We start from the raw sequence: 130,293 nt of genomic DNA on the forward strand, positions 1-130,293 counted from the left end.
CAGAAGAAGTGGTAATTGGAGAGGTTCCCCAAACATCTAAATGAATTAAAGCAAAAGGAATATCACTTTTATTCAAACTTGTGGAATAAGAAACACGATGACTTTTGGCTTGAATGCAAGTATCACATTTAAATCCAGAGTCAAGTAATTTGGAAAACAAATCTAGAAACAAGTATTTCATATAGCTAAATGACGGATGCCCCAAGCGTCGATGCCATAGCCAAATCTGTCTCTCCTTAATGCTTGAGTGGTGCATATGATGAGCCTGACTAGAGCTGAAATCATCCATGTAATATAACCCCCCCTTCTTAGTACCACGCCCAATGATCTCCTTGGTGAGAATATCCTGAAGAAGACAAAAAGTAGGATACAATAGTGCAACACAATTTAGTTCCTCGGTAACTTGTCCTACAGACATCAATTTATTTGAGAGGGATGGAACTAATAAAGTATTAGGTAAAGAAAGAGATGGTGATAAGGCAACAGTTCCAACTCCTGTAACTGGATATGTAACCCCATTAGCATTTGCAATATCAGTTCGCCTTGGTTGGGTAACTTCAATAAAATCATCTGAATTGAATGTCATATGATCCGTGGCCCTAGAATCAATTATCCAGCCATTGTCACCATAGTTACCTTAATCATTGAGATGAGTTTCATTACTCAAGGACTCTATTTGTGAGGTAAGAGATAACTGAGGTGCTACAGTTACCAAGGTAGCCCGACCAAGCCCTTCATTAGAGGTAGCATCACGATTTTTCTGGGCCTTGTACTCATTCCACTAGTTTGGGTACCCATGTAACTTGAAACAAGTTTCACGGGTATGTTTTAGGTTCCCACAATGAGTACAGCCTCCTCCTTCTAATTGAACCTTGGCTTTGGCATTGGTACTTGATTTTCCACCACCCGTAGAGCCATTTTTGGATAACTGAAGAGAGAGTGGTTGTTGTTGTTGTCCCATCTTGACTCCTTTTGATGCCATAACAACTCCAGTTGTGTCTATACCCATGAGCATCACTGCCTGCCGGATCTCCTCCCGTCGAACATGAGCATAGGCCTGTTCTACGGTAGGGAAAGCACGTATTTGTAGCACATCACTTCGAATCTTGTCCAGCCAATCGTCCAATCCATCAAGAAAGATATAGACTCTGTCTTCTTGTAGGATTGTATTATATTTTTGTATATCAGTGGCACAGTTCATCAGGTCAAGACGCCGGAAATCAATTTCTCTCCACAAGCCTTGAAGAACATTATAATACTTTTCAATGGATCCTCCAGCTTGTCTCATTTTAGTCACCCGTCTTTTTAGATCATATACTTGTAAAGTATTAGTTCCATCAAAATAAGTAGTAGCAACAGAGTCCCATACCAATTTTGCAGTTGGGAAGCGAATGAAATTACCGATCAAGGACGGGTCCATAGAATTGATTAGCCACCCTTTGACAATTGCATTCTCAGTTCGCCATCGTCAGAAAGTCGGATCTGTAGGTTCAGGTTGCATAAAGTCACCATTGATATATCCCAATTTGTCTTTGCCCGAGATATACATCTCAACAACTTGGGACCAGAGGGCATAATTGGTGCCATCCAATTTAATGCCGATTTGTGCAGCGGAAGCATCATAGGTCGGTAGGTGGGTTTGGGTTTGATTTTTGGTCAAGACTTCAATCATTCTTGCCGTCAAATCTTCTAGGATAGAATCTGTGGAATTGCCGCCAGTTTGTGCCACATCAGTTGGGTTCACCATGGCTGCAGATCAGTGTTTAGGGTTGGGTTTGGTTGTAGAGCAAGTCCTAGGATTTTGCTCTAATACCATGTCAAAAAGATTGCTCATGTATTTCATCTATTTCTTTACAGAGACAAGTATATTTATATAGCAGTACAAAGAGAAGGATCTAGAAGCTAAATTAGGCTATACAAAAATTACGGCTACTATAATGGTTGACCCTTAAGAGAAGGGATTCTAGACAATCTAGCCTACAATTTCTCCAATCAGTGATAGCTCACGCCAATAAAAGGATCTTCAATTTGTGTTGGGGATGTACTTTAGGGACAACAAGCAATTCAAAGAGTTTGCACGAGCTTACAAATTAAAGCATGGATATGGCATATTGTTGTATGAAAATGAGAAGTCTAGAGCGAGGTGAAAATGTGTTGAAGGTTGTCCTTGGAAGGTGTCTGAAGGTATTGATAAGGATGCAAACTTTTGGATTAGTGCATATATGATACTCATACATGTAGTAGGTCTTCCTATAGCAAGCAAGTTTCTGCAAATTGAATGGCAGAAAAGTATGTTGACCAATTTTGAGCTAATATTGATTACACAACTATAGAATTGTTAGCTGTAGTGGTGAGGGATGCATAAGTATAGCTTGCCTTGTCCAAGGCATATAGAGCTAGAGAAATTGCTAGAGGCATGGTAAGATAGGACTTTGATAAGCAATACACCAAGGTAAGATGCTACTATGTGGAGTTAAGGAGATCTAATTAACCTAGGTACCACAACTAGAGTGGGTTATCTCTGAATTAATGACAGTAATCAATGGCTCACTGATCTAAGACATATAGTACAGTGGGTTATGTTTGAATTATTTTAAGAGAGAAAAATATTTATTAGAATATGTGCTTGAAAATAAGAAATGTTCCCACAATTAAGCTAATACCTATAAGAACAGAAACTGAAAATCTAGCTTAACTTACTGAAAGGATTTCGTAGCTGCTGAGTACACCTACTGGAGCAGAGCTACCAAGTACACCTCTTGAGCAGAGCCATCGAGTATCCCTAGACCAAGCCATTGTAAACACTAGTCTCTCAATCTGTCTTCTCCCTCTTTCCCCCTCTCAGTCTCTCTTGCCCCTTTTGATCTCTCTTTCTCTCTCTTTGCCCCTCTTTCTCCCTTAATCTCTCAGTAATCAGTACTGGGCTAGGGTTTAGTGGGTGGAGATTAATTTTGTTCTTTAGGCATGGGGGAGGGAATGACATCGTTCCCCACTAATTTTGTTTATGTTTTTTTTTTTTCCAATTAACGTTTTTCTAAAATTAAGAAAAAAAAATATTAACTAAAGTCCTAGACAGCATCATTTTGGTAAGTTGACGGAAAAAACTAACAGAGGAATCAATTGGGAATGAATGAAACTTAGAGAACTGAAATGACAAAACCAAAACTTAGAGGACTGAAATGAAAAACTGTGAAACTTAAAGGGTGAGTTTTTTATTTTGGCCAAAAAAGTATTACTACTTCAGGTTTAACTTTCGAAAGAAATTTATCTAATGTTGATATGAGTGATGCTTGATTCTTGAAAAGAGATATGGTTGTTTTCCATTAGTAGAAAAAAGTACACAAAGAAAGTAAAAAAAAAAAAAAAAATCATTTTGTTGATATACTTAGCTAATCAGCTAATCAAGGAAATGGATTAGTTAGACCTACTGTAATTTTGTATGTTAGAGCACATGGCCAAACCCTATTAAGCACAATGATATAAAGGAAATGATAGTGTTTGTTTGAGAACAATTTATCTATCTTTTGTGGAAAGTACTATAAATAAAACGTAAAAGTAAGTTGGTTCCAGTTAGCTCATCTGATAAAGTCTTTGATAATTGAATAAGAGATTTGAAGTTCAATCCTCGTCTATACCAAACCGATTTGTCTTAGTCTAATGATAAAGAACATAATTATTAGAAGCGGACATTGTAGGTTGCAAACTCTAAAAAAAAGGTAAAAGTTAAATAAAATATGTAGATGATTTACGTTGGATCCGCAAATAGTAGAAAAAATAAGTAAAAGTTAAAAAATAAGTAGGTAACTTATGTAGGACCTATAAATAGTAAAAAAAAAAAAAAAAAAATTGAAAGCTCAGAATTGTGTGAAAACACACGAGCTTGTTTAGACCCCAATTTTAAATTATGGCTTAATTGCTTTTACTCTAACTTATATCTAAGTGCGGACAATCAGAACTAATCTAGTGCATAAACATGAACAATAAACAATAATAGTAAAGTACAAGAGTAAGGGAGGAGAGATGCAAACACAAGATAACACCAACACATGTTATCGAAAAGGAAACCAAAGAACTTGGCGAAAAACCTCTTCGCGACCCTCTAAGTCGAAATCAATCCACTAGTGAATAAATTGGAGTACATGAATAATAAAAGACCCTTCAAGCCTAATCTACCCAATGTACTTGAGCCCTCCAAGCTCTTGCGACCAAAAAACTTCTTGGAGTCTTGTTTTCACTAGCTTTCTGGATCTCGCAATATCACCCGATTGCATCCGCTAAGCCTCACTGGCTTCTTTTGGCAAATCCCTAAAGCCTCCTAAGCTCCAAAACACTCTCTACACTCTGAATAGGTGTGAGTTATGTTTGGGTACAAATCTTCTCTCAAGGTTTGACAATGGTTGAGGGAAGGAGAAGAGGCAACAATGATTTCTCACTAAGGATGAGTAGCTCTCTCTCTCAAAGATGAGTGTGCTGTGTTGTAGAAAACCTATCTAGAGATTTTATCTCTGAATATAACCTCCTTTACTTTTGTGGGTAATGATAATATATATAGTATGAGTGAAGGGTAAGAAAGTCACACTTAAAATTTGTTAGGGATATTTATGTAATTAGCTAATCTTTTTGACAAAATGCACTTTACTTGTAATTGGGTAGATCTAGGATGATTTTAATACTTCAAAAAATAAGTGTTCAAGTTAAGTATTGAAGCCATGCAAGTCTGACTAAGAAATAAGTGAATGAAGTGTTGTTCATTAAAGCTCATCAGAAGACTGTCGCATTAATGCACAAAGTATGCAAAGTGTATGCCTATAGAATACAAGCATTGTGTGATCGAATGCAAAAAGTGACCTAGTTCATTATTCTCTCTGTAGAAGTTACTGCGTCTTTACGCCAAGGGTTTTGTGACCAAGGAGCTTCCTCACTACAAAAAACTAGACTATTGTGGCTGGCCAAAACCGCCACAAGAGCCCAAAAATCCACCCTTAAAGGTCCATTTGGCCTATTGCGACGGGGGCTATTTCGGTGGTTCTACCCGCCAGCTTTGCGGTGCCACAATATCTCTATTGTGGCGGTAACAAAAAACACCGCTATAAATGCACCTTTAAGTGGTGCTTTTGGTTTTTTGTAGCAGGCAAAAAACCACCGCCATATGAGGTCAGAATTCGGGTCCATTGACTTTTAGCGGCGGGGAGAAACGCCGTTATATGTGTAAACCTTTTAGTGGCGGGGAAAAAATGCCGCTATAGAACTTCATTTAAATCATAATATATGCACCTTTAGCGGCGCTTTTTGATTGCCGCTATAGGTTTTTTTTTTCCCAGCAGGTTTTAAAACCACTATTTTTTTCACAGACCTATTACAAAGAACCTGTAATAGTTTTAGCTCTACTAACACAATACCACAAATGCAACTAATTAACAACACCACAAATGTCTCCAAACTAATGTAATATTAACATAGAAATATATTATCAAATACATAACAAAAGAAAAGATGTGGTCCTTCGTACACAACATTATATTAACTACATAACATTGTCTATATCTATCATCATAAAATTAACAAAAGAAAAGATGTGGTCCTTTGTACACAGAAAGTCCTTCAACACTTAAATTAAACTATACCATAATCAAAGTTTCAAAGTGTTTCAAAATATTTTTCAACACTTACAAAAAATGTGTTTGTTCAAATGTGGTTCTTTGTACACAAAATGTCCTCAAACACCAACATAAAATTTATATGCTACTTGGTTGATGGGGTGCAACTGATGATTTTTGAAGAGCTGGGGATTGTAGGAACCGAGAAACGTTCTACATACAAATATTAGGACACAACGATATCAAATATTGGAATCCAAAATTGCTTAATGCATGAGCATTACAAGGAAAATTTGGAGTTTCAAAGGCTGCAACTACAATATGGAAATCACATATATTGTACCTTATGTTCCCTAGTTAAATTCAACCACATGGTTACATTGATCAATGAAACACATGGTTGAATCTAATTTTCCTAGAAAAAGATAAATTTTTTTTACTGCATTGGTTAATACAATCATGTAGTTAAGTTCATTTAGAGAGCCTAAGATACAATATCCAAAAACAATTGTATCTAAGTTTAAACCCTACTTTTGCAAAAGGTTTTGAAAGTAGTTAGCTAGTCCATTATTTGGACCAGGCAAGTGATGAGTGATGACTGTACTTCACTGGAAATCATTCCAATGTTCAACATCACACACTACCAGATACAAGGAGAGCTCCCACATGGTGATCTTGCAGGCCAAGGATTTAAAAATCCAGCTTAAAAAAACAACTACATAACTTAAGGGTTTAACATAGACTAGAGTTCTTCCTTGGAAGACATTGAATTCAAAGTAATGTATAAAGAACACTATTACAAAGTTGACATGGGAACTTAGGAAGGATGACAGTTACTTATTCACAAGGCGTTTAGATGATAACACTTGTCAACATGAACTCTTGTTCCACCTTCTTTCCCTTCATTTTTTTTCCTATTTCCCCTTTGCTATTTATATCTGCTATTCAAACCTACCTATCATAAGAAAAAAGCAACCTATGGACTGTTTGTTTGTCTTAATAGGCAATAGAAGAAAAAAAAAAATCACTTATTATTACATAATGTTTAATACCAATAATTAGTCATTTTTAGCAGTACTTCTAATAATTCAATTATGTAATCAAGCAGGTAAGAAAAATCCTACAGTTTAAATGTAATTGTAAGGCTTACAAAATTCCCATTAAAGTATGCCAATGACAGTAAACAAATGCTCTCAAAAAGCAAGGAACAAAATTTATGATTGTTTTATGTTTCTTAGTTCTATTTCATTCATCATAATATATGCTTCTTCAAATCAAAGTAAATGGCTGCCTAGATGATAAGATAAGACCAAAAAGACTTTGTTTTTTTACCCCTAGTAGGCAATCAGGAAATGGCTTTGTACCTATATATATACATATACACTGAGACCTAGAAATTGCAACCTTTTGAGGCAAGACACTCAAAATTAATGAAAATAGAAAAAGCAAAAATTAGAGGTTTTAATTGAAACTAGAAAGAGAACATCCTTAAGAAGATTAGAGGTATGTAATGAAATTAGAGGTATATAGTGAACAAATTATTAATAGCCAAACTATATCAAGGTTTAGGACACCTCATATCTATGTAAGAAGATTAATACAATATTCCGCAAACAATATTGTGTAAGTTTCAATTGTAAAACTACCATCATTGTAAGCACCCATCTTTGAAGCCTGAATGCACTTAGAATAATAGCAACATTAATAACAAAACAGTGAACTTGGACAATCAATAGAGCTTTACCTGAATGACATGCGTTTATTTAACTACTACTGGATTATAAAAAATAAAAAATAAAAAACCCCTTATCTGTTTTGTATAACATTATCAGACTCCAAGTGCTAATCAAAGTGTTAATCAGCCGAAAGGATCAAACCCCTTTACACACTTTTGATATTTTTCAACGGCCCAAAGTGCTAATCAGCACAAAGTCTTCACTAAGTTATATATTACCTTAAAATTGACAAGTATAAATCATGTAGCTTAGAAAGAAAGCTCAAAAAACACAGCACAAACCTTGTTATTATCTAAATACAAATTAACCCAAAAACACAAATTAACCGTTAGAAACCCCAAAATCGAAATCATTAATGCCAACCTGACTGCATTTTGAATTATTTGTTGCACTTGTTGAAGCATGCAAGCCATTCTTTGCTCCATCTCTTCGAATTGGCTAAGTCTTTTCTTCAATTTGTCAAAAGAGGACAATTTCTCCTGCATCTCAGCCAAGGGAGCCTTCAGTTGTGTAACTTTGTCGTCCCTTGATTGACTTGATTGTATTTGAAGGTCCGTGAGAGCACTCTTGCTACTTCGGCCACTTGGGCTTGGACCAAATCCTACCCCACGAATACGACCTTTGCACTCTTTGCCCATCACTTTGGCAAACACATCGTCTAGTGCCCATGCAATACTACCACTTGTGTCATTTGATTGCAATTAATTCGAAGGTTCAACCAACAACTCCTTCATTTTATTATGATATTTGGGTTTGAACAAAACAAAATAATTAGAAATTAGCAACATCATTTGATTGAAGACAACAAAAATTATATTGAGAAGCATACACAATATAATTTTTTTGAGCAACAGAACACACCATCTCACAAAACTGCTAGCAACAGTTGGAGACGCGGAGCTCTATATAAACACTAAGAACATACACAATATAATGAATACAATAAGATGCAGCCAAAATATGTCCTCTCTATAGCAATACAAGATACTATTAATAAAGATGAGAGAGGAACTAAATTAATACTTGCTATCCTCTCTATAGAATTTCATTTCATCAATGACAGATAAAGTTTGTGTAGATGAAAGCTTAGTTAAAACTATATATGCTGATGTTAGTGACAGAATCTGCTTATGCCTAGTCTTTAATAATATTGTGAAGTCCTTAGAGTGTTTATAAAAGCTAATTGGGTTTATTATTGTGAAACCACTCTATTGAAGCAAATGCAATGAATGACAATGAAAATGAAACCACAAATGGATTACTCACCATTTTTTCTTGCACTACAGGATTAACTGTAGATCCATCTTTACAAGTATGCAATATTGAATATAATGCTACACGCTCTACAGGACGTCCATCCGTTTTTGCCTACAATATGAACGGCATATTTATGTAGTGATGAATATTAGTTCCACATAAACTTAAGATAAGTTAAATCATTTAAAAATTAGTCATAGTACTTATTACCTTCTTTGTAGCGTGCACGACAAAGCTGCATGAACCAGCAGTATGTAAGTCCTCCTATTTAGAATGACGGTCCCTATTCTTCTCTGACTCTATCTACAAAATTTGGAGTCAAAGAATACCATCAGAATAGCAAGACAAAATCTTTGATCATTTAATAAGATGTAATGGGGCACTAGGTTCTGAGTCAATGATTGTTACATACATGTTTTACTACTGGTTGCATACAATTCAAGAGAAACTTAAGAATTGTAAAACAAAGAAAAGGGGGCCTTGTTAAAGCAGTAAACTGTGACTGTGGAAGTGAAATTGCTAATGTATTGTAATATTAAAAAATGAACATTGATTTAAGTAGAGTTGTCAAAAATCTGTAAAAAGTATAGTTCTTAAATTTGGATAGTTTGGATGCTTCTTTGTCAGGAAGAAAATGACCTTAGAAGTGAAGAGACAGAACACTTGGTATGGAGTTGAAATATGCTAGTGAGCGTGAGGTCACTAATAGGAAAGTGCATGTTGACAGTTTGAAAATACTTGACCATCAGGACATTTTATTAATCAAAGCATAATTTGGAGAAACTTAATGAATCGTGACAATGCTAACAATGACTAGATAGGAAAGTATACTGTTCATATTTTATAAAATCAACAAAACTTCAACATTAGAAGAGAAAATAGAAGAGAAACAGATGTAAAAAAAAAAAAAAGAAACAAAGTCTGCGTTTGAATCCTTCTGCATTTTAATTTTAGTAATATATTTAATAGATACATGAGGTAATGAATGATAATCCAATTGAGAAGATGATGACTAAAGATAAATAGTATAAAGATAAACAATGAAAGCCCAATAAAAATAAAAAGGCACCCAGATATTATTGCTAAATTGCTTGGAAATGATACAATGAGAATTTCACAGGCAATACAAATGGTGTAATTTCAGTAGCTAAAGATAAAGCTAGATGTACTGCTCTAAAAGCACATATCCATAACTACTCACGTATAAAATAAAACTAGCTGGCAGCTTGATTGCTAAGCATAATAATGTGACGGTTCTGGAAAAACCAAACTTCACAATGTTCAAACCGTTTAACCCAACAACCTTCGACGAGGACCCCAATCCCCCAGCAGATAATTCGTACTAGAAAATAAAGCAGAAATAAAATTGCACAAAGCCTAGTAGATCCTTAGCACAATCAGAAAAGTAGGACTAGTTTACTTACAAATGACAAAGGTGGAAGAATAAGAAATAGCAAATAAATGGGAAGATAGATATTCTACTTTTAAAGATAGATATTCCACAATCCAACCATTTCACTAGATTAATAGGGAGGGGAGTTAGGTTTGACAATAATTGCTCTAAATCTCAGAGGAAAACTGATGCATTAAAATACACAACTCACACAAACATTTCATTGAACAATTTCTTATCAAAATCTCAGATTGTATGAGAATATTTATACCGATTATATTTTCATACACATTATCAAAATCTCAACAATACTTCAATCAAGGGAATTTGGGAAATGGGAAAAGAGCTCTCAGTCGGCGACTATGGAAGAAAGGAATGGGCAGAAATAACCATTTTCATACCTATTATCAATGTGATGGTTATTTCTTTGGGCAGAAATAGCCATCACATTTACAACATGGTAGTAATGAAAACCAAAAAAAAAAAAATTAAAAAGAACATACCACTGCATTCTCAGTATACCAATGGTCAACAAGAACATCCCAATCTTTTGGTATGCATCCCTTGGGTCAGTTGCTCTTCACCTGTGCTTTGTTTCTTGGATGCGGTATGTAATGAGCCATTTTCAGCCTACACTTGTGATCCCTCCAAGCCTTCCCAATTTTTTGTAAGGTAAATGTCTTCAAACCCGCATATGAAATAGGATTAGTAGGGACAATGTATTTTCGCTACAATCAAATAGTTGAGTTACAATTAGAACTGCAACAAACATGCTAAAATGTCATAATTACAAGTATTATAAGTTCCTGGTTTATCTCTCCAAGACGCCAACACTCTTCTTTAAGTTCTTCTGGCATGTCCCTCCAATCCAGATATCTTATTGGGCACATGTGGGGTTTTCGAGTAATCCTTCCCAAGAAACCAGTGAAAGCCCTCGCCCCTTCATCAACTGGTTCATGCATACTATTTAGCGGCAACTCAATTACTTGGTCGTCGGGAAGATCCCAAACTTCCAAGTTCTTGCTTGGCCTGCGAGTGGCATGTACAGGTGGCTGCACATCTGAAATTTAAAGAAGATAATATCGTTAAAGTAAATATATATGAAATTAAATAAAAATTTAAAAAAAGTGGAAAGTGAGGTGGCAAATGAAATAATATATTATAGGTTGTATTTTGCTAAGAGATAGTGTTTAATGAAACTTTTCATGAATAGTTTTTTTGTAGTGCCAAGTAAAGAAGATTAGCATCAAGCCCATGAAACTTTTCATGAACAACTTAACACCCTAACATGGTGGGTGTCAGAGATAGAAACATAATCTATTTAGATTTTTGTTCTTCAATTTTATATATCTAATAAGTATACTTTAGCTATTGGTAAATGTTGAACACTTTCTTTTATAAAAGCTCTGACAGTGAGTACAATTTGCACCAAAGGCTGCAACAATTGAGTTAAAAAGACCCACTTGCAAGACAAGTTGATAAGAGTGATGCTGAAATAATGAGGAAGAGAAGATTGACTTTCTTGAGCAGCATGAGACCCATGTTAGCTAAGCAAGTTTGTGTTTTCTGATTGTTAAGCTTTTTTTTTTCTCATGCAAGAGTACAGACCAAATGATGCTTTGCTTTCTTCATTATAAGGAGCTTGGAATTTACTTAGCTAGGGAGTCTAAGTCAGTGGGAAAAATGAAAATTGACAGTCAATTATAAAGAATGTTAAGTTTTATGCTCTTTTAGTTAAAAATTCAAACAGAAAAGGGAAAGGAGACCACTTTTCTTTTGTTGGGGCACCAATAAGTCTAGGTAGTTAGTTGATTCACTATTGAAATGACTTTTGCTGAAGCCAAAGAGACCAAGGTGATAGTCATGATATTTTCCATTTCCAAATAAGCTTATTCAAGATAGATTTTAATGGGGATTGTCTTATTGTATAATTTCAGCTAATTCTGTATAGGTAGATAATGATAAGGTGCACATGATGAAAATCTAGTTATGATCCAATGACCTAATGACTTGATTAATTATCACTTGAACCAATTTAATTATTAAAAGTTTACCAAACATAATGATGAAGCAATGACAAGAGTATCACTACATTCTTGAAGGGTTTTTTTTTTTCCCCCAATTTGTATTGATGCTTTTTCTTAGTGGTTTGAATATAGTGCTCATTTATTATTGATTGGTTTTGTTCTTTAGGACTTTGGTCTCTCCAGCATACTTTAACAATTATTCTAGCAAGTAGCAATAAATAACACCATTTTTCTCAACCAAAAAATATGCTGACACACACAACATGTAACTAAGCAAACAATTCGTTTGCATCCCACTGTAGCAACTTCAGAACTTTGTTCTCTTCTATAGAATCTCCACCATGAACAAACCAGTCTGCACCAATCCAAAACTTTGATACATCAATGAACTCACAAAAAAGGATAAAAACTAGTTAATGATCGCTTGTCCTAATATACTTCAACTCTAGATCTTCAAGCAACTCCCAATTCAACACTTCAGTTAAACTAATATGCAACAATTACAACCCTTGTTGACACCCATTTTGACAGAAACTCATCAACAAAATCTAAATCCCAACACAAAATGACTAAAGCACCTAAGGCAATCATTTTCATAAAATTTTATATGCCTCTCAATATGCAAATATTGTATACATGAGGCTAGAATTGTATCTTGTATGCAGTAGTCACCCATTTTGTTTTTTTTTTTTTTTTTTTTTTAAATAGAATTTTTAAGCAAACTAATAGCAAATTTGATATCAAGTTGTAAGCCCATACCTTGCATAAAAGCTTCGTGTATTTCTTGGTTCGTTTCTTGATCCACAAGTTCTGTAGAAGCTCCTTCCACAATTACGCTATTGGAATGCATGCGCGAATTTGCTTTTTGCCTTGCCATTTCAACTGTCAAAGTGTAAAATAAAAACAAGTATCATCATAACTATTAACCAAGCTAATCAAATTCAAAACCCAAATCTCATTTTAGTCCATTAAGATAAAACCAAAAGAATTTAATTAAAAAAAAAAAAAAACTATCAAGCAGCAAATTTGTTTTGTAAAGAAAATATATAGTGAAATTAAATAGATTCAACCGAATTATACATAAAGAACTAAAAAATAGAAACAGAAATGACTACAAGAGTACACAAGAGTCATATCTGCAATTAACCAGATATACAACCCAACCCAAGCACTCAAATCTTTCAAAAAAGGAGACAGAAGAACTATTATCCTTTTTTAAAACAATTTGAATTCCTTACAACTTGCACCACTTAACATAGGGTACTATCCTGTTAACAACTTTATTTAAAGAACTTTTCTTGCTTTAAAACATTGCAAATTCTGTCCTCCAAATATTTGTTTAAAAGCAAACCCAAAAATACTTTCAGCTTCAATCTACTTCTTATGTTGCTTCTATATTTCAGAAAATGGTTTGAACATGCTTACACCAATAGATTGCTAGGACCATTGTTATCAATGTTTGCTACAATCAATGAATCAATTTGTTTTCCTTTTAGGAATAGCTTAAATATTTAGGGACCATGTTGTTTGCTAATTGCATAGCCATCTCTATGAAAATAGACAACTAATGGTGAATTTGTTAATGGCATAAATATCTACAATAAATTTCAAACACAATGCCAGATTGTAGAATACTACAGAGCAGTAACAAGTGACCTATAATAGAATTTGAAGCTAAAGAAACCCCTATAATTTGATGATAAATGTGCTATATTGCTCTAAGTTGAAGGAGAGTGCTTCCACCTTTTGAATGCCATATCAATTTGAGAAGATTATAAGCACATTCACTCCCCATTCATCTCAAATTACGTGACTGATTCAATATAGTCTAAACATTATGATAATCTTACAATTGCCCCATTGAGAGAGAGAAATTGAACAGCTTTTGCTCAAATTGCATTTCCTTTTCTTCAAACAATCAACCCGATAAACAAGCCCAACATCAATAACCCATTTAAAAAATTAAAGAATCAAAGAATTCAGAGGAATAATTTGGTTTTTGACTAGAAAACATCCTAATATATTACCAAACAAATAACAAAAAAATAGATAACACATTGAACATAACACGTCAGATAAAAAAAAATAAAAAATAAAAACCTCACGAGGTGGATTGAAATAATGTGGCGACGACGAGGTGGATTTGGGTTGCTAGGTGGCGACCACTGAGTCGACGTGGTTTGGTGGTGGTGGTGGGGTTGTTGTGAAGGTGGCAGCGGTGGTGGGATTTTGGGTCTACAAGGGAGAGTGAGAGAAAGAGAAAGAGAGCTAGAGAAAGAGATAGGGTTTAAAAGATAAATACTGTTTGGGTGGGATTTTGGGTCTGCAAGGGAGAGTGAGAGCTAGAGAGAGAGAGCTGGGATTTTGGGTCTCTGAAGTGAATGAGATAGAGATACAGTGAATGAGAGTTAGAGAGATACGGTGTTTTTGGTAAAAATGAAAAGGTGCTAAAATGAAAAGCTAAAAAAAAAATAGAGGGAAGATTTGGGGAGATGCGGGGATTTAGAAGATCAATAGCAGCGGTCCAACCCACCGCTATAACTAAGAAAAACTGCCGCAAAAGAAGTACCTATTACGACGGTCATACAAATGCCACTACAGCTCACATATTGCGGCGTTTTTCTCTATTGTCGCTATAGTATTTGCGCAAAATGATGTATTTACCACTGCTAAACCATATATATTGCGTAGGTTTTATGTCCCGCCGCCACTATAGGACGCCGCAAAATACTATACCTATAATGGCGGTCCCAAAAAACACTGCAATTTGCGACATATAGCGGCAGTTTTTGCACCTGCCACAAAAAAAACGTCACAATAGTACAGATTTCTTGTAGTGCCTAATCTTCATTGTTGATAAACTGAAGAACTTTGCAGCTAACAATCTTCTTCAAGTTGGTGTGTTAGTCACGTATTAGGATTCGTGCATCATTGGTTAATCACGTGTTGGAATTTGTGCATTGAACAGAGAGATTGCCGCTACAATACAAGTCCAATTGGGTATTGGAGTAAGGGTTCAACTGTAAGTTGGTATTTCGAGATAGGCCAAAGGGTTTGGTAAGATTCCTTGTACTTGTAACCACTTGTGATTGATAATAGTAGATTCTCGGGAGTGGTGACCTTAAATTCACCAAGTGGAGTTTCACCTGAATAGTTTTCCCCATTCGTAAACAAATCACCTGTGTCAAATTTATTTTCTGCAGTGTTTTAGTTATTTTGTGATTTGATTGTGCTATCACACTACTGCATGTAATTTGAATAATTAATTAACTTGGGTAATTAATTAATTTTCAATGGGTCAAATTCATTTTAACCCAACAAAATCTTCCAGTCAGAGAGTTTTGCGGGTACCTCGTGAGATGGCCTGTCTCACGAAGTACTCACGAAAGGCAGCCTAGCACTTGAATCCTCAGCTTTCAGCATATGCTTCTCATGTGTCCTTTTCGCGGGAACCTTTCTCGTGAACTTCTTGTGAGCTAGTCATGAAACTGCACTGATCTACATTTTATGCTCGATTTTTCACCAACTTAATACTAAACCCAATACAAAATACAAAGAACAAAATTAATGCAATTACAACACTTTTTGTCATGGAATAAAGCTAACATAAAATATAGTTGTAAATTACAACTTTACAACAATGTAGCTTTTAAGTACCTCCGAAACGGTCACAAAGTATAATAACATGACTGTCTTCCTTTCATGCTAAATAGCATAGCCTAAACTCTTGATGTTGATGTTATCCAAAGGTTAAACTAATAAGAGAAGAATTTTATTCCGATAATGGACGGTGATTCATCAATAATAAGCATTTCATGAGGTGAATTCTTGCCCCCCTCCATTTTTTTTCTTGGTTCAATTGGAATCTTAAACAAGATTATTAATAAAAATTATTATACTTATTCAATTTCATTAATAATCAGATTATTTAGAATCAAGATGAGACATAAAACAATTAAAAAATGGGCTGAAAAAGGTGAGAGTGAGATAGTAGAAACTGAAGTCAAGCTCACGTAAGAGTGCTTTATTTAAAAGTACTTCTTGGAAGCTTCGTACTCTTTGGTAACTTCCCTGTATACTTTTTATTTCCAAAAGTACCATATTTGTTTTTTTTTTTTTTTTAAAGGCTGAAGTGCAAATTGGTAGCTCGCTTGATAAGAGATTTTTCGTAACATTATTTAGGTGTTGTGAAAAAATGTGGGTAAAAAAATATTATGAAAATATGTGTACTATTGTTTAAACAATGAAAACTGTTGTTTAAACAACAATACCAGACAGACTCTAGATCTTTTAAGTTTGACTGGAATTTATTTGAGTCCCTTAACCTTATTTTTGTTTAATTGAGTTTTCTAAGTTTCAAATTTACTAAATTCAAGCATTTTCATCCAATTTTATTAAAAAAATTTCATTTAGTATGCAATTAACTAATATGAAAGAATATTTCACATAAAAAATCTATAAAATATTTTTATTAATTTTATAGAATTTTTTATGTGAAAAAAATATTTTTTAATGACACATTTTTAATGAAATTAGACAAAAAGATTGGGTTGAATAAATTAAAAACTTAGAGGGCCCAATTAAATGAAAGTAAACTTAGAGGACTTGAATGAATTTTAGTTAAAATTAGAGGGTGCAATTTGCATTTTAACCTAATTTTTTAAGTAACTAATCTCATCACTCTTTATAAAGAATTATTTAAAAACATTAAATTAGATCAATTAATATAAATCAATTATATATATCCAATGTGTAATCTCTAACCGATACTAAAATATTCCGCTCAAGTAGTCAATCTAGAATGGCCTCCTAAACAAAATTCAAAACCTGGGTCCAAATGTAATTGGAATACAAGGTCAAAGTTATAAGTTGATAAATTTGGTACTTGAAACCATTGTCTTAGTATAAAGCTCTCTTGAGATAGCGAAATTTTTTATACCTATTTGTTGTGTGAGTGTAACCAAATAATAGTGGGTACATGCAAATTATAATAGAAAATTATGATAATTTTTTTTTCCGTTTATTGCTTTGATAAGAGGGATTCTTCAGTGTGCAAATTCAACTAATATTATTATTTTAATATCATTACTATTTATTTTACACTATTATCACCAATGTTACACTACAAAAAACAAGGGCTATAGCCACTATTACCATCCACCTCTTCACTACCACCGTTTATTATTCATGCTATCATTGTCATCACTACAAACCATCACCGTCAATAGCATGAAAATTGTAATATAAAAACGTGCAATGTTTTTACCACTCAACAAAAAAAAAAAAACTTTAAGGTTAAACTTTGGAGATCCTATTTTTCATGAGTTTTCTTTCACACCCTTGTTTTGAAATTCAATGAGCTGAAAATTGTGATGAGAAGCCCACCCCATCTCAACCAAGTTACATTGAGACAATTTATAAGCGGACATGAGCAAAAGCGTGTCATGAAATGAAAAAAAAGGGCTAATATACGTGTTCATTTGTCTTGAACAAATGGATGATACAGGGTTAGGTATTTCTTTGCCAAAAAGAAAAGAAAAGTCAGAGAGAGTTCTTACAAATATAGAATGCAAAAGAGGAACATATTAGCCAAGGAGTGGAAACATTCAAACATCATTCTTAGAATATCTTCTTTCTTTCTTTTTTCGTTTATTCTTAAATAGTAGACCTCTTCAAGACGAAAGGAAGTGAAAATTTTATTTCTCTACCAAGAATTAAAAAAAAAAAAAAAAAAAAAAAAAGAAGAAGAAGAAGAAGAAAGAAGAAAGTGACATATCCATCTTTGGCGATGAGGATGGATGGAGACAATTTGGAGTTAGTATAGAGTGACTGCTATGCTGTCCTTAATTACCAAACGTATTGCTTGGTTCCTGCCACATTGCACTATAAATAAAGGAGCTCCATTTGAAACTTTCACATGCAGTAGGTAATCAAAGTCGAGAGAGAGAGAGAGAGAGATAAAGAATTAGAAGCCAAGAACAACAGCAGCAAGTAAGTGATGTTGTACCGTCATCATCGTCATGGGTTGGAGGGAGCAACCGTATAGCTGCCCTTAATCTAGAGGGAACCCCACCTCCCAATATCACTGATAGTCCTGATCATAAACAGTTTGATCATCATGATGAGGACTCTAAGGTTCTTCTCATATAACCCTCTTCTATCTTTCTTAGCTATGCATTTTCTATCTTTAAATTTCTTTGTTCTATATGTTTGGATAGATTATCTTGGCGTTTTTTATAAAGTAACTATAAAATCCAAACTATATCATTAGTAAGGCAACGTTTGAAACAATTTGGATTTCTAACAAATCGAGTCCAATGAACTCGATTTCCCCATAGCGCCAATAGCTGACGTGGACAATTTGTCTAGCTGTATGTCCACTTGTAAATCGAGCTCATTGGACTCGTTTTCCAAAATCGATTCCAAAGGACTCGAGTTTCTGGTGTCTGAGCCCACCACCTTCTAATTTCACGTGCCTGGTCATGTGGATCTATTTAATAAAAATCGAGTCTAATAGACTCGATTTTCTGTCTGGTCGTCACCTGGACAAATCGAGTGAATTAGACTCAATTTCTTCTTATGGAAATCGACTCTACTAAACTCGATTTTTATGTATGGTCCCTAGCCCGTCCACGTGTCATGTGGGTCCCAACTAGGACCTTTTTCCCCCTTACCCAGCTCACACCCAATCTTCTGCTCTCACAGCTTTCCTCTCTTCACTCACACAACTTGCCTCTCATCACTCACACAACAATCACACTCAACTTTCATCAACTCTCAAGTAATGTTTTTACAATATTGATAATATTTTTTGTTAGTTAATATTGTGGTTATTTGCTAGGTTATTTTTTTAAGAAACAATTAGAACATATTAGGAAAATTTTTGTTTTTTAGTTTGAAAATTTTTGTTTTTTTGTTTGTTAGAGTAAATATTGTGATTAATTTATTTGTTAGTATATTGTGGGTAGTTTATTTGTTAGTTTTTTTTTTAATTATTATTATGATTAATTATTGGGAATACTTAGTACTAAATATTGTGATTAATGTTATTACAACATATTTGGAAATATTGTTTTTTTTTTTGTTAGTGTAAATATTGTGATTAAATTATTTGCTAAGTTTTTTTTAAAAAATTAATATTGTGATTAATTATTGGGAATTTTTAGTACCAAATATTGTGATTAATTATGTTATTACAACATATTGGGAATATTTTTTTTATTTTTTGTTAGTGTAAATATTGTGATTAAATTATTTTCTAGGTTTTTTTAAATAAATTAATATTGTGATTAATTATTGGGAATATTTAGTATTGGGGAAATATTTAGTACCAAATATTGTGATTAATTATGTTATTACAACATATTGGGAATATTTGTTTATTTTTTGTTAGTGTAAATATTGTGATTAAATTATTTTCTAGGTTTTTAAAAAAAATTAATATTGTGATTAATTATTGGGAATATTTAGTATTGGGGAAATATTTAGTACCAAATATTGTGATTAATTATGTTATTACAACATATTGAGAATATTTTTTTTGTTAGTGTAAATATTGTGATTAATAATATGCTAGGTTTTTAAAAAAAAATTAATATTGGGAATATTTAGTACTAAATATTGTGATCAATTGTTAGGAATATTTAGTACTTTTAGGTTTTTGTCATTGGTATGAAATGGATTATGAGTTTGATACCTAAGACACCAATTACAGTCTTTTTAGCATAAATTATTTCAAGATATAGTTGTTTCAGATTTGTAACAAAGATTTCAATGGGTAACTAGTTGGTATAATATTTTTGTTCATCATATCTTATTTGAATGGGTTTTGAAAGTCATGTCTCTAGAATGATTTGGATGTGAGTATATGCAAATTTGGTTGAGGTTAGTATTGTTGGCATGTCATATCCAAAGTTTTGTGATTGATGTTGATTGAGAGTTATAAATTTGTCACTAACATAATTGCACTTGATGATCTATAGGTTGATAATGATCTATATAAATATATACTGCGGTGGATCCCTTAGCAATGCCAACCTTTATGACGGATTTCCATTTCAATGTCCGAGTATCCAGTGCTGTTATATATGAGGATACGCCATAAGTTAAAGACCTTGAGTGATTTGAAGATAAAAATTATGGAAGATCTGCAACTGAACCCTACTTTGCATGACATACATATTACTTTCCGTTCTCCACAAGAAGTCCTCAATCAATGCATTAATTACAGATATATGGCGATAACAGAAGACAAACATGTGAAGTTCATGTTTCACAAGATGTGTCAATGGGAACAAGTAGCAAATTTTGAGTTGTACGTCACTTTGGAGCCGCGTGCGGAAGTCGGCGCAGAGGATATTGTACAAACAACTACATCTCTACAGTTTGCAGTCCTAGATGATCAATGCACCACGTTGGGAGGCTATACACCCCCTTTTCAAAAGACACCAAGAACAGTTGAGAGCAAACCTGACAATAGATATGAAGATCAATTTTGTACACATCGAGGTGAATCCTCTACACTTCCAGAAGTTGAAGATGAAGACGAACACTGTGTCGGGGAAGATCTTGACGATAGAGATGAGTAAGAAGAGAGGACTGAGTGAGATAAATTTGATAGGGGTGTTGATGACCATGAAATTACTCTCAATCCTAATGTTGATGATATGGATGAATGTGATGAAGATGATGCAGACCCTACTGTTAGAGTTCAACATGTTACAAATGCGACCCCCGTTTATGAATCTCCCGCCTTATCATTTTATGAAAATACTTGGGAAAATATGGTTGATCCTGAAGTTGGTGAGCCAGCATTTGCTTCTTCTTGGAATGCGGACATGAATTTTTGTACGGGGTTGATTTTTGCGAATAAAGAAGCAGTGAAATGTGCATTAACAATTTATGCCGCAAAGCATAACAGAAACTTTCTGACTAGTAGGTCGACCAAAAGTAGACTGTATGTGAACTGCATGGATGGGTCATGCAAGTGGTACGTTGGGGTAGTCATGAAGCCTAAACAGGGAACATGGATGGTCACATATTATGGGGGTCCTCACAGTTGTATGACCCTTGGCATGGTTCTTGATGGTAGAATGATGGATTGTAATTTTCTTGCAGCAGAATTTGTTCCAACGTTGCAAGAAAATCACACGGCAACAATTCAACACCTTAGAGATTACATCAAAGGGAAGTATTATGAACATAAGCTTTCTTACTATAAGATATGGGATGCGAAACAAAGGGCTATTGCCAAGATATTCGGCGATTGGGAAGAGTCTTACGAAAGGTTGAAAAAGTTGTTGTTGGCATACTTGGATCAAGAAGCTGGCACCCGGTACTGGTATCTCATTGAACCGAGGGAGGAAGGTTTTACAATATTGCGATATGTATTTTGGGCTTTCGCTCCTTGCATTGAAGGATTCAAACATTGTAAGCTAGTGATCAGTATTGATGGGACCCATTTGTATGGTAAATATCGAGGGGTGTTGATGATTGCAATGGCCACCGATGCCAACAACAAGGTTTTGCCTCTCATTTTTGCTGTTGTGGACAAAGAGTCAGGGCCTAGTTGGAGGTGGTTTTTAGATTGCGTCAGGTTTGCACTAGGGGATGTGATAGCAAATAAGGACATCTGCATAATTTCTAACCGAGATAAGGGTATTCGAAACGCAATTGCAAACTAGCCTAAATATGATCATGGACGAGTAAGAGTATACCACAGATATTGCCTTCGACATGTTGCTAGCAACTTCAACACGCATTTTTAGGACGCCACTTTAAAGTCATTGGCCTTGAAAGCGGGGTATGCTACTCAGGAAGCTAAATTTGAGTTGTACATACAACCTATCAAGGAAGCCGAGATCGAGGCCCTTAGGAAGAAATCAGCCACCGAACAACAGGTAAGTGAACCCGACCCATCCACCATGCCATGCACATATCTAATGAAAAAGGATATAGACAAGTGGACCTAGCTACATGATGGTGGATACCATTATGGGGCTATGACAACCAATGTCTCAGAGTGCTTCAATGGAGTACTCAAAGGTGCCCGTGGCCTGCCCATTGCTGCACTGGTTGAATTCACTTGGAGCAAACTTGTCACGTATTTCCATGATCGACACAAAAAAATTACTCATGATCTCTTGGAGGGCAAGGTGTGGAGTAAATATGCCTTAGAAATCTTTGATGCAAATCTGAAAAAATCTAAAACACACTAAGTAAGGCCGTTTAATAATGTCCATGGTATATATCAAGTAACGACTGCGTACAACGTCCATAGCTTTGGAGGGGGACAACATAGTCATCAAATAAACATATTGGCCAGAACATGTGGTTGTGGAAAGTGGCAAAATCGAAGGATCCCTTGTTCACATGCAATTACAGTTCTTCATTACTTGGGGCAAGATGCAAGTGCATATATTGACCCATGTTGTAGTTTGGAGAATGCCATTCGCACCTACTCACACCAATTTGTGGTGCCAAAGTCAGAGTGCTTCAATGGAGTACTCAAAGGTGCCCATGGCTTGCCCATTGCTGCACTAGTTGAATTCACTTGGAGCAAACTTGTCGCATATTTCCATGATCGACAAAAAAAAATTACTCATGATCTCTTGGAGGGCAAGGTGTGGAGTAAATATGCCTTAGAAATCTTTGATGCAAATCTGAAAAAATCTAAAACACACCAAGTAAGGCCGTTTAATAATATCCATGGTATATATCAAGTAACAACTGCGTACAACGTCCATAGCTCTAGAGGGGGACAACATAGTCATCAAATAAACATATTGGCCAGAACATGTGGTTGTGGAAAGTGGCAAAATCGAAAGATCCCTTGTTCACATGCAATTACAGTTCTTCATTACTTGGGGCAAGATGCAAGGGCATATATTGACCCATGTTATAGTTTGGAGAACGCCATTCGCACCTACTCACACCAATTTGTGGTGCCAAAGTCAGAGTCATTGTGGAGGGATGTGGAAGGTCCAAAGTGGGTGCCTGACCCAGACCTGTTGCGGGCCAAAGGTCGACCTGTGAAGTTTAGGATACGGAATGAGATGGATGGGGTCCGGCGAAAATCGGGAAGCCAAAGGCCAGATTCTGACTTGAGGGAGATCCAACAAAAGCAGAGCTGTGAACTGTGTCATCAACATGGGCATAACCATAGAAGATGTCCGCTTTCCCGTGGGGCTTCAACAAGCAATACTGACCCAACCTAGGTAAGTGATGCTTTTATATAAAATTTCATGATTGTATCAATTATCCAAGTTACGTAGATTAGTACCGTTGTTTTGGCTATTGGTATCTAACGACAATTTTTCTCAGGTATGCAGATACTCGATTTTGGAATGGCACTGTAGATGTAAATTGTGGTTCTCTTTATTGTGTATTCGAACTTACTATTGGGTTGTATCGGCACAATTATTATTTTTTTTTTATCACTGAATGCACTTGTAATTGAAGTATTCTGTATCCAATGTACCTATTTCTATATTGTGATATTATGAATGGTTAATTTTATCTTTCAATTAGTTGTTAATTATTTCTATTAGCTGTTATACTCATCTGTGTTGGGGCTTCTTGTTGAGACTATAAGTCATTTTTTTGTTTTTTTGATAAGTAACTATAAATCTTTTTTCATTAGCTGCTCTACTCATTTGCATTGGTGCTTCTTGTTAAGCCCTTCTCCATCTTAACTTTTTACTCATGAGCTTTCAACATTGGACTGGCGTAGCATGGACAACTTACAATTAACTTGTCTGAGGTACGGTTTCATTACAATATTATGACTAGATGGCTTTTCTAATAGTTTTCCTTTTGCATTTTCTTCCTTATCTGTATTTGGATTCTTTTACCACTTTATTTTCGTCAAGTTTTACCTTATTTTTACTCTGCATGACATTGTTCACTTACTTTTTATAGTTTTTAGTCTTGTTAAGCTAATGGTGGCATTACTTGTGAGGAAGGAAAAGAACCAATAAGGTGGTTTTCTAAAGGTTTTGCTTATGCTTCAGTTGACATACTGAATAGAGAGAGAAAAATATTGTGTTTCTACACTACAGGGGAAAAAAAAAGGAAAAAAAGAAGTAAGAAAAAAAAAGGAAAAAAAAAGTAAGAAAAAAAAAAAGAAAGAAAAAAAAAAAAGGGAAAAAAAAGTAAGCAAAAAAAAGGAAAAAAAAAACGTAAGAAAAAAAAAAGGAAAAAAAAAGTAAGCAAAAAAAAAGGAAAAAAAAAGTAAGAAAAAAGAAAAAGAAAAAAAAGAGTAAGGAAAAAAAAAGTAAGCAACAAAAAGGAAAAAAAAAGTAATAAAAAAAAGGAAAAAAAAAACTTAAAAATCGACTTCATAGGGATCGAGTTTGTCCCTACTCTATGCCTGAAAACTCGAATTTTCGTAAGTCGAGTACTCAATGTAGAACTCAAGTCCATAGGACTCGATTTATAAGTCCATAGAAATTGAGTTCTATGAACTCGATTTATAGGTTTTTTTTTTTTTGGGGTGGTTTCCTGTCAGGCCCTAATTGAATCCACGTGTCAACCTCACAAAAAAAAATTGCCCCATTCAGTCCTCACTATTACCCTCATGATTTTATTAAAGAATGACTTGTCCAAAAGGCTGTGTTAGAAATTCCCGCAAGTTATGAGTACTCATTTGCTAATATAGGTGGACAGAAGGATTGTTGAAATTGCCAGTTCAACATACACACAAAATTCCTTCACACCACATGGACTCATTTTGCACTTTACACATTGCCAATAGAAGTAGCTCAAGTTCTACTTGTTAATGATTGTTGTGGGCACCAAAAATTAAATAAAAATAACAGTTAACAATCTGGCCAATAAGAATATACTCAAAAAAGTAAGATTAAGTAAGCAGGTTACAACATGTTGAAATGAAATAAATCTCAGTAATCAAATTTGACTGCAAATTCATTTACACCATGCAATTTAGCAGCCAACTATTTCAAATCTTTCACTTCCTCCACAAGCTTGAAAGGTGTAGACTCTATAGAAAACAAGCATAGAAGCAATTAATACTGTGAAGGTGGGAATGGATAATATCACTCTACCATAAAGATCAGAGTTTTTTCTCTCGGGAAGCAAGCACAGAAGAAATTGTGGAGCACCAGGAAGTTTTGATTGTATATCCTCAAACATCTTCTCCACTCTAGCCATGGGTGGAGCGCGTCTATTCCATAGATTTTCTTGAAACACAGCGAATGGAGCATCTATTTGCTACAAGAACATAAAAAAGATAGCTATCAGTTATCAGACAAGGCATTATAGCATTCATATCAGGAACATATACTTACAATTCCTTTCAGATCTCCATATTTAATTAGATTCCGTACAAGACTTTGTGTATCACAACACGCTGAGAAGTTCACTACAGCCCAGCGTTCAATCTTTGTTGGCTGCACTACTTTCTACATGGAATGTTGAAAATACAGTAAGAACCACTGAATCAAAATCTTAAATAGTAAGAAAAAAAGGAAATACCTTATTGTTGAAATTCCATCGACCATTCCTAGGAAAGAAATCCTCTCCATTGACCACTTTCAACTGTTGAGAAAACAAGAGAATAAGGGAAAACAGGAGAACTAAAACCAACCATTAGTATTCTGAAATGCACGTTCTCATCACAATCCAATGGCAGTGGCATGACTTAAAAATGCATCCAAAATAACATAGAGAACACAGGTGTCTTTCCCTTATTAAGGGAACCTAGACTTAAAGAACTAAATACACACACACACTTGACTGCACAAATACTTCAATTACTATGATCATATTTTGCAAGGATAAAAGATATAATAAGAACATGCAATCAAAAAGTTAGATTTTTCAAATTCACACTCACTATAAAGATATATCAAGAGTTCAAAAAAATTTTCTCCAAACTAGTTTAGAGAAAAACGTTTTTCCCTTACCAATGTCCCATACTTCCAGAAGCAGCAGCATCTTTTTGGGAATTCCTGGACAAACGATTTGGAAGCAGAAAATTGTTGAATTTAAAGTCAGTCATGGAACCAACCAAAATTGCTGTACCAGCTGATTAGAAGATCATGACAATCAACAAGAGGAAACAAGATTGATATCAGATTGTTCACTCTCATAAACAACAATGATGATATTTTGATATAAGAGAATCTAGAAGAGTAAAGTATGAACATTGAACAGAACGAAAACAGGCACAGGGTTCAGGAGGACCAAAAGTATAGTTAATGAGCTAAGAACTTAAAATAGTGTTGCTCATGGTCTGCTCAAGGCCCCTGATTCCAGTTGTGTTCAAGAGGGTTTTTGCATTTCTGCATTATAATATCAGAAATTATCAGGACTGCCCAGGTGAACAGTAGAAAAATGCTTAAGTCACTCATTAAGTCCGAGAAGCTATTCATAAACATAATTATTCTTTTAAATTTATAATGTCTCAGTAAGTCCCAGAAGATATGCATAAACATAATTATTATTTTAAATTTATAATGTGCTCCCAACCTTGATCAGTCCCTCATGAAATAGTATCTCAATAACTTCCTTCAAAATGGGAAGCAAGCCAGAATGATGCACACCTATTTTACGTTTCAAGAGGGGTAAAATATTTGAAACCTGTGTAAAGATAAAATAAAATCAAAAAAATCAAAAGCTTGGAAATTAATGTAAAACAACAAAAGCCAGATTCATGAACTATTTTCAGCATAAGTTTCTAGATGTAAAAAAGGGGCCAAGTCAATGTTCTTGGCTAGAGTGCAGTAATCAAACACATAGTAAAAAATAATAAAATTGCCATGATGCTTAGTACATATAAACCACAGTAAGTCATATTGCAATCACAAGAATCTTGCCATCATAAAACTGAATGGAAGATTTCTAGGCTCATTTGTATATCCTTTCTAAACTTAAATGGCAAAGGTCATGACACATTTTGGATATCCTTTTTGAAATTCTTCGAACTAGCAGGAAAAGTGACTTTCCTTTTTTATTTGTTCAACTTACTTTATTTTCTTGCTGCAAAATGGGACTAAGAAAACACTTCAGCAAACCACTAAGCAATGACATTTTTGGTAAAGAATTGAGAGAGAATGTGCAGGACTGAGGGTGACCTAAATAACAACAGTGGTCACGGGCAAAAGGGTGATTGCTGAGCCAATCTATTAAACATTAATTCATTTGAAAATGAATAAATAGATTATAACCTCTTACTAAAATATTAATAAATAAAAATTTTATTCATATTTTGATGCCAAGAGGTTGTTTATTTCAACCCAATATAATATGAGTTCATTTTGAGTTTGAATAAGGTTTGACACAATATATTAAATATTAAATACTTTTCAAGTAAAAAGTAAATCTAAACTAATTATAGGATTTAGAATTTTAATGAATTATAGTTGTGTATTGAAAATTAAATTTTATTAATATTATTTTTCAGTAATATTGAATAATTAATTAGAGAAGAAAAAAATAAGGTTGATGGTATAATTTTATATTTTATATAAATTTTTTTTACAGTTAATTTCATATTATACTAATATCAGTTTCTAATTGCGATTTTTTTTTTAAAGATTTGATCTCCTAATCCATCATGATTCAATTTTTCAACAACTTCAGTAGATATGATGACTAAGGAGTAAGGAGATATGGGAACTCAAACATGAACTATAACAAAAGAGAAAGTATCCAGAGAATGTAAAATAAATGCTTTGTTTGCTTCATTTGTTCCAACGAAAAATGTTTTCTGAGAAACACTTTCTGAAAAGTGACTTGTTTTCCTTTGTTTGATTACAATCTTGAAAATGGCTGTACAACATTTTTTGTTGGTTGGTTTGCACAGAAAAATTAATAATATGCTTTGTGATTCCAAACAATTGTTGAACAAAAACTCTACTTCACAAAAGTAGATCCAAATGGGAAAACATTTCCTATTTTTTAGGTCATTGGGGATGCTTAAATGGGGAACAAAAACCCACATTTAGAATCTACATGAAAAATTATGTGGGAAAACGACTGGTTGGAGAAAGACAGTCATTTGGAAAATGTCATCAATCAATCTATGCAGAGAGAAAGGGGACAGAGAGATAAGTTAGTAATGAGTTTTTTGTAGTGTGGAGTGTGTTTGTGGAAGTCTATTGAATATGTTACATAACCACATGAAGAACTGAGCCTTGGAGAAGGATTTAATTTTCAAATCCAATCACAAGTTTCTACATTCATGCTCAATATCTTAAATATGGCTGTTTTATGTATTAGGCTTAACAAAATTTGATTCTTAGGATCTGACCATTCACATATATGATGATGAAATTTTGAAGTATCAGAGTGGCCTAGTTACACTTACACATGTACACTATTTTTAGCAAATAAATAACAAAACATGATGATTGATGCCCACAAATTCTGCATGATCCTCCTAGTACAAGTATTTCCTTGAAACTCAGAGAAAAGAAATGCAGCAATCTACCCTTTTTCTATTGCTAAACGCAATCTACATCTATGTATGCCTTAAAATGAAAAGAACAAGGTCCAAAAACTTACAAATGCTTTAAATGCAGGCCTATGAGCAGTCATTTCATACATACAGCATCCTGGATACAGAATTTCACAATACATAAACACTTTCAGTGAAACAACTATAAAATTAATCAATGCCAAATAACTTTCACACACTCACACAAAATGCTTACCCAAAGACCAAATATCTGACTTTGAACCATAAGGTATATCAGCAAGAAGCTCAGGACACATATAGCATGGAGTTCCCACAACCTGATTTACAAGATGAGAATTATCATCAATGATAAATAATAAGAAATCATTCATAAGTTGACCAATATAAAGAGATTGCATTACTTACAGAAGAAGCAAGATCATCTGAGGTCAACATTTTGGCAAGTCCAAAATCACCTGCACCATCATTGATCTATTGTTAGCAAAACTACAATCACCTTTGATAGAACCATAGAAATTATAGACTCACTTACCAAGACGTATGTCTTGATCTTTTGTCAAGAATATATTTGAACACTGGAGGAATCATGGAAGAGTATTAGAATAAATTAGCATCAGAGTATATGGATGGAGAGAGAAACACCACTAACCTTGACATCACGATGAAGAATATGATTCAAGTGCAAGTAGTCAAGTGCCATCAGAAGTTGAACAAGCCACTTACAGAGCTTCTGATAAAAGTATCTTTAATAATCAGATGCAAAGACTCTGAGAATGATAAACTACTTAAGCACATGATAGTTGAATACTGTGCAAGGAATGTAAAATCAAAATCAACATTTGCAGCAAAAGGATAAAGAAAATAATAACAAAAAACAAAATAAATAAAAACCTCTTCAGAAAAAAGAAGACCATTAGCTTTCTTTATAGCTTCTGCCCTGTACCACACAGAAAAAAGTTGTATGGGTGATCTGAAGTTATACAATTCCTTAAGACAAAGAAAAATCTTCCATTTCTCAAATCCTACTTCAACAAAAAAGAAAACTCACATGTCACCTCCTTCACAAAAACCAATAACAATGCAGACATAGCAACCCTGAGGGAAAAGGCATCAATATGAACCAATGTTAGGCTATAGCAAGTTAGTGAGGTTGCCATACTTGATTAGCAAAAACACACAAATTGGGAGAAAGACACAAATTTAGAAACAAAAGTAATAATAATAATAATAATAATAATAATAATCATAATAATAAAATTTAAATGAGGTCAGATATCCTAGAGGACCAATTGTGCAACAATAGAGCACTCCATGTGGGATCAAAGGTGTTCACCACTGACTTGACACCATGCATCAAAGCTGTAGACAAGGCCATCAAAAATCTTGAATGATTTTCTTGATTTTAGACCATGTCCAACCCCATCCATAGATGGCTACTGATTTTGAGTCAAATTTGTGGAATGATTATTTATGACAAAAAAGGAAACTTGTTTGAACAATTCGCATTGCTGACTCGACTCAACTCAGCTATCGATGGCCTTACTCCAATTATAGTTAAAAATGAATCAATGATGAAAACCAACACAAGAAGTATCTCACAAAATTGTAATTCAAGAATATCCTTAATGTCCAAGAATCTCAGCAAGAGAGCAATCTAAAACCTAAGAATTAAGACATATTTCGCAATTTCATATAGTTTGGTACATTCCATATAAATTTAAAATTTTCAAAAGAAACAGTTTAACAAGCACCAACAGCAGAGAATCTGGACCCATTTTGGCTTTAGGGGAAGAAGAAAAACAGAAGCTCCATCAAACCAATCAGGCAGCAGAAAAATGGAAATAGCATACCAATTCAGAACAAACACAAATATATATATATATATATATATATATATATATTGGATACGTAAATAGGCAATATATAATTATAGGAACAACATACCTTCTCTACCCAAGAATCCTTGTACTCCACAATAAAGGGATTTCGTAGTTTAGAAATAAGCTCCATCTACAGAAAACCAAAGAAGGATCAAATCCAGAAAGTCACATAAATCCAAATAATTGAACAAAAAAGGTTCAAATGTAGCCAATTAGCTATCATATTTTCTACTACAATCCAGTCCAGTATACGTGTTTTGCTAAGTAATTTGGAAAGAAGAGAAAGCAGTGGGCCCGTAAACTAAGTCTGAAACCCACTCCATAGTCCATACTGTCCATCATGTTTTTTTAGTATGTAATGCACAAATGTATCATCCATTTCAAGGTCTAAAAAATATTAAATTCATATACTGCCTCATGTGCAGCAGCTGTTAACATATTTTTAAAACTTGGTCAACTATGTTCACCATTTCTCACAAGATATACAAAGCACAGAACTTTTCCTTTTCTTTCTTTTCCTAGTTTTTATTTTCATTAAGTCCCTTGGTATGTTAGTCCTCAAGAACCTCAAACAAAAATATTCAAGACTAGTGTAGCATAAACATATAAAAAGAGATAACATAAATGGAAAATTTAATCATAATGCAGACCCAACCTCCTGGTGTGCAGATCTACGAGACCTATCAGTCTGGCGGGCAAGACGAATCTTTTTCAACACATACCTTAATATATCAACACAAAAAAGAAAAGAAGCCAAATTAGAACTCAAAGCACAATCAGAAATAACCATTATACTAGACATGAATAAATTCTCAATCATACGGCTCTCAAGAAAACACAGACAAAAAAAAAAAAAAAAAAAACCAAGAGTGTGATTTTTCATTCTCACTTCTTATTCTCATGCTTAGGCCTCACAAGAAGAGCAGCACCAAAAGCTCCTTTACCAATTTGCTCCAGAATCTCGTATTGCTCCATGTGATTGATAGCCTCTATATTCCTCTTCTTCCGGGCATATACCAAAACCAATTCAAAATTCCCACTACATATTCACAAAAACCATGGATCATGCTTCAAAAGATGATTCTAGGAATGTACTGAAGTTTGAAAGTGAAATGAATGCAGCAAAGTAAAAACATAGGAAAGCAACACTAATCTGCCAAGTTACTCAATAATCCCATATGCTTATAAAGTAAAATTCTTTCTTTTGTTTCCTTTTTTCTTGTGAAACAAATAACCGCATTGTAACAAATAAGATGCTTCTCACTTTAAAGAGATAATGCAAGTAATTAAAGAGACCATAAAAGGAGCCAAAATCAAACGATTTAACGAACTTTTTCCAATATTCTATAGCTTAAGAGAAAGTTTTGACAAATCTATAGTTGGCGAGATTAAACGAACTTGAAATCACACCAAGGCAAGGCTCGACCTTAAACCCTCAAGCATATTGAAAAGCCTTACAAATCTCGCAAGGGGTGCTGAGTTGGGCAAAATATACATGCTGAGTTGAACACCATTTGTAGGCAGATGGGGTGCTGACCCTATGGCACTTAACGCTTATGCTGTCTTGTATAATGTCTGGTATGTGGGGGAGGGGGTACCGCATCTCCTTGGTCAGGCTCCTTGCGTTGCTGCAAAGACGAAGTTACAAAGAAACAATGGATCAAATGAATTTTAATACCAACCATAACAGCAGTCACGAAAGTATTCAAAGCTAGTAAATAACCAATCATACCGTGGGGCCAGCCTTGTGTCCTACTTTGTGACCACCTGTCCCACAAGGAGGTGCTTTTCTTGTGCGTTTAGGCCGACCTTGTGGGGGTGAGTGTAACCCAACTACTTGCTCATTCTCGACATGCACAGCTGGCTGATTTGCTTGACTCCCAACAATTGAAGATACTACGACTGCGGGGGAGGATGGTGTAGCGGACGAAATGTGAGTAAGGCTCATAGTCATAGGAGTTGTATGCAGTCCAGGAGTGGGCATGAATGACATGGAGTCACTATGGGGTGGTACATGGTGTATATGACCAATGCTGTATGAGGGAGATTGAGTGTGCATGACAGGAGGGGTGTCATTGAAATCAATGTCGAGATCAAAGGATGGTGGAGTAAGGGATAGATGAGCGGGGTCAGAAAATGTACATAGGGTGGGTGAAGGGATCTCGTGGTGAGAAGATGCATATGCAGTGGGTACAAGGATCTATAGGTCAGGAAATGCAGGAGTAGTACGAGGAGGGATCTCTGGGGAAGGAAATGCATGTGGGGGTGGAGGGAACTCTGGGGCAGGTGATGCAAGTGGGGGTGGAGGGAACTCTGGGGCTAGAAAAGCATGTGGGGGTGGAGGGGGTTGATTTTTCCGTTGATGGAGTGCAGTACATTGGCCATGGCTATGGCTGGCAGGAGTTGAGCTCGTGCTTGGTCGTCCATTCTGTTCTAGCAGTTCTGAATTTGCTGTATCGGCATCTTCCAAGGGAAGATAGGCAGCTAGACGGTGAAGGCGATCCACTTCCTTCAGCATAGTTGTAATCAGCTTGTGCTCAGGACTGTCTACTACATAACACATCAATATTTGCTTGTGCATAGCGACCTACAATTTTTGTAATACAATTAGTACACCTAACGCAAAAATGGTAATACGTAACAAAATTTGGAAAGAACGGTCAAAGCGATTACCGTAATAAGAAGTGAGGCGCTAGTGTGGTCGACAAACCTCCATGTGACTTTACCATATCAACCGAAGTATGGATGAACACTCGACATAGCACCCTCTAGTCGTGCTCCATTACATAGTTTCTGTGCTCTCGTATTCCATACTTGGATGTGGCTAAAATGTCTTACCCTCCAATCCACTTCAATCTTCCCCCTCAGGTCTATCTTATGAAGGGCATCGTCAGTATCAACATCTTCTGGAATTTCTTGCACCATCCCAAACTGACGAAGAACACGATCCGGTGTATGTTTCTCTACTAGCCAAAAACATACAAGCGGCACCCTCGCCGTCCACATGTCCCGTCCTGCTACACAGAACGCAGGCAGGTGGCCTAATTCGGCTTCATATGGTTGCCACACCACCTGTTGTAGTAAAAAAAAAAGCGCAGCACATTATGCAATGTTCCATTATTTTCAACTGACATATTTTACAGTTATAATAGTATACAGTATTCATAAACATTACAAGAAACACAATTTGGGTACCTGGTTGGGATACATAGAATCTAGAAGCTGATGGTACCGAACCAAACAGATTTCGGCGGGGCTATTCTTCGTGCTCACAACCCAAACCAACCTACAATGAAGAAAGAGGGAATCAATATCTACCAATTATGCAATGTAATAAAAAAAGAAAAAGGATATGTATGCTGATGGAAGCTTAAAAAATCCATATTGTTTATTTTTCCTTGAAATACTACTACTACACTACATAAGCATCCTTAGTTGTAGAATAATACTTGAATAATGCTAAGTTCAATTATTTTGTAATGCTAAGTTCAAAAACTTAAGTAGTTGAATAATGCTAAGTTCAATGTGTCATATTGTTTAAAATGATGGATCCAAAAAAAATAGAGATAATCGGTCAAGGAAGAGACTTACTTAATAGACAATGGCGAAGATGGTAATGGTGGGCAATATGCACCATCTGGTGGGAGGTCCATCCTTGGGCACAAAAAAGGGAATCTGGACCATGCCCAATACTGAACGAGTATCAAGGCCCCACAAATCTGACTAGCCTTTTTGTCGGTTGTCCTGCATAACTCTCTGTACAACCATGCAAGGCAAGCGCTCCCCCAACTATACCAAGGTGGATTATGAAGGTCCCTCAACATCTGCAACCACATCGTATGCACCCTATCGCCAGACTTGTCAGCGAAAATTGTGTCCCCTAGGAGTGCTAGAATATAACACCGTGCATACTGATGCACAGCAACCTCTTCTGCACCATCGGGTAACCCTTGGTCAATTTTTTCAAGTAACTTCTTGATTTGGATCCTCTATCCTTTAAGCACCACAAAATTAGTAACAATTCCAAGCATTTGCTCACATTCAACAGCCTACGTCAAGGCACAAGTTCCAACAATTGCCTCACCATCGATTGGAATCCCCAACGGAACCTCCACGTCTTGTAATGTGATCGTCATCTCACCATGTGGAAGGTGGAAGGTGTGGGTTTCAGGCCGCCATCGCTCAACAAAGGCCGTTATCAAGTTATGATCAAGCTCTCTAAATGGGGTCCTATACAACCCCTCTAATCCTATTCTCTTGACATGTCGAGGATGCGATCATCCACCATCGGGCTTCGTTTTCGAAACTCCTCAACAAAGGCCATTATCAAGTTATGATCAAGCTCTCTAAATGGGGTCCTATACAGCCCCTCTAATCCTATTCTCTTGACAATGTCGAGGATGCGATCATCCACCATCGAGCTTCGTTTTCGAAACTCCTCATTACGACCACGACATTTCAATACCCTCGGATCCTGCACATGATAGAACCATGGTGATGAGATGCAATATGTCATAACCTTTGTATAAATGATTGTAGCTATTGTTCACAAAATAGACTATAAGTTCTTTAATTGGAATTTCCATGAGTTTAGGACAACTTATTTAACGAAGCGTTTGTAGTCTCATTATTTTTTTTATACAAAAACCAAAAATACAAAAGCTATATATCAAGATTAAGGTTATGCTCAAGAAGAATTACATCAACAAAATCAGGATTATAGCCTAAAACGAAAATGATAGAGGTAGATAATTATTAAACGACCATTTTGCAAGAGCATAAGCAATCTAACTCAATCCAACTAATGGGCATGACTATGCATTCAAAGCTAGTGATACCATTGACAAACTTAGGATTTTAAAAATGAAAAAAAATCAACATAATGTAAAAGGATAAGAAAAGAATATAGAAATTCAGCAGGTCATCGATTTTAATTTTACCTTGCCTTCCCAAACAGCGGACGATCGATGTTCTGTTAGAAACCTTAACACCGAAGGAACCCTGGGACCAGGACCGAACTCATCAACCACCTCAGCAATGACAGCCATACTACACAAATTTTAGGGAGTCAAGAGTAATATAAGCCCATGTTCAAGATAAATTGGCAAGGATCTCAATGTATAGCCTAATTTATTGCACAATTCTTCAAATACCACTATGCACACAAGCTCCATAAGAGATAATATTTATGTCAATAAGATAGAATCAAGTGAATAGAAAAACTAGCTAAATAGAAGACATCAACTTAAAACTACTAGGTAAGTTCGGGTGACATTGCAAGGAGAAAATTGGCATATAGATAATTTTCAAACATATTTGTTAGTTAACATCGTTTTCAAACTAATTAGCAAACTAACATCTCAAGTTTCTTAAACTCGATTTCACTGTAGCAACTTGAGTCTCAAAAACTTGAGTTCCACGTGAACTTGACTCTTTAACACTCGATTTCTCTGAAGCAAAAACAGAACCAAAAGGAGAAAATTGGCATAAGACACCCATTTTCAAACATATTCTGTAGTTAATAACATTTTGAGTTTCTTAGACTCGATCAACTATCAAAACAATAACACGAAGCAACTATCCATTAATATATTACCAACTGCACAGGTAGTACATTTAACTTTTTAAATTTGAGTTAGAGTGGAAACATGTTTTAAACTTAGCACCACTTTTTATAACACCATGATAAATGATCATTTGTCCCAAAAACTTAACATGTTTGAAGATATTTTGTAATTTGTTAATGGCTTTTCAAATGTTAAATTTTCTTTTGTTCATAGAAAGGGTAATGTATCTACACATTTGCTCGCCCAATGGGCAACTCTTGTGAACTGGTTTGGGCCAGTTCCCATCTCCAATTTGCCTTCTTATGTATCTCAGGCCTTTGTTAGAGATGGATGATTCCAGCCCGATCTTTTTGTTTCTCCCCTGTTTTGGGTGGAGTTTTTTTTAGCAATAAAGTATTTATTCAGCAAAAAAAAAAAAAAATGGTAAACCATAATTATAACAAAATGAAAGTGTTCTGCATGACAATTGTTCATTCCTTGATTGGCTGTGCTCTACCTAATAGATACTAATTATACGACCCATGACAAAACCAACTAAATATATGCTCATTTAATTTTAACCATCTAGTAATATGACACTTTTTCTCATATTACAACAATGTTATCAATGAACTATCCAGTAATGGTTACTGTCCATTCTGATTATAAATGACAATAGTACAAAAAAACAACAAACAGCATGCATGATTACTTATTGTTTTCTACATCATCAGAGTTTTGTAGAAATCATTTTTTCTTTCAGCATTAAAATTTGCTGTGGATCCAAGAACACAGTACAGGTAAGGCATTTTAAGGTATTAGAAGAATTTGCTAAAAAGCCTCCTGGGCATGAGGATAAGTACATTAATTTCAAGTTTCAAACTGATATATATATATATATATATATATATATATATATATATATATATATATATATATATATAACAAAATAATTTCAAATTCAAAAAGCTCAATTTGAATGAAATGCAAAAATTAAAAATTCTGCCTAGTCTAAAAATTAAGACAAGCTTGTACAAGCATTAAACCCAAACCCTAAAAAACTATAACAACAAAAACCTAACACACTCCAACTCGAATTCAACGACTCTAAACACTAAATTCCTATAACCTAACAACAACAAAACCCTAATTCAGTGAAACAGGAACCTAACTCTACAAACAAAAAGAAAATAAGGCAAAAAAAAAAATCTCTCAAACTCCTTCACATTCGAAAAACTCACTTGCACGAAATTCTAAATTCAAACCCTAAGACTCTAAAACAAAGACCAAAAGAAAAGGACTGGGAGAGGTGACCTCGGCAGTCGGGGAAGAGCTTGATGAACTAGGCATGGAGGCGGACATCGTCAGAGGATCAGAGCCAGATGTCCTCGTAGGAGAGGCAGAGTGAGCCGGAGTGTGAATGGATCAGCGTGGAGCAGTGGACATCGGCGATCTGCAAGAAGCAATGGACATCGGCATATGTGGTGCAAGTTTGATGGTGGTGCTGATGGGTTCGTTGTGGGTTTATTGTGGGATGGGTTCACTGCGGTGGTGGTGGGGATGGTTTGGGTCTTTGGGTTGGATTTGGGTTAGGTTCACTGTGGTGGTGGTGGGGATGGTTTGGGTCTTTGGGTCGGATTTGGGCGTGTGGAGAGACGGTGGGAGAGTGTTTAAGAGACGGTGTGGGTGTTTTTGAGAGACGGTGTAGTGTCGCTGAGGTGTGACTGAGAGAGACGGTGGAGACTGAGAGAGATTTGAGAGTGAGACTGAGAGGGACGGTGAGAGTGTTTGAAATTTAGGGATTATTTGGAAAAGTTATGTGGGACACGTGGAGCTTCAAAGAAATCGAGTCCAATGGACTCGATTTTCTAATTCGAGTCCAATGGACTTGATTTCTAGGTCTACGTGGGCTCACTGTCCACCTCAGCTGCTGCCACGATGAACAAATCGAGTACATTATACTCGATTCATAAGCCCAAAATCAAGTCCTCTGGACTCGATTTGTTAGAAACCAAATTTGTTTCAAACCTTTGCTTACTAATGATATAGTTTGGATTTTATAGTTATTTAAAAAAAATTCCATTATCTTGTTAGAATCAACATTTGAGTATATATGATTGATGTTCTAGAAACCTGGGTGGAGAAAGTTCTTATCATATGTAGGCCCTGGATTTCTTGTCTCCTTAGCTTATCATGACCCAGGCAATTGTGAGTCTTCTTACCATGTTGCAGTGGAAACTGATCTGCAGGCTGGAGCAAATCACAAATTTGAGGTAAATCAAATAGAAAAAAAGATGGAACTAGCTATTTCACAAAAAATTATGGAGAGAAAGTCGGCCTTTAACAAAAGTGTAGATATATTATAGGTTTATTTTGAAACATTTCCTAAGAGATTACTTTTACTCATTATAGAAGTTTTAATTATAAAAATGTCATGTTAACGGATGCCCTTAGGACAATTGTTAATAAACCATAATATAAAAATCCGTTAACAATATTTATTGTTTTATCATTCTTTTAATAAAATGTTTTTTAAAATAACTCATAAACCAATATCCTAATACGCTTAAGAATATTAGTTAACATTTCCCTTATCAAAATGCAAAGTTTTGTTGCAATGAAAATTTAATAAAGAGTATTCATTTTCTTTTAGAGAACAAAGTACACTTTTGACTCTTATAGCTTGTAGTTATTTTCATTTTGGCCGTTTTAGTTTTAAATATTTCACTTTGACTATTCATATTGGCAATTTTCATATTGGCCTCTTCAGTTTTTTTTTTTTTAATGAAAATTTTGAAAAGAAAAGAGCCACGTAAAAAGCTGAATCAAACATAAATGATCAAAATAAAAATTTTGAAAAGTAAATGATCAAAATGTAAATAACCCAAAACTTAAGGACCTAAAATATACTCAATCAAACAATTATTATTATTATTATTATTATTTTTTTTGTTTTGTTTTGTGGAGAAACTGAATCAAACATGAATGGCCCAAATAATTCGAAATTAGTTTACAAGAGAAATATTAAGCATGGTTGTGCTATTTGCTATTTGCTATTTTCAGCTACTGTGGGTGATACTTATTGGGTTGATCTTTGCGCTCATAATTCAATCGCTGGCTGCAAATCTTGGTGTAAGCACCAGTAAGATGCAGAGCAAACAAATTCTAGGCCAAAATATAGAAGTTAATATTGTTTCTGCCTCAATTTTTTTCTTCTTTGTAGATAAAGAAGAAGAAAAGTCAGCAGTACACAAAAGTAAAGAATAACAGAGAAACAAATCTAGAAACTTATTTGTTGCTGTGTTATCCTTTTCTTTTATGTACTGCTGACTTTTCTTTTTCTTTAGTAATAACGTTTTTTTTTTTTTGGATGATTCTTCTTGTAGTAGCTAATCAATATAAGTATTTGTTTACGTATTGCCACAGGCAAACACCTTTCAGAATTATGTAAGGCTGAGTACCCAAAATATGTGAAGTATTGCCTATGGTTGCTAGCAGAGGTTGCTGTCATAGCTGCTGATATACCCGAAGGTAAAACAATAAAATTGACTTACAAAGACAAATGATATCATTACCATATTATATTGATGCATACAATAGCCTTATCATTTTTGAGTTATCCCTTCGTTACTCCTTGATCATATTCAAATTAAGGAAGAATAAAAATTTTCAATTTTTCCAATTTGTGGTAGTGATTGGAACAGCCTTGGCACTAAATATACTGTTCCACATTCTAATTTGGACTGGAGTTCTCATCACTGGTTTAAGCACTCTCTTACTTCTAGGACTACAGAGATACGGAGTAATTTATTTTATTACCTATTTAAAATTTTATGCTCCATTAATTATTTACTATGAAATTTAATTGGGTGTTTAATTTTTATGCTCAACTATATCCACGTACTTTGTGTGATATTTATGCCCACTATCAATTATCTACGTACGTTTTTTGGCTAGCCGTTAATTATTATTTTATTTTTAGTTGTCTAATATTTTTATGGTCAACTATCAACTACTACGTACGTTTTTTTTTTTGGCCCTTTAATCTTTTAAGAAATGTGTATGATATTTTTTTTCTCAACTATGAACTATCTACGTACGGTATTCAGCAAATAAAAATAAATAAAATTTACTTACCCCACCGACCCGAATAATTTTAAAAAGAAAAAAAAAAAAGAAACTTCGTACTTTTTGTGACATATATGGTGACCTGTTATTACATAGTTTGCAAGTACTACAGTTTCTTTAAACACAAATAAAATGGAGAAGGTAGGTGGACTATTGACTCGGTAGATGGTTTTTGGTACCCTCATTTAACAGGAAATAGGCGTGAATCCAGTGTTTCTGTACATTGGACTTTCGGAGATATAAGAGCATCATACTAACTCGTGGATAATCTGCTAAAATATAAAAAGTATTCAATTTTTTATATTTTAACTTAAAAACCCCATATCAGTCTTTGTAAAAATATCTAAATATATACAATGGTCTTATAAATGAATAATAACAATGTATATATACACGGTTATTGTTCACCGTATAAATAATTTTTTTATTCTTTTTTACTCTCTCCTCACTCTCTTTCTTTTCATTTCCTTTCTCACCTAACTCTCATTGTTACTGTTCACAGTGTTAAAAAAAATATATTTTATTTGAATAAATGTGTATAATAGACAAACTGATGTGACTGTTTTATAAAAATAAGTGTATAAAATTAAAAAAGTAAGTTTTAGATATGCAAAATGAAAAAATTTTTGCACATACTAATGTGAATGCTCTAAACGTATATAAATACGTTTCACGTGTCCATATCACAATGATTTTCCTGCATTCATACGCTAGACCCAATTCTTATCCTTTAAACATTTAATCAATGATGCATACTGAGTCCTCTAAAATTTTGAATCCCTTCACAGTGATAATGTTTTTTAATCTAGTGATAGTATACCCTCTGTTGCTATCGAATACTAGTCAAAAGAATTCACGTTATTTGACTCGAATCAAGTTCCTTTATTTACCAAGTTGTGTATTAGTAATCAATAATGCATGCATTTTTACTGTTTGTTTGACTTTAGTTTTGACTTCTTTTTTTTCCCATTTTTTGTGGAGGATTGAATCATTGTTTAAGTATTTGGTTTGTTTCTTTAATATATATTGCGTGGATAATGCCCCGTGTCTTTAGAATTTGCTGCTCCGTGATTCTTGCTATTAAAGACAAACAAGTGAATAAGAACGATAATTGATCTGTTGAAAACGATTTCTTATTTTGTGACACGTTAGAATATAAATCTTAGTATATTCTTTTCTTTGTTTTTGGCAAACCAAATTTTTATAATTATGAGAAATATATAGATGCTTAGATCGTGAGTTCCAGTTAGCTCAGCTGGTAAAGTCTCTGATGGTTGTATAAAAGATCTGAGGTTCAATTATTGCCTACATAAAAAACTGATTGGTGTCTTAGTCTGATAATAAAGAGCAATTATCAGAAGCGGACGCCATAGGTTAAAACTCTTTTAAAAAAAAAAAAAAAAATAGAGATGCTTAGATCACCTGACTTCAAGCAGATTTATGCATAATCTCTTACATGAGTATTTGAGATATGTGGAACTCTCACATTGGGAGAAGGAGAATTCTGCACACACACCCAAGAAAAAGAAAATCAACCAAATGACATATACACTTGATGAAGTATAAAGTAAAACAATAAGAATCAAAGTTGACTCGATATAATTGGGATAATTTATCTTAGATAAGGCAATGCATTTTTGAAGTATAAAATGTTATATAAAAATAAAAACATAACTTTTTAAAAGATGAGATTTACTTTATCATAGATAAAGTGATGCATCATAATAAATTTTGATTTTGGTGTTAACAGAAAGATTGCAATTATTTGATGTGTGGCCATATGAGAGATTGGGTGGATGATGTTGGCAATCTATCATATAGGATATTAGCTTACAAAAATTAAAGCCTTAAAACATTACTAGTGTAATAAATGAATTTTGATTGATAATAAATTAAAGCCTTAAAGCCTTAAAAATACCACGTACAATACACAAATTCATGTAATAATAAATTTGATTGATGAGTGTTAACCACCTAATAAATGAATGATTTTCTTTTTATTATTTATAATTATTGACACATCAATTTGTAAGTTTTAAGTAATAAAATTTGCAATATCCTAACATTACTTTATAATTTTGGGCTTTATATATATATATATATATATATATAATGGGATGGGGCATTTTTTATAAAGGAATAAAATCATTACTTGTTAGGTTCTAAGACCTTAGGAACTAATGTATTAGAACTTCAATGTGTATTTTTGTATTGTGTTGGCAAACCATGATCAAAACATAGAGTCTACATTTAGGCTTGCTCAAAGTATGTTTTGTTGTAAAGTTGGAATTGAGTGATTGCAGAAATTATTGGTCACATTTTGCAAGGCTCGATTCATCGAAAATTAAACTCGATCGATCGAGATTCATGCAGTTTTTTTTTTCTGCAGAATTTTCAACTCAGCCCAAGCTCGTTTGACGTGTAGGGTTTTATGTTTTATGTCTCATATAAAAAGAAAAACCCTAGCTACATTTTTAGGCTTTTGATATGCTGTGTGTTTGAATCTCTTGTGAAATCTAGAGGTGTTTACCTTCATACACACTTAGGGTTATCAAGATCGTGATTGATGTCAAGAGCTTGGTGATTGTTTCAATTGTTGCACGAAGAACATTCAAGAAGATCAAGATTCATAAGTAGGAGAACTTGTGGTTGCAGTGGATCAAAGAAAGAAGTAGTCTGTGGACTCGGAGCTGTCACATGGTCGTGGTAGCAAGTTTTCTACTCGAGGTAGCAATAGGATGTTAGTGGTCTAAGTCTTATTGTATAAACTTTAACTCTTTCATAGTGGATCTGTTTTACCTTGAGGATAGCTAGGTTAAATCCTCCCCAGGTTTTTTACCGGTTTGGTTTTCCTAGGTCATCAGATCTTTGTGTTCTTTATATTTCTGCATTATATTTGTTTTACATATTATGATTCAACCTAGTGTTTTTAAACAAACTTGTTAATCAACTTGGAATAATATTAGGTTAATCATACTGTGTTAAGGGGTCTAAATCTCAACAAGTGGTATTAGAGCGGGTTAGCTCTAGTGTTTAGATCTTTTGATCTAAGAGTTGATCCTTGACCCCTGCTGTCAAGGAACACAACCACTCTCTTGTGATCCCACTACACTTTGATGGGAACAACTATGCCTACTGGAAAGTAAGGATAAAAGCATTCCTGAAATCCATTGATGAGAGAGTTTGGAATTCCGTTGAATACGGATGGGAGAAACCGGCTACTTTTGTAAGCGAGTGGTCAACATTTCAGAAAGAAGCAGTCGTTTTTAATAGCAAAGCAATAAATGCTATTTTTAATGCTATTTCTATGGAGGAATTCAAGAGAATCTTTAATGTTTTGATGAATTCTATGCTAAACTAAATGGCATTGTTAACTCTGCTCATAATTTGGGTGAAATTTATGATCAACCTAAGATTGTTAGGAAGATCCTTGACTAAGGACCTTAGATCCTTGACTAAGGACTTTAGACCCAAAGGGACTGTCATTACTGAAAGCAAGGATGTGGACGCCATCTATGTTGATGAACTTGTAGGATCTCTCTAGTCCTATGAGTTAGACCTACCCAAGACAAATAAATCCAAATTAATGGCTCTCAAGTCAGTTGATGATATTGATGGTAATGGATTTGATGATGAACTCTATTCTATAGAGATTGCATATCTTGCCAAAAACTTTAAAAACTTTCTTAGGAATAACAACAGAAGGGCAAGAAGTAAAAGCAATGCTGACCCTAGGAATTTTAAGAGGAATGAACCCACTAAGGTGAACAATATTGATAAATCTAAAGAGGAAGTAGGTCAACCCTTTAATAATTCTTTGGGACAACAATGTTTTGGCTGTCAAGAATATGGTCATGTGAAATCAGAATGTCCTACATTCTTAAGATTAAAGTGTAAGGCTATGACTGTAACCCTTAGTGATGATGAAGTTTCTGATCAGGATTCTGGTAGTGATGAAGATGGAAACTTCATTGCTTTCACAGCTACAGCTGTAGTTGATGAAAGTGTTGTGGTTGAAGAGAACCCTTCTGATGGGGAACTCTCTGAATGTGCTGATTTGCAAGAAGCTTACAATAAGCTATGCAAAGTTGCTGCAAAAGATGTAATGAATGTTGATAAAGGTTTAAAGAAAATTGCTTCTCTGGAACTTGATAAGAAATATTTTTTGTTGAAATTCCTTGATGCTAGCATTTTAATTGATAAAGTGAAGACTGTGAACATGATGTTGATTGAAAAGATTAAGAAATTGGAACTAGAGTTATCTGTTGCTAGAGAACAAACTAATAAGTCTGCTAGTTCTAAACTTGATCACATGTTGAGTGTTCAGAAGTCTCCTTTAGACAAAATTGGTATAGGTTTTGTAGAAAGCATCTCAATGTTTGAAACTCATTCCACAAATTTTGTTCCTTCTTCTGAGCCTCCCAAGAGTGAAAGTGTCAAACCAATAGAAGTTACACCACCACCTAGGAAGATTAGAGTTGGTCTTAAAGAGACCAAGCCTAAGAATCCCAATCTACCTAAGGATAAGTTGCATGATAAACCGATGTGGGTTTGTCATTTTTATGGAAAGACTGGATATATTCGTCCAAATTGTTTCAAGTTGCAAGCTGCCAAGCGAGAAAATAAGCTAAAAGTACCTATGCCTCAAGCACAAGATCTTATGGTACTTATTGGTGAACTGGTAAAGGCTTTGAATCTTTATACCAATCCTAGAGTTGCTCAGAATTCTCATGTGAATAATAACTCCAATGCTAGAGTTGCATCTAAAAATTTTTGGATGCAAAATGCTCAATCTAATTGAGTCATTCTAACATGGTCCTTGTGCCTCATCTCTTAATTTCTTGTGTCCATTTTTTTTTTCTTTTCATGTTTTTTTTTTTCCTTTTTGCCTTTAGGAATTGCATTGCATTATATTCATGCATTTCATGTTAAGTTATTTTTTTTAAAAATAAAAAATAAAAAAAAGGAAAAAGAAAAGCGAAAAATGTGTTTTGCTTTGTATATCTTGGATTTTGTAATCAAGGTTGGCCATAGTATTTTTATATAACATGCTTGTCTACCTTGTTTTTCCTAGATGAGCTTAATTTTACTGCACTTTGCTAGTTTTGGCTATGTAGTGCATGTTGTGTGGGAATTGTTCATAGTTTTTGATCACTTGATCTTACATTTGAAGTCACATGCTTCTAATTGTAAGGACTAAAAAATTCTAAGAGAAAGGCATAAATAACTATCTCACCACTGTTTACTAGCCAATCATGAACACCTTAGTGTATATCATAAGATTTTTTGCTTGAGAAAGTGTAGCACATCCATAAAAAGAACATAAGGTGTAGCCTCGGTTATAATGAATTCAAATAAAATAAAATTGGTATGTACATTATCTAGCTTAAATATCAATTTAACAATGAAATAAAATTGGTGTGTACAATCTGAGGCAACAAAAAAAACTTCCATGATTGCAAGCTTGTTTTCTAGGAAATGTGGGAATTATATGATGTAACTCTTTAGGTGATAGTCTCTTTCAAATTCATGTAATGAATTCTGTAGAAAATGTGATTGATTACTATTTACTTATTACCTTACATGTATCTCATGCTTTTGCTAGTTGCACACACTACACAAGTTATTCTTGTTAAACTTAGTACGTGATATTGTGTGTGAATGTGTTTTGGCCATCCAAGATTATATGTTCCTTGATGTTAATGCAAAATTCGTTTGATGTTTGAGTTTTAAGGACAAAATGTGTGAAAATTTTGCTTGTGGAAGATCTGGGTTAAAATCAACTCTTTTTGAAAATCTTTTTATCTCATTCTCATGCATTCCATTCATGAAATATTGAGTTTTGAGAAGTTTTTGCATTAAAATGTCTTGTTTTTTTCAAAAATTTGATTTTTCAAGATTTTTGACCAATTGAATCTGTCTCTCGACCGATGGAAAATACGATAAAAAATTAGGTTTGAATTTGCCTGGCTCGATCGCTGCTCGATTGATGCTGGATTGATCGAATATGTTTTTGGATCGATCGAGGCTTATTTTCAACCGATCAAATTTCGGTCAAAAGGTTTTTTAAAAGGTGACTTTTCTATTGCTCATCACACTTTTCAAACTTTTTCAAAAGTTTCTTTCATTGTTCCTCCTTGATTGATCTGATCCAAACATATTTTGTCATTTTCTTCCTAAATTTTCTCAAGTAATTTTGTCTCCAAGTGCAGGTAAGACCTTTTTACCCTTTATTTTTCATTAAAATAACAATTTTCATGCATTTTCATTGGGATTTTCAAACATAAGAGATTTGGGATTTTTTTTTTTTCAATTGCTTTTAATAAAATTTGTTCAATGGATTTTTGTTCCTAGATGATCTACACTTGATTCCCATGGTTTAATTTGATTAATTTTGTGATTTGGGAAAAATTGGAATTTCTAAGGCTTGAAACTTTAAGAAATTGGGGATTTTGTTTAATTGGGCTAAAATTGATGAAATTGACTTGTGTTATTGGTTAATTATGTCATTATATAATGTTATATAGCTAGTGTAATGATAAATTGATCAATTTTTTGTTCTTTTTTAAAATGATTTTTTCAAAATTTGGGGTTTTTGCTTTAAACCTTTGGGTTTAGGTCAATTGATGTGTTATGAAGTTAAATTGAACAAATTTTAATGCATTAGAGCATGCATCATATGTGCATTCCTTACATGCATCATATAGATTGTTATTTGTTGGGTTTTCTGTGCTTTAACCTTGTCTAATGCAGTTTGCCCTTGTGTGTGTGTGTGTTTTTTTTTCCCCCCCTTTTAGTCTACTCTCTTACCTCCACCCCCTCTATCCCAACTTTTGATAGTGATAGGTTTCAAATTGAGAAGAACTGAGACACCCATGAGAAACTAAACATTTTCAAGTCAATCTGGGCTGAACGTAAGGTTGTCCTTGATGAGTTAGATCCGAAGATACGTAGGAACTTTGAGCGTAGTCCCTGGTTAGCACTCTTAGAGGTAGAGCATCCTCCTCCAGCTGCTTTGATTAGAGAGTTTTATTCGAACCTTTGGGGTTTTTGCTCTAAACCTTTGGGTTCAAGTCAATTGATGTGTTATCAAGTTAAATTGAACAAATTTTAATGCATTAAAGCATGCATCATATGTGCATTCCTTACATGCATCATATAGATTGTTATTTGTTGAGTTTTTGTGCTCCAACCTTGTTTAATGCAGTCTGCCCTTCTGGTTTTTTTTTTTTTTTTTTTTTTTTTTTTTTTTTTTTCAACTCTCTTAGTGCAATGGTTAGGAAAACTAGGGCCAACAAGAAAACCTCCACCCCCTTTATCCCAACTTTTGATAGTGATAGGTTTCAAACTGAGAAGAAATTATTGGTCACATTCTACAAGGCTCGATCAATCGAAAATTAGATTCGATCAATTGAGATTTGTGTAGCTTGTTTTTTTCTACAGAATTTCCAATTCAGTCAAAGCCCGTTTGGCGTGTAGGGTTTTATGTTTTAAGTCTCATATAAAAAGAAAAACCCTAACTAAGTTTTTAGCCTTTTGATATGTTGTGTATTTGAATCTCTTGTGAGATCTAATGGTGTTTACCTTTATACACACTTAGGATTATCAAGATCGTGTTTGATGTCAATAGCTTGGTGATCGTTTTAGTTGCTACACAAAGAACATTCAAGATTCACAAGTAGGAGAACTTGTGGTTACAGTGGATCAAAAAAAGAAGTAGTCCGTGGACTCGAAGCTATCACGTGGTCATGGTAGTAAGTTTTCTACTCGAGGTTGCTCTAGGATGTTAGTGGTCTAAGTCTTATTGTATAAACTTCAATTCTTTCATAGTGGATCTATTTTACCTTGAGGATAGTTAGGTTAAATCCTCCCCAGGTTTTTTACCGGTTTGTTTTCTTGGGTCATCAGATCTTTGTGTTCTTTATATTCGGTATCATATTTGTTTTACATATTGTGATTCAACCTAGTGTTTTTTAACAAACTTGTTAATCAACTTCGAATAATGTTAGGTTAATCATACTGTGTTAAGGGGTCTAAATCTCAACATTACTAAATTGGGGCCTTGAGCTGCCATTGAGTGGAATAGAAGACTTTTATTTGCAAAGAGTTATGGTCTCTCAACCATAGTGTGCTACTTCTTGGAATTCAAAAAATTGGATTTCATGTTCTTTCCCGTTTTCCACTGTAGTTATAATTCTTGTAAAAACATTTCTGGTTGGCAGGTTAGGAAGCTCGAATTGCTGATAACAATACTGGTCTTCGTAATGGCTGCATGTTTCTTTGGAGAAATGGGTTATGTAAAGCCTCCAGCGGTTGCTGTGCTAAAGGGAATGTTTATACCCAAGCTCAGTGGCCAAGAAGCCACCGGGGATGCCATAGCACTTTTGGGTGCCCTTGTCATGCCGTATGTAATTTACTTCTTCATTAAATATCCTTCATTATTTCATAACTATTTATTTTCTTCCTTCTAATCATTAATCTGTGTTATACAATATTGTGCATTCCATTTCTTTTGATCAATAGGCACAATCTCTTTCTCCACTCGGCTCTTGTGCTATCCAGAAAAATACCAAATTCTGTCCATAGCATCAATGTAAGAATGTAATGTTTACATATTGCCCCTTTTAATCTTATTCAAAATTTAATTTAGTATTATAACTTTTGATTTATTCAATTCACTCCTATAATATCGATTCAATTTCAATGTAGTCCTTTCGTTGGGATGGTTGCCAACTACGTGTCCCAAAACAATGTAATTCTGGTATTTTTTTAATTTCTAAAATGACATCATTTTTAAGACATCTAAAAACATTGTTTGATGGAATTATATGGAAAGACTACAATGAATATTTCAAAAGTTATAAGATTGAATTGAATTTTAGAAAAATTAGAAAATGTAAATCGTAATTTAAGCAAAGAACAAATTATATACAAGTGAGTTTTAGACTCTAGTAATTATCATAATCATAGATGGTAAAACTAGTTTAATTTATTAAATTGCATAGGAGAGATAAGTGCTTTCTTTATTTTTCAAAACAATTGCTTTTTGCTAATGTGTCAAAATGCTTATGTCTGCCTTGTCGTGTTATATCACAGGATGCATGTCGATATTTCCTAATAGAGAGGGGATTTGCATTGTTTGTTGCATTTCAAATCAATGTTGCAATTGTCTCTGTATCGGGCACCGTTTGCTCAGCCAATAACATATCAAATGAGACTGCAAATCAATGCAATGATCTTAACCTCAACTCAGCCTCTTTCCTTCTCAAGGTTCAATTGTATATATATGAAATTATTTTACGTTAGAATAATGGTTAAATAATTAAATTCAACAATTCTTTTCTAAAATTTTAAATTTTGGAACAAATGATAGTCTATCAATTTGGATGCAATTAGAATGTTTATGCACAAGGTTTAAAATAATTTTATTGATTTATGTGTGTAGAATGTATTAGGTCGGTCAAGCTCAACCATTTATGCCATTGCATTACTAGCCTCAGGGCAAAGCTCCACCATCACAGGCACTTATGCAGGGCAATTCATCATGCAGGTCTTGAAAATTAAATATATAACATGCACACACATACATATATGTTTATATCATGTGAAGCTACATTAATTAATTGGGATTAAATTTTAATTAATTTAAGGATGGTGTGGCTTTTATAGGGTTTCTTGGATCTTAAGATGAAAAAATGGATTAGAAACCTGATGACAAGGTGCATTGCCATTACACCTAGTCTTATTGTTTCCATTATTGGAGGATCTAATGGTGCAGCCCGACTAATCATTATCGCATCGGTTTGTAACATGTGAATTATCAACTAAGTCCTTTTAAAAAATATATATATTTTTTAACGATGATACCTATATTCAAACGTAGGATAAAAATTTAATGGGTTTTGCTTTGCAGATGATACTTTCATTTGAGCTTCCATTTGCTCTAATCCCCCTCCTTAAATTTAGTAGCAGTGCCACACAAGAATTCAATATATGTAAGTTGTTTTTGTACCCTTTTTTTTTAGAAGGGGCGAAGTCTTAAGGTGATAGGCTGAATTTGTAATGCCCATAAATGCAATTCATGTGTATAAGATTTAGATATGAGCAAAAATTAGGTACAATATTTAAGTGTTGTTCCTTAAGTTCCCCTCTTAGGATTCTGTCATGTGAATTTTTTCTCATGAGATGGAAGTATATTTTTTAGCTAAGTAGCCACATAACTGAATCTAAAGAGAAGAACATAAGAAACGGCATCTAAGGTATTGTACTTAAGTTTTTTCCTTTAGATATAGTCTTTTAGATACTTTATCTTAGATTTGTCTATTAAGTTCAATCATATAACTACATTGCTCAGTATAGCATAAATATAATGAATTTCTTTTAATGAAAATTAAATTAAATTATATGGCATATTGATTAATGCAGTCACATGATTGAATTTAATTAAAAAACATAATTTATAACACCTAGGTAACCATATTTAAGTTTAAAGGTATGTTTCTGATGGTTGAATAAGAGATCTGAGGTTCAATCCCCCTACACCAAAAACCAATTGGTGTCTTGGTCTGATGATAAAGAGCTATTATCAGGAGTGGACGTTATCAGTTGAAAACTAGTTCAAAAAATGAAAAATTTTGAAGGTATGAATTAGATGGCCAAAGCAAGCAAAGCATAATAAATAAATTTAAAAAAAAAAACCACATTTTTGTTTCTATTACACACACAGACAAGAAGAAAGAAAGAGTAAGGCAAACATCCTTTTATTAACTAAGCATCGGGCGATTATGCTTGTAGGTTATTGTGATCTCGTGGATCCTAGGCATAGGAATCATTGGAATCAACATCTACTACCTGAGCACAGGCTTTGTGGGTTGGGTAATTCACAACAATTTACCAAAGGTTGTAAATGTGTTCATTGGGCTCATAGTGTTTCCCTTAATGCTCATCTACATCTTAGCAATCATCTATCTTACCATTCGAAAAGACATTGTTGTAACATTTGTTGAGCCTATAAAGCATGACCACCCAGTAACCCAAAACAACATGGAACACGGGTTAGGCAATTCTTGTGAGGTGGGCGAGTTCAATCACATTCCTTACAGAGAGGATTTGGCTGATATCCCACTACCAGAGTGAAGGGGTTTTTTATAGATCAAATGCAACAACAGCCAAGCCAAGGTATATCGTTAGTGGTAGGGAGCTCCAAGTTAAATGTGACTCGAACTTTCTTCGAGTTCATCTAAGGCTTTCCTCCTATGGAAATCGTACGTAATTTCAAACCACCTATTGTAGTTTCCATTGTTCAATTGTAAGTTTATATTGAACATTTTTGTTTGCCTTTAATGAAATTCGACTTTTCATAATAGCTATTTAGTCTCATGATAAATCATTGATGAACTTAAGTCTCGTGATATAGGAGAATGAGGAGAGAAAATGGGAGATGTTAAGTTTTAAACCCCTTAACACAATATGTTTAACCTAATATTAAGCCAAGTTGATTAAGAAGTTTGATAATGAAATCTAGGTTAAACAAATATGTGTAGAACAAAAAAAAATGTGGAAACTAAAGAACACAAAGATCTAATGACCCAGGAAAATGTAATCGGTAAAAAACCTAGGGAGGATTTAACCTAACTATCCTCAAGGTGAAAACAGATCTACTATGAAAGAATTGAAGTTTGTACAATAAGCTTTAACCCACAATGTATGAAGGTAAACACCTCTGGATCTCACAAAAGATTCAACACACAACTCATAAAAGACTTCTAAAACATAGCTAAGGTTTTTCCTTTTATACTTGAAGTAAAAAACTTAACACGTCATATGGGCTTGGGCTAGTTTCATAATATTGCAGAATTCTCTCATTTTGTGAGATTCAATCGATCGAGTCTAATTTTTGATCGATCGAGCCTTGCAGAATTTGACCATTAAATTCTTGCAATTACTTGATTTAAACATTACATAAAACCAATCTTTGAGCAAGTCTAAACCTAGACTAAATGTTTTAATTATGGTTTGCCAACATATACAAAGTGAAGTTCTAATACATTAGTTCCTAAAGTCTTAGAACCTAACAGGAGAAATTTTTGAGATTTTGTTAGGTTTTAGGGGTAAACTGGATTGTTTAACCTAATAATTAACCGAGTGAATATTTAGATTTATTTTTCAAATCTAGGTTAAAACAAAACAATCATATCATGTAAAACAGTGGAAAAGTAAATAACTCAACGATATGATGACCTAGGAAAACCAAACCGGTAAAAAACTTAGGGAGGATTTAACCTAGCTATCCTCAAGGTAAAAAGCAAATCCACTAGAAAGAATTGAAGTTTACAAAAAGACTTAGAACACTAACATCCTATTGCTATAACATGTAGAACTTACTGACACGACAACGTGCAAGCTCCGAATCCACAGACTCCTTCTCTCTTTGGACTTTGCACCAACACAAACTCACTTGCTTGTGACTTTGAGACTCCACTCAAAGGTTTTGGATCTCCTTAGACATTGATCTTGTATGTAGCAACTTCTACAATACTGAATCTTGAGATTCTTTAAGGAATAATACCGATAGAAGACTTTAGAGAGTTTTCGATACAAAACCCTATATCTACAAAATAGGCACAAGATGCACTCTAATCTCTCGAAAAACTTTGAAAACCTTTTCTAGAGTTAGCTTATAATGTCCATTAAATACTGGAAAAAACAGCTTGCGATTTGGGCTTCAAATTGTCAAGTTATGGGCTTTTTACGTTTATTGATTTTTTGCTGATATGAAACTTTCAATCGATCAAGTACCAATTGAAAGAAATAGATTGTAACTCATTTTTTTTCATCCTGAACTTGATTTTTTTGTCTTGGACTTGAAAGTACACTATTCTAAACCAATGAGACTTACTTTTTTTCTTGGTTTACCAACATTACAAACTCAAAACTTAACAATCTCCCCATTTGGCAATCCATGACAAAACACACATACAACATAATGCCCATATACAATAAAATGCCCAAATACATCACAAATCCCAATCTAAGGCTCCTAACCTAGAAGTTGCAAGAAGAGACAGAAGATCTTGATCAGAATATACCTATCTTTCCTAAAACACTCAAAAGAACACAACAACGCATGTGTGGAAAGAAAGACATATAAACAATATGAAACACAATATAAAAATAAAAGTAAACTAACTCTCCCCCTAAGTTAGTTTCATCAAAAACTTTTCTTGTCTCCCCTTTCAAAAGCAATTTCATCTCCCCCTAAACAAAACATTTTAAAAACATTTTCCAAATTTCATATATTTCTCCCCCTTTTTGTCACGTATTGACAAAGACAACCCAATCAAAGAGTAAACAGAAAACATATGTAACAAAGGATAAGAGGAAATAGAGAATCAAGGAAACAATTCCCCCTATGGTCGACATAGGTTTTAAAAACATCTTTCTCCCCCTATAAAAATAGGAAAACAAGACATGTTTTGGGAAAAATTTAGGATGTGGGAATAACTAAAAACACACATAAGTTGATGATACACTTGAAGAAAAAAAATAATTCTCTCTTTCAAAATATGCAAACTTGACACTATCTAACCTATAAACAGTTACATGAGTAGAGAAAATATTTGCACATTATTATCCATCATATCTTTTTTTTTTTTTTTTTTTTTATAATTATTCTCAATTTTCAGCAGTTCATGCATCAAAAATAGCATATACTAAACTGTACAAAACTCAAAAATTAATCAATCAATTTTTAAATCAAGTTGAGTACCCAATTGAGCAAAGTGTATGCGTGTTGTGTGAAAACAATGAAAGATATGATTGCAAAAATGCAAGATGGATACTAAAAACAATGCGATGCATGTGAATTCTAAACACAAATGATGCATGAAAAGACAGATTGGTCAAAAACTTAAAAACTGAAAAATTTTCAGTTTCGATCGATCAAGTATTAATCAAGAATCAATCGAATTAGACAGAGAGTTTTACTGTAAAACCTGAACATTTTCGATCGGTTGAATATATGATTCGATCGGTCGAGACTTGGAAAACTTGAATATTTTGAAAACCTAAAATTGTTTTGCAGAAACACTTTTCAAAACAGGATTTCATGAAATGAATTGCATGTGAATGATTTCAGATGTTTTCAAAAACCCATTGTCTTCAAACATCACAAATGGTATAATCTTGGATGGCCACGCTAGTTTACACACAATCTCATGTACAAGATTTAGCAAAGACTTACTTGTGATGTGTGTTCAACTAGTAAGAGCACGAGATACATATAAGGTGATATGTAGATAGTAATCAATCAAATTTCTACATCATCCATCACAAATGTTTGAAAGTGACTATCACCTAAAGTGTTACATCCCATAACTCCCACAAACTCTCACATCTCCTAGAAAACAAGCTTGCAATAATGTAATATATATATATATATATATATATATATATATATATATATATATATATATATTTGCCTTATCATATATTTTTTAAGCATATTTTCTTTTTCAACTTCTCTTTTAAATGCAACACCTTATGATTTTTTTTATTTTATGTGCAAGTGCTACACTTTCTCGAGCACAAAAACTTTTTAAATGCACTAAGGTGTTCATGATTGGCTAGTAAACAGTGGTCAAATGGTTATTTATGCCTTTATCTTAAGATTTTTTTAGTCCATACAATTAAGAGCATGTGACTTCAAAATCAACAGTATGTGATAAAAAACTATCAACAACTCACACAAAACATGCACTACATAGCTAAAACTAGCAAAGTGTAGAAAAATAAGCTTATCTAAGCTAAACAAGGTACACAGGCATGTTATGCAAAGATAATAGGCCAACCTCAATTACATATTCATGATGTGTAATACAAAAGAAAAAAAAATCTTTTTAGTTTCAAAAAAAAATATGACCAAAACTAAAAACACATATTATGCTAAATGATTAAAAATGCAAACGCAACGCATGACAGTGCTTAACTAAGCTATAGAGGGGACACAAGCAAGAAATATTAATTTCTTAATTAACTCTTGAGCACATGTACAAACTAGTACATACTCACACAAAATCAGAAATAGCTTAGCACTTATATAACACATACTATTCAAGTTTCTTTACAATGTCAAGCATGTTCTAAATCAAGAGAGAGATATTATAACTCATGTTATCCTCAAACAAATAAAACAAGACACAAAATAAAATATTTTTGTCTTTTTGAAATATTTCAACGCTTTTGGATTTTTTTTTTTAACAAAACAACCTAAAAAAATCAGACAACCAAAAATAGAAAGAAAACATGTCCACAAATAATTGACAAAATTAAATCAGGGATAAGTAAGAAACACTCACCTTAGAGAAACTTTTCTTACCCATATAGCATGAGTCTTTAGCTTTGTAGGTGAAAATCTATGAGAAGCAGAGTGTATTTGATGAATTACACCAATCTTCTGAGAAAGACTGAAATGCTGCAAATTCCTTTCACAAGCCTCAAAAAGATCAACTGAAACAATAGTGTCATTTTTATTCAAACCATCACAATTAAAAATAGTAAGACACTTAAAATTATCCACGATAACAGAGATCAAGGATCAACTCTAGGTATAATAACCTAAATCAAGAGCTAACCCACTCTAATACCACTTGTTTGGTTTTAGATCCTTGTAAACTAGATTTTTTAACTTAATTAATTACCCAAGTGAATACTTAGGTTTATTATTCAAATCTAGGTTAAAACAAAGCAATCATATCATGCAAAACAGCGGAAAAGTAAATAATACAACGATATAATGACCCAACAAAACCAAATCGGTAAAAAACCTAGAGAGGATTTAACCTAAATATTCTCAAGATAAAAAGAAAATCCACTAGAAAGAATTGAAGTTTACAATAAGACTTAGACCACTAACATCCTATTGCTACCACATGTAGAACTTACTGACACGATCACGTGCAAGCTCCAAATCCATAAATTCCTTCTCTTTTTGGACTTTGCACCAACACAAGCTCACCTACTTATGACTTTGAGACTCCACTCAAAGGTTTTCATTCTCCTTAGACGTTGATCTTGTTTGCAACAACTTCTACAACACCGGATCTTGAGATTCTTTAAGGAATGACGCCGGTAAAAGACTTTAGAGAGCTTTTGGGTACAAAACCCTAGATCTACAAAAGTGGCACAAGATGCACTCTAATCTCTCTAAAAAACTCTAAAAACCCTCTCTAGGGTTAGCTTATAATGTCCTTTAAATGTAGGAAAAAACAACTTGCGATTTGGGCTTCAATTGGTCAAGTTATGGGCTTTTTACATTTGCTAATTTTTTGCTGATGTGCGACTTTCGACCTATTGAGTACCAATCGAACGAAACAAATTATAACTCTTTTTTTTTCATCCCGAACTTGAGTTTTTTGTCTTGGACTTGAAAGAACACTATTCTAAACTAGTGAGACTTACTTTTTGTCATGGTTTGCCAACATTACAAACTCAAAACCCAATTGATTTGATTTCAATAAGTCAGTCAACAAAAAAAAAGAAGGAAATATTTGGTTTGTTAGTTGGTGAAATCCCAATACTGATTTGAATATTGTGTCTCCCAACCCTCTCCTCAAGTTAGAGCATGAATGTCAAACTTGTAATCTGGGTGACAAAATTGATCTCTGCCAAGAGGCTTAGTGAAGAAGCCAGCAATACGAGAAGTTCATATTTATCTAGCTTCAATCTTTTCATAAATAAGGTGGCAATCCAGTACAATATGTTCGGTTTGCTAGCGGATGATGATGAGATTAATAAGGATATGGAGTATTACTTTGTTGTCACAATAAAGTCTCATATGGCCATTATGGTTGATGCCATGGTCCCTGAGAAGCTATTGAAGCAAAATGAGTTCATATGTGGAGGTCATGATATAATATTCGGCTTAAGCAGAGGAGTGAGAGACACTAGTTTAGTGCTTGATCTTCCAAGAGATGGGGTAGTTACCCAAAAAAATCCAATAGTTGGTTAGAAATTTACCAAGTAGTTGGACAAGAACCTAATCAACCACATCTGTTTCGAACACTAATTTGATAGTATAATTTTCTTTGGGAAAAAATAATTCCTATTTCCAATTTAAGCTTTCTTGGCTGATCCATTTGACCCTTTTCCGCCCTTTTCGCTTCTAGCACATAAATGGATCACCAAAGGTAATTGAATCATAAAATTAAGAACTTGTATAATGTTCTCTCTCTCTCTCTCTCTCTCTCTCTCTCTCTCTCTCTTTTCTTTTTAATTTTTTTTTAAAAAACCTGACCTAGAGTTAGAACCGTATACAAGTCAAAGCATTGGATGATTGAGTAGGTTGTGCATTCCCCGAAGAGTTGAACATGACATTTGAAGTAGATAACTGCTGTATTGAAAATTTGAAATGCATGATTGATGCCTAAATTTACATTTTACCCCTTGAACTATGACCTCCCTCCAAAGAAAGTTATAACTGTTAAGTTATGATTTTTCTCATAACATTTGTATTGGCTTATTCCATGACAAAAAGTGTTGTAATTGCATACATATATTTCCTTGTATTTTTGTGGAATTTATTTGTAATGGGTTTAGTATTTAGTGGTGGAGATTTGATGGAGACAGCTAAAAGTCACATGAGGAGCATATGCCAGAAGCTGAAGAGTTAAGGGCCAGCTATGGAAGTTGAAGAGACATGTGCTAGCTGTTTTCGTGACTCAGTTAACCCACGAATGACCCGCGAAAAACACTGGTTTGAGGATTTTTTAGTGTGACCAATTTGCCCATCACTTATACTATATATATACTCTCATTACCCACAGAAATAGTAAGGAGCCTATTGAGAGAAAAACTCTAAGTGAGGTTTCTTGAACACACCCACCCTATTAGAGAGAGCTACTCATTCTTAGAGAAAAATCTTTGTATTCTCTTCTCATTCCCTCTCCCACTGTTATATCCATTGAGAGGAGATTTGTACTCAAACACTACTCACACCCATTTAGAGTGTTGAGAGTGTTTTTGGAGCTTTGGGAAGCATTGGAAGATGCCAAGGATGACGGATGCAATATGGAGCTTATTACGGGATCCGGTAAGTTAGAGAAGATAAGGTTTGATGTAACCCTGTTGGAGTAAGAAGCTTGGAGGGCTTAGGTGCATCGGGTAGATTAGGCTTGGAGGGCTATTGCTATTCATGTATCCCAACTTCATTCTCTAGTGGATTATTGACTGCTTGGAGGGCGGCAGAGAGGTTTTTCACCGAGTACTTCGGTTTCCTCTTTGATAACACATCGTCGTGTTATCTTTGTGTTTGCATCTCTCTTCCCTTACTCTTTACCTTTTAATTATTGCTGTGGTTGTGATTAATTTTGGTTTGGAGTGTTTTACCAATTTGGATTTAGCTTATATTCATCTTTCCATACATATGTTGTTTGTGTATAAGCTTGTGTTGGTTATTTTAATTTTTTTTTGGGGTCTAAACATTCATTAGTGTTTTATACGCTATTTGAAGTTTCAATAACCATGTACTATACTTAATCCCCTGCCTTTTGTTTTGAAATTAAGTCTAACAAAATTTAGCATTAAAAGACTAATTTACCTTTTATTGTTTGTGTTTTATTAGAGGAAAGGGTAGATTGGTCTTTTAATGCTACATTTCGTTAGATTTAACTAATAATGAGACACGTGTTACATAAGTTTTAGTTTAGAGAGTTAAATCGTGCATTCTTGTAGTTTAGGAGATAAGTGTAAAATGAGATACAATTAATGGTGAAAATGTGTAATTCTTATAGTTTACAACAAAAATGATTGTGATATGCCTTCATAAGTTGTTTTATTATTTGTGTGCCCTGTAATTCTTGCTTATTTATTTTATTTTAGAATTTTATTTGAACTTTTTACTAGGAGACATAAAACTTCAATATTTGGATTTTTCACTCAAGAATTCATGACTAACCTCACATCAAAATATATATAATGCATTTTACATTCAATTATTACATAAAATGAGATATTTTGTAAATAATGTAATGTGTGGTTAGAATTTTTTTTAGTACTCCTTACAAATGGTTCATCCCCTATACATTTTGAATGACCTAAAAAGGAAGCAAATATCAGTAAATCCATCACTCATAAAAATAAAAATAAAAATAAAAATTGTAATAACATAAGAAAAATGTAATTTTATAAAATCCTACAACCATTATGCTATGAAGAGAAGGTGACATAATTAACAATAAAGTGACTCCTCTTTTGACATAAACTTTTCCTCCAAAGCATTACCAAGGTGGACTGAATGGACAAAAAATAGACCGAATATACCAAAATGGACTGAACTTGACGGAATAGACCAAATTGGACCATATGGACCGAAATACAACGTTGCTACAACTTAACAAGAGTGTAGTAAAAATAAATTATGCATTTTAGTTTGTACATATTATATAGACAAGACTTACTCCTTGTTAGACTCAATGCCTCACATAGACCAAGGCTCATGGAATTCCATTATTTTTGGTTCTTTACTGTTGCAGCACTTTTGGTTTTAGTTGATTACTTATGAAATAACATGTGCTGCTTTTATTGGTTCCATGCTATTTTAAAATGCAAGTTTGATGGTTTGTAATGTGTAAACTTCAGGTTTTTTCGCAGTGCGTTTGTTCATTGGTCATGGACACGGCACAATGGGATATGTTGTCCCCTATTCTCTACTCTTTGGTTGTCAGTTTCTAGATAAGTTCAACCCTCTAAACAGTTTGAAAATAGAAAACAGGACTAGATAATGTTGAATATCATTACATTTTATAATGAAATCTTAATTTATATCCCTGCTGTAAAAAGCGTCTACTGGTTGAGTTTGGCCCTGCTGGAACAACTACGAAAACTGTTAGGTTCTAAGACCTTAGGGACTAATGTATTAGAACTTCAATATGTACTGTGTTGGCAAACCATGATCAAAACATTTAGTCTAGGTTTAGACTTGCTCAAAGTTTGGTTTAATCTAAGTTTGGAATCGAGTAGTTGTAGGAAATTACTGTTCTATTTCTGTATGGCTCGATCGATCGAAGAATAGACTCGATCGATCGAGAATCGTGCATCAGGAATTTTCTGTAGAATTTTAAGTCGGCCCAAACAGCAGTTCTAGCCCATTAAGGATTAGGGTTTCAGATCTACTTCTCCCACTATATAAAGGAAACCCTAAGCACTTTTTTAAAGGCTTCTATGAGAGAGAAGAGAGTGCCTCTTTTCGTTTTTAGGGTTTGTACTCAAAAGCCCTCTAGAGTACAAACCCTATGAGAGAGAAGAGAGTGCCTCTGTTGCTCATATTGCTGTTTGTGTGAATCTCTTGGGAGATCTGAGAGGTGCTTGTCTTCACACAAGTTTAGGATTATCAAGAAGGAGATTTCTTCAAGAACTTGACGATCATTCAGTTGTTGCCATAAGAGCTTAACGATATACAAGCAGGAGTGCTTGTACTTGCTGGAGAATCCAAGAAAGAAGGCATTTGTGGTCTCGAAACTTGCACGTGGTCGTGTCAGTAAGTTTCGACTGGTGGGTAGCAATAGGATGTTGGTGGTCTAAGTCGCTATTGTACAAACTTTGATTCTTTCATAGTGGATTCAGGTTTACCTTGAGGATAGCTAGGTTAAATCCTCCCCAAGTTTTTTACCGGTTTGGTTTTCCTGGGTCATCATATCATTGTATTTTTATATTCTGCACTTTACATTGATATGATTATATGATTGTGTTAACCTAGATCTAAAATTTGGACGAAGTAATAACTTGGCTTGTTAACTAGGCTAATCCAATTGTGGTTTAAGGGGTCTAAATAACTCAACAAAAACTAACCGAGTTCCTGAAATGGGTATGATTCTGTAACAAATTTATATGTAATTGTCAAACACTTTTCTTTTTTTTTGGTGTCCTTTGCAATTGCCATCCTGATAGCCATTGCCTAATATGCCTCCTTTGTCTTTCCTGGCTGATTGGTTCCATGTCCTGGGTCACCTAAAATATTTCCTTTTCCAAGTCTCCCTAATACGTCTCCGAAGAAAGTATCAGTAGCACACAATGATCATCAAAGGTACTGGTTTGTTTCTTTACGTGATATTAATATGTGCTTTGCTCCTTTGTCTTCCTTTTCAAATCTGTTAACCTCACATGTTAATAAGCCCACTATTGCAAAGGACAACAAGCATTTGGAGATGTGTATAATTCTTCATGTGTTATGTGAAGTTGTTTTAGATATTTGGCATATGCTTGACTCTTCAATTTAGTAAACATACCTGCTGGTTTTAAATTTGAATATATATGTAATTCTTCTAAATTTTCAATTTGTTGGAACTTAGAACCTTGATTTCCCCTCGCCTTAAAAGGTGATTTTGTTTCACTTTATTTTGGTGTGAGAATTCATACCAATTTTCATATATATATTCTAAACTATATATAACATCCACATGCATGTACACGCGGATGAACAGCCATATGTACTATTATACCTACATATTTTGCTTGATGCTTGAATTTCTACAATAGAAAGATGCTTAAATGGACATAACACAAACAAATATAATTTATAATTAACTGTTGAGGGGTGTGTAGATCTGTATGAATCGGTTGCATGATTGGAAAGAAAATCAACTGCATTTTTATGTAGAAATTTCCCTTCATCTATTATCTTATAGATGGACAAATAAATTTGTAGGTTAGGCATGGAGATATATTTGTAGAAGTTGAGGTTGTGAGAGTCCACTTCTTGGACTCAAATGTTGGTGTTTTTGAGATTTTTTAAACTGGAGTTTTCAGTGAATGTTGAGGTGCATGTTCATAGAGTTTAGTTGGTATGCTTTTCTCCTTAGTTGTTGATTGATTTCATATTTAACTCTTCACATTTTTTTTTAGTTGATCAAAGTCCTCAAGCTAAAAGACTCATTATAAAAAGAGAAAAGATCCTCAATCTGACATGAGTTTTATTTCTTTTTTATTTTGGTTGTAGCATTTGACCTTCACCACGTGTATTTTTTTCTTCATTAAAAAAAAAAATCTATTTTTTACAAGAAAAAAGAAGATTGTTTTTTTTTTTTTTTTTGCTGAATAAGAAAGAAGAAGAAGTAGATAGTGTTGATGATGAAGCACCCATGATAAGGAATTGTTATGGGTTTTGGCGTGCTTTATGACATATTTGATTGGTATTTGACTACCTAAACATTGGAAGATATTTCTTTTTCACATTCATCAATATAATTTTAGGGGAATTTTTCTTTTACATTTTACAGTACAATGTAAAAAGTGTACAACATTTACCACATTTTTTGTGTTTGCAATGTATGTTTACATTGTAAGTATAATGTTAACATATAAAGGTCCTAATCTTTATCTTTCTTGATTAATTGTGATGATGATACTTTGACTAAACAAAAAAGAATTTGAGGAAATTAAATTTTATCTCTCTAAACTATACCTTCATTTACACTTATTACATGAATTTTTAAAATGCACAATTACCATCCTAAGCTATAATCTATGTTTCACTTTGCCTCTTATTGTTTATTAGGCTGTTAACTTGAATGAAAAAGCAGGTCACTTGCAACTTACATGACATTTGCCTACATGAGTCATGACACCACATGGAAAGAGCAAATTACCCCTCTTCAATCCTTTAAACAAAACCATTTAACAAATTTAACTATTATGGTCCCACATTATAACCTTTGTTTTAAGGGATTTAAGAGGGATAATTTGGTCTTTTCATATAGTGCTAGTGGCAGCTCTAGGAATTTTTTCAAAGTGGCCATTAAGAAACTTAAATTATACAAAATCTAATAAAAAAAGAACTTCATAAATTGATAAAAATAAATAAATAACACACACACACACACACACACACACACACACACACACACACACATGCAAATACATAAAGTCTTACAATTTCTTTTTACGAGTTTTCTTATTTTAAAATTGTTGCTTAATAGTTTTATTATTAATGCTACAAGCTACATCTCTTTCAAAATTTTAGTTTAACAAAATTTGTCTCGGGCTTTTTCTTTTTGTTTGTAAGGGCCTATTATATTGTTAAGATGACTAATGTTTAAGAACAAAGTTTGGCTACAAACTTAGTTGTAGCCTAAGGCACAGTAAAAAAAATTAACATTACTACATATTTTGAAAATCTAACTGTTGTATTGCATGTTTTTTATATTTTTAATATACATATTAAATTTCATGCCAATTGCATGTTATTTACTATTTGATCTACAAACTTATTTTTTATGTATAATTTTAAACTACAAAAATTTAAAATTTAAACATTTGATTGATGACATAGTTATTAATCTTTGATCTTCTTGAAATTTTGCAAGCATGAAGGATATAAGAAGAAAATGTAATCCAATATAGTAGATTCGTCAAAATTGACATCCAATAAAAAAATATTAAGTAGAGTTGTAAACTTTGTCTACAATGAAATTTATTGTCAAATTTTGTCCAAGTGGTCTGTTAGGTTCTAAAGTTTAGAACAATTAACAAACCGTGAGTACAAACTTGTCTAGATATAGATCTATAGGTTTTATTAGACAATGCTCAAGGTACTATATGTCAAAATACAAGAACATTTAAGCTACAGAAATGAGAATTCAAATTCAGTGAAATCCGACAGATCAAAAATCACAGATATGAAATTTCGGCAAAATTCTATTTCATCCTAAACTTTACTTAAATGTTTAGGGTTTCACTTAAACTTCTCCACATATAAAAGGGAAACCCTAGTCACGTTTTAAAGGTGCTGAAGAAGACTTGTGTGTTACTCTTTGTGAGATTTGAGAGGTTCTATACCTTCTAACTACATAAGAATTTATCGGGGCTAAAACTACAATCAAGGATTGGTAGATCTGAAGTTGTTGCAACAAGATCAATAACTGCTGATGATCTAAACCTTCAAGGGTGGTCTTGGAGTCACAAACTGGAGAGTTTGTGTTTTTAAACCTTTGAGTGGGATCTCAAAGTCACAAGCAAGGATGCTTGTGTTGGTGTAAATCCAATAAGAGATGGAGTCCATGGATTCGGAGCTTGCACGTGGTCATGCCAACAAGTTACTACATGAGGTAGCAATAGATTTAAGGTTAAATCTGATTGTAAAAACTTCAATTTTCTTATAGTGGAATTTTTTTACCTTGAGGATAGCTAGGTTAAACCTCTTCAGATTTTTTACCTTGAAACGGTTCGTTTCATTGGTTTTCCTGGGTCATTATATTGTGATGTTATTTATTTTCTACTGCTTTACATGATATGACATATTTGTGTTTAACCTAGATTTGAATAATTAATCTAAGTAATCACTTGGTTGATATATTAGGTTAAACAATCTGTTTAAGTGGTCTAAACGAACATACATGGTCACAAATTTATATTGGGCCTAAAGAAATTTAGAGTGGTCACAAATTTTTTTTAAGGGTAAAAAAATCATAAATTTTTAAAGTTTATATATAATAAATTTTTTTTTTCAGGTTAGGGTCCTATGACCACACTGCCTTCAATGTGAAGTTGCCCCTATGCATGTGGTGTCACATATGCAGATGTCATATGAGTTGCACGTGACATACTTTTCTGTTCAAGTTAATAACCTAATTGACATACTTTTCCGTACAGTATGGTGCAAAGTGAAGCTTTGGTTATAGTTTAGGGTGATAATCATGCATTTTGAAAGTCTAGGATAGTAAGTGTAAATGAGGTTATAGTTTTGGGTTGTAAAGTATAATTATTCCAAGAACTTGATGGTGATAATATGGTGACTGTATCTCAATTCATAGAGTTGGCATCAAAATAAGTTGAATTTGCAAATGCTTTGTTCTTAAATTTGGAGCTCAGCATCCTTGGGCTACTTGTTAGATTCCATATTTTGAAAAAAAGAAAAAATATTTTGAATTATGTCTGCAGATGGATGCTTAATGCTTTAATATCTCATAGCTCCAAAAGCTATATGCTTGCGTTGGAGAGAATACTCATGCATATTACAGCTCTTCAAAGGAACTGACTACTCCGACCAAGTGCTTGAATGGGTATGCTTTTCTATATGATTCGACTTCTGAGGTTTGATGGACCCTGTCCTCACTAGGATTACTTTTTCGGTGCCTGGAAGCTTAGCTCAGAAGCGCCCTAAAATTTGACGATGTTGATATTGCCTTGGTTAATGATTCTATGGTGGCCAACAGCCTGTATCTTTAAAAACAGGATTTGTGCATCCTCATCAGGTGTACCACGAAAATCTAATCAGCCTGGCTCTAAATTAAATTCATTGTTTGTAAAATTCTTGTTATTCTCTCATTTCTTGAATTATTTTAATCTATACTTGTTTTATCTTATGATGGGTTATTGTGTGAGGAATGCTAAGTTCTTTCTTTTCTTATATGTAAAGTTGTGATTTACAACTATTTTTGTGTTGACTTTAATTCTGTACCAAATTTGATTGTAATTTTGTTCAATCTTTTGTACCCTGTATTTTATGTGGGATTTATTTGTAAGGGTTGTGTGTAAGGGAGAGTATGTGAAGACTCAAGGCATATTTTGAAGACAAAAGGAGTTTTCGCGGGTAGCTCGCAACTAACCATCCCGAGAAGTGAGGCATGTGCTCATTACATGATTGGAATGCGAAAAGTCATGACAGATGGTTTTCGCGAGTGTCTCGTGGGTAAGGTCTTTTCGCAAGATACCCGCGAAACAGTCTGTTTTGCTATTTTGTCCTATCTGCTCACTGCATCCTCATACACACTATATATACCATCATTACCCACATATTGAGTAGAGAGTTTTTCAGAAGAGAAAACCCTAACCTCAAACCCTTGAAAGTGTGAGATTGTCATACCCACAATTCTCTACACCATCCATTGTGGTTTTCCTCTATTCCTACCTCTCCATTTCCAAATCCTTGAGAGGTTGATAGCCCAAACACTTACTACACCCATACTGAGTGTCCAGTGAGGTTTTGGTGTTGCTGGGAAGCATTGGAAGAAGCCAAGCTTTGGCGGATGCAATCGGGCGCATTGCGGGATCCAGAAAGCTAAACAAGACATAGTTCTGAGAAGCCTTGTTGGAGTAGGAGCTTGGAGGGCTTAGGTGCACTGGGTAGACTAGGCTTGGAGGGTCTTTTGCTATTCGTGTATCCCAACTTATTGTTTAGTGGATCGATTTACCACTTGGATGGTGACGGAGAGGTTTTCGCCGAGTTCTTCGGTTTCCTCTTCGATAACACATCAGAGTGTTATCTTGTGTTTGCATCTCTCTTCCCTACTACTTTAGCTTTCATTTTACTGCTGTGTTTTAATGAATATGGCTTAGAGTAGTTGTTTTATTTGTCTGCTTGCATTTACTCTATTCCGTACTTAGTTTAAGTTAGAGTAAAATCAACCGAGCTGTAATTTTTTTATTTGGGGTCGAATCAGCTTTTGTGTTTTTAACATAAATCTGAGTTTTCAATTGGTATCATAGTGGTTTCACTTGCTATGGTTTCATTACCTAAGTACGATCCAAGACCCCTTTTGTAATGGATCAGTCACAATCTCTCAATGCTCCACCATACTTTGATGGGAGCAACTACGCTTTTTGGAAAGTCCGTATGAAGGCATTTCTTTGTTTTATAGATGAGTCTGTATGGGATTCCGTTGAGAATGAGTATGTTAGACCCACAACAGCCAAGTCCGAATGGGACAAGGCAGTACTTGCTTTGGCAAATGCCAATAGCAAAGCAATTAACGCTATCTTTTTTGGTGTGTCTACTGATGAATTTCATAGGATATCACATGTGAAGACCGCCAAGGGAGCTTGGATAATTCTTGAGACTACCTACGAAGGTACCAAGAAAGTCAAGGACACAAAACTCCAAATGCTTACCACTCGATTTGAAGAGCTTAAGATGAGTGACAATGAGTCATTTGATTCATTTTATGGGAAGCTCAACGAAATCGTGATTTCCAAGCTCAATCTCGGTGAAAAGATTAAGGATGCTAAGGTGGTGAGAAAGATTTAGAGGTCCTTACCGGAAAGCTACCACACGAAGGTTACTGCTAAAGAAGAAAGCAAAGATTTGGATGAGATTAAGATTCAAGAGCTAATTGGATTTCTCCAAATATATGAACTTGGACTGCCTTCTCACAAGCCAAGCAAATCACGTGCACTCAAAACCATCAATGAGAGAATGTATGACACTTTCGAAGAAGATGATGTGGAGAAAGAAGTAGCATTCCTTGCAAAGAACTTCCAAAAATTTCTGAAGATGAAGAATAGTGGGAAGTCCTTTAGCAAAGGAAAGTTCTCATCATCCAAAGGTGGTAGAAAGGAGTTTAAGAAGAAAGATAGGAAGGACTTTCAATCCCCTCAAGGAGTTGTGTGCTTTGAATGCAATGACCATGGACACATCAAGAAAGAATGTCCCAACTACTTGAGAGGGAAGGGTAAGGTGTTTGCCACTACTCTTAGCGACTCTAAAAGCTCAAATTCAGACACGGAAGAAGAGTGTGACAATGATGGGAACTATAGGGCCTTTATGACAATTACCTCTGTTAAATCTAAGGATGATTTGAGCAATTTGGTCAATGAATGTGGTGAGCATTCCAAGGGTGAGGAAGTTGAAAAATCGGAAGATGAAGATGTATGCCAAAATGAAGGTGAGAACAACCTTCAAGAAGCATATGATTCTTTGCTAAAAGATTGTGGAAAATATGCCAAGGTTGCAAACCATGTTGTGAGAAAGATGAAGAAGATTGAAGAAGAGCATAAGTGTACTCTTGTGCAACTTAAAGAGACAAAATGTGAAGCAGAAAGACTCAAGGGAGAGCTGATTGAAGCCTACTCTAAGATCAAGTTTCTAGAGCTTGAAATAATCCAAGCTAATGTCAAGGTTGAGCGTATCTCCACCAAGAAACTTGACAGTGTGTTATCCTCACAGAAATCCTCACATGACAGACCGGTTTGGGTTATACTAGAGAAGGAAGTTCCAGCAGTGAACCTAAGAAGGAAGTGAGGTTCGTATCAGCCAAGAGTATTAAGAAACTTAAAGAAGTGATAACTAAGACTGAGACCCCTATTGCTGAGAAGAGAACCATTGGTGTAAAACCACAGGATAAAGGGAAGTCATCATCCAAGAATCAGAGTGGGCCTCAAATGAAGCATGTGTGTCATCATTGTGGAGTTCAAGGGCACATAAGACCTAATTTTTCAAGCTTCATGCACTCAAGAAAGCTGATTCCATGCATAACCAAGAAAGTTCAAAGAAGAAACCAAAGAGAACACAATCTAAGGGAGAAAATGAAGGACATCTCATTGCAGACGTCATGGAAATGCTGAAGAACATCTCTCTATGCCTTGCTAGCTTGACTCTGAGGCTGGAAAGCTATGTTGGTCGTGCATCTCCATCCAAGGCTCTCACCCAAAACACTCGAAAAGTGTGGGTGAAGAAGGGTACCCATGCATGTTTATTTCCTATGCTCATGCTTTAATACTTTTGATCTTTAGAGGTCATAGGTTCATGCATCATGACATGTAAAATCTTCTTATATCATTACTTCCGATTCATAGCATGATTCTTTTGCTAGTTGCATTTTGCTCTTGTTTTTTTGTTGATCTTACTTTTTTTGTTATGTTTTTTAGTGTGTTGAAAAATTCAAAAACTCATAAAAAATTGAAAAATCTCCAAAAAGTTTGATCGCTTGTGTTGTGTATATCACATGTGAGTTTGGCCTAGTTCCTTCGTACTAAAGGTGTAGTGCATTTACGAGCTTAGCTTGTTCTCTATGCACATCTATCATTATGGGAAAAATCTTGAAATCTATGTGTGATTGTTGTAAATCGATCTTCAAGCTTGTCATGAATGATTAGTCAATAGTCTTGTTGGTTTTGATATATGTATAGACTTGTGTCTATATCTTTTCCCACATTTTTATGTTTTTGCTATATAGCTCATCAAATGTCAAATCTCGAAAAGAGATATTAAGCTGCAAAATTCGTCGCACATACTAGTATTTTACTAGGAAAAAGGGAAAGCGACTTGTATCAAATTGTATGGTGCCTCAAAAGCCAAAGACTCACTCACAAAGTTGAAATATCCAAAATTTCAGGAATCGATCTCAAAATGAGATGTATTGTTCAAAAATTGATCAAATGTTATGATTTGTAATGAAGCCTGTTGGGAAATTTAGACCTCGGTTGATAGAATTAACAAGTTTTAAACCCAAGTTAATAATTAGGTTTATTATGAATAATACTTTTTAAAACAAACAAACATCAATATCATGTCAAAACTAAGTGCAGCGGAAAAATAAATAAGACAAGATATGATGACCCAAGAAAACCAATGAAACCAATCAATTTCACAGTAAAAAACTTAGGGAGAAACCTTCTCGAAAAGCAATTCACTATAGTAAAGAGAAGTTTCAGATCTAGTACAAAACCTTTGTCCCTAGACTCTACAATCCCCGTAGATGAACTCACAGGAGAAACCTTCTACTGCTTCAGAACCTTTGAACTCTTCAATATATGAACGTCACCCTTTGATGCACGGATCCCAGTACGTGACTCACTCACCAACTTGAGAAAGAAGAATGTTGGCTACAAAGTTCTTCACTTCATCAACAATGAAGATCAAGAAGCATTTGGTTACAAAACCCTAAGGGCAAAGACGCAGTAGCTTCTTTTTGATAGAATAAGACTTCAGTCACCTTTTGCATATGTTCTCCTTGTATCCTTTTATGTGACGGCCTCTAAAATAAGCCTTATATATGCCTAGGGTTGTGAGAAAAGAAACCCTACACAAATACAAACCCATGGGCTGAAAATCAGATCTAGAAATCTGAATTCCCGTAACCTTGATAGATACCTCGATAGATAGCAGGTGTCGAGCCTTATTAAACCTCGATAGATAGCTATCTGTCGAGAAGCTATCGAGCAGCTATCCATAAGTGTCCACAGGTGTCCAGCTATCTGTCTAGCTTTAGTGAGCACCTTTTCTTCACTTGTTTCTTGGTCCAATCTTCATGGCTTTAATACTAGACTTGAACAACATGTTCTTTGAAGTATAAAACATATCCTAGATCTACCCAATTACAAGTAAAGTGCATTTTGTCAAAGGATTAGCCGATTACATAAAATAATGACATGTGTTCTTAACAATTGAACCACATATGTCCTAACAATCTCCCCCTTTGGCAATCCGTGACAAAACCACAACAAACAAATGAACATATGAGAGAAGTCATAAATCACTCAACTTATACTCACTTGTTGAATACAATAAAATCTATCCTAACATAAACTCTTGAAAAAATTTTGCAAGAAGAGAGTTCTTGACAAGTAGACTTTAACAACTTGTATTTCTGAAACACTTAAACAAAACTCATTAAGGCATCTTGTGTGAAACAGAAATAAAAGATTGCATACAAATAAAGAAACATGTGTATAAAGAGAGAATAGAAACAACACATGTAGAGGTAGGTGAAGAAAATATACATCATCACATATGTATCAAAGATAAGAACAATGTATGTAAACATGGTCACAAGACCTAGGATACAAGAATAAGAAGCTAAAAGTTGCTCCTACAACAACAAGGAGATAAGCACTCCCCCTAACAAGATGAAACAGATCTCCCCCTTGCAAAGGAATGTATTTCTCCCCCTAACTTGTAGAATCTTAAAGAAAGAAACCACAAATTTTCCAATTTCTCCCCCTTTTTGTCACGATTGATAGAGGATACAGGAAGTTATAAAGCTTTACCCGAGAAACATAAAGATGATCAAGAATGAACAAGGGGGCACAAAGAACCCATAAAGATGCATGAATGTAATGAAACAAGATGCTATGGATGACAAGATAAGAGAAACATGCAAAACATGTGAAGAACAATGCATGCAGAGGATCTCGATGGATCGAGAGGTGTCGAGAAGCTATCGAGCATACCTCGATGGATCGAACAGCTATCGAGAAGCTATTGAGGGGACAAGAACTTTCTCGATCGATCCACCTAGCTATCGAGAGGTGTCGAGATTGCGGTAAAACGTCAACTGAAGATCTTGATAGATAAGCCAGGTATCGAGAGGTGTTAAGAAGGTGTCGAGATGGCTTAAAAACAGTTTTTCAAAGAGGAAAAAAACACAAATATGAATGCAATCAAACATGCAACTCAGACAATGACCCAGCTAACATATTAACCTCTTAAAACATCTCTCATTTAACAAAGAGTTAAGCATTGAGCTCCCAAAAACTCACACACACACTAAACAAGTCTAACCAATTTTATATTTCAAAAACAAGTTAAGACAGTTTAGTGAGCATACATCAACACATGTAAACCTTGTGATGGCCAAATCACATTGTACCTGCACATCTATCAAGAGTAGCAAAGAATATTACGTATTGTGTGTGAAAAACATTGCAAGATTGCATGAGTGTCTCAAGGTTATGATGATTTGAGATATGAGAAAATCACTTTAACTCACACACAAGCATAACTGTTTGATGAGGACTGTCACCTTTGAGGTACATCCTATAACTCCCACATCTCTTAGAAAACACGCTTGCAATCATATTTAAAGTATTTTTGTCTTTTTGCTTTTATTTCTTTGCATATTTTCTTTTATTAAGCAAACCATGCATGGGTATACAAAGGACAGAAAAGAAATACCCAATTATGTTAAGCTTTTTGACATTGCACTTTTGCTATGCCAAAGCATACTGATGTCATTGACATTACACTTTTGCTATGCCGAAGCATACAGATGTTATATCATGATTGGCGGGTAACAATAGTGAGATGGTTATTTATGCTTTTCTCTTAGGATTTTCTAGTCCTTCCCGTCAAAAAGAGTGATACGAGTGTTAAGTACAAGAGATCACTTAACATTACTCATCACAAACAAAGAGCCACAAAGCTCACTTAGTTAGTTTTTGCATAAGAATGCTCATCTAAGCTACAAGAGATACAAAGTTTCGAAAACTCTGTTTCAATGGTCATTTTAAGGTTCACAAGAACCGATGTACACATACACACACTATTTTTTTATTTTTCTGATTTTTCAATTTTTTTTTTGAAAAAAAAAACAAAATAAAAACTAAACAATTAAACAAAAACAGACAAACAACATGAGAGCATGAAAGAAAAATGCAAATGCATGAAATCATGATAGAAAATGCAGATGCATGAAAGCATGATTTCAAAAGAAGATAAGAAATCAAGCAAAGGGAGTCCTACTTTAGATAGAAAGAATTAAAGCAGAGGACAAACATAAAGGACAATTAAGTCTTAGGCTCATTTCTCACCCACACAGCACGAGTCTTTGACCGTGAAGATGAAAAGCATGTGTCCTAGTAAGTCTACTAAAGGACATAGAAGAATTAAAATTCTCATGAAATTGAGTTAAAAAGCTTAAAGCTTTTAATAACTCTCCAAACAAAGGTGTAGGTCCTTGAGAGGAAACCTGTGACCGTTTGGACACTTGCTTTTGAGGATACAACTTAAAGCAATTTGGATGAATATGTCCAAAAACACCACAATGGCGGCAAACATGAGGTCTAACAAAGGATTTAGAATTAGCCAAAATAGTTTTGGATTTCATACCTTTATTACCTTTCTCGGATTAAGGCACAATGACAGTCTTTGATCCAGAAGTCGTGGAAGAGGAGGGGCTGGAGGAGACAGCATATCCTAAGCCAGTCTTATCAGAATTAGGCTTTTGAGCACTTAAGACCTCATCAAGCTTTGCATTAGACATCCTCTCTATTTGAGTTCTAGCTTGACTAAGCTCAACCTCAAGATTCTTGACCTTCTCTTCTAATGAGGTGTTCTCCACAATGAGAGTCTCAACTAACCTTGTAGTCTCATCTAGTTTAACTAACAATTCAACTTTTTCAGTTTTTACCTCATTAAGCTCTTTTCTACAAAGATAGGAAGTCTTTTCAGATTTTATGAATTCAGTGCATAGCTTATCATAGGCTTCTTGAACGGTCAACTTCTTGGGTACTTTTTTATCAGAAGAATTCTCACTGTCATTAGCACTCTCCACAATCACCTTATCGGTTGAGGCAGCAAAGGCCATAACGTGACTACATTCGTCCACATACTCATCAGAAGAGTCATTCTCAATGTCACTCCAAGTAGCAACCAACCCTTTATCCTCTGACTTCTTGGTCTTTTCCTTCATAAGGTAGTTTGCGCACTCTATTCTCATATGACCAAAACCCTTGCACTCATGGCATTGGATGAGGGGCTTCTCATTCGTACAATTTTGGATTCTGCTATAGACTCTCCAAGGTTAAAAGCAAAATTCACAATATCCTTGAGTTTAGCATAAAACTCATCAAATGTTTCATCCTCCTCCATCCTTATTTCTCGAAAACTACTAGTGAGTCTTTGAAGCTTCACAGTCTTTACAGCCATGGTACCTTTATAGGTGGTCTCAAGAATGGTCCATGCTTCCTTGACATCTTCCGTGGATGATATTTTCTTGAATTCCTCATTGGTCACCCCACAAAACAAAGCATTGAAGGCCCTACTGTTGAAATTTGCCACTATGATTGTTGCATCATCCCAATCCACCGGCGCTTCCTTTTGGCTTAATCCAACCAACTTCAACAGCTTGCCAAACCTGTTCACCTAGAGTCTGCAGGAAAATTTTCATACGAACTTTCCAGTACGCATAATTAGTGCCATCAAATAAAGGAGGAATCAAAAGAGATTTTCCACGATCCATGACAACGGGGGTCAAGGACCACACTCAGGAAATTAATTCAATCAGATTGTACCCACTCTGATACCACTTGTTGGGAAATTTAGACCTCGGTTGATAGAATTAAAAAGTTTTAAACCCAAGTTAATAATTAGGTTTATTATGAATAATACTTGTTAAAACAAAAAAGCATCAATATCATGTCAAAACTAAGTATAGCGGAAAAATAAATAAGACAAAATATGATGACCTAGGAAAACCAATGAAACCAATCAGTTTCATAGTAAAAAAACTAGGGGGAAACCTTCCCGAAAAGTAATTTTCTATAGTAAAGAGAAGTTTCAGATATAGTACAAAACCTTTGTCCTTAGACTCTACAATCCTCGTAGATGAACTCACAGCAAAAATATTTTACTGCTTCAGAACCTCTGAACTCTTCAATATATGAACGCCACCCTTTGATGCACGGATCCCAGTATGTGACTCACTCCTTTGCATGAATCTAGTACGTGACTCACTCACCAACTTGAGAAAAAAGAATATTGGATGCAAAGTTCTTCACTTCATCAACAATGAAGATCAAGAAGCACTTGGTTACAAAACCCTAAGGTGCAAAGACGCAGTAGCTTCTTTTTGAGAGAATAAGGCTACGGTCACCTTTTGCATATATTCTCCTTGTATTCTCTTATGTGACGGTCTCTAAAATAAGCCTTATATATGCCTAGGGTTGTGAGAAAAGAAACCATACATAAATACAAAACCATGGGCCGAAAATCAAATTTGGAAATCTGAATTCCCATAACCTCGATAGATACCTTGATAGATAGCAGGTGTCGAGCCTCATTAAATCTCGATAGATAGTTATCTGTCGAGAAGCTATCGAGCAGCTATCCGCAGGTGTCCACAGGTGTCCAGCTATCTGTCCAGCTATCTGTCCAGCTTTATTGAGCACCTTTCTTCACTTGTTTCTTGGTCCAATCTTCATGGGTCTAGACTTAAACTACATGTTCTTTGAAGTATAAAACACTTCCTAGATCTACCCAATTACAGTAAAGTGCATTTTGTCAAAGGATTAGCCGATTACATAAAATAATGACATATGCTCTTAACAATTGAACCACATATGTCCTAACAAAGCCAAATGAAAAGTTTCAAAGAAATGTAATCATTTTTCTTGTGGGAGATCATATATGTTCATTTCTATAATTGAGATAGTCCACTTGACTTATTACTAGTTATGTATGACTTGATTGAATTGATCATTGAAGCTTCACTCTAGACTAAAGACTATTCCACATTTGATACTCACACACAACACACAAGACTTTGTTCAATGAATGTTTATTTCATTTGTATGATTGTACATGATCAAATGTGATGTGTATACTTAATTGCTTGCTGATCAAACCCAAAAAGATTTTTTTGAGTATTTTATATGTTTTTGAAAGTGTTTTTATACTTTCGTGCTTTAAGTTTTTGTTCAAAATGCATTTTTGTGTTGTTCTTCAAAAACTGGTTTAGAGGCATTTTCGCGAGAAGTTTGTGACTAAGAACTTCTCGCGAAAAGTGTTTAAGGGAAATCTAAAATTCTTAATTTTCACACAGAGAGTATAGTGACTATATCGCGACTATTTCGCAACCAAGCTCTTCCCGCGAAATATTTTTTAGGCAAAAACTAGAAAACACAATTTCATACAGAGACTTTCCCGACTGTCTTGCGACTGTATCGTGATTTAACGCTTCCCGCGAAAGTGTTTGTGCTTCAGTGGTGTTTTTTGCGAGTAATTTCACGACTGTCTAACTTGCGAAAAATGCGTGTTTTCAGTTTTATAGGGCTGATGTGACTGAGTTTTTAAAACACTCTCTATTTCCCTCGCACTACCTCTCTCGAACCTCTCTCAACCCAAATCTTATTTTCTCTCAAAAGCCCATCTTTTCAAGATTGTTTTTTGCAAAATCAACTTCAAGGTATGTTTTCTAAAACATTCTTTTCATTTTTGTCTTAGATTATGCAGAAATTATCTTAGGGTTATACGTTTTGGGGATTTTCGAAACAAAGGTTGGGTTCATGATTTTTAAGCAAATTGTTTTTCAAAATTTTGATTGGGCTGAGTCCCATTTGGTTTGTGTGTATTTGTGTTGACCCCTTGTGGCATTTTACACTTGTATTTAGGCATATTCCCATGTGTTCATGCATTGCCCACATGTGTAGAACTGTGTTGCATTTTTAAGTGTCTGACAATATGTTCAAGTGACACTTTTGTGTTGAATTGGACTCAAATGAGCTCCAATGTTTGGGTTTACCCTTGATTGAACATGCTTGATATTTTTTGATCATTGGGTGTGTGTTTTACACACTTTGCCCAATTTGTGCCTCAATGCCATGCCATGGACCACACTAGGCACACTCCATGCATCACTTCATGCACACACATGCACAGTTGATATATTCATGCATTTTACTAGTGATTACATAGTTTAGAACTTAAAGCATGAGTTTTAACACTGTTATGTTCTGTTTTAAGTAATTGTGCTTATTTTTTTTTTATCTAACTTGACGTTTATCAAGTTTGTGTTTTGTTTTTGTTTTTGTTTTTTTTGTTTTTTGTTTTTTTGTTTTTGTGTTTTTGCATTCTCTTTGTGTGTTCTATGTCTATTTATGCAGATGTCTCCCACCAAGCATGCTGCTTTCAAGAAATCCTCCAAGCGTGCTCGCACGGATTCTGACAACTTCAAATCTGTTGAGGCAGATATGGCTTACAATGATTTTTTCAAGAGCGGAACAATCATCATGGAGAGAGTTGTCCAATTGGATACCCTTGAAGACACTTTCATTCCCGATGTATTCAAGGAGAGGACATGGACGAAGCTGTAAACTCCGTGTGGAAATGTGTAATTGAAAATCATTAAAGAATTCTTTTCCAATGCTAGTGTGGACGGAGACCACATTAACTATTGGGTGAGACCCAAGGAATTTGTGATTACAAGAGATTCAATTCAAGATTTTCTTGAAGTTCGTCCTCCTTCACAGCCAATTACCGTGCAATACAGTGATCGTTTGGAATCCATTGAGGAAATGGTAAAAATTCTTGGTGGTACACCAACTAAGAGGTCTATGAACACAATTCCATTCAGTCTGGAAATGAGGGCTCTTGCTTATGTGATGATCCACAATTTATATCCAGTAACCAACTTGACAACATTGTCCGTTGTAAGGACAATCTTCTTGTACGATCTCTTCACTCACAAAGAGATTGATATTTGTTGACACATCTTCCACCTTTTGACCAAAAGTATTGAAAAGCGGAACTCCAGATCAATCATGCTATTTCCCTCTCTTATTATAGGTCTCATTACAAAGGCAAAGCTCAAACTTCCGAGCGGTCTCAATATTGTGCATAGAGATTACCCCATTGGTGCACACACAATGACTCCAAGCAGAGCTCACATTAAAGGATCAAAGATCGGCACTTCTAAAATTCCAAAGGCTGCTGTTCAAGAAGAAGGTGGAGACACGGACGATGAAATTGACAGATTCACCTCTGCTCCAAAGAGCTCTACACAGTCATCTTCCCAAGCACAACCACAAGGATCCGATCGTCTTGATCGCCTTCTTACAATGGTAGATCAGATATATGGGATGCTCGAGTCTCATGTGCAGCACACCGCGGATCAATTTGCTTACATCTAGGGTCAAATCACTGCATTATCATCAATTCTAGCTCGTTTGGCCATTCTGGTCAAAAATGGGGAGAAACTTTTGAGGGGGAGTTGCACATTTTGAAGGGGAGCATAGTGGAGCATAGTGTAGCACATGCACTTCATAGACATATTGGTTTTTTTTTTAGTGGTTTAGCTGTTTACTTTCTTTTGCCATAGTCTAGAATGCTTTTATTTACATTGCTTTCTTTTAAAGCTTTAAGTACTTTGTTTTGAATTCAATTTAATATTTAGTACTTTGTGTTTATCTCATTGCTTTGTAGCATTTTTTTAGTACTTATAGTTTACCTTGAGTACTATACTCTTGTGTCCTTGTTGGATCTTGTATCCTTAATGCGAATACTTTGGTATTTTGCATTGGTTAGGTGTTTTGGACATACAATTGATTCTTGCTTTGCACTTAATTGCATTGTGTGTTCAGATGATCGTTTACTAGTTAAATAATCATTGTAGTCATTCCATAATGACTGTTCTTGTATGATCAAGTTATGCTTCATTGTTTATATCTTGATGTTTAGGTGTATTCGTGCAAGTGCTTCACAGCTTCTAGATTAGGTGTGAGTGAAGTTTTTCCATTGTTCCCAAACTCACGTTTAAGTTTAGAGTCTGTTATAGGGTGTTTTGTCGCGGAATAGCCAAAGGGGGAGATTGTAAAGTTGTGATTTACAACTATTTTTGTGTTGGCTTTAATTCTGTGCCAAATTTGATTATAATTTTGTTCAATCTTTTGTACCCTATATTTTATGTGGGATTTATTTGTAAGGGTTATGTGTGAGAGAGAGAGTGTGAAGACTCAAGGCATCTTTTGAAGACAAAAGGATTTTTCACGGGTAGCTCGCAACTAGCCATCCCGTGAAGTGAGGCATGTGCCCAACACATGACTAGAATTCGAAGAGTCAAGACAGATGGTGACAGCTGGTTTTCTCGAGTGTCTCGCGGGTAAGGCCTTCCTATGAGATACCCGCGAAACAATCTGTTTTGCTATTTTATCCTATCTGCTCCACTACATCCTCATACACACTATATATACCATCATTACCCGCATATTGAGTAGAGAGTTTTTCAGAAGAGAAAACCCTAGCCTTAAACCCTTGAGAGTGTGAGATTGTCATACCCACAATTCTCTACACCATCCATTGTGGTTTTCCTCTACTCTTGCCTCTCCATTTCCAAATCCTTGAGAGGTTGATAGTCTAAACACTTACCACACCCATACTGAGTGTCCAGTGAGGTTTTGGTGCTGCTGGGAAGCATTGGGAGAAGCCAAGATTTGGCGGATGCAATCGGGCGCATTGCGGGATCTAGAAAGCTAGACAAGACATGGTTCCGAGAAGCCTTGTTGGAGTAGGAGCTTGGTGGGATTAGGTGCACTGGGTAGACTAGGCTTGGAGGGTCTTTTGCTATTCGTATATCCCAACTTATTATCTAGTGAATTGATTTACCGCTTGGAGGGCGGCGGAGAGGTTTTTCTCCGAGTTCTTCGATTTCCTCTTCGATAACACATCAGAGTGTTATCTTGTGTTTGCATCTCTCTTCCCTACTCTTTTAGCTTTCATTTTATTGCTATGTTTTAATGAATATGGCTTAGAGTAGTTGTTTTGTTTGTCTGCTCGCATTTACTCCATTCCGCACTTAGTTTAAGTAAGAGTAAAATCAAGCGAGCCGTAATTTTTTATTTGGGGTCTAATCAGCTCTTGTGTTTTTAACACAAATCCGAGCTTTCATTATATCCTGGATGAAAATTATATGGATTACAAACTAATATTGTTGTTTTCAATCATTAGTGCTTGCGAACATGTCTCTCACATTACACTCAAATTTCTATTCATTGATCATAAGATAGACTGATTTCTAAGTGAAACAAAGAGCTTGAACTTTAGCCAAGCTTTCATTCATGAATAGCTTTAATTAGGATGATCCTATTCGACCACTCATTTGCATTACCCTACTACATCAGGTTATGCTTAAGTCATTTACATGATTCATGAATATAACTTGGGTCCGGTTAATGTATGCCCTTAAGGTATACATTAATTATCTATTTTGGGAAAGTTTTATGAGGAATTGAAAAGACTGTCAAAACAGTTAATCACTTTTTTTCATAAAAAATTTCCTAAAATAGCTTACTAACGTATCCCTTGAGGGTACATGTTAGTAAAACTCATATTACTTTACATTGTTAGGGATACATAAGATCAATTTATTTATTTTTAGGTGATAACATTGAACTTTTAACTGATGTAAAACAAACATCACAAATCTTCCTAGAGCAACGAAGGTGCCTGAAATCACAGTACAAGAGCAAGGAGTGCTAATAGAAATAATTGAGGAGACATTGTTGGAATTGGATAAAATTTGGATGGTTGAAGGGAAATGATCTTCTAAATAAAATTCGTCATTTTGCCATGAGCTGCGCCTTAATTTTGGTGAATTCCTCCATTAAGGCTCTAGAAAAAGTTAATTTTTTGAAATTTTTGTTTCTTTAGGTTATAGCATTGAACTTTTAATTGATGTAGAACAGACATCACAAACCTTCCTAGAGCAATGAGGGCGCCTGAAATCATAGTACAAGAGCAAAGAGTGCTAACAAAAATAATTGAGGCGATGGTGTCGGAATTGGATAAAATTTAGATGGTTGAAGGGAAATGATCTTCTAAATAAAAGTCATCATTTCGTCCTGAGGTGTGCCTTTAATTTTGGTGAATTCCTCCATTAAGGCTCTAGAAAAAGTGAATTTGTCATTTTTAGTAATTTTTGTTTCTTTAATAACTTTTTGCTCAAGAGTCAGAATAAAGTCTCTCTTGGTTTAGGATGAAAGGTTTGTAGTTTATAATTTTGCATTTAAAAAATCTTCACCTTAAATGGTTGCATGTTTTTGATGAAGAGCTTTGATCAAAGCAAATGGCATCATTCATTTCGAATAACTCGCCGGTTACTTACTCTTGGAAGATAATGTTTGTTATCATTTTTTGGAATTTTTTTAAGAGTGGATAGTACCTCTAGGTCATAAAAGCGCTATGAAAATATTGTATTCAAATAGATATATGTACATGTAAAATAACCATTCTAAGTTAGAGTGTAATCATAGTTCCTATAAGAATGGGATTGACATTGTATTACATTTTAGGTGCATTGTTTCGTAGTTTTTCAAATGAACACTCTATAATAAATTTCTTACTCATAGAGTAGCACGAGCCTTACACATGCCATTAGAGGTGTAGCTAGGAATTTTTATTTAAGAGATGTTGCAAACTATGTCTAGTTCACTATGGACATACAAAAATATCCAAAAAAAGAACATTTCGTATAAAAATTATGCTCAACAACGATCTTTCATAAAATAGATTCTTTATTGTAGAGTCTGAGTTGTGAGGGGAATTTATTTGGTTGTTGAGATGAGAGTTGTGTTAAAAAGAAAGAAATATTGGGCAATGTGGGCTAAATGACCAAAAAGTGTGAAAAACACCTTAGAACGTTTAGACTCCCAATTTACAAATTACCAACACAAGCTTATTATCAAACAATGTATGTGTAGAATATGAAAATAAGCTAAATCAGGATTGGTAAAACGATCTAAACCAAAATTAATCACAACCACAGAAGCAATTAAAAGGTAAAGATTAAGGGAAGAGAGATGCAAACACAAAGACAACACAACGATGTGTTATCGAAGAGGAAACCGAAGTCCTCGGCATAAAACCTCTCCGCCGCCCTCCAAGCGGTCAATAATCCACTAGAGAATGAAGTTGGGATACATGAATAGCAGAAGACCCTCCAAGCCTAATCTACCCAGTGTAGCTAAGCCCTCCAAGGTTCTTGCTCCAACGAGGTTACACCGAACCTTTGTCTTCTTTAACTTACCAGATTCCGCTATAGCTCATAGCATCAACCAATATCAATTGGTCCCTTCCTAACTGCTTCCCAAGCACCAAATAACCTTCTCACGGATATGGGTATGGTGAGAAAATAATTTGGCTAAAATGTACCTCTCAAGGATTTAACAATGGAGAGGGTGAGAGTAGAGGAATTTGGAGAATCAAATGGTGAAGATTGTGGATGAGTCAATCTTGTTTTTCTCTAGGGTTTCTCTCTCAAAATTCTCTTTGGAAGCTCTCTACAATACGTGGGTATAAGGGGTATTTATACTGGTGTGTGTTTGGAATGCCAAAGGTCATTTTTAGTCAAATAGGGCATTCAAGCGACTCGAGCTCTCGACTGGAACGAGTCACGAGTTTGAGTCGTGAGCTAACTGCTTGGCCAGCCGGAGGTTTTGTCTTGTAGTGCGACAGCTGGCATGACCCTTCAGCTCCCCCTGCGTGCTTCACACGTGTGCCATTTTGGCGACTCACTAGTTGCGAGCCAATCATAAGGTCCAGTCGCGAGCCCCTGCTTGATTGCACACTCTTGAGCTTTTCTTCACACTCTCTCACACACTAACCTTACATGATTCCCACCTAAATAAAAGGGTTTCTAAATGCTGAATTACAAGCAAATTGGCACAGAATAAAGGCAACAAAATGATTGAATAAATTTAATCTTACAATCTCCCCTTTTGGCTATTCCATGAAGAAACCCTAAAACGAACTCTAGATTTAACATGTAAGTTGGGAACAGTTGAACAAAACTCATGCATACCTAACTTTAGAATTTGTGAAGCTCTTAAACCATACAGACAATTATATCCTGAAAACAACAACACAATACAATCATTGTAAGCAGAAAACTTGAAATTCATATGGAGCAAGCACAATGCAATCAAGCAATAATAAATAATCAACTGTAAAGCATGGCTTGACCAAAACGAACAATCACTATAAATAGTGACTATAATGATCATTCACACAGGGAATGAACATCCGGACATGCAAGCTTATAAGCTCAATGCAAAGAATCATTTGCATGTCTAACACTCAACTGATACAACAACACAAGGTAATTGCATCAAGGATATAAAATCCAACAAGGGCACAAGAGTTATGTACTTAAAGAAATGCATAACATTAACACCAAGTACTAAGCCACAAAGCATGGGTACAAAATAAAATATTGAATAACAACTGAAATAAATAAACCAAAGTACCCAAAAGCACACTAAATATCCAAAAGATATATAAGCTATAAACAAATCCAAAATATTTATAAACTCTAGACTATGCAATGAGTAAGAGTATGTGTATATGTATCCTTTTGAGCTCACACAACTCCCCCTTTCAATATGTATACTTCCCATTTTTGTGTTGCTCTCCCCCTTTTTGGCACCAACAACTAAAGGCTGTATTCGAGCTTCTGTTGAATAGCATCCAATTGTGTCTCAATGGTTGTTAGATGCATTTGAACCTGGTTGTTGGTGGAGTAGATAACCCTTTCAATTCCAGAAATACGCTGGTACACGCCCTTTATCAAGGTGCTCAACATATCAACTTGAGAACTAGAAGAAATAGTTTGAGTGTTAGCAGTCTACAACTCAGGGGCGAGAGGAGATGCAGTATCGGTATGCACAGGTGTTGCTGAGCCATGACCAGATGGATTAGCAAAATGGAAAGATTCACTCTTAGGTGCTTCAGAGGAGTGACTCTTACTTGCTTGAAGAGATATCATCGATAATGGTCGAAGACATGTTAGCATTTTTCCATTAGTTGGTGGACGAACACCTTCAAGAACCATGATCTTCATGATTAGACTACAGAAAGGTAGGCATGTTCTTGCTGCTGTACGAGCTGCTGTTTTCCTTATTAACTGGAAGATGTGGGCAGAGATGTCAATTTGAACTCTGGTGATGAGATCACATAGAAATTGTGTTCTTCCAAGGTTGATGAATGCAATGTTTGAGAATGGATAGAGGTTGAAGAACATGATCAATTTAAGAGTCATCAGATCAAGTCCAAACTTTGTTGTTCCAATGGACGTGCCTTTGGATGAAATCTCAATTTGGCCCAAGAATTTGAAGAATATCTTGAACCTTAGGAAGTTTATCATCATATGGAGTGAGGTCTACATTTACCGGTCTATTGATTCGAAGAACCCTTGCAATGTAGTCTGGATTGATGTTGAACTCCTTTCCTCGTACCCAACACTGCAACTCAACGCCAGTGTATTTAGCGTTTGAATAAAACTCCTTAACCAATTCATCAATCAGGTCTTCAAAGTTCCCGAACAGGTTAGCCCAATCTTTTTCTTCAAAAATCCGAGGAATAAATGTTGTTCTCAAGGTATCAAATTTTACAACTCGCTCCACCATAGTGGGAGCATCTTCAAAAATGCTTGAGAAAGTCTGTGAATCGAGGGGAGTCCTGAATCTCTCACTATTTGAAACACTAGATGAACGTTGAGTCTGTTTTGCAAGAAATGATGAAACATCAATTATAGGTTCTTTTCCTCGACATGAACGATGAGACATTTGCAAAAGAGCATACACACAGTAGAGAACCAAGTGCAAAACCACACACCACAAACATAAACTTGATTAGATCCAAGTTAGTCCATGAAATGACCATCCATAGTTAAAAAAAAACTAAGTACTCAAACATGGTAAATGAACCAAGTATGCAGTATTTAAGCATGTATATGCTCATGAGCAACACTAATGCGTGTGGTGTACAAATTGTGATGATTGTGCAGACTCAACAAATCACAATGTAATTTATGAAATCCACAAAAAGCTCCTAAAACAATTTTCTATAGGGATGACATGCACAACATAGCACAAAACTTGAAATACTATACAAAAAGGAGACACAAACATGAACACATGTATAACAAGCAGCAAAAAATCCAAGACAACACAACCCATTCACGCAATACTCGATAAAAATTATACCCAAACCATATTCGAATCATCATAGATATCAAAACTCAACAATAACCCAAAATCCAAGAAATCAAGTCTCTAAACATGAAATACTTAGAGAGAGTTAGAAAACTCATACCTTTTCTTGAAGATTGAAATTGAGATGATGAAGAAAAATGGAGGTTTTTGATGGAGAAACACGGTGAGTTTGTGAGAGAGAAGAAAATGAACAGTCAAAAATTGTTTGAGGGAAAACTGAAAAGTTTTAAAAACTGTCCTAAAAGTGCAAATTACGCATTTTTTGCAACTGGATTGAGTCGCGAACAAGTCGCCAAAATAAGCCGCCAAAAACCCTTGAGACAAAATTTTGAAAAAATTTACTAAGTGTTTTTCATGGCTGGAAGTTCCACCCACGAGTAAGTCGCGACAGGAGTCGCCAAACCTTCTGAGTAAACTCCCAACTGAAGCCTCCACTCGCGAATAAGTCCCCAAACTGAGTTGCGTGATATTCAAAAACTTAGATTTTCAAAAAAATTTCTTAGTCTTTTTCGTGACTAGGACGTTGACCTGCCAAGGAGTCGCCAAAACCTTCTGAGTAAGCTCGCATCTGAGGCATGCGACTGGCTTGACCCTTGAGGCAAGTCGCCAAAACAGGGTTGCACAGATTTTTGAAATTTTTCATAAACAAAAATACTTTCCAAAAACAACTAAAACACTCAAAAATACTTTTGTGTTTGATCAACATATACTTGAGCATGTGCAACATATATTTAATCATGTACAATCACAGAAATGAATAAGGCATTCATTGAACATAAACATGTGTGATGTGTGTGGGTACCAAAGATGAGATAATCCTTAGTCTAATGTGAAGCTTCAATGATCAATTCAACCAAGGCATACACAATCAGCACGAGGAGAAGTAATCCATCTCAATTATAGAAATGTGCATATATGACTTCCCACAAAATTTGATAACATTATTTTGAAGCTTTTCATTTGGCTCCAATTACATCATAACATTTGATCTTTTTGAATCAATACATCTCATTTTGAGATCGATGCTTGAAATTTTGATATTTCAATTTGATGAGCAAGCCTTTGGCTTTTTGGGCATCATACAATTTTTCACGAAAGTCGCTTTCCCTTTTTCCTAGTCAAATACTAGTATGTACGAAGGTTTTTGCAGCTCAATATCTCTTTTCATTTTGAGATTTACATTTGTTAAGCTATATAAAAAATAAAAGAATAAAAGAGTGGGAAGATATATAGGCACAAGTCTATGCAAGGACATGTTATAATGCTTATGCATGAGTACCCTTCTTCACCTACACGACACTTGCGTTTGGGGTGAAGCTTGTCAAGCAGGTGGTGAAAACATCAATCATCTTCATCACATCCCTCATTCCGGGATGACTTTCTTGACCTTTAGGTTGCTCAACAGTCCAATTTCCTTTGCCATGTCTTGGTCCTCTCCACCTTCGACCACTTGAATTCTTCAATGCTTGGAGCTTATGACAATTTGGGCTGGTGTGTTTTAAAATTCCACAGTGATGGTAGAAATGTTGAGTTCTAGGACCTCTTTGTGACTTTGGGAGAGATATCCCTTTACCTTTAGGTACGACCACTAATTGGTTAGGTGGCTTAGTCAAAAACCTTTGGTCAGTCACGTTTCACTTCTTTTCTGGCTTCACCTTCTCAATAATAGAAGTTTCTACAACTTGTTCCTTAGCTTTCATGAATTTCATTTCCTTGGAGATATTAGCAACCAAACTACTCTCTCTGGAGTATCCCAATCTGCTTTTGTCGGAAAAAGGTTTTTTGTGAGCAAGCATTTCTTCAAGCTTCTTGGAGGAGACTCGCTCTATTTTATCATTAGCTTGAACCACCTCAAGCTCAAGAAATTTTATCTTTGAGTAGGCTTCGGTCACTTAGTCTCCTTGTATCGAACTAAAAGACTCTTGTAGTCTTGCTCTGCTCTCTTCATTTTATTAATGGCTGCATTAGCCACTTTTGCATATTCGCCGATCTTCTCAAAGAGAGAGTTGGAGGTCTCTTGCAGTCCTTCAGCTCTTTCATCTTTCTCATCATCGGATTCTTCTGCTATCCCCACCGACTCCAATTCAGTTTACTCACCAAGCTCTTTCACTAACACACTTAAATCATCCGAAGATTCCACATGAGCAATGGTCATGAATGCAGAGAAGTTTCCCTCTCCATCACAGCTTTCATCTGAATCTAAATTAGAGGAGTCGGAATCACTAAGAGTGGTGGCATACACCTTGCCTTTCCCTCTTAAATAATTGGGACACTTTTTCTTGATATGTCCATGTCCATTGCATTTGAAGCATGTGATTCCTTGAAAGGATTGAAAATCCTTCCCATATTTCTTCTTAAATTCCTTTTTATCTTTTCCGGAACTTGGGAATTTTCTCTTCTCAGCAAATTTTCCATTCTTCTTGAATTTCAAGAACTTTCTAAAATTCTTTACAAGATATGCTACATCTTTCTCGACCTCATCCTCATCTGATGAGTCGTGAGTTTCCACCCTCTCATTGATTGTCTTTAGAGCAAGTGATTTGCTCTTCTTTTGTGATGGCAATGACAGCTTGCAAGTTTGAAGTGAGCCAACTAACTATTGAACTTTGATATCATCAAAGTCCTTGCTCTCTTCAATAGCTGTAACCTTCGCACGAAAGCTCTCCAGCAATGATTGAAGAATTTTCCTCACTATCTTTGAGTCCTCCGTCTTTTCACCCAAGTTGAACTTGCCAATAATTACCTCATTCAGCTTGCCATAGAATGAGTCAAATGACTTGTTGTCACTCATTTTTAGCTCTTCAAATCGAGTGGTTAGCATCTGCAATTCGGTGTCCTTGACTTTCTTTGTTCCTTCATAGGTGGTCTCCAATATTTGCCATGCCTCCTTGGCAATTGTTATGTGAGAAATCCTGTGAAACTCATCTGGAGAAACACCATAAAAAATAGCATTCAGTGCCTTGCTATTTGCATTGGCTGCCGCAAGTGCAGCCTTATCCCATGTGGATTTAGCGGCTTCCGACCTTGTCCATCCAACATCTACAGCATCCCAAATAGTCTCATCAATTGAACATAAGAATGCCCTCATGCGAACTTTAAAAAAAGCATAGTTGCTTCCATCAAAATATGGTGGAGTATTGAGGGATTGAGATCGATCCATCTCAAATAGGGTCAAGGATCACACTTAGGTAATTAAACCACAACAAGTGCACCCACTCTGATACCAATTGAATGTTCAAAAAGTGTTAAAAACACCTTAGAACGTTTAGACCCCCAATTTACAAATGACCAACACAAGCTTATTATCAAACAATGTATGTGCGGAATATGAAAATAAGCTAAATCAGAATCGGTAAAATGATCTAAACCGAAATTAATCACAACCACAACAGCAATTAAAAGGTAAAGATTAAGGGAAGAGAGATGCAAACACAAAGACAACACAGCGATGTGTTATCGAAGAGGAAACCGAAGTCCTTGGCGTAAAACCTCTCCGCCGCCCTCCAAGCGGTCAATAATCCACTAGAGAATGAAGTTGGGATACATGAACAGCAGAAGACCCTCCAAGCCTAATCTTCCTAGTGTACCTAAGCCCTCTAAGCTTCTTGCTTCAATGAGGTTACGCCGAACCTTTGTGTTCTCTAGCTTACCGGATTCCGCTATAGCCCATAGCATCAACTAATATCAATTGGTCCCTTCCTAACTGCTTGCCAAACACCAAATAACCTTCTCACAGATATGGGTATGGTGAGAAAAGGATTTGGCTAAAATGTACTTCTCAAGGATTTAACAATTGAGAGGGTAAGAGTAGAGGAATTTGGAGAATCAAAGAATGAAGATTGTGGATGAGTAAATCTTGTTTTTCTCTAGGGTTTCTCTCTCAAAGTTCTCTCTGGAAGCTCTCTACAATACGTGGGTATAAGGGGTATTTATACTGGTGTGTGTTTGGAATGCGAAAGGTAATTTTTAGCCAAACAGGGCATTCTAGTGACTCGAGCTTGCGACTGGAACGAGTCATGAGCTAACTACTTGGCCAGCTGGAGGTTTTGTCCTATAGTGTGACAGGTGGCTTGACCTTTCAGCTCCCCCTTCATGCTTCACACGTGTGCCTTTTTGGCAACTTGCTAGTCGTGAGGTCCAGTCGCGAGCCCCTGCTTGAGTTCACACTCTTGAACTTTCTTCACACTCTCTCATATACTACCCTTACATGATTCCCACCTAAATACAAGGGTTTCTAAATGTTGAATTACAAGCAAATTGGCATGGAATAAAGCCAACAAAATGATTGAATAAATTCAATCTTACATGGGCCATCACTATAGAGGAGGAAAAGGGCGGTAGCATTGAGATTGAGAATTGAAGGGGGAAAGCAAATATTTGTTTAGAAATGAGCTGCCAAATATGCTATTTGGAGAGAGTGAGTTATTGTTCATTGGATAAACTACAAATATTTGGACAATTAATTGTCGTGCTAGGTATTCTCATATTTAAGAACAAATAGTCATTGTCTAATGGATTAAATACAAATCTCAGGAACAACTTGGTTGGAAGGGCCAATTGTATTTTTTTAGGAGGGCACATATCCTATTTTTATGTAAGTTACAAAAGCAAATTAAAATTTAAGGAGCAATGTAGCCCCACCCGTGCGTGCAACCTAACCTAGTACAATATTAGACAAGGATTGGAAACATCATTCTTAGAATATCTTTTTCTTTTGTATGTTCTTAAGTAGTGCACTTCTAGACAGAAGAGAGTGAAAATTTTATTTCTCTATGATAGGCCTAAAACGTATTGACCCCTTGCGATGGATTAAGTTGATTAATTAGCCAAGTTTATTAATTAATTAAATTAACATAAAAACGCGTGGTAGCGCAAACAAATCACCAATAAACTAAAGGGTAGCGGAAAATAAATTGACACGATGATTTGTTTACTAATAAGGAAAACCTACAAGGCAAAAACCCCATCGGGTGATTTTAAAGTCACCACTCCCGTGAATCCACTATTATCACAACAAGCGGTACAAGTAAAGGAATCCCAGTACCTTATACCAATCTACAGTTGAACCCTTACCCCAATACCCAATTGGACTTGTTTTGTAGTGACAATGTCTCCTTTTCAATGCACGGCTCCGAGTACATGACTAAACAATTGCATGGATCTCAATATACGACTTCAGTCATCAACTTGAGAAAGATGTTGGCTGCAAAATTCTTTAGTTCATCCTCACAATGAAGAACAAGAAGATGCTTGGTTACAAAACCCTATGGTGCAAGGACAAAGCAGCTTCTTCACAAAGAGATGAACTAAGGCAAACTTTGTCTCCAGTCACAAATTGCTTGAGCAGACTTTGCTCAATGCTTGTGCAACTTGTGTCTACTTTGACGGCCCTTAAAATAATCCTTTTATATGTCTAGGGTTATGAGAAAAGAAGGCCCAAAGATATATCCACGGATTAGAATCAAAACAGATCTGAAACACTGTTTTTCTTAAACCTCGACAGCTAGAGGTGTCGAGATGCTGTCAAGCAGTTGTCAAGCCTCGGGGCTGAAACAGCTTCTTAAAGCTCGATAGATGTAGCTGTCAAGCCAGCTGTCGAGCTTTAACGATAGGCATTTCTTCAACTTGTTTCTTGGACAAACTTGCATGGCTTTAACACTTTATCTTGAAACTTTTTTTCTTGACGTATTAAACCATCCTAGATCTACCCAAATACAAGTAAAGTGCATTTTGTCAAAGGATTAGCCAATTACATAAAAGAATGACATATGTTCTTAACAAGTGAACCACATATGTCCTAACAATCTCCCCCTTTGGCAATCCGTGACAAAACCATAACAAACAAATGAACATATGAGAGAAGTCATAAAACACTCAACTCATGCTTACTTGTTGAATACATCAAGACATCTCCGTGTGAAGCAGAAATAATAGATTCCATACAAATATAAGAATCATGTATATAAAGAGAGAAAAGAAACAACACATGTAGAGATAGGTGAATAAAACATATGTCATCATATATACCACTTTATAAGCATCATGTATGTAAAAATGGTCATAAGACCTAGGTACAAGAACAATGTATCTCTAACAAGAAAGAAAAGAAAAGATATATGTAATCCTTACTACATCCCTCAAAAACAAACTAACAAAAATCTCCTATGTCCTAACTCTCCCCCTAAGAATGACTACTCTCATATTCAAAACTACTCCTCTTTTTTGTCACGAGTGACAAAGGATAAGAGTGTCAAGTAGACATCTCGTCAGAATTGGAAGAGCTAGCATCTCCATCCTCATCATCATCATTGCCAGAACCATCATCAGGTGTCTCGAATGCCTCAGGAGGAGGAGAAGGAGACTCCACAAAACCACCAAGGCGAGCTTGCCATCTAGCAATATGGCCAACAAGGGTGTTCACCTGATACAACTCTGTAGAAAGTGTATCAAGGCAAGCAGCCATGCGCTGAAGCTACACCATGATCGCATCCAAAGTCACACTTCCCGCTGAAGAAAAGGGAGTGGAGGTAGAAGGAGCCAAAGGAGTAGGAGAAGCTGCTGAACCGGACCACCTCGAATGAAACTACGCCTCACTCCGTTAAATGGTAGCGTAGTCAATGGCACACATGACAGAGACGTGGTCAAAAGAGGGAAAAGGAACAAAAAAATGGCGTAAGATCCGCGTGACAACAGAAGGAAAGATGAGCTTATCACGGGTCGCCGTATCCCTATACACGTCGATGATAGAATTGATGAAGTGTGAAGGAAAATCTATAGAAAGATCCTCAAGAAGGGACAATTGAAAATGAGAATGAGACTCTGTAATGGAGTTGTAATGAGAGAGAGGATACAACACAAAAGTCATCACCATGTTCAAGAATCTAGGACCTTTAGCAAAAGGTCGACATGATGTAAACTGACGTCCACCCCAATCAGCTGGGTGCTCACAAAAAGCAGAGATCATCTCATCTTTAGACACAGTCTATAGACACTCACAACTGGGGTAGTCAGGATGCACAACCCTCGAAACATGAAGCATATCGGATACTAACTCCTATGTGACTACAATGTGCGTACCTCGATGCGAGTATGAAAGAGAGGTACTGAAGTATCAGTTCTATGCGTGTTGGAGTAGAACTCCTGAATTAGCACAGAAGGATATGTGACCGAGACGTCACACATTTACTTCTATTCCCGTTTGTGAATGACATCAGGAAGGTCAGTGTCGACGAAATCTGACAAAACAACTTGGTGTTTCGAATGAACAACTCATTTAGAGAAGTTCTCTAAGAAGTCCTTTTGGGTTTTTCATCACGGAACTGAACAAAAGAAGGAGTAGGATCAGAAGACAATGAGGCCCTAGAACGAAAAGGGTTCTGGGATGGAGCAGACTTACGTTTTGGGGCTATTGACGCACTAACGTAAACTAGAGAGAGAGGGGGAAGAAAGAAACACTCAGAAAAGTACCAACACAGGTCAACTATAGCAAGTATATTGAAAGGAAAGAACGTATGCATGAACATGTAACCTGCAATATAAAAGACCTCATGGGCTCAGCCCAATCCAATCCTACCAGCACACAATCAAATTGCACACATCTAAATGCATGATAATACAGTTATAATGCTCATGGAATGCAATGTATGAGATTGAAAACTCATTTAGGTAAAATCCCATCCCAAAAATTTTACAAAACTCAACAATTTTGAAAAACCCCAAAATTTTTAGAAACTCAAAACCTAGGTATGAATGCATGAAAATATCATGAGGAAGGAGAGAGAGAGATCATACCAAGTGATTTGAATCAAGAGAGGCCGAAAATCACGTGGGTTGAAGGTTTTGAGAGAGAAGAGAGTGTTTGGGAGTTGAATAGGCCCGGAAAGATCGAGAGAGAACGAGAAAATGAAATCCAGATCGCGTGAGAACCTATATATAGAACCTCAGTCAATCTCGACAGATCAAGGTGTCGAGAGGTATCTAGACAGGTGTCGAGGTAGGTGTTGAAAATACAGGCGTCGACAGATGCAGCTGTCGAGGAGGTGTCGAGGAACAAAATATCAGACACACAAAAGAAGCTTGATCGATCCACAAGGAGTCGATAAGCTATCGAGAGGTCAGGAGGTTTCTCGATCGATCCACAAGCTGTTGAGAAGCTATTGAGAGGTCAGGAGGTTTCTCGATCGATCCACCAACTATTGAGAGGTGTCGAGATTGCGATAAGATACAACAGATGAGCTCGACAGATAAGCCAGGTATCGAGAGGTGTCAAGAAGGTATCGAGAAGGCTTAAAAATAGTTTTTCAAAGGAGGAGAAACACATAGATATGAATGCAATCAAACATGCAACTCAGCCAATGATCCAACCAATATTTTAACCTTTCAAAATCATCTTTCACTCAACAAAAAGTTAAGAAATTAGCTCCAAAAACTCACACACACACACACACACTAAACAAGTCTAACCAATTTTATATTTCAAAAACAAGTTAAGATAGTTTAGTGAGCATACATCAATACATGTAAACCTTGTGATGGCCAAATCACATTGTACCTACACATGTATCAAAAGTAGCAAAGAATATTGCGTGTTGTGTGTGAAAAACATTGCAAGATTACATAAGTGTCTCAATGTTATGATGATTTAAGATATGAGAAAATCACTTTAACTCACACATAATCATAACTGTTTGATGGAGACTATCACCTTCAAGGTACATCCTATAACTCCCACATCTCTTAGAAAACACACTTGCAATCATGTTTTAAAGCATTTTTTTTTTCTTTTTGCTTTTATTTTCTTTGCATATTTTTTCTTTTAATTAAGAAAATTATGCATGGGTATATAAAAGAGAGAAAAGAAATATCCAATTATGTTAAGCTTTTTGACATTGCACTTTTGCTTTGCCGAAACACACAGATGTCAATGACATTGCACTTTTGTTATGCCGAAGCATACAGATGTCATATCATGATTGGCGGGTAACAGTGGTGAGATGGTTATTTATGCCTTTTTCTTAAGATTTTCTAGTCCTTCCCGTCAAAAAGAGTGATATGAGTGTTAAGTACAAGAGATCACTTGACCTTACTCATCACAAACAAAGAGCCACAAAGCTCACTTGCTTAGTTGTGCATAGAGATGCTCATCTAAGTTACAAGAGATACAAAGTTTAGAAAACTCTGTTTCAATGGCCATTTTAAGGTTCACAAGAACCGATGTACACAAACACACATTGTTTTTGTATTTTTCTGAATTTTTCAATTTTCTTTTATTTTTATAAAACAAAATAACTAAAACTGAAAAACTAACAACCAAAAACATGTAAAAAAAAAATAAAGCAATGCATAAAACTAGACTAACTCAAAACATTAAAGCAAAACACACAAGTAATGCAAAACTAAAAAAAATGGAAAGAGAGAAAAAGTGATTAAATCACTTGGAACCTTTTTCCTTCCACACCTTGGAAGAACCTTTCCTTTTCGCTAACCTTTGAACCGGCGATGAGGGGGAAGAATTGACACCATTCAAGTTCATAAGGAACATAAGGGTTTTGAGAAGATCTTCGAGAGGAGCAAACGAGGACGGAAACTGATTCTGGTATTCTGACGCCAACATGCTGTTGCTATTTTGAGTGGCTAACCACTTATAGCAATTTAGTCTAGTAGGACCAACTACTCCACAGTGATGACAAATTGCATGGAACTCAAATTCATGAAGCTCGAATTCCATATAAAACGCCACTATAGTTCTTCTAAAACGCAGCTATTGGTTTGGTACGATCAAACTTAAAAAAAAAAAAAAAAATTGCATGGAACTCGAGTTCATGGAGCTCGAGTTCCATATAAAACGCCGCTATAGGTCTTATAAAACGCAACTATAGGTTTAGGGGTGATTAAACTTAAAAAATAATTGCATGGAATTGGAGTTCATGGAGCTCGAGTTCCATATAAAACACCGCTATAGGTCTTATAAAACGCAGCTATAGGTTTGGGGTGATTAAACTTAAAAATATTTTGCATGGAACTCGAGTTCATGGAGCTCGAGTTCCATATAAAATGAAACGTAGCTATAAGTTTGGGGTGATTAAACTTAAAATTTTTTTTTCATGGAACTCGAGTTCATGGAGCTCGAGTTCCATATAAAACACCGCTATAAGTCTTATAAAACACAGCTATAGGTTTGGGGTGATCAAACTTAAAAAAAAACATTTTGCATGGAACTCAAGTTCCATATAAAACACCGCTATAGGTCTTATAAAACGCAGCTATAGGTATGGAACTCGATCTCCATGAACTCGAGTTCATGCAATTTTTTTTTTTTTATAAGTTTGATCACCCCATACTCGAATTTCTACCAATCGAGTTTTTTGATTGAAATTCAATTTTAGTAAAATTGAGTTTCTAAACAGGGGTACGAACCTAAATAGCTTCAAAACAGGGCCATATTGCCAAATATTTTTAAAAATAGGGGTAAAAGGCTAGAATTCCCCCAGTAGTGCTTCAACTGTAGTGACCCTTCAGCTCCCCCTGCATGCTTCACACGTGTGCCATTTTGGCGACTTGCCAGTCGCGAGCTAGTCGCGAGATCCAGTCACGAGACTCCTTTGAATTGCACATATCTTGAGTTTTCTTCACACTCTCTCACACACTATCCTTACATAAATGTCACTAAATACAGGGTATCTAATTGCTAAATTACAAGCAAATTGGGCACGGAATAAAGCCAACACATGATTGAATAAATTCAACCTTACATTCTCTCATTTCTTGACTTATTTTAATCTATTGGGTTATTGTGTGAGGAATGCTAAATACTTTCTTTGCTTATATCCTGGATGAAAATTATATGGTTTGCAAAAAGCTATTTGTTTGATGTTGTTAGTAACTGAAGTTTTACAATTAATACTGTTATTTTCAATCTTTAGTGCTTGCGAACATGTCTCTCATGTTACACTCAAATTTGTATTCATTGATCATGAGATAGACTGATTTCTAAGTGAAACAAAGAGCTTGAACTTTAGCCAAGCTTTTATTCATGAATAGCTTTAATTAGGATGATTCTATTCGCTCATTTGCATTACCCTACAACATCAAGTTATGCTTAATTTATTTACATGATTCATGAATATAACTTGGGTCCAGTTAATGTATGCCCTTAGGGCATACATCTATTTTAGGAAAGTTTTATAAGAAATTGAAAATGCTGTCAAATAGTTAATCACTTTACAAGAAGTGAGTCTAAAAATAATAAAAAAAGTTAATTACTTTTTCATTTTTTTCATAATTTTATTTGTCTAAAATAGCTTACTAACATATGCCCAAAGGGTACATATTAGTGAAACTCATATTACTTTACATTGTTAGGGATACATAAGATCAATTTATTTATTTTTAGGTGATAACATTGAACTTTTGATTGATGTAAAACAGACATCACAAACCTTCCTAAAGCAACGAGGGCACCTAAAACGACACCGTTGCCTCAATTATGCTTTGATACCAATTATAAGAGAGAGTAAGGGAGTGTAAGAAGATTATGGAAACTGGTTAATGACATATATTGTTAAGAATGTATAAAAGATAACATGAAAATAGGGAATGGAACACATGATAAGATACAACAAGCTAAGGGATATTATTAGATTCAACAACTTTTTTACATCAGACATAAGAGAAACTGAGAGACATCTTACAAGGGCTTTCTTCACTCTTTGCCCGTTCCAAAGATGCAAGAGGCCTATATATAGGCAATAAGTTACAAAAATACTTTACATTCAGATGATAAGGAGTCTCTACAGTAGACGGTAGGGGTTGGATCCTTCTTGACAAATTTCCATATTAACAGGGGTCCTGGTTGTTTAGTAATGTTATTAGATTGCCAAATGCCATACTGAGTTAAGGGGCCTGGATTGTGGTGATCTTCATTTGGATATGTTGCTGATATTGGAGTAAATATCTTCTGACCAATAAAGATAAGGATGGCCAGGGCCATGTTCATGGTCGACATTTGTCAAGGGTAGTAAGGGCTGCTGGTATATTATGTAGATAGCCTTGAAGTCCTTTGTCAAGTAAAGATAAAATGCTTAGAGATAAGTTTGGGAAAGGGAGAAATATCTCTGACTACCGAAGATAAGGTGGTACGTCTGAAGACGTTTTTGGGACTTTTTTTTTTAAGTGTTAGAAATGTCTAGTCCCATCCATCTCTCCCTTGGAACCATTCTTCATCAACGTCAGCATCAACATCTGGATCATGGTTATGGTAGTAAGGGTCATCATGTCCAATAAAAGGATTAGACATTTCCCAATGATCTTCATGTGGCCACTGTTGTCTACAAGCATCAGGATCAGTTGGTACTATTTTAGGTAAGATTCCCTGATTAAGGGATTCTGCCAATGTGAGAGAATAGTAACAAGATGCCCAAGAAACATCCATGTTTGTGTGGAGAGTACCATCTGCATTAGTCACCCAATGCATTTCTGCAGGGTAGAGGATTCCTTCTACACGGACATCTTTTTTTGAATTGAGTTTGGCAACTAAACATGCTGAAGTAACTTTGTGACCAAATCTTTGGTGCTCTGTTTTGGGATACTTTATCCATTCACCATCATGAGCACCATTTTTCAAGATTTCAAACCAGAATTTGTGAAAATATTTATTTTCACGAAGGAAAATATATGTGTAAAATTCTAGCTCAAAATGGAGACACAAGTAATGCTCATTAAGTAAATACCACATGTAGAGGTAATGTACAACTGTCCAATTGGTTATCCAAAAAGCAAAATGGGTTTTCCATGGTTGGTCTATATCTTGGAAAATAGCAGGAAAATGGCACTAATGCTTTTTACGGTAATCATGGAGGACTCTAATGATTCTTTTGGATCTGGCTTCAAGGGTCAAGGTTTTTATTTGGTCTTTTATCTTTGGAGGAAGGGCTTCTACCATATTAAGGATATCATTAGGGGCTGCAGAGGAAGGATTTGAGGATGAGGATGGATCAGTAATAGGATATACACACAGGGGTGGATGAATAATGGTGGTATTAAGGATTGGAGGTTTTCTAGAAAGGTAATCAGTGATAAGGTTATCTTTTCCTTTGATGTGTTTGACTTGAAAAGACCATTGGGAAGACCAATTTGATCATCTGAGTAATTGAGGATGTGGAAGCATTTTCCTTTTGAACTGGAAAATTTTGGGAAAGGAGGACATGCCCATTTCTACTAGAAAATTATGTCCTAGAAGATGAAATTGGAATTTTTCAATTCCATGTTTGACTGCCAAGATTTCATTAAAAGTGGAATGGTAATGGAGTTCTGAGGGCTTGAATGCACCACTTTTATAACCAAAAAAATTTCTTTTGCCATCAACTTCTTCAAAGAGAGCTGCTGCCCAGAACTCATCACTTGCATCTGTTTGCAAAATCTGTTTGCCTGGTCTTGGAATCTGTAAAGGGGGAAGCCTTTCTGCTAATCTTTTCAATTGTTGGACTCTAGAGTTTGAGCTGTGAGGAGTTTTATTTGGTTGTTGAGATGAGAGTTGTGTTAAAAAGAAAGAAATATTAGGCAATGTGGGGCATCACTATAGAGGAGGCAAAGGGCAGTAGCATTGAGATTGAGAATTGAAGGGGGAAAGTAAATTTTTGTTTAGAAATGAGCTGCCAAATATGCTATTTGGAGAGAGTGAGTTATTGTTCATTGGATAAACTACAAATATTTGGACAATTAATTGAGCTGCTACCTATTATCTTAGTTGAGAACAAATAGTCATTGTCTAATGGATTAAATACAAATCTCAGGACAACCGGGTTGGAAGGGCCGGTTATATTTTTTTAGGAGGGCACATATCCTATTTATATGTAAGTCATAAAAGAAAATTAAAATTTAAGGAGCAATGTAGCCCCCCCCCCCCCCCCCCCTTGCGTGCAACCCAACCTAGTACAATATTAGACAAGGATTGGAAACATCATTTTTAGAATATCTTTTTGTTTTGTATGTTCTTAAGTAGTGCACTTCTAGACAGAAGAGAGTGAAATTTATTTCTCTATCAAAAATATAAATTAAAAAAAAAAAAGAAAGATGATGGAGTAAGTTAGTGTAGAGTGAGTGACTACTAAGCCGTCCCCAGTTGCCAAAAGAATACTTGGTTCATACCAGATGCACTATAAATAAAGGAGATCCATTTGAGACTTTCACATGCAGTTGTTACTTGAGAGAGAGAGAGAGAGAGAGAGAGAGAATGCAGAAGCAACAGCAGCAAGTAAGTGACGTAGTACCATCATCAACATGGGGGTAGAGGGAGCAACCGTGTAGTAGCCATTAATCTGGAGGGAACCCCATCTGCCAATATCACTGACAGTCCTAATAAACAGTTTGATCATAATGAGGACTCTCTGGTTTCACTCTTATAACCCTCTTTTATTTCTTTCTTAGCTATGCATTTTCTATTTTTAAATCACTTAGTTCTATATGTTTATATAAATTGCCTTGTTTGGATAATATATGATGTTCCAGAAATCTAGGTGGAGAAAGTTCCTAACATATGTAGGCCCTGGATTCCTTGTCTCCATTGCTTATATTGACCCAGGCAATTGTAAGTCCTCTCTCTCTCTCTCTCTCTCTCTCTCTCTCTCTCTCTCTCTCTCTCTATGTGTGTGTGTGTTTGTGTGCATGTGTGTGTTTGATAGAGTAATATCATTTTTACCATGTCACAGTGGAAACTGATCTACAAGCTGGAGCAAGTTACAGATTTAAGGTAAATCAAAAAAAAAAAAAAAAATGGAACTATTACACGAAGTATTATGGAAAAGAGAATGAAAACAAGAGCATTTATTTATTATCTTAACGCATGCAAATATATTATATAGGATTATTTTGAAATATTTCCAAAGAAATTATTTTTACTCATTATATTACTTCTTGATAAAAGGAGAGGAAATATAGATTAAGATTAATATGGTAAAGTTGTGATTTATAACTATGTTTTATGTTGGCTTTATTCCATGACAAAAAGTGTTGTATTTGCTTTAATTTTGTTCCTTGTACTTTGTGAGATTTTATTGTATTGGGTTTAGTATTAAGTTGGTGAAGACTCAAGCTTAATTGAAGATCAGTAGATTTCGTGACTGTCTTGCTAGATACTAACCCGTGAAAGAGCCACGTGAGAAGCACATGCTGGAAGCTGAAGCGTCGTGCTAGCCTGGAGGTGTTCGAGATTGTCTCGCGGTTAAGGCCTTCCCGCGATACACCCACAAAACTCTCTATTTGGAGGATTTTTAAGTGCGACTTTCTTACCCTTCATCCACACTATATATACCCTCATTACCCACATATGTGTAAGGAGGCTATTCAGAGAGAAAAACCCTAGATAGGTTTTCAACAACACACACACCCATCTTTTAGAGAGAGAGCTACTCATCTTTAGAGAAAAATCATTGTAACATCTTCTTCTTCCCTCTCCCATTGCCATACCTTGAGAGGAGATTTGTACTCAAACACAATCCACACATTTTCAAAGTGCAGAGAGTGTTTTGGAACTTGGGAAGCTTTGGGGATTTGCCAAAAGAAGCCGGTGAGGCTTGGCGGATGCAATCGGGTATATTGCGGGATCTGGAAAGCTAGAGAAGACATGACTCCGTGAAGTCCGTTGGTAGCAGGAGGTTGTAGGGCTCAAGTACATTGGGTAGACTAGGCTTGAAAGGTCTTTTGTTATTCGTGTACTCTAACTTTATTCTCTAGTGGATCGATTACCGCTTGGAGAGCAGCGGAGAGGTTTTTCGCCGAGTTCTTCTGTTTCCTCTTCGATAACACATCGCGGTATTATCTTGTGTTTGCATCTTTCTTCCCTTACTCTTGTGCTTTACTTTTATTTTTTGTTATTTATGTTTATGCACTAGAGTAGTATCGGTTGTTTTCGCTTCATTTACTCTTGTTTCCGCACTTAGATAAGTTAGAGTAAAAGCAATCTAGCCGTAATCTTTTATTTTGAGGTCTAAACAGCTCTTGTGTTTTTTAACACAAATTAGAGCTTTCAACTTGCAATATTGTTGATACTCATTTTTGTAAAAATCCTACAAACTCAATGCAAGTTAAGCACAATTTATTTTTGGGTCCAATTCATGTATTTTATCTTATTTTATTCTCTTTTTCATGGCATGACCCAAGGGTGTGGTTTGGTTGGTGTGGGTAGACTTTTTACATGAGCCCAAAACATAGGTCATGCTATGTAGGATGGATATGTTTGCATGACCTAGTACTCATGGAGAATGTCATGTCAAAATATTTCAACCAAATGGAGACTTATATATCCTGTTTTATGTGTCTAAAATCTTTAGAAAAACCTTCTTTAGCCCTAAGAACAAGCTAACTTCTTAGGCCACTTAGTCCCATGGGGTTGAATTGGCTAGAGAAGAGCACTCAATCCCAATTGATCAAGCTTTTCCCCTTTTGATGTAAAAAGCAAGCCAACTCTTTATCTAAACAAAAGTAATCTGAGTACAAACATCAAAATAGTACCAAAGAGGTCCATGGCCTCATCCATTATACATAGACAAGTCCTTAAGGACATCCCAAGCTTGTTATAAACCAACTAGCCACGTTTTACCTACAAAAGCTCTAACTTTAGAGCAAAAGCTCATAAACAGAAGCATAAGAGCCACATTCGGAGGTCTTGGAGTGAAAATAATGGCACAATCGATTCTTCCCTTTCTCCCTCACCAACTTTCTCAAAGTTTTCTTCTTGTTTTATGTGAAGAAAAGTTTCAAATTTATGTATTTCGCATATTTTGTCATTTTTTTTTGTTGTCTAGCACCTTGGACTTGTTCTTGTAATGCACCAATAGCATCTATTTAACCAATATTGGAATTTTAGACTTGAAGTGCATTTGGCATGGATTATTTTTGCCAACTTATTTTACTATTCAGCTTATTTTTACTACTATTTATGGGCCCCAATACACTTTTTGGTTCTATTCATGGGTCCTACTGTACTATTTTAGCTAATTTTTACCTTAATCTACAGTACTTTCTGCAAAAAGTTTTCAATTTCAGCAAAATAAGCGAATTTCAAACAGACCCTTGATCTCCTCCATCTTATTTCATTTTCTAAGAACCAAAGGGAATCCCCTATTCAAAAATCGTCCCCAACAAATGTTAATGTATTTCTTGGGTGCATTCATGCATATGAATTTTTTTTTTCCTTTTGTTACTTTTAGTTTCAATTATTGTTAAAGCAACTTAATAGACTTGAGAAGTAATGTCATATTCTAAATAAATTGTTTCTTATATAAACTCATTTTACATGAAAAATAAATGCATTTCCTATAAATTAATACATGAATTTAAATACATTTACCCCCATTAACATATGAGAATGAATTAATACTTTGATATGAATACAAAGTTTTGATGAGATGAAAATTTAAATAAAATGTATTTCATTTTCTATCAAAGATGTACGACTCATGGCACAAATTTAAAGTACTGTAACTTACTTAGGTTCATATTTTTAGATGAAAATATACTTCTGACCTTTAAAGTTTGAGACTATCTTCATTTTGGCAATTTCTGTCTTATAAATTCATTTTGGCTCTTCATGTTTGACTTGGTTTTTGTATTGGCCCTCTAAGTTTCAAGTTTTTCATTCAAAACGAAATTTTGAAATGTAAATGACCAAAATAAAAACAACCCAAAACTTTAAAGACAAAAAATATACTGAAACATGAAGGCCAAAATAATTAGAAATTATTTACAAGAGAAACACTAAGCATGGTCGTGCTATTCTCTATTTTCAGCAACTATGGGTGATACTTATTGGGTTGATCTTTGCACTCATAATTCAATCACTAGCTGAAAATCTTGGTGTAAGCACTGGTAAGATGCACAGCAAACAAATTATAGACAAAAATAGCCAATTGATAAAAGCTATTATAGTTTCTTCCCCAATTTTGTTTCTACTAGTAATTAATCAATCCAAGTATTTGTTTACTGTTTACATATCTCGACAGGAAAACACCTTTCAGAATTATGTAAGTTTGAGTACCCAAAAAATATGAAGTTTTGCCTATGGTTGCTAGCCGAGATTACTGTCATAGCCGCTGACATACCCGAAGGTAAAACAATAAAATTGACTTTTTAAAAAAAAATAATAATAATAATATCTTTACCATTCATGCATGTAGTGGTCTTATTATTCTTGAATTTTCTGTTGGGTCATGTTGAGCCTAATTTGTTTTTTAATCTAGTTTGTGACCCAACCCAACATGAAAGCATGCCAATTTTAAAAAGGAGAAGGTTCCATTTAACAAAATCTTGGCCAAGTAGGAAAAGCAGGAAATAGTGCTCTGAGGCTTAGTCCATGGCTACCCCTAGGAAAAAAATTTGTCCCAATTTTAGCCCTTTTAGTATTTGCAATTTAGGTATTTATTTGTTACTTCATTTTAGGGTTTGAATGTATTAATGACTGCTTCTTCTGTAATTTCTCTCTGATAGAGTAAACACACAACAATTTTGTGGTCATAGGAAAATTACCAAACCAAGTAAATTTCTTAGGTCATACAATTGCTTTTATTTGTTATTTTTCTTCTATTTTTTGTCGCTCACAAATTTGGATATAGGTTGAATTCCCAACACATTCCTCAACTATTTCTCATTGTTCATATTCAAATTAAGAGAAGAATAACACAGCAAATAAACAAGACAATATAGACAATGTCATTAATAAATAACTTTCTAATTTTTTTTATATATTTGTGGTAGTGATTGAGACAGTCTTTGAACTAAATGTATTGTTTCACATGCCAGTCTGGTATGGAGTTCTCCTCACTGGTTTAAGCACTCTCTTACTTCTTGGCCTGCAAAAATACGGGGTAATTTATTCATTATTTAAACTTTCTAGGGCATAATTTAAGAATCTTTTCTGCTTCATTACTTGTGTATGAAATTTGGGTGGTTAATTTTTATGCTCTACTATATGTCCGCATACTTTGTATACTATACTTATGCCAACTATCCATTATCTACGTATGTTTTTGTCTAGCCCTTAACGTTCTCCTTTTTTATTCTTTTTTAATAAATTCAGTCTAATATTCTTATGGCCAACTATCAACTACTACGTAAGTTTTTGGCCATTTTTTTATTATTTTTTTTCAGAAATGTGTATAATATTTTTATGCTCAACTATCTACTTATGCCATTCAAAAAAAAAAAACTACGTAAGTTGTGTGATGTATAGTTACATTTTATTTCATAGTTTGTGACTTGTAAGCAAGGAAGTCAATACCATAACGGAGGCTGTACCAGTTTGGCCACCGGTACGATATATTTCGGATACCAATTGATACTGGTGTAACATTTCGGGTTTACTGCTATTTTATATATTTAATACATAAACACACACACACACACACACAAAATCCCTATTTACCATAAAACATTACCTCAAAAATCTCTGTTTACCATAAAACATTACTTCAATTGTTCATTGTATACAAAGAAAAAAAAAACACAATAAAAAAAATAAAAAAAATAAAAACTTAATTGTTCATTGTATACAAAGAAAACAAATAATATCAGTGGTGTTTATGGTGCGGCTTGGGTAGTATTTAGGGTTAGATTAGGATTTGAAATTACCATCTCGCCCTTAAAAAACTACCACAATTACAAAAACAAAAAAAAAACAGCATTTTGTATGGCCGGTATGGTATTCATTTACCGGCCGGAATTCGCTGGTACGCGGCTGGTATGGCCGGTATTTTTTTCGGTACGAAATAAGAGTGTACCTGTACCGGTACACTGGCCGGTACGGGCCGATACGGTACAATATCAGTAACACTGCCTGTAAGTAATTGGATTCATATAAACAATAGGAAAGAAGGGGTATTGACTCGGTCGCAGGCTTTTGAATCCATTCACACTACAAATTTTCTATCTATTTTATTTTTTAATCATTGTGATAGTTTGATAATTTTATAAAGTTAAAAATCTTAAAATTGAATATAGTATAACCTCTGTGACTATCAAATGCAAGTCAAAACAATTCACACTAATTGAATCGAACGAAACACCTTCATTCACCGAAGTTGTGAATTAATAATTAATATATATATATATATATATATATATATATATAGGTCCAGTTAATGTGTGCCCTTAGAGCATTTGCAGCAGTGTAGCTAAATAGCTATATAGCTATTTTAGCTACACCAAAACAAAAAAGATGGTTGTAATAGTGGAGCTAAAGCTAAAAATTTTAGCTTCTCAGCTACAGTGCGCAGCTAAAGATAGCTGTGCACTATAGCTCAAAAGTATAAAAAAAAAAAAAAAAAACTATTTTATGTTGTATTCACACTAATCATAATATTTTAATATTATTTTTTTCTTATCTTTTCTTCTCTCCTCTTTTCCATTTCTGCCCGTTGCTCCTCTTTACTCAGTCCTCACCCTCTTCATTTTTGCCCGTTGCCACTGACCAAGCCCATGCCTAGCGCCGACCACTCTATCTTGCATTTTCTTTCTCTGATGAAATTTTTGGGGGTATTTTGTTTACAGTATTTTCCAATTTGGCTATTGTGGGGGCGGCGATGAAGATAGAGTGAAAGGGAAAGAAAGACAAAGCTGAAGTAGAAAAACAAAAATGCAAGTGAAGATAGAGTGAAGATAAGAAAGTATATGCGTGTGGAGGAGATAAGAGGAGTATACGTGTGTGGAGGAGAAAACAAAGAGAAAAAAAGAAAGAAAAAGAAAAGAAAAGAAAGAAACGTGTATTTGGATGAATAATAAGAATTTAAAATTAAGAAATGTTACCATAATATTTTTGCAATAAATTTTAAGTGGTAGGTTATTACTATCTAATATTGGTGAGAAAAAAATAATTTTTCTGATGGTGGCAATGGTGGTAGTTACAATGGTGGTGGCAGTGGCTGTGATTGTTGTTTATTGTAGAGAATACATTATTTTATCATGTGACGGCGGAGGCCGTGACGTTGGTAGTGGAAGAGTCGGTGGCGGTTTCAGGTGGTTGTGATTGTTGTTTATTGTAGTTGATGTATTATTTTATTGTAGTGGATATATTATTTTATTGTAATGTTTATATTATTTTATTATGTTAAAAGTTAAAATAGATCCACTGCTGTAGCATGTGACTAGGTAAAATAGATAAAGTAACTTTTTGTGATGTCAAATAGCTAAATTTTTAGCTTCACTATTGTAGATGCTTTTAGAGCACATATTAACCATCCATTTTGGGAAAAATTTTATGAAGAATTAAAAAAGTTGTCAAAACAGTTAATTACTTTTTTGTTTTTCCATAAAAAGTTTTCTAAAATGGTTTACTAATGTATGCCCTAAGGGCACACGATAGTAAATCCCTATATATATATATATATATATATATATATATATATATATATATATATATATATATATAAATGTATGTATGCATGTATGCATTTTACTGTTTATTTGAAAAGACAATTACGTGGACTTTATTATTATTTTTTCCCTCTTTATTCGTGTGGATTGCATCATTGTTTAAGTAGGTCTAATTATCTCTCAAAAAATTAATATAAAAAGAGAAGGAGGTACTAGTTTATTTTAATTTGCTTCTCCCCAATTCTTGATGACAAAGTCAAACAATTAACCACCGGACCCATAGGTCGGGATGGTACCTCCCCCATGCACTAAATTAAAACGTGCCATGGGCTTTACTGGCTAGCATTCCTACTGGGCCAGCCCATTCCGTGCCATGGGCTTCCTCAGCCCATTTCATTCCTTGATCTTCCTTGGCCCATTTCATTCTTCCTTACCTCTTTCACTCCCATGGGTTTTTGCTAAATCTTTTGGGCTTCCCGATTACCACATCCTTACCTTTTAGGCTTATTGACCTTTATGTCAGCCCTATGAATTTACGAATTCCTTTCTTGGGCTTTCCCGACCCATTTTACTTTTTCTCCATCTCTTATAATTTTCATGGGTTTACTACTTCATTCTTTGGGTTTCCTCGGCCCATTTGCTTTCTTCCTGGTCACTTATTATTTTTGTGGGCTTGTTGATCATTATTCCTACCATTTTGGCTTGATGGTCTTTACTTTACTATTTTCTTTCCCCATCTTTTTTATATTGTTGGGCTTTTTCTACCATTGGACCCTTTTGTCAAAAGTGGGCATCAACAAAAGTCTCTAGTAATTAAATAAGAGATCTGGGATTTAATCATTGCCTATACTAAAAACTGATTTGACTTGGTCTAATGATAAAGAACACAATTATTAGAAGCAGATGTCGTAAATTGCAAATTCAAAAAAAAAAAGATAAAAGTTAAATAAAATAAATAGATAATTTACGTTGGATCCGCAAATAGTGGGAAAAAAAAAGTAACTTATGTAGGACTTGCAAATAGTAAAAATTAAATTAAATTAAATAACAATGTAGCTTGTAAGTACTTCCCAAACTATTATTTTAACCAAAAAGTACCTCCCAAACGGGCACGAAGAATAATAACATGATTGTCTCCTTTCATGCTAAATATCATAGCCTAAGCTCTTGATGTTGATGTTATTCAAAGGTTAAACTAATAAGAGAAGAATTTTATTCCGATAATGGACGGTGATTCATCAATAATAAGCAATTCATGAGGTGGATTCTTGCTCTCCTCCCCCTTTTTTTTTTCTTGGTTCAATTGGAATCTTAAACAAGATTATTAATAAAAATTATTATACTTATTCAATTTCATTAATAACCATATTATTTAGAGTCAAGACGAGACATAAAAAAAAAATTTAAAAATGGGAAAGCTGAAAAAGGTAAGAGTGAGATATTAGAAAGTGAAGTCGGACTCACGTGAGAGTGCTTTTAAAAGTAAAGATGAAACTACTTGGAAGCTTCGTACTCTTTCGTAACTTCTTGTATACTTTTTATTTCCAAAAATACGATATTTGAATATATATTTTTTAGGTCAAAATGCAAATTGAATCTTTTAAGTTTAACTGAAATTTATTTTAGTTCTTTAACTTTACTTTTTTTTAATTGAGTTTTCTAAGTTTTAAATTTACTAAATTCAAGCATTTTCATCCAATTCTATTAAAAATTTGTCGTTTAGTATGCAATTAACTAATAGAAAAAAACATTCACATAAAAAATCTATAAAATATTTTTATTAATTTTATAGAATTTTTTCATGTGAGAAAAATGTTTTTTAATGAAAACTTTTTAAAGAAATTAGACAAAAAGACTGACTTGAATAAATTTAAAATTTATAGGGCTCAATTAAACAAAAGTAAACTTAGAGAACTTAAATGAATTTTAGTTAAAATTAGATGGTGCAATTTGTATTTTAGCCTAATTTTTTAAGTAACTAATCTCATCACTCTTTATAAAGATTTATTTATAAACATTAAATTAAATCAATTAATATAAATCAACTAGCTTATAATAGAAATAAGTAATATATATGTATATACATATATATATATATATATATAGTGAGTGTTTGGATCCAACTTATTCACGGCTGCGTTTTCTTTTTGTGCTTTTTTTTTCACGGGACCCACAAACTTTACTTTTCAGCAATTTTTTCATTAAAAATAGGTCACACGGCACTATTCACACATTTAAAAATTATTTTGCTACAGTTTTTTCAGTTTTCAGTAATAAATTCTATCCAAACAGACCCATAGTGCATAATTTCGAAATAGTGCACCGATACTAAAATATTCAGTTCCAGTGGTCAATTTGGGATGGCCTCCTAAACAAAATTCAAAACCTGGGTCCAAATGTAATTGGAATGCAAGGTCAAAGTTAATTGAGAAATTTGGTACTTGAAACCATTGTCTTGGTATAAAGCTCTCTTGAGATAGTGGAAATTTTTATACCTATTTGTTGTGTGTAACCACTACTAACCTAACGCCAATAGCATCCATCTGTTCTTCACTACTACCGTACGTTCATTATTCATGCTATCATTGTCATTACTTAGGGATGGAAATGGGGCGGGGCGGGGCGGGGCGGGGCCGAAGGATAGGATCTTCGTCCCCGTCTCGCATGACGGGGAAAACTTTCTCATCCCATCCCCGCCCCCTTGGGGCCCCGCCAAGCCCCGCCCCACCCCGTAAAAACTCTACTTTTTGTTAATTTGCCCTACAATTAGTACAATTTTTTTAATGAAACCTATTTCATTAATAAAAATATACTTGAAATTACAACTAAATTTATCCTATCAAATCATATCAATTTTTAGAAAAATTTGAATAATATATCCAAGCATTTAACAAGACAATCACAAAAAAAAAAAAAAAAACCCTCATAGTATAACACATAACAAATTAAATGCAGAGAACCACATTGGGTAGAATAAAATAAGTTAACATTAATATGTTATTTAAATAATATGGTTTTAGGGTATGAAAAATTTACAATTATAACCCTTAGCAACTCTGGCGGGGCGGGGCGGGGCGGGGTGGGTCTAAAAATTCTAAACCCATCCCCACCCCGTCCCGTGATGCGGGTCTAAAATCTTGCCTCATCTCAGCCCATCACCTTTGCGGGGCGGGAAAAACCTGCGCGGGGCGAAGCGAGGGAGGGGCGGGTTAAGCGGGGCAGGGCAAAATTGCCATCCCTATCATCACTACTAATCACCACTGCCAATAGTATGCAAATTGTAATATATAAACATGCAATGTTTTTACCACTTTACCCACAAAAAAAAAAAAAAATTAAGGTTAAACTGTGGAGATCTATTTTTCATGGGTTTTCTTTCACACCCTTGTTTTGAAATTCAGTGGGCAGAAATTGTGATGAGAAGCCGACCTGATCTCAACCAAGTTACATTGAGACAATTTATAAACAGACATGAGCATAAGCAAGTCATGTTACGAAAAAAAAAAGGGCTAATTTACCTGTTCATTTTGTCTTGATCAAATGGATGATACAGGGTTAGGTATTTCTTTGCCAAAAAGAACAGAATAGGCAGGGAGAGTTCTTCCAAATATAGAATGCAAAAGAGGAACATATTAGCCAGGAGTGGAAACATCATTCTTAGAATATCTTTTTGTTTTGTTTATTCTTAAATAGTAGACCTCTTCAAGACAGAAGGAAGTGAAATTTTTATTTCTGTACAAAGATTTTTTTTTTAATTTTTTAAATTAATTTATTTTTTTTAAGAAAAGAAAAGAAGAAAGTGACATGTCCATATTTGGCGATGAGGCTGGAGACAAGCTGGAGTTAGTGTAGAGTGACTGCTAAGCCGTCCTCAATTACCAAACATATTGCTTTATTCATGCCACATTGCACTATAAATAATGGAGCTCCATTTGAAACTTTCACATGCAGCAGTTAATCAAAGTCGAAAGAGCGAAACAGAGAGAGAGAGATAAAAAGAATGAGAAGCCAAGAACAACCGCAGCAAGTAAGTGATGTCGTACCATCATCTTCATCATGGGGTGGAGGGAGCAACCGTATAGCTGCCCTTAATCTAGAGGGAACCCTCCCCCCCAATATCACTGATAGTCCTGATCATAAACAGTTTGATCATCATGATGAGGACTCTCAGGTTTTTCTCACCACTTTTCGTGCTTTCTTAGCTATGCTATACATTTTTCTATCTTTAAATTTCTTGGTTCTATATGTTTGGATAGATTATCTTGTTAGAATCAACATTTGAGTATATATGATTGATGTTCCAGAAACCTGGGTGGAGAAAGTTCCTATCACATGTAGGTCCTGGATTCCTTGTCTCCTTTGCTTATCTTGACCCAGGCAATTGTGAGTCTCTTTCTGCCTCTCCCTCTGTCTCTATGTGTTTGTGTGCATGTGTGTGTATTTGACAAAGTAATGTCATTTTTACCATGTTGCAGTGGAAACTGATCTGCAGGCTGGAGCAAATCACAGATTTGAGGTAAATCAAATAGAAAAAAGATGGAACTAGCTGTAACACGAAAAATTTTGAAGAGAGAAAGTCGGCCTTTAACAAAAGTGTAGATATATTATAGGTTTATTTTGAAACATTTCCTATGAAATATTACTTTTACTCCTTATGGAAGTTTTAATTATATTACTTCTCTGTAAAAAGAGAGGAAATATTAAAATTTTAGATTAATATAAGTTTGAAATATTAATTTATTTCTTGAGTGAACTTACGCATATGAATTTATTTATTTATTTATTATTATTATTATTATTTTGCATTTTGTTATTTTTAGTTTCAATTGCTGTCAAAACTTGAACAATAATGTCAAATTCTGAATGAATTGTTCCTTATATAAATTCATTTTACATGAATAATTAGTGAACCGTTTATAGATTAATATATGAAAATAATTGTATTTATCCCATTAATACATGAAAATAAATTAATACTTTGACATAAATGTAAAGTTTTGTTGCAATGAAAAGTTAATGAAGAGTATTCATTTTCTTTTAGAATAAAGTGCACTTTTGAGTCTTAAAGTTTGTAATTATTTTCATTTTGACCATTTTAATTTTAAATATTACATTTTGACTTTTCATATTGGATTTAATCTTCATACTGGCCTCTTCAGTTTTTTTTTTTTAATTTTATTTTTGTTGAAAATGTTAAAACCTAAAAGGCCAAACAGAAAACTGAATTAAACATGGAGGATTAAAATAAAAATTTTGAAATAAAAATGATCAAAATGAAAATAACCCAAAACTTAAGGACCTAAAATATATTGAATCAAAATTTTTTTTTTTTTTTGAGAAACTGAATCAAACATAAATGGCCCAAATAATTAGAAATTAGTTTACAAGAGAAATATTAAGCATGGTCGTACTATTTGCTATTTTCAGCTACTGTGGGTGATACTTATTGGATTGATCTTTGCGCTCATAATTCAATCTCTGGCTGCAAATCTTGGTGTAAGCACTGGTAAGATGCACAAAAAACAAATTCTAGAACAAATTCTAGAAGTTACTATAGTTTCTGCCTCAATTTTCTTCTTCTTCTAGTAACGAATCAAGATAAGTTTTTGTTTACGTATTGCCACAGGCAAACACCTTTCAGAATTATGTAAGGCTGAGTACCCAAAATATGTGAAGTATTGCCTATGGTTGCTAGCAGAGGTTGCAGTCATAGCTGCTGACATCCCCGAAGGTAAAACAATAAAATTGACTTACAAAGGCAAGTGATATCACTACCATATTATGTTGATGCATGCACTAGCCTCATCATTCTTGAATTATCCTCTCATCCATGTCTCCTTGATCATATTGAAATTAAGGAAGAATAAAAATTTTCAATTTTTTCAATTTGTGGCAGTGATTGGAACAGCCTTTGCACTAAATATATTGTACCACATTCCAATTTGGACTGGAGTTCTCATCACTGGTTTGAGTACTCTCTTACTTCTTGGCCTACAGAGATACGGGGCAATTTATTTTACTACCTATTTAAAATTTTCTGCTCCATTAATTATTTATTAAGAAATTTAATTGGGTGTTTAATTTTTATGCTCAACTATATATCCGTACTTTGTGTGATATTTTTATGCCAACTATCAATTATCTACGTACATTTTTGGCTAGCTGTTAATTATTATTTTATTTTTAATTGAGTCTAATATTTTTATGGCCAACTATTAACTACTACCTACGTTTTTTTTGGCCCTTTAATTTTTTTAAAGAAATGTGTATAATATTATTATTCTCAACTATCCACTTACGGTATTCAGCAACAAAAAAAATCTACTTACCCCACCAACCCAAATAATTAAAAAAAAAAACAGAAAAAAAAGAAACTACGTACGTTGTGTGACATATAGTTAGGTTTTATTACATAGTTTGCAAGTAGTACAGTTTGTTTATACACGGATACAATGGGGAAGGTGGGGGGACTATTGACTCTGTCTCTAGCTTTTTGGAACCCTCTATTAACAGGAAAATGACTTGGTTCAGTATTTTTGTACATTGAATTTATTGGGATATGAATTTATATCAAACATTTGTCACGTGTGATGTGTGTATATTACAACTAGTTTACTGCACAAAAATACTATACCCAATTCTTATCCCTTAACATTTAATCAATGATGCGTAATGCCCCTCTAAAATTTTGAATCCCTTCATAGTGATATTGTTTTTTAATCCTAATGATACTACACCCTCTGTTGCTATCAAGTACAACTAGTCAAAAGTACTACTAGTCAAAAGAATTTTCACGTTATTTGACTCGAATGAAGCCTATTTATCTACCAAGTTGTGAATTAGTTACTAATAATGTATGCATTTTAACTGTTTGTTTGACTTTAGTTTTCACTTTTTTTTTCCCACTTTGTGTGGAGGATTGCATCATTGTTTTAGACTTTAAGTATTTTGTATGTTTTTTTAATTTTTATTGCGTGGATAATGCCCTGTGTCTTTAGAATTGGCTGCTCCGTGATTATTGCCGACTAAGTCAAACAAGTAAATTAGTACACTACTTTTTTTTTTTTTTTTGGGAATGAATTAGTACACTAATTGATCTGTTGAAAACGATTTCTTATTTTGTGACACATTAGAATATAAATCTTAGCATATTCTTTTCTTTATTTTTGGCAACTTAACTTGAAAGTTGAAACCGAATTTTTATAATTATGAGAAATAAATAGATGCTTAGATTACCCTGACTTCAAGCAGATGCATAATCTCTTACACAACATTAGTCATTGAGATATGTGGAACTCTCACACTGTGAGCGAGTAAATTCTGCATGAGATACCTGCTCTTACTTTGTAGGAGAGATAGATAAAAATTTTCCTTTGTATTTCACTTTATTTTATGCTCCACCTAAAAAAAACAATCAAACAAATTATATATATAATTGGTGAAATATAAATTGAAACACTAAAAATCAAGGTCGACTTGATATTGGGATAATTTATCTTAAAAGGAATAAAACCATTACAAAATTGGGAGCTTTAGGCCTAGGTCTCAACCGTTATGCATGCTACTCCTTGGAGTTCAAAACGTTGAATTTCATCTTGCTTCCCGTTTTCCACTATAGTTTTAATTCTTGTTAAAACATTTCTTGTTGGGTAGGTTAGGAAGCTGGAATTGCTGATAACAATACTGGTCTTCGTAATGGCTGCATGTTTCTTTGGAGAAATGGGTTATGTAAAGCCTCCAGTAGTTGTTGTGCTAAAGGGAATGTTTATACCCAAGCTCAGTGGCCAAGGAGCCATTGGGGATGCCATAGCACTTTTGGGTGCCCTTGTCATGCCGTACGTTATTTACTTCTTCATTAAATATATACCCTTTCATTATTTCATAACTATTTCTTTTCTTCCTTCTAATAATTAATTTGTGTTATACCTTATTATTTATTCCATTTCTTTTGATCAATAGGCACAATCTCTTTCTCCACTCGGCTCTTGTGCTATCCAGGAAAATACCAAATTATGTCCATGGTATCAATGTAAGAACCTAGTGCTTACAAATTGCCCCTTTTAATTTTATTCAAAATTCAATTTAGTATATAACTTTTGATTTATTCAACTCACTCCAATAACATCCATTCGTTTTCAATGCAGTCCTTTCGTTAGGATGGTAGCCAGTTACATGTCCCAAAACAATGTAATTTTGGTATTTTCTTTTTAATTTCTAAAACGATTGACATCATTTTTAAGACACCTAACAACACTGTTTGACAGAATTAGACAGAAAGACTACATTGAATCAAAGTATAAATTTTTTTACTAGTATGAATGTTTTAGAAGTTACAAGATTGAATTAAAATTTTCGACAAATTAGAAGATGTAATCTGTAATTTAATCAAAAAACAAACTATATACAAATGAGCTCCAAACTCCAGTAATGATCATAATCATAGATGGTAAAATTAGTTAAATTTATTAAATTGTAGAGGACAGATAAATGCTTTCTTTATTTTCCAAAATAATTGTTTTTTTTGCTAATGTGTCAAAATGCTTGTGTTCTGCCTTGTCGTACTATATCACAAGATGCATGTCGATATTTCCTAATAGAGAGCGGATTTGCATTGTTTGTTGCATTTCTAATCAATGTTGCAATTGTCTCTATATCGGGCACTGTTTGCTCAGCCAATAACATCTCAAATGAGACTGCAAATCAATGCAATGATCTTAACCTCAACTCAGCCTCTTTCCTTCTCAAGGTTCAAATTTATATATGAAATTATTTTACATTAGAATAATGGTAAAATAATTAAATTCAACAATTTTTTTTAAATTTAAACTCTTGGGACAAATAGTAGTCTATCAATTTGAATGCAATAAGAATGTTTATGCACAAGGTCTAACATAATTTTTTATTTTTTTTTATATAATTTTATTGATTTATGTGTGTAGAATGTATTAGGTCGGTCAAGCTCAACCATTTATGCCATTGCATTACTAGCCTCAGGGCAAAGCTCCACCATCACAGGCACTTATGCAGGACAATTCATCATGCAGGTCTTGAAAATTAAAAATACAACATGCACACACAAACATATATGTTTATATCATATGAAGCTACCCTAATTAATTGGGATTAAATTTTAATTAATTTAAGGATGGTGTGGCTTTTATAGGGTTTCTTGGATCTTAAGATGAAAAAATGGATTAGAAACCTGATGACAAGGTGCATTGCCATTACACCTAGTCTAATTGTTTCCATTATTGGAGGATCTAATGGTGCAGCCCGACTTATCATCATCGCATCGGTTTGTAACTTGTGATCTCTGGTTTTTATATTTTTTAACATTGATACCTATGTTCAAACATAGGATAAAAATTTAATGGGTTTTGCTTTGCAGATGATACTTTCATTTGAGCTTCCATTTGCTCTAATCCCCCTCCTAAAATTCAGTAGCAGTACCACCAAGATGGGACCACACAAGAATTCAATATATGTAAGTTGTTTCCGTACTTTTGTTTCTTTTTCTACTTTTGCTTTTAGATGACTAATTGAGGTACAATCATTATAGTGGGTCTTGACTAGGGTGATAGGTTGAATTTATAAAGCCCATAAGTGCAATTCATATGTATAAAATTTAGGTGTTATATTTTAGATTCGTCATTTAAATTCAATTATATGACTACATTGGTCAACATAGTATAAACAAAATTTACGACAATTAAATCTAGTTTATTAATCAATACAGTGACATGATTGAATTTAATTGAAAAACATAATTTAAAACATCTAGGTAACCACATCTAAGTTTAAAAGTATGAAATTAGATGGCCAAAGCAAGCAAAGAATTAAAGACAACAACTACATTTTTGTTTCTCTTACACACAAAAGAAGAAAGAAAGAAAGAGTAAGGCAAACATCCTTTTATTATCTAAGCATCGAACAATTATGCCTGTAGGTTATTGTGATCTCGTGGATCATAGGGATGGGAATCATTGGCATCAACATCTACTACCTGAGCACAGACTTTGTCGGTTGGCTAATTCACAATAATTTACCAAAGGTTGCAAATGTGTTCGTTGGGCTCCTAGTGTTTCCCTTAATGCTCATCTATATCTTAGCAGTCATCTATCTTACCTTCCGAAAAGACACTATTGTAACATTTGTTGAGCCTGTAAAGCATGACCACCTAGTAGCCCAAAACAACATGGAACATGGGCTAGGCAATTCTTGTGAGGTGGGCGAGTTGGATCACATTCCTTACAGAGAGGATTTGGCTGATATCCCACTACCAGAGTGAAGGGCTTTTTTCTAGATCAAATGCAACAACAGCCAAGCCAAGGTATAAGTTAGTGGTAGGGAGCTCCTGTAAGGATATGCGCCTTTTAAATCCTATTGTATGATGTTATGCATGGCATTATGTTATGATTAATAAAGTTGTTTTTTTATTATTTAAAATAATGGTAACATGAATATTTGGACATTATCATATAGGCCATGAGATGCGTAGCATGTGATTTAGTCACAGTAGATATAAATCACAAGTTTTTTGTAAACTCAGATTTTTTGTTCGTAATCGGTGATAAAATTGGGTATTTCATCTGCGAAGACTATAACATATCAACTAAGATGGTTTGTCTTGATTATGGAAGTGAGGACTTCTAGTTGACATGTTAATATGTTTTAAGAGTTAAGACATATTGAACTGGACCGTTGTGAGATTTATTATTCTACTAACGACTATCAAAATGAATAATAAATCTCACAACTTCTATTTATATGAATTCTCAATCCTGAGAGAATAATGAACCTGATCATGAAGTGTAGGCTGTTTTGATATATCAGGAGTGAGATCTAAAGTCATGATCAAAACCTCAGAATATTGGGCAGCCACATTTAATGTTGATAGAACATATATTTTCAAGATGGAATTCATAATCTCTTAACAGAAATATAAAATATTCCCTTGAGATAAGTTTAATGGGTTTGATTATTCAAAATGTTAAGCCTAACTATTTTAGTAAGAAGTTACTAAAGTATATATTTATGAAATTGGATTTCATAAATATGTGATGAATAACTTAAATGATTAAACCGGGTACTCAAAGATTAAGATGTAGTAATCTTCAAAGTAGCAGTCAACATTCATGACTTTGTATTAATACGAATATTTTAATGAATGAGTTGCATGTATAATAAAGTCTTGGGATATAATTTATTAATAAGACCTAAAGTGCAATTATATTTATATAGTGGTATTAATATAATTAATGGTAACTTCAGACTTCTCAAGAGATGACATTTAGCCCAAGGTCCATTAGATCTAAAGTCTTATTTGTTCCCTTTTGGTCTCACTCCAAGCCACATACTAAAACCCAATTGGAATGGCCCAAAAGGCTAGTCCAATTAGATAATCAGTTAGATATAAGGAGAGAATCATACAGAATTTTGTGTAGAATGAAATGGTGTGTATGTGAGTGTAAGCCACTCTCTTATTCTCCCTTGAACACACACATATAAACTGATTGAGAGACCACACTTCTTGGACACAAGTGAAATTGGAGTGAAGATTAAAAGTGTTCCTAATAAGTACTTCTAATATTTGGTTTTGAATTTCATCGCACTAAGGTACACTCTCTTGTTCTTAAATTCTGAAATTTACATAGTACATGTTATCAATTACGAATGAAGTAAATCCATTAATTTTTCGCTGCGTATGTTTTGTATGCGATACAAATTATGTTTTTCCAACAACTCCAAGTTAAATGTGACTTCAACTTTCTTCGAGTTCATCTAAGGCTTTCCTCCTATGGAAACTGTATGTAATTTCGAACCACCTATTGTAGTTTCCATTATTTAATTGTAAGTTTATGTTGAACCTTTTAGTTGGCCTTTAATAAAATTCGACATTTCATAATAGCTATTTAGTCTCATGATTGGTTTTTCTATTGGCCCTCTAAGTTTCAAGTTTTTCATTCAAAATGAAATTTTGAAATGTAAATGACCAAAATAAAAACAACCCAAAACTTTAAAGAAAAAAAATATACTGAAACATGAAGGCCAAAATAATTATAAATTATTTACAAGAGAAACACTAAGCATATATGGTCGTGCTATTTTCTATTTTCAGCAACTATGGGTGATACTTATTGGGTTGATCTTTGACCTCATAATTCAATGCATGTAGTGGTCTTGTTATTCTTGAATTTTCTGTTGGGTCATGTTGAGCCTAATTTGTGTTTTAATCTAGTTTGTGACCCAACCCAACATAAAAGCATGACAATTTTAAAAAGGAGAAAGTTCCATTTAACAAAATCTTGGCCAAGCAGGAAAAGCAGGAATTAGTGCTCTGAGGCTTAGTCCATGGCTGCCCCTAGGAAAAAAATTTGTCCCAATTTTAGCCCGTTTAGGATTTGCAATTTAGGTATTTATTTGTTATTTCATTTTAGGGTTTTAATGTATTAATGACTGCTTCTTCTGTAATTTCTCTCTGATAGAGTAAACACACAACAATCTTGTGGTCATAGGAAAATTACCAAACCATGTAAATTTCTTATGTCATACAATTGCTTTTATTTGTTATTTTTCTTCTATTTTTTGTCTCTCACAAATTTGGATATAGGTTGAATTCCCAACACTTTCCTCAACTATTTCTCATTGTTCATATTCAAATTAAGAGAAGAATAACACAGCAAATAAACAAGACAATATAGATAACTTCATTAATAAATAACTTTCTAATTTTTTTTTTTATTTGTGGCAGTAATTGGGACAGCCTTTGCACTAAATATACTGTTTCACATGCCAGTCTGGACTGGAGTTCTCCTCACTGGTTTAATCACTCTCTTACTTCTTAGCCTGCAAAGATACAGAGTAATTTATTCATTATTTAAACTTTCTAGGGTATAATTTAAGAATCTTTGCTGCTTCGTTACTTGTGTATGAAATTTGGGTGGTTAATTTTTATGCTCTACTATATGTCCACATACTTTGTATACTATATTTATGCCAACTATCCATTATCTACGTATGTTTTTGTCTAGCCGTTATTGTTCTCCTTTTTTTATTTTTTATAATAAATTCAGTCTAATATTCTTATGGCCAACTATCAACTACAACGTAAGTTTTTGGCCTTTTTTTTTTATAAATTTTTAAAGAAATGTGTATAATATTTTTATGCTCAACTATCTACTTAGACCATTCAAAAAAAAAAAAAAAACTACTTAAGTTGTGTGATGTATAGTTACATTTTATTTCATTGTTTGTGACCTGTAAGTAATCGGATTCATATAAACAATGGGAAAGAATGGGTATGGACTCGATCGCAAGCTTTTGAACAAAGTTTTCAGATCTAGACCGTTCATTGAACCGTAAATGAGAGATGTTCAAGCTTTTTGAAGTCGAACCGAGGTCGAACCGTAATGACGTCATAATTAATATAATAATTATTTTAAATATATATAAAAATATTAAATTAGTAAAAAAATATAAAAATTAACTAAAATAGTCCAATTAAAACTATAAATCCATATTTTAACTATGTCTAATATATCCATCTCAAACCCAAATATGAAATATCTATCCAATAATAATAATAATAACCATTTTTTTATAAAAATAAAATTAAAAGCATCAGATTGTCTTTCCAATTTCCACTTTCCAATGCCCACGTGACCAGCTGTCTAGCTCACATTCACAAACCTAAAAAAGCACTAGAAACAAAAGTGAATGAAATTAAAGGAAGAGATAAAAAAGCAATACAAGCAACATTTTTTGCAATATTATATCCACAACATTTTTCGCAATATTTTCACAAGAATCACATCAAAATCTTATGTGGAGAGTTGTTATTAGTTCTAATTTGAACCCACCATTGAAATTATTTTTTTACTCACCAATATTAACTAATAACAATCTATTACTTAAAATTTATTGTGAAAATATTGTGGTAGCATTTTTTAATTGCAATTTCTTAATATTAAATACCACACATTTGAATAAAAAAAATGAAAAAAAAAACCACACGATTACATAAAAAAATAATAATAAAACTAAGGGATAAGGACAAAGTCTTATAAACTGAGTATGTGAATATTCACCACACACTAAGGGATAAGCTGCCAACGTATGTGATAAATATCCACCACACATTTTTCATACCCAATTTATTACTCTCAACCTTCACATTTATCACATAGTAAGTCAGTATTCACATGAGAGAGAGAGAGAGAGAGAGAGAGAATCTAAAGCGCCGGTGGAGATCAAGGTCGCCGAAAGGACAAAGCTGGTGGAGATCAGCATTCACCATGCAGCACTACGTTGTCTGCTGCCCCACCGCCGGTCGTCCTCCTCCCCACCACCAGATTGGGTCAGATCGGCTTATTCTTCTTTTTTCTTTTTCTTTTTTCATATTTGCTTGTTCTGATTCAACTTTATTGTAAGAATTGGATTTTGTTTTTGTGTTTTGTGTTTGAATTATGTGAGACGTTTTTTGAGAGTGAAGCAAAGAGACTGAAACAAAGATCAGACATTTTCTGGGTTAGATCAACGTTTTCTGATTTCTTTTTACGTTTTCTGTTTGGATATTTATTTTCCGACCAAAAATAGTAAACATTTTGGTATGGTGCCGTTTAAGGCCTTAATTATTATTATTTTTTTTAAAGGGACCTATGAGAACCGCGAGAACCATTCACGGTTCTCAGAACCATGAGGTCCGACTGCAGTTCGCACGGGTCCCTGCTTTTTTCCCATAGAGCGGTTCTTGAGGCTAAAAGAACTGCAAAAATGAGCGGTTTGAGGTTTTCTCAGTTGGATTGTACGGTCCGGTCCGGGTTTCAAAACCTTGCTTTTGAATCCATTCACACTACAAATTTTATATCTATTTTATTTTTTAATCCTAGTGATAGTTTGATAATTTTATAAAGTTAAAAATCTTAAAATTGAATATAATATAACCTCTGTGACTATCAAATGCAAGTCAAAACAATTCACACTAATTGAATCAAACGAAACACCTTCATTCCCCGAAGTTGTGAATTAATAATTAATATATATATATATATATATATATATATATGGGTCCGGTTAATGTGTTCCCTTAGAGCATTTTAGTAATGTAGCTAAATAGCTATTTAGCTACACCAAAACACAAAAAAGATGGTTGCAGCAATGGAGCTAAAGTTAAAAATTTTAGCTTCTCAACTATAGTGCACAACTAAAGATAGCTGTGCACTATAGGCCAAAGGTTAAAAAAAAAAAAAAAAAAAAAAAAATGTTGCGTTCACACTGATCAGAATATTTTAATATTATTTTTTTTCTTCTTTTCTTGTCTCCTCTTTTCCATTTCTGCCTGTTGCTCCTCTCTACTCAGTCCTCACCCTCTTCGTTTTTGCCCATTGCCGTTGACCAAGCCTCTGCCCAGCGCCGACCACTCTATCTCACATTTTCTTTCTTTGTTGATGAAATTTTTGGGGGTATTTTTTTTACAGTGTTTTCCAATGTGGCTGTTGTGGGGGCGGCGGTGAAGATAGAGTGAAAGAGAACGAAAGACAAAGCTGAAGTAGAAAAACAAAAATGCAAGTGAAGATAGAGTGAAGATAGAGTGAAGATAAGAAAGTATATGCGTGTGGAGGAGATAAGAGGAGTATACGTGTGTGGAGGAGAAAAACAAAGAGGTAAAAAGAAAAAAGAAAGAAATGTGTATTTGGATGAAACCAAATAAGATAATGGGAAAAATAAAATTAAGAATAATAAGAAATTAAAATTAAGAAATGTTACCATAATATTTTTGCAATAAATTTTAAGTAGTAGGTTATTACTATCTAATATTGGTGAGAAAAAAAATAATTTTTTTGATGGTGGCGATTGCAGTGGTGGTGGCAGTGGCTATGATTGTTGTTTATTGTAGAGAATATATTATTCTATCATGTAACGGGCGTCGGCGGCAAAAGAGTCGGCGGCAACGGTAGTGATTGCGGTTGCGGTGGAAGAGTTGGTGGCGGCGATGGTAGTGGCAACGGTAGCGGTTGTGATTGTTGTTTATTGTAATAGATATATTATTTTATTGTAGTGGATATATTATTTTATTGTGATGTTTATAATATTTTATTGTGTTAAAAGCTAAAATAGATCCACTACTGCAGCATGTGAATAGGTAAAATAGATAAAGTAACTTTTTGTGTTAAATAGCTAAATTTTTATCTCTACTGCTGTGGATGCTCTTAGAGCACATATTAACCATCCATTTTGAGAAAATTTAATGGAGAATTGAAAAAACTGTCAAAACAGATAATTACCTTTTCATTTTTTCATACAAAGTTTTCTAAAATAGTTTACTACTGTATGCCTAAGGCACATATTAGTGAATCCGATATATATGTGTATGTATTTTACTATTTGTTTGAAAAGACAATTACGTTGACTTTATTTTTTATTTTTCCCTCTCTATCTGTGTGGATTGCATCATTGTTTAAGTAGGTCTAATTATCTCTCAAAAAATTAATATAAAAAGAGAAGCAGGTACTAGGTAGTTTATTTTAATTTGCTGCTCCCCAATTCTTGATGTCAAAGTCAAACAAGTAACCACCGAACCCACAGGTCGGGATGGTACCTCCCCCATGCACTAAATTAAAACGTGACATATACTATTCTCTTTATATTTTTCGTAACTTCACTTCAAACCTAATTTTTATAGTTAAGAGTAACAGATAGATGCTTATATCACCATGACTTCAAGCTGTTGATCCCTCTCCCCTATTCTCTCACTATATTATTATTTTTTTTATAAAAAAAAAAGGGAGTTGCAATAGTCTGCTATACAATAATTATCTCATTTGATCAAATAGTTGCATAATTCCTTATACATCGTATGAGTCCTATAGGCATGTAGAGCTCCCCACACCATGAAAGAGACACTACAAAAGAGTGGACCTGTTACGACCCTTGAGGGTTCATTAAAATTTGTCCAAATAAACACTAAATGTCACATGCGGTTGACTATTACTAGGCTTACTGAGAACCTTCAAAATAAGTCAACATATAACCCTTGAAATAAGTGCTGAAAAATAATGGCGGGCACACCAGCGTGAGTTTTCGCTCTAAAATTTGTAAATTTCCCAGTACCCCTCGAAAAAAGACTATAAAACATAAATACTCACTAATTTATTTCTAAGCAAGACTGAAAATTTTTGTATGAAAATTTCACATTTTCGTTCTCAGAGTATTAAGGTCCTCCCTGTCTTATTCTCTTTCATTTATTTTTCCTATTTTTCCTTTGATTGCTCTTTCTCTCTCTCGCGCTCGCTCTCGAAGTAGATCGCATTTTCTCTATGTGCGAAGATGAATCACCAGAATGTGAGGAATCTCTGATTGGAGGAAGGAATATTCTGACAATGACAGTAGCACCAACGAGAACTGTCATACTCTCTCTGTTATCACCTCTAGCGAATCTTCTGATGGCACTTTTTTTTTTTGTAAAAATTAAGTTCGTATCTTGATCATACATAACACAATCATAGTGATTGAATATTGTGCATTGCTATGTGCCTTAGTCTTTGTTTATATTGATTGACTAGGGAAATTAGGGTTCAATTTTGGTGTGTGATTTTAAACTTTGCTTTAGTAGTTGAGTATTTTTACAATTCAACATTTCAACTAGCTATAGATGGAGTACTGATGTTAGTTTTCCCTAAATCATTTCATATAGGTTAGTAAAAATTCTAAGTCTTTTTGCAATTTTTTATTATAAATAAGTCTTTTTGTAATTCTATATTCAATTAATTTAGCAGGCTAATGCGAAAGGAAACAAAAAAAATTGGCTTGGCCAAGCTAGGATTGATTTTGGTTTTGGATTTGTGATTAATCGGGCTCTCTTGTGATTGAGATTCATGCAATAGATATAGTGTCCAAGGAAACTGTGAGAACTTGTTTCTTTTGGTTTATATTGTATTTATTCGTATTACATTGGTTGACTTCTTATGATATGATTGCCCTGCTCAAATGTTTATCATAAAATACTTTAGTTGAAAGATAGTGGGTTTAATCTTTTCCCTTTATTTATGATTTCTTTTTGTTAACCCTTTTCCAAATCCATTTATTAGAACTTATATTAATCGTAAAACTTTCTATAATGTTACAGAAGTTTTAGCTCAAACAATTTCAATGGAACATTACCTATGCAGCTTGGAATGTTGACCTCCTTACAACAGCTATAAGTTATATATATATATATATATATATATATATTTGTCAAACATGAAGTAACCTCTAATTAGCTGTGCAGTATCATTGTTTACCTATATTGTTTCAGGTACATTAAAACTCTGATAAAGTTATAAAAAAATAAAAAATAAATAAAAAAAACCAAGGGTCTGGTATACCTGTATGAAATACTGTTTATTAAGAATAGATTATGTTATCTCTGAACAATTTAGGCATGCTCTGGCACCAGACTTCTTGATGATTTCTTTTAGTAAATGCAATTAAGATACAGCCCTATAGAATTGTCATTGGTTTGGGAACCAAATTTTACCAGATTCATAGCTTAAATGTTCAAATCTGTTTTATTTTTAGATTACATCTCCTCTATCCTAACAGTTGTAAAACCAAACATTGTAGGAGATGATCTATGAATCTCTCTCATACAACATGTGGATTCTACAAACATTATAGTCATATTGTGTTTCTCATTTTAATCCCAACTGGTAGCATTATATTTATGTTTCTCTATAAATCCCAACTGATGCACTGAACCATCCTTGCATTATGATAAAGATCTTGCTATCATACATTGCCAAGGAGAGGGTTGGAGGTTGGAGCATAATCTGGGACACTGGTTTTCAGAACAAATGCTAATGAAAACAGTAGTAATAAGGATTATGAAGGTGTGCAGTTTTTATTGTTGACTTTTATTTCTGCTAGTTAACTCATATTATAATCTACATCGTTGTTGTTGTTGTTGTTTACTCTGTGTGGGTGTAATCTAGTTAATATGTATACTTTGCGTTTTATGGCCAGCCAAAAGTTATTCCATCTACAAGAAAGCCTCCCTTTGAATGTCACACCTTCCCTACTAGAGAATGAGTTCAAGAAGTTTGGACCTATGAAGAATGGTGGTATTCAAGTTAGAAGCCAAAAGGTATGTCATATGTTAATCAAGTTTATGTTGTTCATTGTTAGCTATTCCCTGAGCATATAATTATTCTCCATGTGTCAATGTACTACAGGGATTTGTTTTGGCTTTGTGGAATTTGAAGTGGCAAGTGCTGTGCAAAGTGCAATCAAGGTATACATCTGTGTTATTCTGAGCTGATCTATTTTCTGTTTCTCTGTTATTCTTGATACGATTGAGCAGATGAATGGGCCATAACTTCTTTCATTGGTTGAATTTAGGACTTCTTCGATCCTGTTGGTGTAAATATGAGTTTATACTCATTTACACACTAAATCTAAGGTTGTTTAATAATTTATGGGACTTTTTTATGACTGGGATATGCTGTTTATGTTTCTGAGTTTCTGGTTTAATTGAGCAAGTTCTTTGCAAAGTGCAATTCTGTTGTGCTGTTGTTCATCGATTTTGCCTTGGTGATATGTTCTTCCTTTTTCCTTTGCCTTTTACCTCTCCTGTTATGTTTTACATGATGGAGTAGATGGATGCACTATAACTTGTTTCATCAGTTGTTGTTGTTTACTCTATATGGGTGTATTAATCTAGTTAATATATATACTTTGCATTTTATGGCTAGCCAAAGGTTATTCCATCTACAAAAAAGGCCTCCCTTTGAATGTCACACCTTCCCTACTAGAGAATGAGTTCAAGAAGTTTAGTACAATGTTTGAATTTTCTGCCTCTTGATGTCAATTTTATTACAAATCATGCTTCAAAATTTTCTACGTCTTGGTTCAAGTTTGCCAAACGGTGTAAGATAAGTTTTGGTGGTATTCCACTTGAATGGAACACATAATAGTCCTAATATCAGTTTTTTTTTTCTGTTGTGGTTTTAGGCAATATAGTGGTGTCCTTGGCCATTTCATTAATTTCGAAAATGTATATCAGATATTGCTTAAGCAGACGCCAAGTGTGTTGCTCATGGCAGGATTACCCAATTTTCCTATAGTATGTGTCAATTCTCCATGCTCCTTCTCCCTTATTGAATTAGAATTTTTTTTTTTCTAGGATTTATTGAATCAACATCTAACTTAAGAAAACTCTTGGTTTCTTTGCATTTCTCTGATTTCCCGTTCACACATTTCTTAGAAAACTGAAAGTTTTATGGTGCAAGTAAAGTTGATTAAGTTCAAAACAGAGTGGGTAAGTGTGTGTACTTGTGTGTTAGACATCTGTGGTCAAGGTAATAATTCATGAACTGAACTATGCTACTTAATTTGCTTTTTCAGAAATATGTTACATTTTGAAAATCACATGTCAATATGGACTTCATTGTATGACAATTTTTCAATCAAACACCTTAACCATTTAACAAGTGCATGATTAATTGGTTTGTCTATTTCCTTGTAGTTCTTAATGCAAGGGAAAGTTGGTAGCTATGCATCAGTCTTTGAGAAGTACCAGGAGAAGGCAGAATCATTTATGTGAGACCCTTTAAACATTAGTAAATTAGGTTGTTTTGCATGGAAATAGAATAATATTAAGATTAGGACTTTGATCATGCATGGTTCTTGTATTGATTCATTTCTCTTCTTCTTCTTCTTCTTCTTCTTCCTTTTTTTTTTTTTTTTCTCATTTATGTAGTTAAAATACTAAGTTCCTTTATGTTAATATGAAAATGTCTACATAAACTTCAAGAATGAAGAATTTAGTAACTTGGAAAGCTGATTGAATTTTGTTTTGATATTTGTGTTTTGGTTTAATATAGATTTTTTAATATGTGGTTCTTTAAAGTCTATGTTCATGGCTGTGGGTTTTTATTTACTTATTTTTTAAAAAGAAAAAACCTTATTTTGAGGGTTGGGAGACCCTCAAAAAAAGGTTATTGGTCTTTTGTCCCTTTTAATTTTTCAAAGGTTGCCAATCCTTGATAAAGATAAAACATTTGTTTTGAGGGTCATGTAGACTGTTGAAATTTCGGTTTCGGTTTTGGTTTCAAGGGGCACGAAGCCCATAAAAATTTTTGTTTCGAGGGAATTTGTTCAAATGTTAGTTAAACCTCAAAAGATTAAGGTAATATAGGTAGTGGTCTCATGTTGGCCATGTCATTATTAAGATATGTGTAATAAGTATATTTAGCTAACACATATAAACTTATAAATAAGTCTATGCTTGAATTGTTGTGTATCAAGCCTAATAACTCACAAGCTTGTTCGTGAACAAATTTTTTTGCTTGGGCTCGGCTTGTTTATTAAACAAGCCTAAAAATAAGGCTCAAGCTTGGCTTATTTATAAACAAATAAACATGAACAAGCTTTTTATTGAGTTGAAACCAAGTTGTTCATGATCGGCTTGGTTCATTTACAGCCCTTCATTTCTTGTGTGTATATATATAAAATTCTAAAATTATGCTCCAAAATAAGTCATTAACAAAATATTCTGTTTCAATAAACAAACTTGAATGGATCCAAAACGGTATTTAGAACATTAAATTTATTATGTATACATTTGATATTTGTTTGAAAAAGGAAATTACATTTGACTTTATAGTTTTTCCCCCACTTGTTACGTGGATTGCATCATTGCTTAAGTAGTACTAGGTATCACTCAAAAAAAGAAAAAGAAAAAAAGGCTGTACTACCGTACTAAAAAATTTATTTTAATATATATATTTTTATGTGAATAATGCCCTGTGTCTTTTTAATTTGCTACTCCCCATTTAGGGTTGTAAATGAGCCGAGCTTTGTCGAGTAGTGTATGTTCAAGCTTGGCTCGTCAAGAAAGATCAAAAGCTCGAACTTGGCTTGAGCTTATGACAAGACTAAAAATAGTGTTTGAGCTTGAGCTCGTGGGAAAGCCAAAAAACTTGAGTTTGGCTTGGCTTGATTAATTAGTCAAGCTAAACTCAAGCTTAATATCAAGCTCAAACTCGAGCTCAAGTCAAGTTTTTGAGCTTGAAATCTAAAAAAAAATTACATTATTAAATGCTTAAATCTCTAAAATTAAGATAAAAGAAAACAAAAATAGTAAACTCATTTTATCATGCATCTAGTCTTACTTATGATTAGCTATTATTCAATTTAATAATTTACATAATTAAATTCATTCATTCATCATTCCTTATCTACAGCTTCATCAATTATTCAAAATACAATTTTTACGTTCACGTTAGATGGTAAAGGACTAGAAAAATACATGTTTGTAATTATTATAAATGAGAAAATACTAACATGTTTCATAACTTTACTTTAGATGATTGATAGAGAAGGATCATATGTAGCCTATTGAATTATTTATTTATTTTTAAATGTAACTATAGTCTAAAGTGGTTCTTGATCAATTTAAAGGAAAAGAAAAAATTAAGGTAATATAGGTAGTGGTCTCATGTTGGCCATGTCATTATTAAGATATGTGTAATGAGTATATTTAGCTAACACATATAAACTTATAAATGAGTCTATACTTGAATTGTTGTGTATCAAGCCTAATAGCTCATGAGTTTGTTCGTGAACAAATTTTTTTGCTTGGGCTCGACTTGTTTATTAAACGAGCCTAAAATTAAGGCTCAAGCTTGACTTATTTATAAACAAACAAATATGAACAAGCTTTTTATTGAGCCGAGCTCGAGTTGTTCATGATCGGTTTGGTTCATTTACAGCTCTATCCCCATTCTTGCTGTGAAAGTCAAACAAGTAACAACCAGACCCATTGGTCCTGAATGGTACTTCCTCACATATTATCGGCTTGTTTGGTACGTATTTAAAAATTGAAAATTGTTATTTGAAAACATTTGTGAAAATACTTGAAATGTTGTTTAAAAACTGAAAATAGTTGTTTGAAAACACAAACCAAACACTCCCTAAGTTTGTATAGTTTTGTAAATCATTAGAATATAAATCATGGGAAATCTTTTTTTTTTTTTTGGGCAACTTCACTTCAAACCAAAATTTTGTAATTAAGAGAAACAAATAGATGTTTATATCGAGCAGCATTTTTTTTTAATTAATAAAGGAGAGTTGAAATAGTCTACTATATAATAATTATTTCATGCATTAAATATATGTATAATCTCTTACACAATGTATGAGTCCTAAAGATATGTGGAACTCCCACACTATGAGAGAGAGAGAGAGAGAGAGTATATCTTATGAATGGGATAGATACTTGGTAGGAGAGGCGAAAAATTCTTTGTTAGGTTTTAAATCCCTGTAAACTAGATTGTTTAACCTAATTAATTAACCAAGTGAATACTTAGGTTTATTATTAAGATCTAGGTTAAAACTTATACAAAGAAGCAAAAAAGTAAATAACACAACAATATGATGACCTAGGAAAACCAAACCAGTAAAAAACCTAGGGAAAATTGTTCTTGTTTGTCACTTTTGTGATGTCTTCGATTACATTCGTCCTAATTGTCATAAATTGAAATTTAAACATTCTGTATTTCAATCTAAGACATGTGATGATATTTCTCCTGCCATAAGTCCAAATAAATTGCTTCATATACTTTTGAAAAATTTAAGCTTGTTGGCTTGTGAAAGGAAATTGCAGGATTTTAGTCTTTCTCAGAAGATTAGTGTAATCTCTCAAATACACTCTAGTTCTCATAATTTTTCACCTATGAAGCCAAAGACTCATCCTATATGGGTGAAAAAAGATTTGCTAAGGTGAGTGTTGTTTACTTGTCCCTGATTTAATTCTTTCAATTAATTGCGGATGTGTTTTCTTTTAGTTTTTTGTTGTTTTATTTTCTTAGGTTGTTTTGTTTTTTTTTTTTTTTAAATCCAAAAACATTGAAAAATTTCAAAAAGACAAAAATATTTTATTTTGAGTCTTGTTTTATTTTTCTTGAGGGTTACATGAATTATGATATCTCTCTCTTGATTTAGAACATGCTTGACATTGTTGAGAAACTTGAATATTATGTGTTACATAACTGAATGATAAGCTATTTTTGATTTTGTGTGAGTATGTACTAATTTGTACATGTATTCATGAGTTAATTACAAAATTGATATTTCTTCTTTGTGTACCCTTTAGAGCCTAGTTGAGCACTATCATGCATTGCTTTTGCATTGTTCATTTAGCATAATGTGTGCTTTTTATTTTTGGTCATAAAAATTTTGAAAATCCAAAAAGATTTTTATTATTTTTTTGTGTTTTGTATTACACATCATGAATGTGTTGTTAAGGTGGGCCTATGAAGTTTACATTTCATGCCTATGCACCTTGTTTAGCTTAGAGGAGCTTATTTTCTAAGCACTTTGCAAGTTTGTGCTATGTAGTGCCTATTTGTGTGAGTGTTTATAGTGGTAGTTCAAATGTTCTTGATTTTGAAGTCACATTATTTTTATTGTAAGGACTAAAAATTCCTAAGAGAAGGGCATAAATAACCATCTCACCACTGTTTACAAGCCAATCATGAACACCTTTGTGCATATTTTAAGATTTTGTAATTGAGAAATTGTATCACATGCACATTAAAAATCATAAGGTGCTTCCTTGAAAAAAAATGGAGAAAAAGAAAATATACTTAAAAAAATATGATAAGGCAAAAAATAAAAAAAAAATTACATGATTGCAAG

General features: G+C 34.4%; 4 protein-coding genes, 1 long non-coding RNA gene and 1 pseudogene across 5 annotated transcripts; 5 read left to right on the forward strand and 1 right to left on the reverse strand.

Annotated features, from left to right (window-relative positions):
• The first annotated feature begins 17,798 nt into the window (after window positions 1-17,798).
• LOC142620491 (metal transporter Nramp7.2-like) lies at window positions 17,799-51,141 on the forward strand (annotated as a pseudogene).
• Window positions 24,873-31,496, reverse strand: LOC142619392 (serine/threonine-protein kinase Nek3-like). Its single transcript, XM_075792483.1, has 15 exons — window positions 31,221-31,496; window positions 30,987-31,053; window positions 30,396-30,461; window positions 29,500-29,546; window positions 29,343-29,388; window positions 29,101-29,181; window positions 28,984-29,026; window positions 28,857-28,906; window positions 28,687-28,768; window positions 28,538-28,587; window positions 26,501-26,611; window positions 25,936-25,980; window positions 25,505-25,567; window positions 25,318-25,431; window positions 24,873-25,240 (listed from the first exon to the last, which is right to left on the reverse strand). Exons 1-15 carry the CDS (start codon window positions 31,304-31,306, stop codon window positions 24,953-24,955), a joined length of 1,239 nt encoding a protein of 412 aa, XP_075648598.1. The 5' UTR covers window positions 31,307-31,496; the 3' UTR covers window positions 24,873-24,952.
• Window positions 51,142-66,538: 15,397 nt separating the features above from the next.
• LOC142620492 (uncharacterized) lies at window positions 66,539-67,021 on the forward strand. Its single transcript, XM_075793856.1, has one exon. The coding sequence runs from the start codon at window positions 66,539-66,541 to the stop codon at window positions 67,019-67,021; it is 483 nt and encodes a 160-aa protein (XP_075649971.1).
• Window positions 67,022-97,118: 30,097 nt separating this feature from the next.
• LOC142620494 (metal transporter Nramp7.2-like) lies at window positions 97,119-103,148 on the forward strand. The gene is made up of 6 exons (XM_075793857.1): window positions 97,119-97,250; window positions 98,761-98,839; window positions 98,961-99,001; window positions 102,039-102,117; window positions 102,252-102,356; window positions 103,003-103,148. The coding sequence occupies exons 1-6, from the start codon at window positions 97,119-97,121 to the stop codon at window positions 103,146-103,148; spliced, it is 582 nt and encodes a 193-aa protein (XP_075649972.1).
• A 6,467-nt stretch (window positions 103,149-109,615) lies between these two features.
• On the forward strand, window positions 109,616-115,903 carry LOC142621029 (metal transporter Nramp7.2-like). The gene is made up of 13 exons (XM_075794351.1): window positions 109,616-109,786; window positions 109,920-109,998; window positions 110,091-110,131; window positions 111,043-111,121; window positions 111,242-111,346; window positions 111,512-111,621; window positions 113,269-113,450; window positions 113,575-113,642; window positions 114,186-114,361; window positions 114,555-114,659; window positions 114,779-114,910; window positions 115,004-115,099; window positions 115,562-115,903. Exons 1-13 carry the CDS (start codon window positions 109,616-109,618, stop codon window positions 115,901-115,903), a joined length of 1,686 nt encoding a protein of 561 aa, XP_075650466.1.
• Window positions 115,904-119,824: 3,921 nt separating this feature from the next.
• Window positions 119,825-121,621, forward strand: LOC142618418 (uncharacterized). The gene is made up of 3 exons (XR_012841280.1): window positions 119,825-119,971; window positions 121,092-121,277; window positions 121,474-121,621. It is a non-coding gene; the product is annotated as an uncharacterized LOC142618418 (long non-coding RNA).
• Window positions 121,622-130,293: the final 8,672 nt, after the last annotated feature.

The sequence above is a fragment of the Castanea sativa genome, chromosome 12, assembly GCF_040712315.1.
Source record: "Castanea sativa cultivar Marrone di Chiusa Pesio chromosome 12, ASM4071231v1".
In the NCBI taxonomy this organism is placed as follows: domain Eukaryota; kingdom Viridiplantae; phylum Streptophyta; class Magnoliopsida; order Fagales; family Fagaceae; genus Castanea; species Castanea sativa.

Coding starts and splice junctions, on each gene's coding strand:
- LOC142620492 (XM_075793856.1), top strand. CDS start 66,539: ATGGATCAGTCACAATCTCTCAATGCTCCACCATACTTTGATGGGAGC.
- LOC142619392 (XM_075792483.1), bottom strand. CDS start 31,306: ATGGAGCAATACGAGATTCTGGAGCAAATTGGTAAAGGAGCTTTTGGT. Junction 31,054..31,220: donor CCTAAGCATGAGAATAAGAA/GTGAGAATGAAA, acceptor TGATATATTAAG/GTATGTGTTGAAAAAGATTC. Junction 25,981..26,500: donor TTCATGAGGGACTGATCAAG/GTTGGGAGCACA, acceptor TCGTTTGTCCAG/GAATTCCCAAAAAGATGCTG.
- LOC142621029 (XM_075794351.1), top strand. CDS start 109,616: ATGAGAAGCCAAGAACAACCGCAGCAAGTAAGTGATGTCGTACCATCA. Junction 111,622..113,268: donor TTGGCCTACAGAGATACGGG/GCAATTTATTTT, acceptor CTTGTTGGGTAG/GTTAGGAAGCTGGAATTGCT. Junction 114,911..115,003: donor GACTTATCATCATCGCATCG/GTTTGTAACTTG, acceptor TTTGCTTTGCAG/ATGATACTTTCATTTGAGCT.
- LOC142620494 (XM_075793857.1), top strand. CDS start 97,119: ATGATTCTTTTGGATCTGGCTTCAAGGGTCAAGGTTTTTATTTGGTCT. Junction 98,840..98,960: donor TTATATTGACCCAGGCAATT/GTAAGTCCTCTC, acceptor ACCATGTCACAG/TGGAAACTGATCTACAAGCT. Junction 99,002..102,038: donor GAGCAAGTTACAGATTTAAG/GTAAATCAAAAA, acceptor CTCTATTTTCAG/CAACTATGGGTGATACTTAT.